At 38.6% G+C, this 134,390-nt stretch overlaps 3 protein-coding genes and 1 pseudogene across 3 annotated transcripts; all 4 read left to right on the top strand.

The window, feature by feature from the left end:
* Nucleotides 1–21,600: 21,600 nt before the first annotated feature.
* On the top strand, nucleotides 21,601–22,539 carry LOC127691654 (olfactory receptor 11H6-like). Its single transcript, XM_052191630.1, has one exon. It carries the CDS (start codon nucleotides 21,601–21,603, stop codon nucleotides 22,537–22,539), a length of 939 nt encoding a protein of 312 aa, XP_052047590.1.
* Nucleotides 22,540–38,646: 16,107 nt separating this feature from the next.
* Nucleotides 38,647–46,854, top strand: LOC127691650 (olfactory receptor 11G2-like). The gene is made up of 2 exons (XM_052191626.1): nucleotides 38,647–38,724; nucleotides 45,611–46,854. Exon 2 carries the CDS (start codon nucleotides 45,622–45,624, stop codon nucleotides 46,555–46,557), a length of 936 nt encoding a protein of 311 aa, XP_052047586.1. The 5' UTR covers nucleotides 38,647–38,724; nucleotides 45,611–45,621; the 3' UTR covers nucleotides 46,558–46,854.
* On the top strand, nucleotides 38,676–108,999 carry LOC127691651 (olfactory receptor 11G2-like). The gene is made up of 2 exons (XM_052191628.1): nucleotides 38,676–38,724; nucleotides 108,053–108,999. The coding sequence occupies exon 2, from the start codon at nucleotides 108,064–108,066 to the stop codon at nucleotides 108,997–108,999; it is 936 nt and encodes a 311-aa protein (XP_052047588.1). The 5' UTR covers nucleotides 38,676–38,724; nucleotides 108,053–108,063.
* On the top strand, nucleotides 72,374–73,326 carry LOC127691652 (olfactory receptor 11G2-like; annotated as a pseudogene).
* Nucleotides 109,000–134,390: the final 25,391 nt, after the last annotated feature.

The following is a 134,390-nucleotide window of genomic DNA, read 5'->3' as shown; positions in this document are numbered from 1 at the left end:
GAAGAAAGGAAAGAAAGGAAAAACGATGCAACTAATTATAATCTCATTTTTTAAAAACACATGCAATACTTTCATATAAACAAAACAAAAAATAACCACAGCAGAAAAAACCTGTAATTCCTCACATAAACAGACCCAAGGAGAGATACAATATGAATATCTCAATAGTCATACAGAAGTCCTTTAACAAAATCTGATTACTCTTTGTGATACAATATTAAGAGAAATAAGGGATAAGAAAGACCTATCTTCCTTCACATGATGAAGGCTGTATATGAGAAACTAATAACCAACACCCATGTCAGGCAGTTCATAACTGCCTTAACTCTAGCTCTAGAGGACCCAGTGCCCTCTTCTGATCTCCACAGTCACCTACACATGCATGTGTATGTTCATACATACAAATGCACATGAATAGTAATAGTAATTTTTAAAGACATAGAAAAACTTTCTTAATAGGATTCGGATTGCTCAGGAAATGGAGCAAAAAATCCTGGCAAATTAGACGACGTGAAATTAAACTCTGCACAACAAAGGAAAAAATAACCCACAAATGGAAGAAAATCTTTACTAGCTATACATTCGACAGAAGATTAATATCTAGAATATACAAAGAGTTTAAAACCCTCAAGATCCAGAAAAACAACCCAATTTTTAAATCAGGCAAAGGAAACAAAGTTCTTCAAAGAAGAAATAAAAATAGCTAATAAATATTTTTTATGAGCTAAGCATTCTTAGCTATCATGAAAATTAAAATTAAAATTACTTTAAGATTTCCATCTCCCCAGATAGAACAGCTATTATTAGGGAAGTGAATAGCATTGCTAACAAGAATATTGGGGAGAGGGAAATCCCTATTTACTGTTAGTGGTAGGGGAGTATAAACTGATACAGCCACTGTAGAAACATGCTCATCTGCAACATGACCCCAATATAGCACTTCTAGGGTTATACCTGCACATGTGCACATGTGTACACACACACACACACACACACACACACACACACACACACAAAGTTCATTGCTGTTCTAGACATAATAACTAGGCAATGTCACCAACCTAGAAATCTACAAACTAATAGTTCAATGGGAGAGTCATCTGTCACTTATTCTCCACACCTGTACAACTATATCTTCATTCACCGCTGTTCAGTGGAAATAGAGGCTTATCTATTTAAGGGTAAAAGCAGGATGTACGTAACATAAACAAAAACAACAAATAACTTAGTATTATATAAATGTAGCTAAAAAAAAATCAGGTTTTGGTTCCTCCTAGGGCCTATGATCTCCCCAACCATGTTCCAATCCAATGGCTCCGATTAAATTAAATATGTCAGAAGATAAAATTGGAATCTAAACATGATGGTATGAAGGAGACTGATAAAGATGGGAGAAAAGAAAGCCATCAATAGTCTTACCTACCCATGAACCCTATACTTTCTAGTTGATGTAAGCCCACTTGTGTAATAGTGGTATGATTATGAGTGAGATAACCAATCATTTTCTTGTTGGATTTAAGGCCCACTCTTACTGTAAACCTGGTAAAAATGAATGTCTTTGGAGGTCATAGGCCCTTCATTAAATTTTCTATTGTTGTGTTGATAATGGATATAGTATCAAACATACTTTAAATATTTATGATTTTATATGAGTTAGTGTTGCTCTCAGCCTGAAGCACAAGAAATTTCTCTTTGTGGAGAATGGGGACAAATACAGACTCTGAGCTGCTCAATGTTTTAAGAGTAAGCAGTTGTTGAATGTTCAACCCTAAAGAGAACATCTATATCATTCCTTCAGGGTTCTAGGACCATTGTGGAATAGGGGCTATAAAGAATGTAAGCCAGAAAGACAAAGAGTGTTGTAAAATGCTGTCTCCTCAGCAGTTGTTGGAGAGGGTGCGGAGAAAGAGGAACACTCCTCCACTGCTGGTGGAGTTGCAAATTGGTACAACCACTCTGGAAAGCAGTCTGGCGGTTCCTCCGAAAACTGGGCACCTCACTTCCAGAAGATCCTGCTATACCACTCCTGGGCATATACCCAGAGGATCCCCCACCATGTAATAAGGATACATGCTCTACTATGTTCATAGCAGCCCTATTTATAATTGCCAGATGCTGGAAAGAACCCAGGTATCCCTCAACAGAAGAGTGGATGCAAAAAATGTGGTATATCTACACAATGGAGTACTATTCAGCCATTAGAAACAATGAATTCATGAAATTCTTAGGCAAATGGATGGAGCTGGAGAACATCATACTAAGTGAGGTAACCCAGACTCAAAAGGTGAATCATGGTATGCACTCACTAATAAGTGGTTATTAACCTAGAAAACTGGAATACCCAAAACATAATCCACACATCAAATGAGATACAAGAAGAAAGCAGGAGTGGTCCCTGGTTCTGGAAAGACTCAGTGAAACAGTATTTGGCAAAACCAGAACGGGGAAGTGGGAAGGGGTGGGAGGGAGGACAGGGGAAGAGAAGGGGGCTTACGGGACTTTCGGGGAGTGGGGGGGGCTAGAAAAGGGGAAATCATTTGAAATGTAAATAAATTATATCGAATAAAAAAAAATGCTGTCTCCTGTATATAACATGACCACTGAAACTACAACCCCATGGCAAAAGTATTTGCACAAGATTGGGCTGTGCAATGTTTTATCCTTGAAAAAAGAAGGAGCTCATGAGCTGTCATGCTTGGCTGAGTTTTTGTTTACAGTTAATGGTTGCTAAGAAGAGATCATATTTTACTTCAGAAGTGTTGCATTGGTAGATTGTACATGCTCGAGTAAATAACCCACTATCCATCCCCAGTAAAATGCAGTGGGTCAGACAAAATCATAAAAGTAATTTGAAAGAAAAATGGTCATCAGAAGTGGAAAGGCAATAAGAGAGGTTAATGAAGTTGACAATGGTCACAATCAATTGTGAACAGTTATGATACTGTGAAAAAAGTATTGAATGAATTCTGACATATTCAAAATATTCATGAAACCTAGATGAAATTATTTATTAATAAGTCAATGGCTTAGAAATGAGGTACAATCTGCTGACTAGAAAAAGAAGAAATATTCATATTAAAAACAGTAAATATCTTTAAGACCACTTAAAATCCACTAATATATCACCAATGAGCATAAGTCAGAAAATGAGAAGAATGACAGAGAAAGAAAAAGAAAGAACAAGAAAGAGGAAGATCTGTAGAAATCATGTTACCAGAAACCTCAAGGGTCCATCAGATTTGATGATGTTGTCACTAGAGAAATCAGGGTTCTCTTTGGAGGTTCTTAGTCTGGTTGATACAAGAGTTTATGAACAGACTGTTAAACAAAGATAAATGAAAATTCCATCACAATTTCAAAGATCTAGGAAAGGCAAGCAGTAAATCTCAGCAGCTCTCTGAGGGAGGAAAATGGAGGGATGGAAAGTGGGAAGAAATGCCATTTTAGTTAGGCCAGCATATTCTGCTGTAGAGGGGAGCAAACAGGCAAACTGCTGACAGAAAAAACCTCTGGAGAAAAAATGAGGAAGAATGTTAGGGAAAGTGTGGTTCAAAATGACAGAAGGAAGACAAGGCAAAGCTATGTTTCTCTCAGTAACTCAGTAAAGCAGGGAGACTTAATAAAGCTGTGTGCTTGTGGCTTACTAGCTGACTATACCAAGGACAGGGCTCCCTGGGAAGGAAAAGTACATTGTCTCATTAGAGAAATAATTACCCATCCAATTTCCTTAGGATGGCTTAGGGAGAATCAGCCTTCCTGGAGATGATTCCTTGGTGGAGTCCTTGTCTGAATCAACTACATTAACCCTTAAGAGAGTTGATGGTGACACATCTCCACTAAAAGATAGATTTCACTCTTTGGGTAGGAGAAAATAATGTAAAAATTACATAGGATATACCCCATTATCCAACCAGTAAACAGGCTAATGAGATGATCAGACTGTTAAAACTCAGATGACCAATGTTTTTTAAATGCTCACCATCCTTAGCCCTCTGGGAAAAGCAAATTAAAACCCTTTGGAGATCCCATCTTACCTAGTCAAAATGGCCATGATCAAGAAAAAAAATAATGACAAAATGCTAGCAAGGACAATTTTAGGAGGAATATCATTTACTTTTCTATTGCTATGATAAGAAAGTATGTAATTTACAAAGGAATTATTTAATTGCGTTTACAGTTCCAGAGGACTAGAATCTATGGTGGTGGAGCAAAAGCATGGTGGTCAGAAGCTTGAGCGGCAGCTAAGAGCTCTCACTTTGATCCACAACAGAACGCAAAGAGAATGCACTAGGGATGGTGGGAGACTTTAGAAGCTCAATTCTGTGCCCCAAAGATCACATCCCCCAACAGGCTCACACTGCCTAATTCCTTCCAGAAGGTCACCAACTGAGGAACAAGTACTCAAATATACATGGGATTGGGGAAGGAAATCTTTTCATTTAAACCACGTCATAAGAGTAAACAGGTTCCTTCTGGGGTTCTTAGTCCCATTAATGAAAGAATTTAGAAATAGAGTCAAACAGAAGGTGGAGAACAATTTTCTGTAAGTTTGAGAAAAAAAGAAAGAAAGAAACCAACAACAAGAAAAGTGAACTGCTTGAAATAGGGAGCTGGAAAAGACAGAAAGCCATGCTACTTGAATCAGACTAGAATGTTCAGAAGGTAGTAACAGTAGGAAGGAAGAGGGGCTTCAGAGAACTATTGAAAAAGTCCCAAGTGCCAGGTAACTCACACGTAGCCTTTAGCCACTACAAAGAAATAGAAAGAAATTGGGGATGGAGGAAAAGGACAAAAAAGAAATCATACATTATATGTTTTGATTTCTGTCTTAATGCTCTATTGCTATGAAAAGATACCATGACCAAAGCATTCTTATGAAAGAAAGCATTTAATTGGGGGCTTTCTTACAGCTTCAGAGGCTTAACCCATTAGTATCATGGGAGAGAGCATGGTGGAGGTCACAGTGCCTCCCAATCTTTTCAAACATTTCCACTCCCTGATGTCTAAGCATTCAAACCACAAGTTCTAACTTTCAGTTTTCTAAAAGATACTGTTTGATAGAAGCAGTTGCAAGAAGACTTCTGGAAATGGAAAGTACTTTATCATATTAAGGGGGAAATTATCCCTCCTGTCTCCCTTTAGATAGTGTAAAATGCGTGATTTTCACTTAGGGCTAGAGATGAAACTTAGAACAAAGCCCAAGTGCTTTCCCCTTTTCATATGGCAATTTAAAATTCATACAATAGTGAAGCTGATGTTTATATTTCTACTTTTATTTTTAAGTTTATGTGTGTATATATTTTGCTTGCACTACAGTGTGTGCCTCACAGAGGCCAGAAGAGGGTATTAGATCCCCCTGGAAATAGAGTTATAGATGATGGTGAACCATCATGTGGCTGCTAAGAATCAAACCCAAGTCCTATGAAAGAGTAGCCAGTAACCAGGGCTCTGGGCCATCTCTCCAGCCTCTGATGTTTTATATTTTTTAATGTTACCCTGGAGAATAAAATTGGGCTTCAAAACTTTAATATCTGAAGACTACTGCTATAGCAGTACAGAAAAAAAGAGGAACTCCATAAGCAGGAGTGGAAGCTAGTGAACTACTAAGGACCTCAGAATGAAAGTGAGACAAGGAATAGGTAGAGTCTAACAGTAGGTAACTAGAGGAGAATGGAGGGATTCCCAGTGGGATGGTGCCGTGAAATCACTCAACAGGACTCTATGAGTCAAAATTCCATAACACAGACCAATATAAAATGCTACTTCTACTTCCTCACATAGAACTGCCCCCATTCTTATGTCAAATAGGTATTACTGACAAATTTCTAAGTGGTCTGCCATAACATTATTCATACTCCACTACCTTATGCATGACCTATAAGCTTCTGCATCATGAACATACACTGCATTGCTTTTCTATATCAAAGTGTGTGTGTGTGTGTGTGTGTGTGTGTATGTGTGTGTGTATCCCCTGAAAATCAATCCCTGGGGCTGAAAAACATATCACTATTAGACTCTCGCCCAACAGAGGGAAATATTCCCAGCATTGATTTAGTTAAATACTTACACATACACACATCTCCTCTCCCCAAAAAGCAACCCATGACAGACCAAAATAATTATTGCCCTAAAGTACAATTTGGTAAACCAATGAGTTTTATTAGGTTTTTAACAGGAGGATGGATAAGGGATTACTTCCAAGGAGAAGGGGTGACTCCAAAGCAGGTACATCACCAAGATGAAAAACAACACACACACACACACACACACACACACACACGCACACGCACACGCACAAGCACAAGCACACACACACAAGTGCACGCATGCACGTGTGCCGTTCCAACTTGTTTGGCTGCTCTGAATGCTACAACCCTGGGGCTCTCAGCATATCTTGCAGGCAACTCTATTGTCTGAATATCTTTTTTCTACTGATGGGAGGGCCCTTAATAAACTTACTGTTATCCTAAGTTTATGACCTTTTGGAAGAAAATGCCATACAACACAAAGAAATCTATAACATTTGTTAGCAGCCCCTAAGGGACATTCCCTAGGATAGAAAACAAACTTTCTAGAGCCTGGTGTCTTTTTTTCTTTCTCTTCCTTCTGGCTATGTTTTTAACCTATCTTGCTGTTTTCACCTGATGAGGGCCAGTCAGTCTTATGCACTGAAAGTAAAGATAAAGGTCAAGTGATCCAGTGGCCCTGTCAGTAAGGAGGTTTGGTGGGTCCACAAGCCACATAAGCTTTGACCCAATGGGTATGACTCACCTGCTGTGTCAGATTCCCACGCTAACTTCCAGGTATTAAATGAAAATCAGACTGTCTCTGTTGAAGGCCAATAGAAAAGGCAGAGGTGGATTTCCAATAAAATTACTTCTAATAATGTTGCACCACAAAACAGTATTCTGAGGTAGAGATCTGCCAAGACAAAATGGAAACTCTCTAAGAAATGTGTTCTCTGGTGTCCAGAATCCTACAGTCAAACAAACAAGGAAAACAGACTCCGCTTACCATCTCTGGCCAATGGAAGGTTCTTTCCACCTTCACCAGAACTTCTACTCAGGAAAAGATAATACCCATTAGTTACCTAAAAATCTATTTATAGGAAAAGAGTTCTTAAGAACTGTAGAACACTTGGTCAGTAACTATAATGTCTATCTGTGTTTGTTAGAGTCTCTATTGCTGTGATAGAACATCGGAACCAAAAGCAGTTTGTGGAAAAAAGGGTTTATTTTAGCTTACAATTCAGTTACATTCTATCATCGAAGGAGGTCAAGGTAGGAAGCTAAAAACAGGAACTGAAGCAGACACCATTGAGGAATACTGCTTGCTGGCATGTCCTCCTGGCTCGCTCAGCTTGTTCTTTTAAAGAAGCTTTAGTAAATACTAGTGTTGGATACTCTTGGCACCAGGACTGCAGCAGGGAACACTAGATGCAGCATCTAGTTATATTAATCCAAGGCTTATAAAGTCAAAAGCCACAAGATTACATGTATTCTGGCTATGTGCCAGCAGGGTCCATTTTGAATATTGTCCCTTCCCCCTCCAGCATTGAGCTAGACTTTTTAGCTTCTTCGGACATTCCTAGCTGCCAGCTACCCCCCCACCTCCCACCCCCTTACCCCCACCTCCTTACCCCCACCCCCACCCCCCTCTTTTGCCTTCAAAAGTAGAGCAGGACACTATCCCAGAAAAGGCTGGCATATTACAAAACTAGAGCATTCACTGTTAGCAGACCATTTTCACTAACTGGGTTGAGGCCTTCCCTTACACAGCTAAAAGGCCTCTGAAGAAATAAAAATGTTAATCTCAAAAATAATGCCCTGATTCAGGCATTACCTGACCCCCTCAAAACATTTTCAGAAAAGCAAAAATCCCTTGTAAAGCAGTTGTCACATAAGGTGTTTTTAAGCCACTGAACACACAATCACCTACATTTGCCTGGAGGACACACTTTTCAGGAAAAAATAGAAAAGATATATTAAACTATTAAAATCTAACTTTAAGAAGTAAAATAAGTGAAAGCTTGTCCCAACATAACTCTGCTAGGATAGACAGGGGCATAGGGTGACTTCTGATACAAGGTAGATTTCACACCCAAGAATAATTGATCAACACAATCTGTATTTGATAAGTTGAGAACAAGAGCGAGAGAGCAAGAGAGAGAGAGGGGGGATTCTAAATCACATTAGGAGAGAGAGAGAGAGAGAGAGAGAGAGAGAGAGAGAAGGATTCTAGATCACAATAGGTGAATGAGCATATAGGGGTAGAACTGGGAGAAATTTGGAAACTCAGTATGATCCAAATACATTGCATGAAGTTGTCAAAGAAATCTTTTTGAAAAAAATTTAAATTACTCCCAGAGATTTATCCTCTGTTTTAGTTAGATTTTTGTTATTGTGATTAAAATATTCTGATCAAAAACAACTCAGGTAGGAAAAGATTTATTTGGCTTATTCTTTTATGTCACAGTCTATCAATGAGTATGGTCAAGTCAGGAACTGAGATAAATAAAGCATGCATACAAGAATGCGTCATAATGGCTTTCTTACTGGCACATGCCTTGCTAGCTTTCTTACACAGCCCAGATTTGCCTTGCTAGAGGTAGTGACATCCACAATGACCTGGGACCTCCCGTATCAATCATCAGTCATCAATCAAAACCACTTATCATAGATACTGCCCAGATCAATCTCCAGTTGATATGCTTTCAAAAGACTCTCAGCGGTGTCAATTTAACAGCCAAAACTAACTAGGAAAATTATCCTAACTATAAAACTAACTAAAAAGATTATCTTTTTTGGCCATCCATTTTATCGATTTCTTCACCAGAAACAAGCCTCTAATATTTGGCTTAAACTCTTTTGAAATGATATGTGCATGAACTTTTCTTACTAATAATTTTCTGCTGAGTAGTGAGACATATACTCTAATAAACCACATTACTGCACTAACCCAATGCCAACAGATATACAAGTCTTTGAGTCACAACAGGAAATAATGTCACTCTTGTGTCATCCAGAGGATGATACTGGTGAAGTCTCTTCCAAGTCAGCCAAAAGCTCAGTACAAGAGGGAAACACAAAAGGCTAAAACAGAAATCACTCCTATGAAATGACCGAGAGATTCAGTAGACTCTTTAAAAGGGGACTCTGAGGCAGCCACTATGTGGCACTGACTGAGCCAGCCAGTGTACTGAGGACTACCAAAGTAGCCCTTGCATTCAATAGTCATAAAGACTTAGGAGACCATGTTGTACGACTGACCTGTTTATGGGTAGTTGGCAATTTTTATTTTAATATTATATCTACAAAGAAATATTTTTGTGGTTTGGTATTGTTAACTGCAATCCATTGCTTGGCAGCCACAGTTTACTGTGTTCACAAGTTCACATGTGTTACATGTTCACAGCTACTATAATGGCTAACTCTATGTTTAAAAGTTGGTCTGCTTAAGAGAACTATAAATCAAAATGAGAACACCAAATATTTAGGGTTGAAAGGGCTGTTTTTGTAATTTCCTGGTCTTGAACAATTTGAACAAAACTGTTGTTTATGTACAAAAATAGATAACAAGGTGAACCATTGTTTCCGCTTCTGAAAATAAAACCTTGTTTTGCTAGAAATAACCAGGATACCTGCAAGGCATTTATTGCAAAACAGAATGTAATATTTTGTTTTTTACCTTTATAAATTCCTGATTAATGTGGCTTGGCCCTACACTTGGGAAATCCAGAGTTTATGATGTAGCCTGGTGCCAGCATCTGAATGAATAAATTTGTCAGACTGATGAATTTCTGAACAACTCCAGATGCATAAGACTATGTCTTTTGGAGGCCAAACAAATGTGTGTTTCTTGTGCTTTTCTTTGACTTTTTCCCCCTTCTGTTTTTTTCCTATTCTGGATTATTTTAATTTTGTCCTATTTTATTATTATACTTTTTAGACTCTTATTTATATTCCAGTGAGCAAGAGAAAGAAACACTATGGATTTGGTTGGGAAACGGGAAAGATCTGTGGAGGATATCAGAATACACTGTATGGACAAGGAAATCTATTGTTATGGAGGATATGGCCTCTGAACCAGCCATCTTCTGTAAACAGGCAAGGCATCCAGTGGTGGAACTGGGATCCAACCCAGCCACAAAGCCTTCTACCCACCACCTGTCCTGCTTGAAAGATGTGCGGTGGCAGTGGGGACTCAGTTTGTGGGAGTGGCCAACCAATTACCAGTCTAAGTTAAGGGCTATGGTCATGAGAGGGAGCCCATGCCTAGTGCTGCCTGGATGGCTAGGAATCTGAAGCTGCATGCCTCAGAGACATAGGGTCGGTGCCTAACCTAATTGTCATTAGAGATTCTTTCCCTAGCAACTGATGCCAATAGATGCAGAAACCCACAGCCAAAAATTAGGCATAGTTGAGAAAGCACCATAGAACAGGTGGAGGAAAGATTGTAGGAGACAGAGGGCTCTAGGACACTAGGAGAACAAGGCCCACAAAACTAGGCAGAAGTCATAAGGGCTCAGAGACTGAAGTGGTAATCACAGAGCCTAAATGGGTCTATGCTTGATCCTCTGCATATATCCTAAGGTTGTATTGCTTGGAGGATTTGTGGAACTCCTAACAGTGGAAGTGGGGATATCTCTGACTCTTGCCTGCTCTTGAGACGCTTTTCCTCCTACTGGGTTTCCCTGTCCAGCCTTCATCTTGAGGGTTTGTGTGTAGTTTAATTGCATCTTGTTATGCAGTGTTTAGTTGATATCCCTGGGAGATCTGCTCTTTTCTGAAGAGAAAAAGAAGATCAGTGAATCTGGGGGAGAGATGAGGTGAAGAGGACTGGGGGGAGTGCAAGGAGGGGAGACCGTGGTCCAGATGCATTGTTTACGAGAAGAATAAATAAAAAGAAAAAATGCCAAAACAAAAAAGAAACAAAATGCTTACACACACACACACACACACACACACACACACACAGAGGCACGTACACATGCATCACATGCATGCAAACATGTGCACAAACCATAGAATTTGCTTTGTGGTGGTCAACTATTCTTGGCTATAGAGCCCCGCTCTGAAGTGTGCTTGATATTTTTCATTGCTGCTGTATTTACATCATTTACAATTACAAAAAAAAAAAGCAGAATTAGTCTATATGCCTATTAACTAATGAATATGTGTTTCATATGTAATAGAATTTAATTCCACTTTAAAGAAAGATGAAATCATGCTATTTGCAGCAAAATATGATATTGAATGAGATGATACCAGTCTATAAATTCAAATGCTGCATCTTTTCTCCCATATATAAATTCTAGCTTCATATTTTTAGGCTTGTGTGTTAAATTTGGAGTGGCTCTACAAGTTAGGAAGCTAAATAATAAACATGAGGAGTTTATTCCAGATCCAGATAAGTTCACAATCAAGATTAACCATCACATCCTATTTCAAAAAGAGAGAAAGAAAAGTAAATAAATATCGTATTCTTTCTCTTCAGAGATAGAATATAATCCAGGATGAATAGCTTAATGTTTAAGAACTTAAGCTCTTCTGTTAGAAGGTACCAAATTCAGATTTTGGCCTTCTATGTAAGAGATGTGACATCATCAGCAAATTATTTAGCTTATTTAAGCTTCAATGACTTCATCTATAAAATAAAGTAAGCATTTAAAATAGATCATGGATTTTTATTATAATTGAATATTTTTATTCTTAGATATTATTTTTCTCAATGTATGCCATGTGACAATTTCTTGATAAATATTGACTGCTAGTGTCCAAATGACACGCAGGTCAATTGTGGACACAGAGTTTGGGACTGTAATAAATTTAAAAATAAGTAAGCAAAGTAGGCTTTCCTTTGATCAGAGAATATGACTCAGAAATGAAGAAGGACCCTTGCACCAATATAAGAATAAGTGCATGAGATATTTGAAATAAATTTATTAAATATGGGTCCCTGTGATGGTGTCCATTCCCCTAAGGGAATTTTAGCAAGGCGCCCTACATTAAGTAAACTGGCTTTGGTCCAGCTAAAGGTTCACCAGGGACAAGCAAATAACCCAAGTTACGTTGTTATCTTTGCTTGTCAAAAATGAGGGAATATATTCTCCAACTGGAAACAAAAAAAGCCTCAAATGCATTCCAAATGTAAACACAAGGGACTATGCTCTTGAGATCAGGGAGAATTAAGAGAAGAGACCTGCTCATCGGAAGACACCTTCCCATTCTCAGTCTGTGCCTGAGCCCCCGCGGCCTCAACAAAGAACAGATGCTCACATTCCATAAACGGAACGTGGAAAATCCATGTTATAATTTCAACGGGAAAATGTGAGTCAAAGAAAGTGTGTTTCTACCCAACAGCTCTGGCTTTAAAATGAGCCATTTCTCACAAATTGCGTCAACTAAAACTGCAAAAGGCCACATTAAAATGAGTTCTATTGTGTCACCCAGTCCTCTCTGTTATTATGCTTTTGTGAGCTTTCTTCTTAACTTCAGCATACTCCTCAAAATTAGATTTATTGAGTTAAGGTAAAGCACCATCTGTGAACTACTGCCACTTACAGTTTTGTTTCTCTAAAGAGAGAAAACTAGAATGTGGATACAATAACTATTTACAGTAAAGGAAGGTTAAAAATCTAACTTTTCATAAATTATTGGGCATTACTCCTTATAGTGTTACAGTGACGGTTTTGAACTTGACCTCTATTTCTTCTGTTTATGAAAAGATATTGCTCACCCAAAAGTAAAATACAGCATTTAGGATATTCTGCTGGACCTTCTGTGCCAACCTGTATCAGCTTGAAACCTAAGCAGCAGATGAAGGGGCAGCAGGATGCCCCCATGATAAGTGTGGCTCAAGGTCGTCCTAGCAGCTTTCCATATTCCAGAGACAGCAAAGATGACAAAATGTACTTGGAATGGTAAGTTCTTTCAAAATCACTATTGCGCAATTTTCAGATTATGAAAGTAATATACATTAACTAAAATGTTTTTCAGTATAGATTTGAAGAAAAAGCAGTCTATCATTTTAATAGCACTTAATGTTATTAACATTTAGTTTTGTTTCTTTCTACATTTTATAACTTGGTTTCATTTACTTTTTCTAGCAAATAAATGCATTTATTGAACTAAATAAACTCTTAATAGATGAAGAATGCTTTAAAATACAAAGAACTACATAAAGCTTTGCCACACAAAGGACCAGTATGTTCTGCTTGCTTGCTTTAAGTCAGAGTCTGCATGTTAACAAGTTTGCCAAAAAGGTCTGATATACTTTTTAAATGAGTTTATTCACTGTGTCTCCATCTCTAGCTTTATTTAATGAGTCTAAATAATTTAAAAACCTCTGGTTGTTTTAAATTGTCTGCCAGAAAGTTTTTTAAAGTTCACATTCCACACCAACAGCTTTCCAGAATACCATTTCGTTGCAAATATAACAACTCCGGGTTCCTGTTTTCCTAATAATTTATCTTTTCTAATTTAAAAATGAGAGAAAATTACATTTTCATACTTAAATTAATAAACTTCATGTTTAAAATAGTTTAGTGATATAGTACCACAATATTTAGTGAAATTTCACTTCTTAAAATGTTCCTTAATTCTATTTAAAAAGAAAACATTTTTTATTTTAAAGATATCTTACCATGCAAGAGTATAAATATGTGTTACAAAATACTGATCCTATTGAAAAGCATACTGGAATATAGTATGCTCTCTAAAAACGAAACTGAAGGTTTGAAATAGTCTAAGGCAAAAACAACTACAGAGCAAAATGAAATATAAAGACAAGGTTAAAGATACCTGTGATTAAATCAGAAAAAAACACACACACACACACACAAAAAAAAAAAAAAAACCGATGATCTGCAGTTCCAAAAAAGGAAGAACAAAACAAGAGATACTAGAAAGAAATCTAGGCTGTGTGTGTATATGTAACTCCAATACTCAGGAGTAGTCAGGGGCATGGGACTGTAGCAAGTTCAAGGTCATTCCTTCAAGGGAGAGAGGGAGAGAGGAAGGGAGGGAGGGAGGAAGGAAGAAAGAATTTCACTTCTTAAAATGTTTTACTTCTTAAAATGTTCGAGGGAGAGAGGGAGAGATGAAGGGAGGGAGGAAGGAAGGAAGGAAGGAAGGAAGGAAGGAAGGAAGGAAGGAAAGGAACAAACCCAACAAAAAATAACATAACTGACATAAAATGAAGCATTGTTCAGTTGTTTGAAAAACCTTAACCTCTCAAACCAAAATACAGTATATTCCAGGATACCAAGAGAATTTACAAAAATGAATCCAAATTCATTATTCACTTATCTAAAGACAAAGAATGAAAAAAAGTAAAAACTGAAATGAATTGAAAGTAAGGTACAAATGATACAAATAAAAAATCTAAAAGCTACTTCTATAAAACTTTCAATAAGTGAAATATACCAAGACATTTCCCAAGACATGTCATTTTCAATATCTTCTTTAAAAAAATATTTATTCTTATTTAGCTGTACACAAATGCTGTTTTTAAATATTGATGCACAGAGAATTTTTTGGAGCTGAAATAGTTTAGCATCTTACAGATATTCTAATCATACACATGAAGCACACAATGTTTATTGAGTATAAACAGTAGAAAGTGAATGTGAATTTAATTTTTGAAAGCCAATTAAAATCTTACAAATATTAATTGATTAAAACACTTGACAAAATAATGTGATTAACATCTTTTACTTCAAAAACTCAGCAAAGCAAGCATTGGGTGTTACCAGTCTAGTTTTCAAAAAGTTCTGTAAACAAGTTCTAGAGGCTTTAGTACAATAATAGAAGGAGAGAATAACTTTCAAAAACACTAATCCCTTCCAAAGCTAAGTTGTCTCCTGGGAAGCCCCACAGACCTTAAAACAGCAGGCACCCAGAGATATGGCAATATCATAGCTTTTTTGTTTCATTTGGCTGGTGTGAAGGCTCCTGCTAGCAGCGGATCCTCTGCTGTGAATGGGAACTCCAAAATTTGAGCTACACCATCCTCCACAATTATATCAGGAAAGCACTGGCAGTTCCTCTCCTGCAGCCACAATCAACTAGAAATAAAACTGGAGTTGTGTTTATTCTCTTTGATCTTATATCCAGGGCATGCTGCAGAGTAACCCATGCATAGTCAATTACCATCCATATCTGTGATTATGCCTGGATCAACAATGCTGCTCCAGTTAATTTTTGTGTGGCATCCGGTCATGTAACATGCATACATGTTAACACATAAAATAAAAACAGTCAAAATTTGCACAGATTAGGTTAAATTTATTTATGAGTTCATTGAATTTTTTCTAGAGAATGCATATTGTTAATAAACAATTTGAGAACTTTGGGCTTATAAAATGGAAAAAGAATATAAATGTATCAGAGATAATAGATTACTTCACAAAATATTTTCTGAGTTAAAATTTGAGCCAGATTACAGCCCAAGTTTTAGATAAGCTTCCTTCTTTCCTTTGAATTTAAAAATAAGAAAAAAATCCAGATTTTACTGAGCTGAATAAAACATTGAGTCAAAGAATAACCAAGAAAATAAGGATCCATCAAACACAGCTTCCCCAGGCTGCCTCCTGGACTGCTTTCAGTGCAGTGGTTTTGACCTCCACAGGGAGGTGTGGTGAGGAGGGAACCTTTGGAAAGAGTCTGCAAGCAAGTTTTCCAGGCAGGAACCTAGGTGACCTTAAGACAAATCATAAGAGCAGCAACCAGGAAATGGTTCTCTAAGCCAAGACAACAGTGATATCTGCCACAGAGATCAGGGACAGCTGACAGCGGAAAAAATTGGGAGTCTTGGTTTCTTTGGTAGTGGAAAAAGGGGGAAGGGTATTGTTTTGTTTTGCTTTATGTTTTTATGGTGATGGTGGTACATAAGTAAGCATGTGTGCTTCAAGGGCAAATCAAGAGCCTTGTTTAGAGTAGGCAAGCACTCTACAACTAATCTACCTCCTTAGCGCCTTGGTTTGATTTAGTGTAATCTGTTCGGAGTTAGTTAGTTACTTAGTCAGGTTTGTTTGTTTTTGTTGGGTTTGTTTGTTTGTTTGTTTTAAGACAGCATATCAGTCTGTAGCTTTTTTTTTAATTTTTTTTATTCGATATAATTTATTTACATTTCAAATGATTTCCCCTTTTCTAGCCCCCCCCCCACTCCCCGAAAGTCCCGTAAGCCCCCTTCTCTTTCCCTGTCCTCCCTCCCACCCCTTCCCAGTTCCCCGTTCTGGTTTTGCCGAATACTGTTTCACTGAGTCTTTCCAGAACCAGGGACCGCTCCTCCTTTCTTCTTGTATCTCATTTGATGTGTGGATTATGTTTTGGGTATTCCAGTTTTCTAGGTTAATATCCACTTATTAGTGAGTGCATACAGTCTGTAGCTTAGGCTTCCCTGGAATTCATAATGTAGCTGAGACTGTCCTCAAACTCATGGCAATCCTCCAGCCTCGGGCACCCAAGTACTGAGATTATAGAATGTGGTTACTACATTATCCCTGGGTAAGATTGTTGGTTGCTTTTCTCCTTTGGAAACTTGCATGGAGCCATCTGAGGGGAGGAATTCAAGTCAGTTACAGCCAGGGACCTATGGGCCCTGTGTCTGAAGTGCTTTATATCTTCAACAACACAGCCTCACCTTCTGCCTCCTGCTGGGAAAACAAGGGCAATAGCAATAGGTTGTGTGTCTTGGTTATCTCTTGGACAGTTTTGACCAACAAATCAGGAAGGTTTCTCATGCCTGTTGTTGGGAGATTTCAAGGTATTTGGATCTTGGAAGGAGCATTGTCAGCCCAGATGTGAAATTCAATCTGTATATTTATGGACACACACTTATCTATTATAAGGTTTACAGGTAATTAATGGTCGGATTCCTTAGGCCCTTTACAGACATCCTTACTGTTATTTTCTCTTCCTCCCACTGCCCTACGAGAACCCTATTTCCTATTTCCTTTTTCACATAACTTGTACCCTGCTCTTCCATATTGCTCTCCATACTCCTTCCTGGCAATGGTCCCATTTTAATTACCTGGTATCTGCAGATACTACAGGCTGTGATCTTACATCTGAAGATATGGAGCTAGGAAACTGATTTGAAAGAACATTAGATATTTATCTTTTCTGGGTCCAGGTTTTCTTATCAATACGATCTTTTCTAGTTCTACTTATTTACGTACAAAGTCCATGATTTTATTTTTCTTAACAAAGGAGATGTATTCTATAGTATCACATTTTCATTATCCATTTTTATTGTATGAAGGACATTTATGTTGTTTCTATTTCCTAGGATAAAGCAGTAATGATCATGGTTAAGGAAGTTATCTGTGGAGTAAGATGTTGAGTCCTTTGAGCTTTTGCAAGGAGTGTTCAGTATGGTAGATTATTTTTAGCTTTCTGGTAATTCTTCAGAGTGGCTACACAACTGTGTAATTCAATGAGCAGAGTTGCGAATTAGAGTTCCCTCTTACCCACACTCCCTCCAGCATTTGCGATAGGGAATCATTTTGTTAATCTTTGGCATTCTGGTGGGTAAGACGAAGTCTTAAAGTTGTTTTCATTTGTATTTCCCTAGCTGCTAAGAGTGATGAACATTTTTGAAATATTTCTTATTAGATAATTTTATTTACATTTCAAATGTTATCCCCTTTCATCATTTCCTCTCAGAAAACCCCCTATCCCATCCTTCCTCCCCCTGCTCACCAACCGACCCACTCCCTCTTTCCTGTCCTGGAATTCCCCTATATTGGAGCACTGAGCCTTCACAGGACCAAGAGCCTCTCCTCTCATTAATGTCTGATAAAGCCATCCTCTGCTACATATGAACCTGGAGCCCTGGGTACCTCCATGCGTACTCTTTGGTTGGTGGTTTAGTCCCTGGGAGTTCTGGGGTTACTGGTTAGTTCGTATTGTTGTTCCTTCTCCTATGGGGCTGCAAACCCCTTCAGCTCCTTTGGGTCCTTTCTCTAGATCTTCCGCTGGAGACCCTGTGCTCAGTCCAATGGTTGGCTGAGAGCATCCACCTCTGTATTTGTCAGGCACTGACAGAGCCTCTCAGGAGACAGCTCTATCAGTCTCCTGTCAGCAAACATTTGTTTCTTTTGCAAACTCTCAAGTCAATTTCCAGGCCCATTTTTGGAAGGGGCCATTTGCTTTTCTTATAATTGTCCTTTGAGTTCTTTATATATTCTGTATATTAAACTTCTCTCAGAAGAATAGTTAAGAAAAATTTTGTTCCATTCTTAGGGTTTCCTCTTTATCTGGGTGATTGCTTCCTTAGCTGTGCCAACACTGTGCTAGTTCTTGAGCAAATGGAGTTATATTTAGAGAGTCTTTTCCTGCATAAATGTCATGGATGTCTATTTTTCTTCTTGCAGGTTATGTGCTTCAGGTTTGGGATTTAGGTTTTTGATCCATTCAGAATTAGTTTTTGTGCAAAGTGATAGTTACAGGTCTAATTTCATTTCTTTATGAATGGACACGCAGTTTGCTAAGCACCATTTGTTGAAGACAAGTTCTTTTATTCAGAGTATGTTTTGGTCATCTTTGTCAAATAAATAGCTGAAGCTATGAGTACTTTGGATCTTTGATTTTATTTCATTGGTCTACACATTTGTTTTTGTGCCAGTATCATATTGCTTACTATTATAGCTCTGTAATGTATCTTTTTTTAATTATTTTTTATTCGATATATTTTTTATTTACATTTCAAATGATTTCCCCTTTTCTAGCCCCCCAATGGTCATCCCTTGAGCATTGTTCCTTTTTATCGGGATTGTTTTAGCTACCAGTAGTCTTTGGTGGTCCCACATGAATTTTAGCATAGGATATTTTCTATTTATGAGAAGAATGAGATGAGTATTTTGATCATGATTGCATTAAATCTGTAAATATCTTTTAGAAAAATGGTGATTTTCACAATATTAATTTTAATAATCTGTGACCATGGAATACTTTCACATTTCCTAATGCTGTCATTGTCCTCTGTGGTCTAATGTTTTCATTGTAGAGGTCTTTCCCTGCCTTGGTTCAGTTATTCCTGGTATTTTATTTCCTTTGAGGCTAACTATTAATGAGAATTTGTTCATGATTTCCATATGTGTATATCGGTTAGTAGTATACAGAGACGCTAATGATTTATGCAAATTGATTCTATATCCTGGCATATTGCTGATTTTATTTATCATTTCTAGAGTTTTTCTGATAGAATTTTAGAGATCATTAATATATAATATCTTGTCAAATGCAAATAGGTCTAGTTTTAACCCTTTAATTTGCTTCTCTTGTCTTCCTGCTCCAGCTAATATTTTAAGCACAATATTCAAAAGTGGTGAGGATAGTGGACATCCCTGTTCACTAATGACTTCAGTAAGATTGTTTCAAACTTTTGTCCATTTAAAATGATGTTGGATGTGGGGTTCTTGTATATACTTTTTATTATTTTGAAATGTTTCATCTAGATCAAATTTTTGTCATATATTTTATCATGAAGGCATGGGTATTTTGTCAAAGATTTTTCTGCATCGTTTGATATGATCATGGGACTTTTGTCTTGACATTTGTTTATGTGATCTATTACATTTATTGCCTTGTAAATGTTGAACCATCTCATCAATTCAGGAATAAAGTCAAGTTAGTCTGGGTGAATAATTTTTTGATGTATGTATTGAGGTTGATATAATGTCAAGTATTTTTAAGTTTTTTCAGACTATGTTCATCAGGGATATTGGTCTATAATTCTTTGGTTGTTATATCTTTATCTACTTCTGCTATTAGAGTCATATTGATTTTGTAGAAAAAATTTTGGAGTGTTCTTTATGTTTCTAGCTTCTGAAGGATAAGATGTAGACCTTGCTGAATGTTTTGTTTATTTTTTTCTGTTTGTATTTTGCTATTTCAATCTCATCTACCGGTTTAGAATGTTGATTTTTTTTTTCTTGGCCTACATTTTGGTGTGGATGCATGTAGAAATTGTTCCATTTCATTTAGGCTTTCCAACTTAATGGAGCATTGCTTTTTGAAATACAGCCTCATAATATTTTTCATTTCTTTGATGTTCATTAAAATGTTTTCCTGTTCACTTTTGATTCACAGTCTTGATTTTTGGTTGTTTGAATTTTATTCTTTGTATTTATTTCATTGATTTATGCTCTGTATTATTATTTCTTGCCATTTACTGGAATAAGATTTGTTTTTCTAACATCTTAAGTTGCATCATTAATCTATTTGTTTGCTGTTTTTCTAGATTTTTTTGGTATAGGCACTTAATGGTATAAATATTCCTGGTAGTGTACCTTTTCATATGTCCCAAAGGTTTTGGGGTATTATGTTTTTATTTTCATTTATTTTCAGGGATTTTTAAATTTTTCTTCTTGATTTTTTTCTTTGACCAAGTCACCATTCAGTAATGAGCTGTTTAATCTACTAGATTTTAATCTATGAGTCTGTATATCTCCAAGAGTTTTGTATTGTTGGTATTTTTGTGACCAGATCTCAGCATGTGGCTTCTTTCATTAGTTCTAAGTCTGATGTGGACAAAGCAGGTTGGGCAGAAGAGATAATGTGCTGGCAGGTTGGGCCTAGATGTTGAGAATAGTTTGGGTGGAATAAAGCCATGTAGAGAGAGGCTGGGCTGATAGGCGTAATATCCTTTTTGGTCTAAGCCTAGACTATAGGAACAGATCTAGCTATCTAGGAAGGTTAGATATGCCATAGAAGGATGTGGGGTTTGCCAGCATTTTGGGAGAGTCTATCAGTGCTGATATGTGTGAGTAGACTAAATCAGAACACTGAACGTGGAACCTGAACAAACCACGGCATTTTGGAGAGAAAATGTGAATCGGGAGACCAGGGCAACTCATCAGGCTAGGAGGAGAAAGAGGAGGAGGAAGAGGGGGAGGAGAACGAGGAGGAGGATTGGAAGAGGGAAGGGGAGGAAGGATACCTGAATGGGCAGAGAGGTTGGATGCATTACAGAAATGACCTGCTTGTGGTGACAGGTAGGGTGGGTGGCTCCTGGCTGAAACTAAAACAGTGATGCATATAATGGAGTGACCAACTAGGCCTGGGTAGTGATGTGAGATGTAGGCTGTATCTGGTAGGTTTGGAAAAAGGCATGGGTGGATAGGTCATGTGAATCACTAGGCTAGACTCTGGAAGAAGTAGTGGCATTTATAGAATTTTAAAAGTTATTTATCTCTTCTGCTTTGTTTAAATTATGATTGTTTTAATTCTTACCATTATAAGTAAATTAAATATACATTTGAAATACCAGTTTACCTTTGCCAGACATTTTTCTGACTATACACTGAGAAATGAGAGAAGAAATATGTTCGTTTTCACATTTATTTTAATTCCAAGAAAAATGTTAAAAGGTTTCACAAGACCATTATGTTGACTGATCCAATGGTTTCTAATTATGAATATAAACATATAGGTTTTCTCAACAACACTGCTATTGGAGTGTTCAATCAAATGGCAAATAGGAAACACTTTTATGGATTTACTGACCTATAGCCTGGAACGTATATGTATTCTCTTGAAGAAGAGTCAGAAAATCATAATTTCTGGATCTATAATCTTCACAGAATAGAGGACAATGACTTCAACCAGAAATACCTCCCATACTGTGAATCATTTCATCCTCTTAGGCTTCCCTTGCCGCAGAGAGATACAGATCTTCCTTTTCTCCATATTTTTTATGATTTACATTTTGACTTTGCTTGGGAATATGGCAATTGTGTATTCAGTGTACTGGGATCATCGGCTTCATACACCCATGTACATTCTGCTAGCCAACTTCTCCTTCCTGGAAATCTGCTATGTCAACTCTGATGTGCCAAACATGCTGGTCAACTTCCTCTCCACGACCAAAACCATCTCCTTCACTCGATGCCTACTCCAGTTATACTTCTTTTTCTCCCTGGGCACAACTGAATGTCTATTTCTCTCTATCATGGCCTATGACAGGTTCCTGGCAATCTGCCGCCCACTGCACTACCCCACGGTCATGACCACTAGGTTCTGTGGAAACCTTGTCATATTTTGCTGGGTATATGGGTTCCTCTGGTTTCTTATCCCAGTGATACGCATTACTCAGCTGCCATTTTGTGGACCAAATGTGATAGATGACTTTCTTTGTGACCTCGGTCCCTTGCTGGCCCTAGCTTCAGTCTGTGTCCCTATCCCAGGCACTGTTCTCATCTGTGGCACTATGAGTTCCCTCCTCATCTTTGGCACATTTTTTTATATTATTGGTTCATATACCTTAGTGCTGAGGGCTGTGATACGGATGCCCTCTTCTGCTGGGTCAAAGAAGGCATTCTCCACCTGTTCATCACACCTGGCTGTTGTATTTCTATTTTATGGTTCAGTCATGATAACATATGTAAGCCCAGGATCAGGACAAGCAAAGGGCATGCAGAAGTTCACAACTTTGTTCTATTCAGTTTTGACTCCTTTCTTCAACCCCATGATCTATAGCCTGCGAAATAAAGAAATGAAAGATGCCTTGAAAAAAGTTGTGGGAGGTTCTTAGAAGGTCTTATGTATAGTGAATTATTTAAAATGAGTTTAGAGATTTAGACATGTTCAACATGTGACCATGGGTTTTGCACATTGCTGAACAACAACTAATGAGGTCCAACATATTTGTAGACCAAAACCTTATGTGGCAATGTCAGAAGCCTGAAGCAACAGGTCAGTACTTAACTGAGAGACTGGCAGGTAGATAGGAACTTTTCACAGAGAGACAGCTCAAAATTATAAGTACCATGCCATCCATATACTCTCTCCCTGGCAGAATTTACTGTATCTTCTATAACATGTTGTTTGTAGCATATCTTTCTTTATTCCTTGGGTTATAGTTAGCTGCCTAGAGTCTGTTTCTTCATGCCTTTCCGTCCTTATTAAATTGAAAAGTCCTTGAAAATGGGAAGTTTACTTCATTAGTTGCTGTCTTTTCAGAAAACAATACAGCACATAAATATTGCTAAAGAAAATTTAAATCAAAATAAATAAAAACCTACGAGACAAGGCAGACTGCTTGCAGACTACTCTCTCTGTTAGCCCAGACCCAATGATCAGGGTCACCCCTAGTATTACAACAGAAAACAAGCTGCAGCTCTCTCTCCCCTCTGTCCATGCCTCCTATGCATTGCATTGGTCATCTCTGAACAGCCTGCCCTCCCCAACTCATTGTTGTGTAATACCCTGCAACTTGGGTAGACGCCCCTTGTTCAACCATAAACCATGCTTGCCAGAAGACAAGTAGGCAGTTGTGGTTCTTTTCTGCTATTTCTGTTAGGCCAGACCCAATCCTTAGGGTTGCCTTTAGCCCTTAACACATACACACATAATACATGCATACATACATACATACATACATACATACATAGAGACAGACAGACAGACAGACATAGAGACAGACATCTACCTCTGGCCTCCCCTTCCCCTAGCTTTCAACACCAGAAAGTATTCCCCATGAACATACCAATCAAGCAGGTCAATAAAACAAGCAAAACACAGTGAACACACTTTCAAAAATTTGACAGAAAACAGAAACTAAAGAATAAAAGAACAAAAAACCCACCATACAAAGACAAACCCACAAATCAGCACCTACACCTATAATTACCCCAAACTCAGATGCATAGACACCAGAATAAAAACACAATCAATAATAGCCAGGGTAATATGTCTCCTCAGGAGTCCAGCTATCCTACCACAACAGGCCCTGAATATTCCTACATAGATAAAGAGCAAGAAAAAGAACTTAAGACCACCTATGTGAAGATGATAGGCATCCTTAAAGATGAAATGAATAAATAAAGAAATCTAGGGAAACACAAACAGTTGGAGAAAATGAATAAACACCTTCACAAAAGCAGAGAAAAAACAAAGCAATTAAAAAAAAAGAATTGAAAAAAATCAGAAAACAGTTCAAGACCTGAAAATGAAAATAGAAGCAATAAAGAAAGCAAAAACTGAGACAATTCTGAAAGAGAAAAACGTAGGAAGGCAAACAGGAACTACAGAAGGAACCTTCACCAACAGAATACATGAGATGGAACAGAGAATATAAGGCATTAAAGATAGAATAAAAGAAATGCATATACTGTAGTATTAATTACTTAATAAATTCAATGCTTCCCGGATTGATGGTTTATATTAAAGAATGAAAGACACACACACAGCCTTTATATTTTAATATAACCTAAGTAGCACAATAGCTGAATGACTGCCTAGTTTCCATGCTGCTAGAATCTACCTCCCACTAATAATTCCAAGTTTCTACTTTCTAATTCGTACACACCACCTTGACCACTCCTGGCCCAATTGAGCACCCTTTGGGCCTCTCTTTCCCAGCCACTTTATATGCTGGCTGTCCCTCTCTGTCCTGCACTCCGCTCAGGCTCAGGCATGGTGTCTCTCTTTCTCCCTCTTCCTCTTTGTGGTCCCAAGCCCAGCAAACCTAAAACCCTGCCTCTTTCTCTTCTCCCCAGCTATTAGCTGCTGGTATTTTTATTTACCAATCAGAATTAATTGGGGCAGGTTACTAGAAGCTATGTGCTGACCCTCTCATGCAAACAGTATTAGGGGACACGACTAGCATTAGAATACATGCAGCTATAACACATCTATCAAAAATATTAAATATAAAATTTTCTTGACACAAAACATCAAGAAAATCTGGGAATTTATGAAGATATCAAAGCTAGGAATAATAGGAATAGAGGAAGAATCCCAGATCAAAGGCCCAGAAAAAATATTTCCAACAAAATCATAGAAGAAATTTTTTTCTAACCTACAAGCCTATAAAGGTAAAAAAAAAAAAAAAAGCTTACTGTAAACCAAATATTTGGGCTAGAAAAGACCTCACCACATAAAAATCAAAACACTAAAAACACAGAAAAGAAAATATATTAAAAGCTGCAAGAGAAAAAGATTAAGTAACAAATAAAGGTATACTTATTAGAATTACAACGGACTTCTTTTTTGTTTGTTTGTTTTGTTTTGTTTTTTTATTCAATATATTTTTTATTTACATTTCAAATGATTTCCCCTTTTCTGGCCCCCCACTCCCCAAAAGTCTCATAAGCCCTCTTCACTCCCCCTGTTCTTCCATCCACCCCTTCCCACTTCCCTGTTCTGGTTTTGCCCTATACTGCTACACTGAGTCTTTCCAGAACCAGGAGCCACTCCTCTGTTCTTCTTGTACATCATTTGATGGATGGATTATGTTTTGGGTATTCCAATACAACTGACTTCTTAATGAAGACTCTAAAAACCAGAAGACTCTGGACAGATAGACTCTAAGACTCTTAGAGAAGACTCTAAGAAATCACAGATATCAGAGTATATTACTATACCCAGTAAAACTCTCAACCACCACAGATGGAGAAAATAAGATATTTCATGATCAAGTCAAATTTATTCAATATCTATCTATAAAGCCAGCCCTACATAATGTGCTAGAAGGAAAATTCTAAGCTAAGAAGACTAACTACACCCATGAAAATACAAGAAATAAAGAATCTCACACCAGCAAAATCAAAAGAAGTGTAGCACACACACACACACACACACACACACAGAGAGAGAGAGAGAGAGAGAGAGAGAGAGAGAGAGAGAGAGAGAGAGAGAGAGAAACCACCACCATCAACAACAAAAATTAACAATGATTAGTCACTCATATCTTTCAATATAAATAAACTCAACTCCCCAATAAAAGACACAGACTTAGCATAATGGATGCCAAAACAGGATCCATCTTTCTGCTACATATAAAAACACACCTCAACATCAAGTACAGACCTCAGGGTAAAGAATTAGAAAAATATGTTTTGAGAAAATGGGCCCAAGAAGCAAGCTGGAGCAGCCATTTTAATATCTAATAAAATAGACTTTCAATCAAAATTAATAAAAAGATATGAGGAAGAAAACATGTTCATTAATGAAAAATATACCAGCATGACACATCAATCCTTAACATCTATGCCTAAAACACAAGGGCACCCACTTTTGTAAAAGAAGCACGACTTTGACTTTAAATGCATATTGACCCCTACACATAGTGGAAGTGAGAGACTTCAATACCACACTCTCACCAATGGACAAATTATCCAAACAAAAACTAAACAGAGAAATACTAGGACAAACAGATGTTATAAACCAAATGGACCTAACAGAGAACATTTCACTCATACATAAATTAATATGCATTCTTCTCAGCACCTCATGGAACATTCTCCAATATTGAGCACATACTTTGTCATAATGCAAATCTCAACAGATAGAGGAAAATTGAAGTAGCCCTCTGCATCCTATCAGACCACCGTGAATTAAAGCTTGATTGCAACAGCAGGAACAACAAAAAGCCTACAAACTCATGGAAACTGAACAAGTCTCCTGAATGATAACTGGGACAAGGGAGAAATAAAGAATTTTAAATTTTCATTGAATTCAATGGAAACGAATACATGGCATACCCAAACTTGTGGAACACGTTGAAAACAGAGCTTAGACAAAAGTTTATAGCTTTAAGAGTCTAAATAAATTGAGAGACATCATACTAGTAGCAGCTTAACAGCATGTCAGAGAGCTCTGGGCAAAATCATCTGGCCCTGCCCTTCACTGGCTGTGGCAATCAGGAGAGCTGCCCTACCTCAATACCTTTCCTGCAACTGACCAGGCATGAGTCAGGGAGAGATGGCTCCACTGCATTTTGCCCAATAGGACATGGGTGAGAGAGGGAGTAGATGCCCTCCTCTCTCGTCACTTCTCATCATTTTAACAACAGGAGAGTAGCTAGCCCCCCATCTGTTGAGAAGTAGCATGGGTATGGAAGATATGCCCCCACCACACCCCCTCTGAAGTCATGATGGTGGGAGAGCTGGCCACCACCCTTGCTGGATTTAACATTGGGTATCTGGGTCTACCAGTGATGAAGAATTTGGCCTGTTGATGTAGGTGCAGGAAATCTGGTGGGCTAACCAACTGAGCTATCATGCAGGACCAGATCCAAGGCTTTGAGTTGGCTCAGTCAAGTATCAACACCATCTAAGGAGTGCTGGAGCATGTAAAGGAACCAGTCCTTCAAATCCAAAGCTGCAGGATTTCCATGACCCTGGGCAACAACTGGATATCTAAGAGAAGACTGGTGAGGATACAGTATTGAAAGCATAGCTGAAGTCAGAGGCCTTGAACTAGACCAATTATTCATTTCAATGAACACTGGCAAGTAAAAATATGTGTGCAAAAGGATATACTGTGTAACATACTGCAGCTTCCATTATAAAACAGGTTTTTGTTTGTTTGGGTTAATTATTATTATTATTATTATTATTGCTACTACTACTACTACTATTTCTAATTTTACTTCTTATTTTCTTTTGAGGGAATTGCAAGGGTAGAGGGCAGATACAAAGGGACAGAGAGATGAGTGGTATTAGGGCACATGATGTGAAATTCACAATGTTCTTGCCCTTGGCTTTCACTATCTGATTATTTCTGGTGTTAGCTGATCTTGCTGTCTCTGACTGCACTTTGTTCCTTCTACAATCCTGTGTGTTAGTACTCCTGGGAGACCAGTTCTCTCTGGAGGAATTTGGGTATGGAGAGCTGTGGCATGGTGTCAGCTTCAGAGTGCAGATGGAACCAGAAGGATCCTGTCCCCAGCCATTTCTTGGTTCCTGTGTCCTGATGGCTCTGGGCATGTCGCTCTTGGGCCAGGAATTTGAGCAGGAAGTGGTGGTGATCTTACCTGTGCTCACAGGTGTGTAGGCACTCCTGGGAGACCAGCTCTCCCCTAGATGTATTTGGGTATATGGAGCTCTGTGGCACGGAATCAGATCTGGGAGCAGATGCCAACCAGGAGGATCCTCATTAACTGGAATTTTCATTCTGTAGGTCCTGTTTGGAGCTGTTTGGAGAACATAAGCAACAGAAACCAAGTCTACTTGACATCATTACAATCCAGTTCTCTCACTGCAGTGAACCTTGGATATCCCAACACATCAGAGAAGCAAGACTCTGATTTAAAATTACATCTCATGATGATGACAGAAAATTTTAGGAAGGACATAACTCCCTAAAAAAAAATACAGGAGAATACCAGAAATCAGGTAGAGCCCTTAAAGAGGAAACAACAAAAATCCCTTAAAGAATTACAGGAAAACACAACCAAACAGGTGAAGGAATTGAACAAAACCATTCAGGATCTAAAAGTGGAAATAGAAATAATAAAGAAATCACAAAGGGAGAAAACCTTGGAAATAGAAAACTAGGAAAGAGATCAGGAGTCATAGACACAGGCATCACCAACAGAATACAAGAGATAGAAGAGAGAATGTCATGTGCAGAAGATACTATAGAAAACGTTGACACAACAGACAAAGCAAATATGAAATGAAAAAGCTCCTATCCCAAAATGTCCAGGAAATTCAGGACACAAGAAGACGACCAAACCTAAGAATAATAGGTATAGAAGAGATCAAGGATTCCCAACTTAAAGGACAAGTAAATATCTGTACTGGCTAGTTTTGTGTGTCAACTCGACACAGGCTGGAGTTATCACAGAGAAAGGAGCTTCAATTGGGGAAGTGCCTCCATGAGATCCAGCTGTGGGGCATTTTCTCAATTAGTGTTCAAGGTGGGGAGGGCCCTTTGTGGGTGGCACCATCTCTGGGCTGGTGGTCTTGGGTTCTATAAGAGAGCAGGCTGAGCAAGCCAGGGGAATCAAGCCAGTAAGAAACATCCCTCCATGGCTTCTGCACCAACCCCTGCTTGAGTTCCAGTCCTGACTTCCTTTGATGATGAACAGCTGTGTGGAAGTGTAAGCCAAATAAAATCTTTCCTCCCCAACTTGCTTCCTGGTCATGATGTTTGTGTAGGAATAGAAACCCTGACTAAAACAACATCTTCAACAAAATTATAGAAGAAAATTTCCCTAACCTAAAGAAAGAGATGTCCATAAACATTCAAGAAGCCTACAGAACTCCAAATAGACAGGGCCAGAACAGAAATTCCTCCAGTCACATAACAGTCAAAACACTAAATGCACAAAACAAAGAAAGAATATTAAAAGCAGTAAGGGAAAAATGTCAAACAACCAGACTTCTCACCAGAGACTATGAAAACTAGATGATCCTGGGCAGATCGCATACAGACCTTAAGAGAACACAAATGCCAACCATAGGCTACTATACCCAGCACAACTCTCAATTATCATAGAAGGAGAAAACAAGATAGTCCATAACAAAAACAAATTTATACAAAATCTTTCCACAAATCCAGCCCTCCAGAGGATAATAGATGGAAAACACCAATACAAAGAGGGAAACTACACCTTAGAAAAAGCAAGAAAAATAATCTTCTTTCAACTCAAAAGAAGAAAACCACACAAACATAAAAAAATCAAAATTAAGAGGAGGCAATAATCACTGTTCCTTAATATCTACTAACATCAATGGATTCAATTTTCTAATAAAAAGACATAGACTAACAGATTGGATATGTAAACAGGACCCAGCATTTTGCTGAATACAGGAAATACACCTCAGTGTAAAAGATGGACACTACCTCAGAGTGTCCATTTCCAAGCAAATGATCCCAAGAAGCCAGCTGGAGTAGCCATTCTTATATCAAATAATATCAACTTTCAACCAAAAGTTATCAAAAGGGATAAGGAAGGACACTTCATACTCATCAAAGGAAAAATCTACCTAGAAGAACTCTCAATTCTGAGCATCTGTGCTCCAAATGGAAGGGCGAACACATTCATAAAAGAAAATAAATATTAAAATAAAAATTTTAGAGCAGCAGCAGCAGCAGCAGCGGCTGGTCCAGAGGAAGGGCCATCAGCAGTAGAACCAAGCGGACAGGGTCCAGGCAGGCCCGGCGCCCACGACCACTGGCCATCGCTGGCCAGCCAGGCTGCAAGCAGCGGCGGATTTACGGTGCCTTTCACCACACAGAAGCCACATCAGAACTCTGCCTCCCGCCAGTCAGTTACCAGGGCTCCATATTGGTTCTCGGTCGCCAGAGAAATCAGACTGAGGTACGCAAATATAACCCGAGATCAACATCGCGGGGGTCTAAGCCCGACGGGCGTTGGCCTGCACCCAGGCCCTGGGCTGATCGGAGGTCCACCGGGGTGCAAACCCGGCCAGGGGGTTTTTTTCCTCCCGGGCCGGCGCGCGCACCACCACCATTTTGCCTAAGGGAAGCCAGGGAGACCTAGCAGGCAAAACCAAACCGGCTAACAGGCATAGCTCGAGGCGGACATAGCAGGGTCTCAGACGGTCAGGCCCCGGACTGCCCCCAGGTCCTGGGCTGCTCGGCGGGCCATCTGTGTGCCAACCCAGCCAGGAGCTTGTTTGCCTGGGCCGGCGCGCACCGCCGCCATTTTGCCTACGGGAAGCCAGAGAGACCTAGCAGGCAAAACCAAACCAGCTAACAGGCATAGCCCAAGGCGGACATAGCAGGGGTCTCAGACGGTCAGGCCCTGGACTGCCCCCAGGCCCTGGGCTGCTCGGTGGGCCATCTGTGTGCCGACCCAGCCAGGAGGTTGTTTATCCGGGCCAGTTTGCGCACCACCGCCATTTTGACTACGGGAAGCCAGAGAGACCTAGCAGGCAAAACCAAACCAGCTAACAGGCATAGCAGGGGTCTCAAAGGTCAGACCCTGGACTGCCCCCAGGCCCTGGGCTGCTCGTTGGGCCATCTGTGTGCTGACCCAGCCAGGAGGTTGTTAGCCCAGCAGACTCTCCCAGCACTCTCAGGGAACTCGCGCATGCCACCATCCTAGCCACCTGACACACCCAATTAACACCCACAGCTGAGGGGAGCTTTGCACCAACATTGGCCTGCCAGGCTTTTGTCTAGACTCAGGGCCTGAGCAGCTAGGCTAGCCTTGTGTGCACCAACCCGGTTGGGAGTTCTGCTGCCCAGATCAGCCTGGGCGGCAGCACCACATATCCAAGTCCTGCAAGTGGCTAGCTGGGTTTCCGGGCGGGCAGCTGGGAGAAGTCAGTGTGCTCCAGTGAATCCAGTGGGCCCCAGCGGGAGCCTTCGGGTGCCTGCTTTGGGATCTGAACAGCCTGGGCAGCAGCACCCTGTCTACAAGCAGCGCAGGAGGTAAGCTGTGCACCAGAGGCCAACTGGGAAGGGGCAGCTTGCACTGGTGAGTCCAGCACTGACAAGAAAAACTAACACCAGTGAGAACTAGATGGCAAAAGGCAAACGCAGGAACGTCACTAACAGAAATCAAGGCAATATGGCAACATCTAAACCCAATTCTCCTCTACCAACATGTCCTGGATACCCCATCACACCAGTAAAACAAGATTTGGATTTAAAATCACTGGTCATGATGCTGGTACAGGAACACATGAAGGACACACTTAAAGAAATTCAGGAGAAAATGGATCAAAAGTTAGAAGCCCTTGCAAGGGAAACACAAAAATCATTGAAAGAAATCCAGGAGAATACAAAAGCCAACAAGGAGGAAATGCAAAAAACACTCAAAGAAATACAGGAGAACTTTGATCAACAGGCTGAGGTCATGAAAGACGAAACACAAAAATCTCTTAAAGAAATACAGGAGAACTTTGGTCAACAGGCTGAGCTCATGAAAGAGGAAACACAAAAATCTCTTAAAGAATTACAGGAAAACACAAACATGCAAGTGAAGGAGCTAAGCAAAACCATCCAGGATCTAAAATCAGAAGTAGAAACAACTAAGAAAACTCAAAGGGAGACAACTTTGGAGATAGAAAGCCTTGGGAAGAAATCAGGGGACAGAGATACAAATATCAACAACAGAATACAAGAGATAGAAGAAAGAATCTCAGATGCTGAAGATTCCATAGAAACCATGGACTCAACAGTTAAAGAAAATGCAAAATGCAAAAAGCTTGTAACCCAAAATATCCAGGAAATCCAGGACACAATGAGAAGACCAAACCTAAGGATTATAGGCATAGATGAGAGTGAAGATTTACAACTTAAAGGGCCAGCAAATATCTTCAATAAAATTATGGAAGAAAACTTCCCTAACCTAAAGAGAGAGATGCCCATGAATATACAAGAAGCCTACAGAACTCCAAACAGACTGGACCAGAACAGAAATACTTCCTGTCACATAATAATCAAAACACCAAATGTTCTAAACAAAGAAAGAATACTAAAGGCAGTAAGAGAAAAAGGCCAAGTAACATATAAAGGAAGACCTATCAGAATCACAGCAGACTTTTCACCTGAAACTATGAAGGCTAGAAGGTCCTGGGCAGATCTCATGCAGACTCTAAGAGAACACAAAGGCCAACCAAAACTACTATATCCAGCAAAACTCTCAATCACCATAGATGGAGAAACTAAGATATTTCATGACAAAACCAAGTTTACCCAATATCTATCCACAAACCCGGCCCTAAAAAGGATAATAGGAGGACAACACCAATACAAGGAGGGAAACTTCACCCTGGAAAAAGCAAGATAGTAACCTTTCATCAAACCCAAAAGAAGTTAAGCATTAAAATTTAAAAAATAACGTCAAAAATGATAGGAAGTAACAATCACTATTCCTTAATATCTCTTAACATCAATGGACTTAATGCCCCAATAAAAAGACACAGACTAACTGAATGGATACGTAAACAGAACCCTACATTTTGCTGCTTACAGGAAACACACCTCAGGGTCAAAGACAAACACTACCTTAGAGTAAAAGGCTGGAAGACAATTTTACAAGCAAATGGTCTCAGGAAACAAGCTGGAGTAGCCATTTTAATATCAGATAAAATTGACTTTCAACCCAAAGTCATCAAAAGAGACCCTGAGGGACACTTCTTGCTGGTCAAAGGAAAAATACAACAAGAAGAACTGTCAATCCTGAACATCTATGCCCCAAATGCAAGGGCACCCTCTTTCGTAAAAGAAACTTTATTAAAACTAAAAGCACACATTACACCTAACACAATAATTGTGGGTGACTTCAACACTGCACTTTCCTCAATGGACCGATCAGGAAAACAGAAACTAAACAGGGACACAATGAAACTAATTGAAGCTTTGGACCAATTAGATTTAACAGATATATATAGAACATTCTATCCTAAAACAAAAGAATATACCTTTTTCTCAGCACCGCATGGTACCTTCTCCAAAATCGACCATATAATTGGTCACAAGACAGACCTCAACAACTATAAGAAGATAGAACTAATCCCATGCCTCCTATCTGATCACTATGGAGTAAAAGTGGTCTTCAATAGCAACAGAAACAACAGAAAACCCACATACACGTGGAAACTTAACAATACTCTACTCAATGATACCTTGGTCAAGGAAGAAATAAAGAAAGAAATTAAAGACTTTTTAGAACACAATGAAAATGAAAACACAACATACCCAAATCTATGGGACACAATGAAAGCAGTGCTAAGAGGAAAACTCATAGCCCTGAGTGCCTCCAAAAAGAAAATGGAGAGAGCATGCATTACCAGCTTAATGACACACCTGAAAGCCCTAGAACAAAAAGAAGCTACTTTGCCCAGGAGGAGTAGAAGGCAGGAAATCATCAAACTCAGGGCCGAAATCAATCAAGTAGAAACAAAGAGAACCATACAAAAAATCAACAAAACCAGGAGCTGGTTCTTTGAGAAAATCAACAAGATAGATAAACCCTTAGCCAGACTGACCAAAGGGCACAGAGAAAGTATCCAATTTAACAAACTTAGAAATGAAAAGGGAGATATAACAACGGAAACTGAGGAAATCCAAAAAATCATCAGATCCTACTACAAGAGCCTGTACTCAACACAACTGGAGAATCTGGAGGAAATGGACAATTTCCTTGACAGATACCAGATACCAAAATTAAATCAGGACCAACTAGACCATCTAAACAGTCCCACAATGCCTAAAGAAATAGAAGGAGTCATAGAAAGTCTTCCAACCAAAAAAAGCACAGGACCAGATGGCTTCAGTGCAGAATTCTACCAGACCTTCAAAGAAGAGTTAACACCAATACTCTTCAAACTATTCCACAAAATAGAAACAGAAGGAACACTACCCAATTCCTTCTATGAAGCCACAATTACGCTGATACCAAAGCCACACAAAGATCCAACAAAGAAAGAGAACTTCAGACCAATTTCCCTTATGAACATCGATGCAAAAATACTCAATAAAATTCTTGCCAACCGAATCCAAGAACACATCAAAACGATCATCCACCATGATCAAGTAGGCTTTATCCCGGGAATGCAGGGTTGGTTCAATATACGGAAATCCATCAATACAATCCACTACATAAACAAACTCAAAGAACAAAACCACATGGTCATTTCATTGGATGCTGAAAAAGCATTTGACAAAATTCGGCATCCCTTCATGCTTAAAGTCTTGGAGAGAACAGGAATTCAAGGCCCATACCTAAACATAGTAAAAGCAATATACAGCAAACCGGTAGCCAGCATCAAACTAAATGGAGAGAAACTTGAAGCAATCCCACTGAAATCAGGGACCAGACAAGGCTGCCCCCTTTCTCCTTATCTTTTCAATATTGTACTTGAGGTACTAGCTCGGGCAATTCGACAACATAAGGAGGTCAAAGGGATACAAATTGGAAAGGAAGAAGTCAAACTATCATTATTTGCAGACGACATGATCGTCTACCTAAGTGACCCAAAGAACTCCACTAGAGATCTCCTACAGCTGATAAACAACTTCAGCAAAGTGGCAGGTTATAAAATCAACTCAAGCAAATCAGTGGCCTTCCTATACTCAAAGGATAAGCAGGCTGAGAAAGAAATTAGGGAAATGACCCCCTTCACAATAGCCTCAAACAGTATAAAGTATCTTGGGGTGACTCTTACCAAACATGTGAAAGATCTGTATGACAAGAACTTCAAGACTCTGAAGAAGGAAATGGACGAAGACCTCAAAAAATGGGAAAACCTCCCATGCTCATGGATCGGTAGAATCAATATAGTTAAAATGGCCATTTTGCCTAAAGCACTATACAGATTCAATGCAATACCCATCAAAATCCCAACTCAATTCTTCACAGAGTTAGAAAGAGCAATTATCAAATTCATCTGGAACAACAAAAAACCCAGGATAGCTAAAACTATTCTCAGCAACAAAAGAAAATCTGGGGGAATCAGTATCCCTGACCTCAAGCAATACTACAGAGCAATAGTGTTAAAAACTGCATGGTATTGGTACAGTGACAGACAGGAGGATCAATGGAACAGGATTGAAGATCCAGAAATGAACCCACACACCTATGGCCACTTGATCCTCGACAAAGAGGCTGAAAACATCCAATGGAAAAAAGATAGCCTTTTCAACAAATGGTGCTGGTTCAACTGGAGGTCAGCATGCAGAAGAATGCGAATTGATCCATCCTTGTCTCCTTGTACTAAGCTCAACTCCAAATGGATCAAGGACCTCCACATAAAGCCAGACACTCTGAAGCTAATAGAAAAGAAACTGGGGAAGACCCTTGAGGACATCGGTACAGGGAGAAAGTTTCTGAACAGAACACCAATAGCATATGCTCTAAGAGCAAGAACTGACAAATGGGACCTCATAAGGTTACAGAGTTTCTGTAAGGCAAAGGACACCATCAAGAGGACAGATCGGCAACCAACAAATTGGGAAAAGATCTTCACCAATCCTACATCAGATAGAGGGCTAATATCCAATATATATAAAGAACTCAAGAAGTTAGACTCCAGAAAACCAAACAACCCTATTAAAAAATGGGGTACAGAGTTAAACAAAGAATTCTCACCTGAAGAACTTCGGATGGCGGAGAAGCATCTTAAAAAATGCTCAACTTCATTAGTCATTAGGGAAATGCAAATCAAAACAACACTAAGATTTCATCTTACACCAGTCAGAATGGCTAAGATTAAAAATTCAGGAGACAGCAGGTGTTGGAGAGGGTGTGGAGAAAGAGGAACACTCCTCCACTGCTGGTGGGGTTGCAAATTGGTACAACCACTCTGGAAATCAGTCTGGCGGTTCCTCCGAAAACTGGGCACCTCACTTCCAGAAGATCCTGCTATACCACTCCTGGGCATATACCCAGAAGACTCCCCACCATGTAATAAGGATACATGTTCTACTATGTTCATAGCAGCCCTATTTATAATTGCCAGATGTTGGAAAGAACCCAGGTATCCCTCAACAGAAGAGTGGATGCAAAAAATGTGGTATATCTACACAATGGAGTACTATTCAGCCATTAGAAACAACGAATTCATGAAATTCTTAGGCAAATGGATGGAGCTAGAGAATATCATACTCAGTGAGGTAACCCAGACTCAAAAGGTGAATCATGGTATGCACTCACTAATAAGTGGATATTAACCTAGAAAACTGGAATACCCAAAACATAATCCACACATCAAATGAGGTACAAGAAGAAAGGAGGAGTGGCCCCTGGTTCTGGAAAGACTCAGTGAAACAGTATTCAGCAAAACCAGAACGGGGAAGTGGGAAGGGGTGGGTGGGAGGACAGGGGAAGAGAAGGGGGCTTACGGGACTTTCGGGGAGTGGGGGGGCTAGAAAAGGGGAAATCATTTGAAATGTAAATAAATTATATCGAATAAAAAAAATTAAAAAAAAATAAAAATAAATAAATAAATAAATAAATAATACAAAGAAAAAAAAAAAAGAATTCTCACCTGAAGAACTTCGGATGGTGGAGAAGCATCTTAAAAAATGCTCAACTTCATTAGTCATTAGGGAAATGCAAATCAAAACAACCCTAAGATTTCATCTTACACCAGTCAGAATGGCTAAGATTAAAAATTCAGGAGACAGCAGGTGTTGGAGAGGGTGTGGAGAAAGAGGAACACTCCTCCACTGCTGGTGGGGTTGCAAATTGGTACAACCACTCTGGAAATCAGTCTGGCGGTTCCTCCGAAAACTGGGCACCTCACTTCCAGAAGATCCTGCTATACCACTCCTGGGCATATATCCAGAGGATTCCCCACCATGTAATAAGGATACATGTTCTACTATGTTCATAGCAGCCCTATTTATAATTGCCAGATGCTGGAAAGAACCCAGGTATCCCTCAACAGAAGAGTGGATGCAAAAAATGTGGTATATCTACACAATGGAGTACTATTCAGCCATTAGAAACAATGAATTCATGAAATTCTTAGGCAAATGGATGGAGATAGAGAACATCATACTAAGTGAGGTAACCCAGACTCAAAAGGTGAATCATGGTATGCACTCACTAATAAGTGGTTATTAACCTAGAAAACTGGAATACCCAAAACATAATCCACACATCAAATGAGATACAAGAAGAAAGGAGGAGTGGCCCCTGGTTCTGGAAAGACTCAGTGAAACAGTATTCGGCAAAACCAGAACGGGGAAGTGGGAAGGGGTGGGAGGGAGGACAGGGGAAGAGAAGGGACTATCGGGGAGTGGGGGGGCTAGAAAAGGGGAAATCACTTGAAATGTAAATAAATTATATTGAATAAAAAAAAAATTCAGGAGACAGCAGGTGTTGGAGAGGGTGTGGAGAAAGAGGAACACTCCTCCACTGCTGGTGGGGTTGCAAATTGGTACAACCACTCTGGAAATCAGTCTGGCGGTTCCTCCGAAAACTGGGCACCTCACTTCCAGAAGATCCTGCTATACCACTCCTGGGCATATACCCAGAAGACTCCCCACCATGTAATAAGGATACATGTTCTACTATGTTCATAGCAGCCCTATTTATAATTGCCAGATGCTGGAAAGAACCCAGGTATCCCTCAACAGAAGAGTGGATGCAAAAAATGTGGTATATCTACACAATGGAGTACTATTCAGCCATTAGAAACAATGAATTCATGAAATTCTTAGGCAAATGGATGGAACTAGAGAATATCATACTAAGTGAGGTAACCCATACTCAAAAGGTGAATCATGGTATGCACTCACTAATAAGTGGATATTAACCTAGAAAACTGGAATACCCAAAACATAATCCACACATCAAATGAGGTACAAGAAGAAAGGAGGAGTGGCCCCTGGTTCTGGAAAGACTCAGTGAAACAGTATTCGGCAAAACCAGAACGGGGAAGTGGGAAGGGATGGGTGGGAGGACAGGGGAAGAGAAGGGGGCTTACGGGACTTTCGGGGAGTGGGGGGCTAGAAAAGGGAAATCATTTGAAATGTAAATAAAGTATATCGAATAAAAAAAAAAAGAAACCAAAAAAAAAAAAAATAAAAATTTTAAAAGATATTCTACTAAACTCGTCTATCAATGGATTGCTCAGCCGTCAACAGAGGAGCTTCCTCCTGCAACAGATGAGAACAGATACAGGGACCCACAGGCAGGTACTAATTGAAGAGTGAAAGACCTTCATTGGAACATTTGGCCCTAAATGGAATGTGTTGATCAGATCAAATCCCTTCCCTGAGGGTTCAGGGAACCCCATAAAAGAGAAGAACAAAGGAGTAGAAAAGCAAAAGGGGATGGAGCACACCAAGAAAACAAGGCCCTCTGCATGAATCAACAAGACTGAAGACCATAGGAACTCAGAAACTGGAGCAGCACGCACAGCACCTGTGAGGGTCTGCAACAGAAGGAGACACATACCCTCATCCTTAACTGAAAGCTATCTCCAACTGACAACCACTTGCAAACTAAAATTTAGTTTCCTCCATTGGAGTCTCGCTGAGGAAACAAACACTCTTAAAGGTAAGATGCATGCCCAGCAGTAGATGGACAGCAGAAAATGAACTCAACCACATCTTTGGAAGGCCCCAAAATGTCATGTCAAGTCTTTTCCTGTTTTTAAATTAATTGATTTAGAAATTGAATTCCTTATAATTGTAACATAAGAATCATTCCCTGAAAGTTTCTTGATGTTTTCTGCATAGTTTTTTCTTTAGGCAGACACAGAAAAATTATAATTATTGCAAGGGAAAAAAAAAAGAAAATACCAGTTCATGTATCAATATGAATGAGTAAAATATTTGCAAGGCGTCATCCCTAGATGAATCAGGCTCCCTCAAATATGAACCCCAGTTGGTTATCCAAAACTATGTGATCATCCTAAAAGCATATACTTAGGTGTAACACTAAATAAACTCAACAGGTTGTATTTATAGATTAATATATGCATGCAGGTAACAATACTAATTAAATGAAAAGGTAAGTGGATAGAGATGGATCTGGGAGTAATTAGGGGGAAAGTGGTATGGGGATGAATATGATAAAATAAAGTTATGAAATTCTCAAATGGTTAGTGCAAATGTTGCATTCTTTCAAAGGAGACCCAGCTTAGACGAGTGTCAGACAAGCACAGACATATCTGAAGCACATCTGTGAGTGGTAGATGACTGCAATCCCTTCCTTTAAACTTCTGTGAGACGCTTGAAACACAAAATATATTGAGAGAGAGATGGGGAGAGAGGGAGGGGAGAGAGAGAAAGAGAGAGAGAGAGAAGAGAAAGAGAGAGAGAAAGAGAGAGAGAGAGAAAGAGAGAGAAAAGAGAGAGAGAAAGAGAGAGAAAAGAGAGAGAGAGAGAAGAGAGAGAGAGAGAGAGAGAGAGAGAGAGAGAGAGAGAGAGAGAGAGAGAGAGAGAGAAGCAGAAATTAAGGCACAACCCTAAGGAAAGTAAGTAAGTAATGCACAGGGCTGTCCCTTGACACTGCTCTTCCAGAATCAGTAAATGGATCCTTAAGGACCTTGGGAAATGATCAACATTTCCCGACAGGTCTGCTTATAATTCTACATTCTCAGTGGAGAAGCTTAAGTGTCCTTATCATTGCCTTCATATTTTCCTCCACTCTGGTTATTATAAAAAAAAATTAAAAAAGAAAATTGTCTACTCTAAGAAAGTAAGAATAAAAATACAAACTTCTAAAATACTTCATCTTGGATTCCCTTTTCTAATACAGGTAATAAGATAATATAGGCCTAGAAAAATAAAACAATAATAATATACTTGTAGAATCTAACAGCCTCCACAGCTTTGTGAATTTCTGACATAAAACCAATGTTCCTTATACTCCTTCTGGTCAGGAGCCTGTCAAAATACTTCCATAACCCTTTATTGGCATACCTATGTTTCTGTTATGGTTAAAGACACTCATAATATTAATTTTTTATGTCTACTAAAGAAAATCCTTACCTCTAAATTCAGGAGGTTTTGCTACTAAACACAACTTTGTACTGTTTATTACAATATGGACAATTATCCCTTTTAAAACATCTTCTTTACAAATATTTACCCAGCATTATAGAAATGGTATCTTTTTGCTTTATCTGCACAGATGAACAAGATAACTAAATTATTCTGAGACATGACTCTAGACTGTCTGTGGAGACAACAGACTTTGTCAATAAGACTCTGAAGCAAAATTAAAATATTCAGGTGATGCCTTTCTTTTACATTTTGTGATAGCCTACCTTATTCATACAGACTTTACAAGTTTCCAATGGTTGACTAATTAACAACGAAACAAATCCCCCAAAGAGATAACTAATATTCCAAATACCCTGGGTTCTCAAGCATGATGTCATATCTGTGCTCACAAGATCTACAGTTGGTAGGAGATGAATCTGCTAAACTTGTGGAGAGAGTGAGGTAGAATCTATGTGTGTATCTCTGTGTATGTCTCTATATGAAACTCTCTCTCTCTCTCTCTCTCTCTCTCTCTCTCTCTCTCTCTCTCTCTGTGTGTGTGTGTGTGTGTGTGTCTGTGTTTCTGTGTGTGTGTGTGTGTGTGTGTGTGTGTGTGTGTGTGTGTGTGTGTGTGTGTGTTGCTAAGGGTACAGACCAGTGCCTTGCATAAGCTAAACAAGTACCCTCCACCAAGATAATTTTCCACAACCCTAGGTTTATTGTTGTTGTTTAATTAGTGAGGCACTTATTTGATTACTCAAGCTCATATCTCTGGTGAGTAAACATCTTCTGACAGAAAAGCTAAGCAATGCAAGGTGAGTAACAGTGCAGTCTGCCTGAGTATGTTACTCTGCACAAAGTCAGAGCTGGCTAACCCAAGATTGTTTTCATGTGCCATTTCTAAGGAAACTCTATGAGAACTAACAGTCTTATTCTGAAAAAGATTGGTTTTACTCAAATGTCTAACATGTATGAGCTTTGAGATTTAAAATATTATGATGCTACTTAGAAAAATGAAATATAGAAAGACAAGCACATGAGTAAGGATGCTTCTAAAGAAATTTGAGTGAAAGAGTAAGAATGTAAGTTTAGGAGACGACAGGGGGGAGGATGTGTGGGAGAAATACATGGTTCCTATTTTTACAATAGAAAATATATATGTTTGTTATGAAAGTCAACATAGATAAAGACATATAACATCAAAATAAGCATGGAAATGAGTTCTTGACAATTAAATTATTCAAAAACACTGAAAATATCTTTAAATTGTTAGCATAGCAATTCTTCAAACTACAGCTTTTTAGAATATGCTGCAAAATACCTTGACTAAATATCCAATCATTTGGTTTTCAAAGTAGTGAATGATTTGTCTCTGAGTTGATGTTTAACCTTTAAGCTTAAGAATAATTTTGCTTTATCTTTATGAAATGTAAAATCAGGAAGTTCTTTTCATATATTAGAGCAAGTTTCCCCTTGAATCAGTTCTTCATTCATTAACATTAGGAGATCTCCAACAAGAGGCAGAGTATGGTTAGAAGATTTCCTCAGAACTAGGTAAAGTTTTAATATTTTTCATCCTGCATGAAAAAAGTATAATACAATGTATATTAGAATTTTTATACCTGTTTTAAAATTTACCTTGAAATGAAATAAATCTTTCTAGTTGAAGCACTAGCTCAGTCTCTAGTTATAGGACCTTAAAATCTGAGAGGAAAAGATACTTAGGAAATATAGCTTAATGACATAAGGAACAGAGTCTGTTCTTAAGACAAAAGAAGCATTAAATTGATTAAGGTAATAAATTAGGATATAATCTAATGAAATATTGGGAGATTTTTCTTAGCTTCATGAGCCTACTGTCACTGAAGTCAGAAAAAAATCTGAAAGTAGATAAAGATCAGAGAGAATCTTTTTTATTGTTAAAATAAGCATTTTTATTTTTAAACAAATTAAATATTATTTGGTCAGAAGTTTTGCTACTTTCTATGAGAAATTTGGGAAGAAAATAATAACAAGGAACACTATTTTTTTTTACCATAATAAAACTTATTATATAATTAACATAGGCCAACAATAGAAGAACAATAAAAGCCTAGTAAGACAAACTCTAAATAATAGACCTGAAGGAATGCTTATGAGAAAACCCACAATGTAAGTGTATACATTTTTTAAAAATAATGACTGTCAACAATGAACACATCACATCAAACATCTTTCCTTATTACCCCAAGAACTTTCTGTCCAGTCACTGGTGTTTTCAAGTGACCTACAAATAACATGGACTTATGGTTGGTTACATGCCAATTTTACTTTATATTGAATAAGACATCTTAGGACCGTTGCCATTTTAGATAAATACACATTTCCATTACTACTACTTTGAAAAACTAAGAAATCAAAGATAAAGGGTATTGAAAACAAAGCCCACATTCTGGGGCTCTGCAGAGATGTTGAATGACTATCCAGGGAGTCTTTAGGAAGCTATCACACAGGGAGATGCCAGGGCAGCTACATATTCTGGGGTGTCTACTTTTCTGATACACAAGCTATTCATATTTATAGGGCTCCAGACATTGTGCATTTTTAAAATTAGTAAGGTTAATGATTAGAGCATCTATGATCCTAACCTGTAGGAAACATAGCACAAGGAACACTATTAACTGGCTCTCTAATTAACAAAAAGAAATAACAGTACATTATTACTATTAAACAGATCAAGCATTTGCAAATTCAATATTTAACAGCTCTGAAAGCCTTACTGTAGACAGAGTGCTGAGGACCCCCTGCAGATAAGGTACTCAGCAAATGCACACAGTAGGTTCAGAGCCCAGGAATACTGTTTCTGTATTCCTATAAACGGAGTTAGAAGAGTGGACTAAGTAAATATAGCATACAGCAATCTGAATAAGGCAGGCAGTACTGGACCAGCAGGAACATATGTGAGAGAAGACCCAGAGGTAGACATTCTTTCAAACAACAACATGAACCAAAGACTCAAACAGACAGAATCTTTTATACAAAATTTATGAGTTCCAAAGTATTAAAGAGTCTACTAATCCCATTTTAAAAAATTACATTGACTTGCTTCTCTTCTGATAGTCTGCCTTTCACTTGATGATTTACTGTTTTGAATTTTTCATATAGATTGTTGTCAGACTACTTGCATAATTATGACATTGAAAAGAAAAGTTAGGATTAATTGAAATTAAATGGCAGGCAATAAAAACACTATTTTTCACATTCCTTATGCATGTCCTATTTACAAAGGTTTTTAAAGCCCATCGATAGTTGGGGTTATTGAATTTAGAAAAACATAAATCCATTTTGGGGAAATATAACTGTCCATAGTCATTCTACTTTGAGATATTCCCAAGCACTGCTTGGGATATAAAGAAGGAGAAGGAGGAAGAGAAGGAAGAAAATAAAAGGAAGACCCTTTTCATGTTTCTTCCCAAAGGTACTTAATTTAATATTGTACCAGCATTACAGAATCCACCTTTCATATAACTGGATTGAGAGCCAGAACATTGATGATTATATTCACAACATAAACAGTCAAATATCTACTTCAGTAAATATAATTATTGATTCTATACCTCAGCTACATCTACTCTTGATGCTTATAAAATGCTTCAAGAGAAAATATAACTATTAATATAAATTAATTCATTGATTACTCTTTCTCCCAAAACTGACATATTGCATTATCAAATAGCATGAATCAATATACCAGAAAATAATATTCCTCATAAAGTTTATGTTCTATTGCTTCACCTCAGTCACCTGTGAGTTGTGTTCTCTCTCTCTCTCTCTCTCTCTCTCTCTCTCTCTCTCTCTCTCTCTCTCTCTCTCTCTCTCTTTCTCTCTCTCTCTCCTCTCATTCTTTGACTCATTTTTTCATTTTCTGAATTCGTGTTGGAAGATATCTGCAAGCAAGATGTAGATGATTCCCAATGACTTAAAAACAAGTAACTTCTCGAGGAAACTGATAAAACCATAACAAAATTTCATTAGAAATCTATAACTATACCCTTTCATCATTTTCTTTGAGGAGAGGCATAGTAAAGCAAGAAGTGGAGTTAAGAAGCATCTGCTAAAGCAATTAAAATCATTAAGCCACATAAGAGATCAAAGAGACAGAAGCAGAACGCACAGGGCCTATATGGATCCTCACCAGGCCCTCAGTATGTATGCTATAGTCATTAGGTGACTTAGCATTTATATGAGACTCCTGACTATGACAAAAAGTAGGACTCTGACTCTTTGCCTGCTCTTTTGCTCCTGCCATGTTGCCATGTCCAACTTTGATATGATAGTTTTGGGCTCATCTTTCATATTTTATTTTGCCATGCTTGGTTGTTATTGATTAGGAACCTGCCTTTTTTCTAATGAGAGACAAGAAGAGAGTAGATCTGGAAGGGAGGGAAAGTGGAGAGTAACTGGGAGAAGCAGAAGGAGGGAAAATTATAATAAGTACATATTCTATGAGAAAACAATCTATTTCTAATAAAAGAAAAAATTGTAAAAAAAAAAAAGAAAATTTAAAAAAAGAAACCCTTAGTTTAAATAATAATACTGGTCACAGGCTGCTCTCCCTATAGTGAAATTCCCAGAGTGCCTGTCAATTTTAATCTATACTAAAGTGGACTCCTAAAACAGTTCATAGCCAATTTTCAAGAACTTTTGATGAATATTTTTGCTGAAAGGAAATCCTGATAAATATGGCAGCCTACTCTGAAGAAAATAAGAGAGCCCATCCAATGTGAAAAATGTCACCCTAGAGGGTGAAGACTTTGACAGAATTCACATGTCAATGGGAATGGTAAAGCATCAGTTTGGTGATTAACACTATATAGATAAATGATAAGAATCATTGATCCTGGAAATAAACCAAAATATCCATTCACAATAGAATGATAAAAGAATAAAAAATGTGTTTTATTTCTTTAGGACATAGATCCATAAAAATATTATAGTTACTACTGAACAAAAGATACCACCCAAAAGACCAACAGGGCACTTTCATTTGTGGAAAACAAAAATGAGAAAAAATAAGAAAGACTGTGTAGAAGTATATACTAGATTTGAAGTGATATAAGGTTGTAAAGAATGAGAAAGCAATTGTCATAAATAAAAATGAGTGATGTGACAACAGGTTGGGATAGTCTAGGTACTAAGAATGGTGTTCTGTGATTTATTAAACTACAAACTTACATATTACACAGTGTCACTCGCTGCACAAAAAGAAAATGTCTGTGTATTTTATTGATGTTGTCCGATATTTTGTGTTCTACAGACAAAAAACTAGGCCCAGTATAAGGATTTAAGATTAATCAAAATAGTGACATTTGATATATAAATGTTTGCATTCCTTGGGGATGACTTAAAAAACATTTCTTGGTTGTAATTTCTCTTTGAAATGATATTTGATAATTTCCCTGGTGCTTTCACAGGTCACAGACAGATGAAAACCCTCAGCAGTCCCAGCAACTCCAGCACCATCACTGGCTTCATCCTCTTGGGCTTTCCCTGCTCCAGGGAGGGGCAAATCCTCCTCTTTGTGCTCTTCTTCATTGTCTACCTCCTTACCCTCATGGGCAACGCTTCCATCATCTGTGCTGTGTGCTGTGATCAGAAACTCCACACACCCATGTACCTCCTGCTGGCCAACTTCTCTTTCCTGGAGATCTGGTATGTCACTTCCACAGTCCCCAACATGTTGGCCAACTTCCTCTCTGACACCAAGGTCATCTCCTTCTCTGGGTGCTTCCTGCAGTTTTATTTCTTCTTCTCCTTGGGTTCTACAGAATGCTTTTTCCTGGCAGTCATGGCCTTTGACCGCTACCTTGCCATCTGCAGGCCTCTACATTACCCTGCTCTCATGACTGGGCGCCTCTGCAACATCCTTGTGATCATTTGCTGGGTGCTTGGCTTCCTCTGGTTCCCTGTTCCCATCATCATCATCTCCCAGATGTCCTTCTGTGGGTCCAGAGTTATAGACCACTTCCTGTGTGACCCAGGCCCTCTGTTGGCCCTCACCTGTGTGAGAGATCCTTTAATTGAACTGACTAGCTCTACTTTAAGTTCCCTGCTTCTCTTTGTTCCATTTTTCTTTATCATGGGGTCTTATGCTCTAGTAATGAGGGCTGTGCTGAGGGTCCCTTCAGCAGCTGGACGAAGAAAGGCCTTCTCTACTTGTGGGTCACATTTGACTGTGGTTTCTCTTTTCTATGGCTCAGTGATGGTCATGTATGTGAGCCCAACATCTGAACACGCAGCTGGAGTGCAGAAGCTTGTGACTCTGTTTTATTCCGTGGTTACTCCACTCCTTAATCCTGTGATATACAGTCTGAGGAACAGAGATATGAAACATGCAATGAAGAAATTACTGAAAATATAAAACTTGCACTCTTGTTTTAAAAGAGAATCTCATTATTTTGCCTTATTTATTAAAGGAAAAGTAGCCAGTCTTGATGGTTTGGATCTGTAATTGCAGAACTCAAGATGCTAACACAGGAAGATTGTCAGTTTAAGGCCAGTCTAAGGTCTGAAACATGAGCTTGTCTCAAAACTACAACAAACAGGAAGAAAAGTGAATAGAAACTAACTGGTTCCACTTGGGACTATGTTTTTTTTTCATTTCCTAGAGTATGTAGGAGTATAAAGGACCACTAGATGTTAATGACAAAACTGTCAATTTTCAGAAGCTTGATATTTTTGGGGAAAATAAAAATGTATCTAAAAGCAAATCTGCTGACACAGAAAAGCTCTCCTGAGAGGCAGAAGAGAAATGAAATAATTTTGTTTCTGAATAAGCATCAAGTCATAATGTGTATCACAAATAATTCACTAAATGATTGTAAACATGGCAAAAGTTCTGTACTTTTATATAGTAAGAAGACTACAATAAATTGCATACGTTTTATGTAGACAAAAATATATATTCCTCCAAGGGCTCTGAGAGCAAAGTCTGTGAGCAGAGATCTACCTATATTCAGCTGATAGGTAGGACTACATCTGTATTTGCTGACTGACTATACAAAGGAAACATTAAGCCATCTGTGTTGAGTTAAGATTCTGGATAAACAGAGGCTCTTTGATGGTTATATCTCAAAAACATATCTTCCTCCCCTGCCCACCTGGAAGGAGATCACAGGTTCTCTAAAGTAAGTGTTCTAAGAGAAGAGAGATAAGAAGAGTGAAAGGATAAGATAAGAAAGCATCTTTTGTTGTTGTTGTTGTTTCCAATAAAGCCAATTAAGTGCATTATCTTTTCTAGTATTTGCCCTTTCTAGTAACAGTAGACCATAACCTTCAGATAAAACCTAAAGTTTTCCACTAACTTTCCCCAACAGTAAGTTACCTTTATGCCTTTAGTCAAACTTTTATTTCTATTCTCTATCACATTAAATAATAAACAAAAGATTAATATATTTGAAATATGCAAATGTCCAAATCAGACAAATAAAATGCCAGTGTTAGAATATAAAAGCTCTAAAATATATTAAATACTACAGAGAATATTTAGAAATCCAAAAGGATATTCTATTTTAGTTAAAAGAAGAAAAATATAAATAAAAGCAATAAATTTACCACAGAGGTACAGTAAAAAAAAATTAGCATGGCATTGACATAGATATGCGAAAATAAATGGACAGTACAAATAGGATCCAGATTTGCAGCCTCTGGCCTACAGTAATGACTTGTTTTCAAAGAAGTCAGGAAAGAACATCTCTTCAACAAAATAATGCTGAAAAAAATAGTTTCATGTTAGAGAATAAAATTGTATCATATTTTGAGACTAGTATAAAAACCTGTGTAAAAATCAACTCAGAATCAATCAAATACTTTAGTATATGACATAATACTCCGAAACAGAAGGAAACATAAGCACTTCATACTACAGAAATAGAAAGAACTTTGTGGGTAGGATGTCAAGAGATCAGAGATGAAGTCAAGAGTGCACAAGTGAGATTGTATGAAAAGTCTTCCCAGCAAAGAAAGTAACTGCATGCATGTTCACTAGAGCACTATGCATTGTCGCCAAGTTACAAAATTAGCCTAAGTGTCCATCAACAGACACTTGTCTGACAGATTGTCAAGTTTAAAACTGTGGTACACATATACAATGGAAGTTTAGTCAGTTGTAAGGAAGAATGAAATTATGTTTTCAGGAAAGCTGATGACAACAGGAAATCAAATTGTTAAGCAAAATAAGTCAGACTTACAAAGAGAAATATCACATTTTAAAAGAGCGGAAGTGTGTGTGTGTAAAGCATTTAGAAGAATAGTGCAAGAGGGAAGGAAGCAATCTAAAGGGAAACAGAAGGAGGAATAAGAGAATGTAATAAAGTATAGAATATGAAAGCTGGAAGGGACTTCTAACAAGGAGAAGGGACGGCAGTAGGGGAAGAGACAAAAACAAAATGCAGTGATATTTATGTATGCAGGTTTCACTGAAAATTAAATAAAAAACTCTAATCTTAGTATGATGTTTTGTATCAGAATTTGATTTGTACTAGTCTTTCCACCTCTGCTTGTTGGAACCCTCCCCCCACCAACCCCCAGGGTTCTATGGCCTACCTTGTCTGCATTAATCCTACAAGCCCCTCAAACACCTTGTTCCAAAGTCTCTATCTAGTGACATATGTGATAAAGTATATATTGATCCAGCATCAATCAGAAGAGACAAAACAACAAGGACAGCACAATAAAGCTTGGCACACAGTTTCATAATAGAACATCTCTAAGATCCTTCTATGAAGTCTGATACCAAAACAAGATGAATAAGAACAGAAGAAACAAAGAAAAGCACAGATGAATTTCCTTACTGATCATAAACACACCCACCCCCAAAGACTCATAAACCTACAGGTCAAAGATTCTACTAGAAAGCTTTTACATCTAAGAAACAGTGAAAGGATAGTATCAAGGAACAAAAATGAATATTCAGAGATTAGTACCTTTTCTACACACCAATAAATTTGATGAGAAAGAAAACAAAAAGAAATCATTTTATTCACAATATTCTCTCTCAAAAATGCCAAAAATTATGCTGCAAAAGGAAAAATGATGCAGAGTGAATTGGACATGTGCATATAGACAAATGGAACCAAATTCCAATTTCTCCTTATCTACTAAAACCTCAAGGCAGATTAGAGATCTGAAATTTCGAGACCACTGTAGAAAAATATCTGGAAAATATTTCGATGTATAGTCATGAGACTGTCTAACAAGGACTCTGGTAACTCAAAAATCTCAAGAATTTACAGATTGGATACATTGAATTTAAAAAGTTTACACTGGAACAAACGCAATCAATAGAATGAAACATTCTACAGAAGTGAAGAAAATTCTGTGTAGGCATTTGTTTAACAAAAGCTCATTGTCCAGAAAATATATAAAACTCAAAAAATAAAAATAGAGAACAAAAATTGGATATAAATTCAATCAACAAATTGTTGTATTTTGTTTTGTCCCATTAGGATGTCATCTCTGGGAAGCCTGCTCTTTTATGAAGAGGAGAGAAAGGGGAATGCATATTTTAAAAAAATTGTCATTATTTACATTTCAAATTTTGCCCCCCCACCCCTCCATTCCCCTCTCAGAGGTCTTCATCCCATCCTTCTCCCCTTTGCACCTGAGAGGGTGATCTGCCAAGACCCCTAACCCAACCCATCCCCTCTCAGCATTTTCCTGTTAATTCTCTACAGGATTGGACACATCCTCTCCCACTGACGCCAGATAAGGCAATCCTCTGCTACATATCTGCTGGGGTACCAGAAACCAGCCCATATATACTCCTTGGTTGGTAATTCTGGGAGCTCCCTGGGGTCTGGGTTAGTTGACATTGTTAGTCTTCCTATGGGGTTGCCATCCCCTTTAGTTTCTTCAGGCCTTCCCCTAACTCTTTCATAGGTGTCCCTGACCTCAGTCCAGTGGTTGACTATAAGTATCTGCCTCTGTCTCAGTTGATAGGCTCCTGTCTGCAAGCACAACGTAGCATCAGTAACAATGTCAGGGTTTGGTGCCTAAGTATGGGATGTATCCCAAGTTGGGCTGGTCACTAGATGGCCTTTCCTCCGGTCTGCTCCACTTTTGTCCTGCATATCTTTTAGACAATAACAATTCTGGATCAAAAATTTAAAGATGGGTTGATGACTCCACTGCCCCCCCCCAACTTGGGGCCCTGTCTATCTACTAGAGGTAGTCTCTTGAGGTTCCATCTCCCCACTGTTGAACATTTCAGCTAAGGTCATCCCCTTTGGGTCTCAAACACCAGGTCTCTGTGAATTTCTAAAAGTGCTCCATGCACCCCCACCAACATTATGAATCAAATAAGCACAACATATCTATAGGACATTTCAAAGACACAAAAGAATATTCCTTCTTCTCAGTACCTCATGGATCTTCTCAAAAATTGACCATATACTTGGCCACAAAGCAAGCTCAACAGATACAAGAAAATTAAAATAATGCCTTGCATCTTATCAGATGACCATAGATTAAAGATGGATTTCAACAACAGCAGAAACACTGGAAAGCCTACATACTCATTGAAACTGAACAACTCTCTACTCAATGATCTCTACATCAGAGAAAAATAAAGACTTTCTAGAATTCCATGAAAATGAAGGCACGACGTATCCAAATTTATTGTAAACAATCAAAGCAGTACTAAGAGTAAATTCAGAGCCATAAGTGACTCTATAAGGAAATTAGAAAGTTCTTATACCAGTAATTTAAAGGCACACCTGAAAGCTCTAGAACAAAAAGAAGCAAACACACAAAGGAGAGTAGAAGGAAGGTAATAATCAAAATCATGGCTGAAATCAATCAGTTAAAAACAAAAGAATACAAAGAATCAGTGAAACCAACAGCTGGTTCTTTGATAAAATCAACAAGAGAGACACACTCTTACCCAAACTAGTCAAAAGACAGATGACATCCAAATAAACAAAATCAGAAATGAAAAGGGAGACATAAGAATACGCTGGTGAAATTAAAAGAGTCACTAGGTCTTAGTTCAAAAGCCTGTACTCCAAAATTTGGAGAACCAGAAATAAACCCACATATCTATGCACACATGATTTTTTTGATAAAGAACCCAAAACTATACAATGTAATAAAGAAAGCATCTTCAACAAATGATGCTGGTCTAACCAGATATCTACATGTAGCAGAATGAAAATCAATCCATATTTGTGTCCCTGCACAAAACTCAAGTCCATGTCAATAAAGGACTTCAATATTAAACTGGATACAATAAATATCATAGAGAGATGTGAAAAAGAAAAGAGAAAATCAAGAGAAAATGTGAAATTCCCTTCAGTGAATTGGTACAGAATACACATTCCTTAACAGAAAATGGCTCAGGTTCTAAGATCAACAATTAATAAATGTCACCTCATGAAGCTGCAAAGCTTCTGTAATGTAAAGGACACTATCAATAGGAAAGAAAGAAAGAAAGAAAGAAAGAAAGAGAGAGAGAGAGAGAGAGAGAGAGAGAGAGAGAGAGAGAGAGAAAGAAAGAAAGAAAGAAAGAAAGAAAGAAAGAAAGAAAGAAAGAAAGAAAGAAAGAAAGAAAGAAAGAAAGAAAGAAAGAAAGGAAGGAAGAGATTTTTGCCTGCAGGACAATAGAGAGGTCTGGCGGGCAGAGCCTTAACGGGCATAGCCTGAGGCTAACAAAGCGGGGGTCTAGGCCCCAAAAGGCACAGGACTGACCCCAAGATCTGGGCGGCTTGGTGGGCCATCTGTGAGTCAACCCGCCCAGGAGGTTGTTAGCACAGCAGACTCTCCGGTGCTTTCGGGGAGCACGGGCGCACACGCCCGCCATCCTGGTCACCTGGCAGACCCAATTAACAGTCATAGCCCTAGGGGAACTTGGCTTGGACCTTGGCCTCCCAGGCTTTTGCCTGGACTTAGGGCCTGGGCAGCCAGGCTAATCTTGTGTGCGCCAGCCCGGTTGGGGAATCGGCTGCCCAGCAGAGTGATCGGAACACAGGGGAGGTCCCGGCAGCATACACCATGGGCGCTCCCTGGGGTGCACACGGGCTCCATCACAGACACAATCTGGGGCAAGGCCTCAGGCGGGAGCCCTCAGCTCAACTCTCTCCGCTTCCGGATCCAGATCAGCCTGGGCGGCAGCAACACATCACCAGGTCCGAGCGGCCAGCTGGGAGAAGTCGGTGGGCTCCAGTGAATCCAGCGGGCCCCAGCGGGAGCCTTCGGATGCCTGCTTCGGGATCTGAACAGCCTGGGCAGCAGCACCCTGTCTACAGGCAGTGCAGGGGGTAAGCTGTGCACCAGAGGCCAACTGGGAAGGGGCAGCTTGCACTGGTGAGTCCAGCACTGACAAGAAAAACTAACACCAGTGAGAACTAGATGGCAAAAGGCAAACGCAGGAACGTCACTAACAGAAATCAAGGCAATATGGCAACATCTGAACCCAATTCTCCTCTACCAACATGTCCTGGATACCCCATCACACCAGTAAAACAAGATTTGGATTTAAAATCACTGGTCATGATGCTGGTACAGGAACACATGAAGGACATACTTAAAGAAATTCAGGAGAAAATGGATCAAAAGTTAGAAGCCCTTGCAAGAGAAACACAAAAATCATTGAAAGTAATCCAAGAGAATACAAAAGCCAACAATGAGGAAACACAAAAAAAACTTAAAGAAATATCAACAACAGAATACAAGAGATAGAGGAAAGAATCTCAGATGCTGAAGATTCCATAGAAACCATGGACTCAACAGTTAAAGAAAATGCAAAATGCAAAAAGCTTGTAGCCCAAATCATTGAAAGAAATCAAGGAGAATACAAAAGCCAACAAGGAGGAAATGCAAAAAACACTCAAAGAAATACAGGAGAACTTTGATCAACAGGCTGAGGTCATGAAAGACGAAACACAAAAATCTCTTAAAGAAATACAGGAGAACTTTGGTCAACAGGCTGAGCTCATGAAAGAGGAAACACAAAAATCTCTTAAAGAATTACAGGAAAACACAAACATGCAAGTGAAGGAGCTAAGCAAAACCATCCAGGATCTAAAATCAGAAGTAGAAACAACTAAGAAAACTCAAAGGGAGACAACTTTGGAGATAGAAAGCCTTGGGAAGAAATCAGGGGACAGAGATGCAAATATCAACAACAGAATACAAGAGATAGAAGAAAGAATCTCAGATGCTGAAGATTCCATAGAAACCATGGACTCAACAGTTAAAGAAAATGCAAAATGCAAAAAGCTTGTAACCCAAAATATCCAGGAAATCCAGGACACAATGAGAAGACCAAACCTAAGGATTATAGGCATAGATGAGAGTGAAGATTTACAACTTAAAGGGCCAGCAAATATCTTCAATAAAATTATGGAAGAAAACTTCCCTAACCTAAAGAGAGAGATGCCCATGAATATACAAGAAGCCTACAGAACTGCAAACAAACTAGACTAGAACAGAAATACTTCCTGTCACATAATAATCAAAACACCAAATGTTCTAAACAAAGAAAGAATACTAAAGGCAGTAAGAGAAAAAGGCCAAGTAACATATAAAGGAAGACCTATCAGAATCACAGCAGACTTTTCACCTGAGACTATGAAGGCTAGAAGGTCCTGGGCAGATCTCATGCAGACTCTAAGAGAACACAAATGCCAACCCAAACTACTATATCCAGCAAAACTCTCAATCACCATAGATGGAGAAACTAAGATATTTCATGACAAAACCAAGTTTACCCAATATCTATCCACAAACCCGGCCCTAAAAAGGATAATAGGAGGACAACACCAATACAAGGAGGGAAACTTCACCCTGGAAAAAGCAAGATAGTAACCTTTCATCAAACCCAAAAGAAGTTAAGCATTCAAATTTAAAAAATAACGTCAAAAATGATAGGAAGTAACAATCACTATTCCTTAATATCTCTTAACATCAATGGACTTAATGCCCCAATAAAAAGACACAGACTAACTGAATGGATACGTAAACAGAACCCTACATTTTGCTGCTTACAGGAAACACACCTCAGGGTCAAAGACAAACACTACCTTAGAGTAAAAGGCTGGAAGACAATTTTACAAGCAAATGGTCTCAGGAAACAAGCTGGAGTAGCCATTTTAATATCAGATAAAATTGACTTTCAACCCAAAGTCATCAAAAGAGACCCTGAGGGACACTTCTTGCTGGTCAAAGGAAAAATACAAAAAGAAGAACTGTCAATCCTGAACATCTATGCCCCAAATGCAAGGGCACCCTCGTTCATAAAAGAAACTTTATTAAAACTAAAAGCACACATTGCACCTAACACAATAATTGTGGGTGACTTCAACACTGCACTTTCCTCAATGGACCGATCAGGAAAACAGAAACTAAACAGGGACACAATGAAACTAATTGAAGCTTTGGACCAATTAGATTTAACAGATATATATAGAACATTCTATCCTAAAACAAAAGAATATACCTTTTTCTCAGCACCTCATGGTACCTTCTCCAAAATCGACCATATAATTGGTCACAAGACAGACCTCAACAAATATAAGAAGATAGAACTAATCCCATGCATCCTATCTGATCACTATGGAGTAAAAGTGGTCTTCAATAGCAACAGAAACAACAGAAAACCCACATACACGTGGAAACTGAACAATACTCTACTCAATGATACCTTGGTCAAGGAAGAAATAAAGAAAGAAATTAAAGACTTTTTAGAACACAATGAAAATGAAAACACAACATACCCAAATCTATGGGACACAATGAAAGCAGTGCTAAGAGGAAAACTCATAGCCCTGAGTGCCTCCAAAAAGAAAATGGAGAGAGCATACATTACCAGCTTAATGACACACCTGAAAGCCCTAGAACAAAAAGAAGCTATTTCACCCAGGAGGAGTAGAAGGCAGGAAATCATCAAACTCAGGGCCGAAATCAATCAAGTAGAAACAAAGAGAACCATACAAAAAATCAACAAAACCAGGAGCTGGTTCTTTGAGAAAATCAACAAGATAGATAAACCCTTAGCCAGATTGTCCAAAGGGCACAGAGAAAGTATCCAAATTAACAAACTTAGAAATGAAAAGGGAGATATAACAACGGAAACTGAGGAAATCCAAAAAATCATCAGATCCTACTACAAGAGCCTGTACTCAACACAACTGGAGAATCTGGAGGAAATGGACAATTTCCTTGACAGATACCAAATACCAAAATTAAATCAGGACCAACTAGACCATCTAAACAGTCCCATAATGCCTAAAGAAATAGAAGGAGTCATAGAAAGTCTTCCAACCAAAAAAAGCACAGGACCAGATGGCTTCAGTGCAGAATTCTACCAGACCTTCAAAGAAGAGTTAACACCAATACTCTTCAAACTATTCCACAAAATAGAAACAGAAGGAACACTACCCAATTCCTTCTACGAAGCCACAATTACGCTGATACCAAAGCCACAAAAAGATCCAACAAAGAAAGAGAACTTCAGACCAATTTCCCTTATGAACATCGATGCAAAAATACTCAATAAAATTCTTGCCAACTGAATCCAAGAACACATCAAAACGATCATCCACCATGATCAAGTAGGCTTTATCCCGGGAATGCAGGGTTGGTTCAATATACGGAAATCCATCAATACAATCCACTACATAAACAAACTCAAAGAACAAAACCACATGGTCATTTCATTGGATGCTGAAAAAGCATTTGACAAAATTCGGCATCCCTTCATGCTTAAAGTCTTGGAGAGAACAGGAATTCAAGGCCCATACCTAAACATAGTAAAAGCAATATACAGCAAACCGGTAGCCAGCATCAAACTAAATGGAAAGAAACTTGAAGCAATCCCACTGAAATCAGGGACCAGACAAGGCTGCCCCCTTTCTCCTTATCTTTTCAATATTGTACTTGAGGTACTAGCTCGGGCAATTCGACAACATAAGGAGGTCAAAGGGATACAAATTGGAAAGGAAGAAGTCAAACTATCATTATTTGCAGACGACATGATCGTCTACCTAAGTGACCCAAAGAACTCCACTAGAGATCTCCTACAGCTGATAAACAACTTCAGCAAAGTGGCAGGTTATAAAATCAACTCAAGCAAATCAGTGGCCTTCCTATACTCAAAGGATAAGCAGGCTGAGAAAGAAATTAGGGAAATGACCCACTTCACAATAGCCTCAAACAGTATAAAGTATCTTGGGGTGACTCTTACCAAACATGTGAAAGATCTGTATGACAAGAACTTCAAGACTCTGAAGAAGGAAATGGACGAAGACCTCAAAAAATGGGAAAACCTCCCATGCTCATGGATCGGTAGAATCAATATAGTTAAAATGGCCATTTTGCCTAAAGCACTATACAGATTCAATGCAATACCCATCAAAATCCCAACTCAATTCTTCACAGAGTTAGAAAGAGCAATTATCAAATTCATCTGGAACAACAAAAAACCCAGGATAGCTAAAACTATTCTCAGCAACAAAAGAAAATCTGGGGGAATCAGTATCCCTGACCTCAAGCAATACCACAGAGCAATAGTGTTAAAAACTGCATGGTATTGGTACAGTGACAGACAGGAGGATCAATGGAACAGGATTGAAGATCCAGAAATGAACCCACACACCTGTGGCCACTTGATCCTCGACAAAGAGGCTGAAAACATCCAATGGAAAAAAGATAGCCTTTTCAACAAATGGTGCTGGTTCAACTGGGGGTCAGCATGCAGAAGAATGCGAATTGATCCATCCTTGTCTCCTTGTACTAAGCTCAAATCCAAATGGATCAAGGACCTCCACATAAAGCCAGACACTCTGAAGCTAATAGAAAAGAAACTGGGGAAGACCCTTGAGGACATCGGTACAGGGAGAAAGTTTCTGAACAGAACACCAATAGCGTATGCTCTAAGAGCAAGAATTGACAAATGGGACCTCATAAAATTACAAAGTTTCTGTAAGGCAAAGGATACCATCAAGAGGACAAATCGGCAAGCAACAAATTGAGAAAAGATCTTCACTAATCCTACATCAGATAGAGGGCTAATATCCAATATATATAAAGAACTCAAGAAGTTAGACTCCAGAAAACCAAACAAACCTATTAAAAAATGGGGTACAGAGTTAAACAAAGAATTCTCACCTGAAGAATTTCGGATGGCGGAGAAGCATCTTAAAAAATGCTCAACTTCATTAGTCATTAGGGAAATGCAAATCAAAACAACCCTAAGATTTCATCTTACACCAGTCAGAATGGCTAAGATTAAAAATTCAGGAGACAGCAGGTGTTGGAGAGGGTGTGGAGAAAGAGGAACACTCCTCCACTGCTGGTGGGGTTGCAAATTGGTACAACCACTCTGGAAATCAGTCTGGCGGTTCCTCCGAAAACTGGGCACCTCACTTCCAGAAGATCCTGCTATACCACTCCTGGGCATATACCCAGAAGACTCCCCACTATGTAATAAGGATACATGTTCTACTATGTTCATAGCAGCCCTATTTATAATTGCCAGATGCTGGAAAGAACCCAGATATCCCTCAACAGAAGAGTGGATGCAAAAAATGTGGTATATCTACACAATGGAGTACTATTCAGCCATTAGAAACAACGAATTCATGAAATTCTTAGGCAAATGGATGGAGCTAGAGAATATCATACTAAGTGAGGTAACCCAGACTCAAAAGGTGAATCATGGTATGCACTCACTAATAAGTGGATATTAACCTAGAAAACTGGAATACCCAAAACATAATCCACACATCAAATGGGGTACAAGAAGAAAGGAGGAGTGGCCCCTGGTTCTGGAAAGACTCAGTGAAACAGTATTCAGCAAAACCAGAACGGGGAAGTGGGAAGGGGTGGATGGGAGGACAGGGGAAGAGAAGGGGGCTTACGGGACTTCGGGGAGTGGGGGGGCTAGAAAAGGAAATCATTTGAAATGTAAATAAATTATATCGAATAAAAAAATTTAAAAAAAAAAGAAAACTAGGACACAAAGTTGAGTAGGGAGAGAAGTAGATACATCTGGTAGTAGTTATAGTGTTTAGCATGATCAAAATATATTACACAAATTCACAAAGAGCTGATAAAATCATATGAAAAATAATGAAAAGGTGAATAAGTAAACAAAAATAAAATTAAATTTAAAATATTTTAAGCATTTAAAAAAGAAAATTTAACTTTATTTGGTATGAATAAGTCTTGAATCTCAGTTACCCCAAATTAGAGTGTCTGTGCATATTGCTGCAGAATGACCCTAGTATGATCCCATGAGAATCCTCAGATATGGTATATTTCCCACAAGAGGCAAGATTCTCCAGTGGGAGTACTGTAACTCAGGAACTTTGGTTGCAAGGAGGGAGACGTCCCTATTATGATAGAGTGTGTGATTTTTTTTTGTTAAACGCCACAGACCCATCCACTATACCCCCAGTGAATTTCTTTCTAGAACGAAGGAAAATCTGCCACAAAAGATGTTAACTTATAACAAGAATAACAAACTTCTATAGCACCAATATCATCATATCCTGAGCTTAGCAAGCATATGACAAGTGTCCAGAAGAGGTTTGGTGGCTGATTGATGAACTTGATAATTGCATATCTAAGACCTCTGAGAGATTAAGATGAAAATAAATGAAGGACTTCCTTACCCTTGGCTAAAAATAGGAATTAGAAATTAAGACACAATGCCCAGAGGACTGGAGTGGGCAAGGGAATAAGTATTACAGAGCTGTGTTCTGACACCCATCTCTAGGATAAAGGAACACTCAAGCAAAGAGCTGCCCTGTTAAAAACCCTAAGATCCTAAAGAAAACACAGCCCTGATCTTCTTGACGTTTTTGCACCTTGTCTTCAAGCTGGCTATTACAAAATCAGCTACCTGTGCCCTTAGAAAATTCTAGAAGAGGCTATTGAAGATGCTTCTCTTCATATTCTCTCTTCCAATTCAAAAAAGAAGGTAATGTAGTTGTTAACTGAAGAAAATAATAAAATAGAGCTATATTCACTTGATTTTAGAAGAAATTAAGAGAAATAAATACTTAGTTGTAGATTTTTCACTATTGTTTATTTAACTGCCATAATCTAAGCTGGGGTCTCATTTTCCATGACAATGGTACTTTTAGAAAACACAGATGCAGATTCTTGAGTTTGATTTTATAAGTACAGTAGAGAGGACTAACTCGATGCCAGACACTTAAAAGTAGTGTTTATCTGATTCTCAAAACAAGTGACATGGACTGGACTTTCGCTCTACATTCTCCAAAGAGGAAACCAATATACACAAGTTCTAACTTGTCTAACATATACAGCACAGAGGTTGCCCTTGAACCCTGATGGTCTAATTTTGGAACTGAGTCTTTTCCACACATGCTTTTCAGGCCAGTGAAGTCATGGAATATGCTGATATATTTATTGTCTGGCAGGGTGGGAAGTTGAAACAAGTAAAAATATAAAACTTGGGCTCTGCTCTGTTTCTGGGACTTAGCTTTAAGGAGAAAGAAAGTAACCATGAAAAAGACCCAGGGCATTAAATTATTGTTCAGAATTCCACAGAGCCCTGAAGCCCTACTTTTATGTCCCACTTCCTAGAACTCAATGAAAAGTGGCCAACACTAGAAGGAACAGGTCAATTCACAACAATTTGTTAGCAGAAAAAATTCTTTCATATTTAAACACTAACTGACAAAAATTGAGTAACAATAGTTTAGTGAAAATACGTTTTCCTCGACTCACATATAGTTTCATTAACATTCAGATCTTCCATAAATTTCCTATTTCCCAGGAGAATTTCTTAAAGCTTATGCTTGGGAAAATACCCTGAGAGGGAGCTGCTCTAAACAACACAAGGTATGATGTTAATAAAAATCCCACAGCTCCCACCTCAATACAGATAACAAATAGTCCACTCTGCATGAATACCCATAGCCTAGAAACACAAAACCAGGTTGCCCAAAAACACTTTACACTTTGAAAATGCTTACAGGTTGTTTTATTGATTGTATGATAAACATTCATAAATTGAGTAATTTATCAACACATCTTTTTTTCTATATTCTTTGTTTACATTCCAAATGATTTCTGCTTTCCCGGTTACCCCTCCCCATAAGTCCCATAAGCCCTCTTCCCTCTACCCGTTCCCCAATCAACTCCCTCCCACTTCTCTGCCCTGGTAATCCCCTACAATGCTGCATCAATCCTTTCCAGGACCAGAGCTCTTTCCTTCCTTCTTCTAGGGAATGATTTTATATGTGAGTTGTTATCAACACATCTTTATCGGACTCTCTGGGCATAAGGAGGATAATATTTTTTGTCCTGTAGCAGTAGAAAAGCCCATTTCTAGTGTCTGGTAAAAATGGGGCTGAGAATCCAGGAAAGCAGTCTTCAGGAAAGAGAAATAGTAAATCCACTAAGTAATTAACCCTTGAATCATATCAAATTCATCAGTCTTATGGTCTGTGTATGACTTTTCTTTTATTCTACACATGGAATCTGACTTAATGCTTAATGTTTACCAAATGACAAAATGTAAATATTATGTCTAAAGTAGACATAGTCAAGAATATAGAATGGCCTAAAGAAGTAGGATTTTAGTTAAGGAAAACAGTTTGGCTGGCCAGACCTAGTCTTTGTTTAAATTGTATATTTCTCCTTTTTTCTATAGTTACCTGTACTTCATGAAATATTTTATTTGATGTTTAGAGTACTTGGAATAATTTCTTATCTTTTAGTTCTAGTTTGTATTCTGGAAAGTTGGATTCCATATTTATGAACTCAGGAGGAATATTTATGTCTAATTCGTTTTTTTCAAGATGTGTGAACCTTTTTTTTATTCAATAAATTCTTTATTTACATTTCAAGTGATTTTCCCTTTCCTGGATTCCCCCTCCCTGAAAGTCCCATAAGCGCTCTTCCCTCCCCCTGTTCCCCAATCCAACCCATCCCACATCCCTGTCCTGGTATTCCCCTACACTGCTGCACTGAGCCTTTCAACGACCAGGGGCCACTCCTTCCTTCTTCTTGGCATCATTTGATGTGTGCATTGTGTCTTGGGTATTCCAAGATTCTAGGCTAATATTCATTTATCAGTGAGTGCATAACATGAGACCGGGTTACCTCACTTAGGATGATGTTCTCCAGTTCCATTCATTTGTCTAAGAATTTCATTAATTCATTGTTTCTAATGGCTGAATAGTACTCCATTGTGTATATATACCACATTTTCTGTATCCATTCCTCTGTTGAGGGACATCTAGGTTCTTTCTAGCTTCTGGCTATTATAAATAGGGCTGCTATGAACATAGTGGAGCATGTATCCTTATTACATGCTGGGGTATGCTCTGGGTATATACCCAGGAGTGGTATAGCGGGGTCCCCTGGAAGTATCATTGCCAGTTTTCTGAGGAACTGCCATACTGACCTCCAGAGTGGTAGTACCAGCTTGCAACCCCACCAGCAGTGGAGGAGTGTTCCTCTTTCTCCACATCCTCACCAGCACATGTTTTCTCCTGAGTTTTTGATCTTAGCCATTCTGATTGGTGTTAGGTAAAATCTCAGAGTTGTTTTGATTTGCATTTCCCTGATGACTACGGATGGTGAACATTTCTTTAGGTGCTTCTCGGCCATTCGATATTCCTCAGGTGAAAATTATTTGTTTAGCTCTGTACCCCATTTTTAAGGGGGATATTTGGCTCTCTGGAGACTACCTTCTTGAATTCATTATATATCTTGGATATAAGCCCTTTGTCAGATGTAGTGTTGGGAAAGATCTTTTCCCAACTTGTTGGTTGCTGTTGTTTTTGTTTTTGTTTTTGTTTTTTTGACAATGTACTTCACCTTACAGAAATTTGTAGTTTTATGAGGTCCCATTTGTCAATTCTTGATCTCAGAGCATAAGCTATTGGTGTTCTGTTGAAGACATTTTCCCCTGTGCCCATGTCCTCAAGGGTCTTCCCCAGTTTTTTTTTCTATTAGTTTCAGTGTGTCTGGTTTTACATGGAGGTTCTTGATCTGCTTGGACTTGAGCTTAGTACAAGGATATAAGAATGGATCAATTTGCATTCTTTTGCATGTTGATCTACAGTTGAACCAGCACCATTTGTTGAAAAGGCTATCTTTTATCCACTGGATGGTTATAGCTCCATTATCAAAGATCAAGTGACCATAGATGTGTGGATTCATTTCTGGGTCTTCAATTCTATTCCATTGATCTACTTGCCTGTCACTATACCAATACCATGCAGTTTTTAAAACAATTGCTCTGTAGTATTGCTTGAGGTTGGGGATGCTGATTACCCCAGAAGTTTTTTTTACTGTTGAGAATAGTGTTAGCTATCCTGGGTTTTTTTGTTATTCCAGATGAATTTAAGAATGTATGAAGAATTGAGTTGGGATTTTGATAGGGATTGCATTGAATCTGTAGATTGCTTTTGGCAAGATGGCCATTTTAACTATATTAATCCTACCAATCCATGAGCATGGAAGATTTTTCCATCTTCTGAGGTCTTCTTCAATTTCTTTCTTCAAAAACTTAAAGTTGCTTTCATACAGGTCTTTCACTTGTTTGATTAGAGTCACACCAAGATACTTTATATTGTTTGTGGCTATTGTAAAGGGTGTCATTTCCATAACTTCTTTCTCAGCCTGTTTATCCTTTGAGTATAGGAAGGCTACTGATTTGCTTGAGTTAATTTTATAACCAGCCACTTTGATGAAGTTGTTTATCAGCTTTAGGAGTTCTCTGGTGGAGTTTTTTTGGGTCACTTAAGTATACTACCATATCATTTGCAAATAGTGATAGTTTGATTTCTTCCTTTCCAATTTGTATCCCTTTGACATCCTTGTATAATTGCTCTGGCTAGAACTTCAAGTACTATTTTGAACAAATATGGAGAGAGAGGGCAGCTTGTCTTGTCCCTGATTTTAGTGGGGTTGCTTCAATTTTCTCTCCATTTAGTTTGATGTTGGCTACTGGTTTGCTGTATATAACTTTTATTATGTTTTGGTATGGGCCTTGAATTCCTGTTCTTTCCAAGACCTTTATGATGAAAGGATGCTGAATTTTGTCAAATACTTTTTCAGCATCTAATGAAATGTCCATGTGCTTTTTCCTCTTTGAATTTGTTTATGTAGTGGATTACATTGATGGATTTTCGTATATTGAACCATCCCTACATCCCTGGGATGAAGCCTACTTGATCACGGTGAATGATTGTTTTGATGTGTTCGTGGATTTGGTTGACAAGAATTTTACTGAGTATTTTTGCATTGATATTCATACAGGAAATTGGTCTAAGGTTCTCTTTTTTGTTGGATCTTTGTATGGCTTTAGTATCAGTGAAATTGTGGCTTCACAGAAAAAGTTGGGCCTTCTTTTTCTATATTGTGGAATAGTTTGAAGAGTATTGGCATTAGGTCTCCTTTGAATGTCTGATAGAATTCTTCACTAAAGACATCTGATCCTGTGCTTTTTTTGGTTGGGAGACTGTCAATGACCACTTCTATTTCTTCAGGGGTTATGGGACCATTTAGATGGTCTATCTGATCCTGATTAAATTTTGGTAATTGGTATCTGTCTAGGAAATTGTCCATTTCATCCAGATTTTCCAGTTTTGCTGAGTATAGGCTTTTGTAGTAGTATATGATAATTTTTTTGGATTGCCTCAGTTTCTGTTGTTATTTCACCCTTTTCACTTCTGATTTTGTTAATTTGGGTACTGTCTCTGCGCCCTCTGGTTAGCCTGGCTAGAGGTTTGTCTATCTTGTTAATTTTCTCAAAGAACAAGCTCCTATCTTTGTTGATTCTTTGTATAGTTCTTTTTGTTTCAACTTGGTTGATTTCAGCCCTGAGTTTCATGATTTCCTGCCTTCTACTCCTCTTGGGTGTATTTGCTTCTTTTTGTTCTAAAGCTTTCAGGTGTTCTGATAAACTGCTAGTGTATGTTCTCTCCAGCTTCTTTTTGTAGGCACTCAGAGCTTTGAGTTTTCCTCTTAGCACTACTTTCATTGTGTCCCATAAATTTGGGTGTGTTGTGCCTTTATTTTTATTAAATTCTAAAAAGTCTTTGATTTCTTTCCTTATTTCTTCCTTGACCAAGGTATCATTGAGTATAGAATTGTTCAGCTTCCATGTGTGTGTGGGCTTTTTGTTGTTTTTGTTGCTATTGAAGATGATCCTTATTCCATAGTGATCTGATAGGAGGCATGGAATTAGTTTGATCATCTTATATCTGTTGGGGTCTGTTTTGTGGCCAATTATATAATCAGTTTTGGAGAAGGTACCATGAGGTGCTGAGAAGGTATATTCTTTTGATTTAGGATGAAATATTCTATAGATATCTATTAAGTCCATTTGGTCCAAAACTTCTCTTAGTTTCACTGTGACTCTGTTTAGTTTATGTTTCCCTGATCTGTTCATTGAAGAGAGTGGGGTATTTATGTCCCCCACAATTATTGTGTGGGGTGCGATGTATGCTTTAAGCTTTAGTAATGTTTCCTTTATGAGTGCAGGTGCCCTTGTATTTGGGGCAAAGATGTTCAAAATTGAGAGTTAGTTCTTCCTGGTAGATTTTTTCTTTGATGAGTATAAAGAGGCCTTCTGTGTCTTTTTTGTTGACTTTTGGTTGAAAGTCTATTTTTTATTATATTAGAATGGCTACTCCAGCTTGTTTTCTGGGACCATTTGCTTGGAGAACTGTTTTCCAGCCTTTTACTCTTAGGTAGTGTTTGTCTTTGACACTGAGATGCGTTTCTTGTATGCAGCAAAATGTTGGGTCTTATTTACGAATCCAGTCTGTTAGTCTATGTCTTTTTTATTGGGAAATTGAGTACATTGATGTTAAGAGATATTAAGGAATAGTGATTGTTGCTTCCTGCTGTTTTGATGTAATTTTTATGTTTGTGTGGTTATCTTCTTTTGGGTTTGTTGAAAGGAGATTACTTTCTTGCTTTTTCTTGTGTGTAGTTTCCTTCCCTTTGTTGGTGTTTTCCATTCATTATCCTTTGAAGGGCTGGATTTGTGGAAAGATACTGTGTAAATTTGTTTTTGTCATGAAAAACATTGGTTTCTCCATTTATGGTAATTGAGAGATTTGCTGGATATAGCAGTTTGGGTTGGCATTTGTGTTTCCATAGGGTCTGTACGACGTCTGCCCAGGCTCTTCTGGCTTTCATAGTCTCTAGTGAGAAATCCAGTGTAATTCTGATAGGTCTACCTTTATATGTTATTTGACCTTTTTCCCTTACCGCTTTTAATATTCTTTCTTTGTTTAGTACATTTGGTGTTTTAATTATTATGTGACAGGATGAATTTCTTTTCTGGTCAAATCTATTTGGAGTTCTGTAGGCTTCTTGTATTTTCATGGGCATCTCTTTCTTTAGGTTAGGGAAGTTTTCTTCTGTAATTTTGTTGAATACATTTACTGGCCCTTTAAGTTGGAAATCTTCACTCTTTACTATGCCTATAATCCTTAGGTTTGATCTTCTCATTTTGTCCTGGATTTCCTGGATATTTTGGGTCAAGAGCTTTTTGCATTTTTCATTTTCTTTGACTATTGTATCAATGCTTTCTATGGTATCTTCTGCATCTGAAATTCTCTCTTCCATCTCTTATATTCTGTTGTTGATGCATGGATCCCTGACTCCCGTCTTCTTTCCTAGGTTTTCTATGTCCCTAGTTGTCTCCCTTTGTGATTTTGTTATTGTTTCTACTTCCTTCTTTCGATCCTAGATCGCTTTGTTTAATTCCTTCACCTGTTTTGTTGTGTTTTCCCTTAGTTCTTCAAGGGCTTCTTGCTGTTTACTTCTATTCTCTTGTATTTCTTTAAGGGAGTTATTTATGTCCTTCTTGAAGCCCTCCATGATGCCCTCCATCAGCATCATGACCTGTGATTTTAAATCCAAATATTGCTTTCCTGGTGTGTTGGGGTGTCCAGGACTTGCTGTTGTGGGAGAATTAGGTTCGGATGGTTCCACATTGCCTTGATTTCTGTTAGCAATGTTCCCACATTTGCCTTTTGGCATCTGGTTATCTCTGGTGTTAGCTGAGCCTGCTGTCACTGGCTGGAGCTCGCCCCTCCTGTGTGTGTGCCTGTAGCCCTATCTCAACAACCCTGGGTGAGCTGCTTTCTCCTGGCACAAATTGCTGTGGTGCTGCAGAGTTCCTGGGTGCAGGTGGAGTCCTGGTGTGGTGTGTCCCAAGTGATCCTCTACTCTGGTGAAACCTGCCTACCAATCTGTTGCACAGTCACAGAAACAAAGATGGCAGCTGAGAGCCATTCTCTTGTAGTTGTGTTTGTGTATGTACCTCTGTGGCCCCGATCAGCTCTGGATGCAGGCTATGCTGGTTGTCTCCTCCTCACTGACTGCTGGGTGTGTAGCTGGCTTCCTGCACTGCTTGGAAATGGTGCAATGTGGCCAAGGGTGTTCCTGATCCAGAGGAGGAGACCAGAAGGCTTTTGACAGAGGCCTCTGGACTGGATCCTTCGCTCTACAGGACCAGACTCACTTGTGAAGGCTACCTCTTCCTTACTGACTGCTGGGTGTATCAATTATTTCTAATTCTTAAGGAGATTTGCCATAATATCTAAGTTATTATCATTCTTACTTATGATTGATAATTTTAAGTGTCCTGTTATGTTAGTTTTACATTAGATTTTAATTTGTGTATATTTCAGAAGAATTCAAATAACCAAAGGTAAATCTTTGAAATACTTAACAAAATTGTCTTATCTCATAAAAGCAGAATAGAAACAAAAAGCCAGATTTATAAATCAAATAGCAAAAGTTTTGTGGCTTAACTAAATCTTATTTTGTGATTGGAAAGGGAAATTGTAATACAATAAGAGTCCCTTTGTACTAGTTCTCATTTACCTTTACTAGCAAATATCATTATTAAAGTTATTAATAACAATTAAAAGTATTAACTATTACCTAATCAATAAATACAGGTATGGGCTCTCAAGTTGTGAAATGCCAAGAACATTGTCACTGGAAACTGTTTTGTAGCATTTGGGTACAAAAGATCAACGAAATCTTAGAGCATTTCTAAAAGAGTCTAAAGTAACTCTAAGTTGGCAGAAGTCTGAATGTATCCTTGTGTTTCTCAGAGCATTAACTCTATACTCTATGACCTGAGTCTGATCCCTGAGAACCTAAACAGTGGAAGGAGAGAACCAACACCTGCAAGATGTCCTCTCATTTGCATATCAAGCATACACACATATACTAACTAAATACATAAATTTATAAATGTAACTTTGAAAAAACAAAATTAGCATAATTTTATTAGTAGCATGCCAAACAAAATTCAAATATCTTAGACAATTTTTTTAAAAATCTAAATATTCTGGAATACTGAATCCCCCTGAAGTTCTTTTACTGTTGAGAATAGTTTTAGCTATCCTGGGTTTTTTGTTATTCCAGATGAATTTGAGAATTGCTCTTTCTAGCTCTATGAAGAACTGGGTTGGGATTTTTATGGGGATAGCATTGAATCTGTAGATTGCCTTTGGCAAGATGGCCATTTTAACTATATTAATCCTGCCAATCCACGAGCATGGAAGATTTTCCCATTTTCTGAGATCTTCTTCGATTTCCTTCTTCAGAGATCTGAAGTTCTTGTCATATAGGTCTTTCACTTGTTGGGTTAGAGTCACCCCAAGATACTTTATGCTGTTTGTAGCTATTGTGAAGGGGGTCGTTTCCCTAATTTCTTTCTCAGTCTGCTTATCCTTTGAATACATAAAGGCTACTGATTTGCTTGCGTTGATTTTGTAGCCAGCCACTTTGCTGAAGTTGTTTATCAGCTGTAGGAGTTTTCTAGTAGAGTTTTTAGGGTCACTTAAGTATACGATCATATCATCTGCAAATAGTGATAGTTTGACTTCTTCCTTTCCAATTTGTATCCCTTTGACTTCCTTATGTTGTCTAATTGCTCTAGCTAGGATTTCAAGAACTATAGTGAAAAGATGTGGAGAGAGGGGGCAGCCTTGTCTAGTCCCTGATTTTAGTGGGATTGCTTCAAGTTTCTCTCCATTTAGTTTAATGTGGGCTACCAGTTTATTGTATATTGCTTTTACTATGTTTAGATATGGGCCTTGAATTCCTGTCCTTTCCAAGACTTTTAGCATGAAAGGATGCTGAATTTTGTCAACTGCTTTTTCAGCATCTAATGAAATGATCATGTGGTTTTTTTCTTTGAGTTTGTTTATGTAGTGGATAGCATTTATGGATTTCCTTATATTGAACCATCCCTGCATTTTAATGTGGGTGGATGATCGTTTTAATGTGTTCTTGGATTCGGTGGGCAAGAATTTTATTTAGTATTTTTGCATCAATATTCATAAGGGAAATTGACCTGAAATTCTCTTTCTTAGTTGGATCTTTATGTGGTTTTGGTACCAGTGTAATAGTGGCTTCGAAGAAAGAGTTGGGTAGTGTTCCTTCTGTTTCTATTTGGTGGAAAAGTTTGAAGAGTACTGGTGTTAAGTCTTCTTTGAAGGTCTGATAGAATTCTGCACTGAAACCATCTGGTCCTGTGCTTTTTTTGGTCAGAAGCCTATCTATGACCCCTTCTATTTCTTTAGGGGTTATGGGTCTGTTTAGATGGTCTATTTGATCCTTTTACTACAGAGCAATAGTGATAAAAACTGCATGGTATTGGTTCAATGTCAGGCAAGTGGATCAATGGAATAGGATTGAAGACCCAGAAATGAACCAACACACCTATGGTCACTTGATCTTCGACAAAGGAGCTGAAAGCATCCAGTGGACAAAAGATAGTCTTTTCAACAAACGGTGCTGGTTCAATTAGAGGTCAGCATGTAGAATCCATTCTTAACTCCTTGTACTAAGCTCAACTCCAAATGGATCAAGGACCTCCACATAAAACCTGACACACTGAAACTAATAGAAAAGAAACTGGGGAAGACCCTTGAGGACATAGGCACAGGGGAAAATTTCCTGAACTGAACACCACTAACTTACACTCTAAGATCAAGAATTGACAAATGGGACCTCATAAAACTACAAAGTTTCTGTAAGGCAAAGGACACCGTCAAAAGGACAAAACGTCAGCCAACAAATTGGGAAAGTATCTTCACCAACCCTAAATCTGACAGAGGGCTGATATTTAATATATACAAAGAACTCAAGAAGGTAGAACCCAGAGAACCAAATAACCCCATTAAAAAGTGGGGTACAGAGCTAAACAAAGAATTTTTACATGAAGAACTTCGGAGGGCTGAGAAACACCTTAAGAAATGTTCAACATCATTAATCATTAGGGAAATGCAAATCAAAACAACCCTGAGATTTCACCTCACACCAGTCCGAATGGCTAAGGTCAAAAACTCAGGAGACAGCAGGTGTTGGTGAGGATGTGGAGAAAGAGGAACACTCCTCCACTGCTGGTGGGATTGAAAGATGGTGCAAACACTTTGGAAATCAGTCTGGAGGTTCCTCAGACAACTGGGCATGACACTTCCTGTGGACCCTGTTATACCACTCCTAGGCATATACCCACAGGGTTCTTCAGCATGCAATAAGGACACATGCTCACTATGTTCATAGCAGCCCTATTTGTAGTAGCCAGAAGCTGGAAAGAACCCAGGTGTCCTTCAACGGAGGAATGGATACAAAAAAAATGTGGTATATTTACACAATGGAGTACTATTCAGCCATTAGAAACAATTAATTCATGAAATTCTTAGACAAATGGATGGAGCTGGAGAACATCATACTAAGTGAAGTAACCCAGTCTCAAAGATCAATCATGGTATGCACTCACTGATAAGTGGATATTAGCCTAGAAACTTTGAATACCCAAGATATAATCCACATATTAAATGATGTCCAAAAAGAATGGAGGAGTGGCCCCTGGTTCTGGAAAGACTCAGTGCAAGAGTATAGGGGAATTCCAGAACAGAGACGTGGGAAGGGGTAGATGAAGGAACAGGGGGAGGGAAGAGGGCTTATGGGACTTGCGGGGAGTGGGGACCCAGAAAAGGGGAAATCATTTGAAATGTAAATAAAAATATATCAGTAAATAAAAAATCTAAATATTAAAGAATTAAAGTACAATACCAAAATAGAACCATAGAAATGTTGCAGGAGGGGCTTTTACTTTAGTTACATTAATGTCTTTCCTACCACTTATCAGTAAAGATTATACCAAAAGACCCTAGGATTCATTCTTGAAACATATACAAACAGCAAGGAAAATTAAGGTAATTTTCTCTTTTAAAAAGATAAATACCTTGAGTAACATTTTTATTTTTGTTAAATATGAGATAGTTGTGGGGTTTGATTTTTGTTCTCTCTCATGAGAAATAAAGACTTTGCTATTTGAAACCTGAATCTGAGGCCATGGACAGATGAGTGTGGATCTCAGCACACATATAGAAGACAGTTCTCTACCTGCAGACATCCTTCCACTCCTGCTCCATCCGATCCCAGGAATCCCATACAGTAATGCAAACTGGGAGAGGACTTAGAATCTTGGTTGTTCTGTTTGGATAGTATAAGTGACCTTGACAAAGGATCAAGTGCTATTTTTGTCTTCTAGTTGTGGTTGAGGAAGGGCACTTTATTTCTGGGTTTTAGAAGAAAAGATCACCTCAGAGCTTCTCACATGAAGGGCAAGTACTCTACCACTGGGTGCACCCAGTCCCTATTTGATGTTCTTCGGAGAGTGGAGTGCAGTCCCTAATAACCTTCATCAGAATATTGATATTAATTTTTAGACCTGACCATGTATGTAAGTTCTAGTATTCTTCATTACTAAAAAATTTGATGGATTTATACATGACATTTATACTTAATACACTGACTTGATAAATCATAGTGAAATACAGTTACTGTCCAATAATACTTTAGGTGACACTAAAATTTCACTTCTTGTTTTGACAGTCCTGAGGATCAAGTCAGGACTTGATGAATGAATTCTGGGCAGGTATTCTCCTATTGAGATACAACAGAATCCTGAAATTCACATTTTTCTTCTAAGAGTAATCAAATAACTCACTTGAAAAAAAGATGCACTGAGTGTCTATTTAAGAATACCAATGAAATGTACTGTAGGCACAACGTTTTTTTTTTTTTTTTTTTTTTTTTACTGTGTAACTGTTATCCTTCTGTTGTTCAAATGCTGGTTTCTCTGCCCTCATTTCTTGTTTCCATCCGGTATGACATTGTAATGCTTGTGTATAGAATCACTTGTCTCAAGTTTGTATAAACAATTCTTACCTTATATTATTTGCCTTGTCAATAATTGCTGATCATCCAGTGGAAGTGTAGAAAAGAGAATATGGCAGAACAACCACCAGTCAAGGGAAGGGAAGAGAGATGGAAGGAGTGAGATTCAAACTGATGAGGAGAAGTTTGAATGAGAGTCATGAGGAAGGGATCCAAAGAGAGATCATGAAACCCAAAGAGCCAGCCCAATTATAATATGCAAGTATGTTGACAAATAATGGCTGCAAAGTAGTCAGGTTGGCATAGAGAATTAATAGATTTAACTTCCCAACTATTGAGGTGAAGCTTGAAATAATTCTTGGTTTCTCTGTCTAGTTATTGGGGACTAGCAAAGGTAAAGAAATAAAGCAAGATTAATTCACAATTTACATTTAAAATACATTTTACAATGTATTTACTTATTTTTCCATCTTTTTCTGTTTGTTTGTTGTTTGATTGATTGATTGACTGATTGATTGATTGATTGATTGATTAAAACAGGATCTTAAGCCTAAGCTCACCTCAAACTTAATACATAGTTGGAAATGGCCTTGATCTCCTAACACTGCTGTTTCCACTTTTCAAGAGCTTAGGTTACAGGTATTCACAAACATTAGTAGCTTTTGTTCACTTTTCTTAATTATGAAATATTTCTAAAGAATAGGAATATATGTATTTTCCATCACACCCAAAACAATATCAAATGTAACATTTATATCTGTGCTTGCAATGGCATTTGATGAAGAAATAGTCAACCTAATCTATTCCTACAGAAGAGAAAAAAGAAGTGGCTGTTATGGAGCACAGAATAGAAGTTCAAACTTGTTCTACTCATTGTTGAATATCAAGTGCTTTGAAAAAATGCGTAGAGAACAGTAAAATTACAATAAATGTTGAGTTGATGTTGAACAAAGTACTCTGGTTTTGTTTTGGCAAAAGTTAAACTCCCTCAGCTACTTCTAGAATATTCAACAATTTTTGTTGCTTTCACAGAACACAGACAGATGAAAACCCTCAGCAGTTCCAGCAACTCCAGCACCATCACTGGCTTCATCCTCTTGGGCTTTCCCTGCTCCAGGGAAGGGCAAATCCTCCTCTTTGTGCTCTTTTTCATTGTCTACCTCCTTACCCTCATGGGCAACGCTTCCATCATCTGTGCTGTGTGCTGTGATCAGAAACTCCACACACCCATGTACCTCCTACTGGCCAATTTTTCCTTCCTGGAGATCTGGTATGTCAGCTCCACAGTACCCAACATGTTGGCCAACTTCCTCTCTGAAAACAAGGTCATTTCTTTCGCTGGGTGCTTCCTGCAGTTTTATTTCTTCTTCTCCTTGGGTTCTACAGAATGCTTTTTCCTGGCAGTCATGGCCTTTGATCGCTACCTTGCCATCTGCAGGCCTCTACATTACCCTGCTCTCATGACTGGACGCCTCTGCAACATCCTTGTGATCAGTTGCTGGGTGCTTGGTTTCCTCTGGTTCCCTGTTCCCATCACCATCATCTCCCAGATGTCCTTCTGTGGGTCCAGAGTTATAGACCACTTCCTGTGTGACCCAGGCCCTCTGTTGTCCCTAGCCTGTTCCAGAGCTCCATTGATGGAGTTTTTCTGGGCAATTTTAAGTTCTATGCTCCTGTTTATTCCTTTCCTCTTCATCATGGGATCTTATACACTGGTCCTGCGAGCTGTGTTTAGAGTTCCATCAAGAGATGGACAAAAAAAGGCTTCTCCACTTGTGGGTCTCATCTCACAGTAGTTTCACTCTTTTATGGCTCAGTGATGATAATGTATCTGAGCCCAACATCTGAACATGAAGCTGGAATGCAGAAGCTTGTGACTCTATTTTACTCTGTGGTTACTCCACTCATCAATCCTGTAATATACAGTCTTAGGAACAAAGATATGAAACATGCTCTACAGAAAATTTTAAAAACATAAAAGTTGGAATTTTAAGCAAACAAAAGAATATATATATATGGTAGTGTGAATTTGTATGGCCCAGGGAGTAGCACTATTAGAAGCTGTGGCCTTATGGGCTTTAAGACCCTACTCTAATTAGTGTGCTCCTAAGGACTTTAAGATGAAGATGTAGACTTCTCAGCTCTTCCTACACCATGCCTACCTGAATGTTACCATGCTCCCACCTTGATAACAATGGACTAAACCTCTGAACCTATGAGTCAGTCCCAATTAAATGTTTTTCTTATAGGAGTTACCTTGGTCATAGTGTCTGTTAACAGCAATAAAACCCTAAGACAATATATATATTAGAATATTAATATTATTCAACCATAAGAATGATTAAATTGTATCATTTACACCAACATGAAGACCATTGTGTTAAGTAAAATATGTCAGTTATAGGAAGTCAAATGCTGCATGTTCTCACTTATGTATAGAAAATTCTTTAAAAATGAATAGGATAATGGTTGTCAAAGACTAGGAAGTTTAAGGAGAAGCAATATGGTTAGTGTTTGTAGGGTTCTGTTGGAGTGTTATTCAATATATGCCTTTAATTGTGCAATAAGATCATTATGTCTGACAAGCATTAATTCTGTTTCAAACAAAAGATTTTGAGTGTTCTGAACATAGAAAAAGTGATAAACATTTCAAAAATACTTACAGCAATTACCTTGGGATTATATGTACTTTATTCATTTACTAAATGCCATTCTTACCTCACAAATATATATAATTATCATATCAACTAATAAATATCCTGTTACTATAGTGAACCTCATGAACCAAAGCAATTTAGGAAAGAGAAGGATTACTTTGTATAAAGATTATAATCCATCATTCTGTACAACCAAGCCAAGATGTTAAAGCAGGAAACTGGAGGAAAGCACTGAAGATCATGAAGGAACATACTTTACTGGCTTGCTTTTCATGGTTTTCTTGACTTGCTGTCTTCTACAACTTAAGACCACCTGCCTAGGATTAGCACCACCCACAGTGAGATGTACCTCCTACATCAACCATTAATCACTAATGAAGAAAATGTTACACAGATATGCTCATAGGCCAATCCAACTGAGGCTATTTCTAGGTAACTATAATTTATGTCAAGTAGACTAAACATAGCCAATACATATGTTCACTTGCCAACCTGACCTATAAAGCCATTGTATTAAATAACCTTTGCTTTGTTTATTCTTAAGCCCTTGTGTTAATATGATATGAAACACAGTCTAACTTTTTTAACTCCCATATTATATTAAACTTTTCAACTTTTAAAAAGTTGATTGTCCCTTTAAATATCCAAATATTTTTCATGGTGAGACCCGGGAAAATTTACAATAAATTCCATGCTACTTTTTACACTTTTCTTCTTAGAATGTTGTAGATGAAAAGTGTATTTATGTTATTTCCATTCTATCCTCTCCCCTTTGCAACTATTCTGATGCTTCCCATGTCCTCAGAAGTCTGCAACCTATTATGTCTTAACTATTATTATTATACACACAGACACACACACACACATATATATACATATATGCATGTATATACACATGTATATGTGTTGAGAGCTATGTTTATTTGTGTATATATGGATAGGTATTTAGAAAGCAGCTGAGAATTATAATGCCTTAACAAAGTGGTAATATTAAATTTTCTTCTGGGTACGTGGCCTCACCAACCACAGGTAGTTAGGTAGATTTATAATACCAGGCCTGGGTTGCTTCCTATTTAGCAGGCCTAAAACTCAATTAGGTGGTGATTCACGTCACAAAGAGGTTGTCTATACTTTCTCTTTTATTATTATTTTTTATTTATTGAAAAGGGAAGTAAAGGGAAATAGAAACACTTTATGATAAGATTAAAGTTTTACATGGAAAATATTTCAGATAAACATGTTAAAATTGAAAATATTTATGGAAAATTAAAGAGTAAGGTGATAGACATGTAAAACATTGCTAAATTAATTGAAATATGGAATCTAAATATTTTATGATAGAATTGAAGATTCACATGGAAAACATTTCTGAAAAAATATAGAAAAATGTAGAAAAACATGTTAGAATTGAAGATTATCATGAAAAATTTTATATAGATATAATAATTGTAGGTATAAAAGTATTCCTGAGTTGATTGAAAGTAGAATTATAAACATTTTCTGATAAACTTGAAGATTACATGGAAAATATTTCTTATGAAATTGAAGAAATATATTAAAAACATGTTAAAATTAAAGATTATCATGGAAATTATATAGGTAAAATGATAGGCATAAAGATAATTCTAAGTTGATTGAAGGTGGAATTATAAACATTTTCAGATAACATTGAAGATTTACATGGAAAATATTTCTGGTAAAATTCAAGAAATAAATAGACAAACACATTAAAATTGACTATTTCATGGAAAATTTTACTTCAAAAATGGTAGATACAAAAACTCTTTCTAAATTAATTGAAGATGGAATTAGAAACATTGGTGATAAAATCAAAGATTTACATTGAAAACATTTCTGATAAAATAAAGGAAGTATATAGAAAGACATTAAAATTGAAGATTATCATGAAAAATAATCCAGATAAAATGGTAGACATAAAAAAATACTAAATTAATTAAAAGGGGAATTACAAATATTTTCTGATAAAATTGAATATTTACATGAGAAATATTTCTGTTAGTCTGTCTATTTATTGGGGAGCAGAGTCCATTGTTGTTAAGAGATATTAAGGAATTGTGATTGTTGCTTCCTGTTATTTTTGATGTTATTTTTTATGTTTGTGTGGGTCTCTTCTTTAGGATTTGTTGGAAAAAGATTACATTCTCGCTTTTTCTAGTGTGTAGTTTCCCTCCTTGTGTTGGCATTTTCCATCTATTATCCTTTGTAGGGCTGGATTTGTGGACAGATATTGTGTAAATTTGGTTTTATCATGGACTATCTTGGTTTCTCCACCTATGATGATTGATAGTTTTGCTGTGTATAGTAGCCTGGACTGGCATTTGTGTTCTCTTAGGGTCTGTATGAGGTCTTCCCAGGATCTTCTAGCTTTCATCATCTCTGGTGAGAAGTCTGGTGTGATTCTGATAGATCTGCCTTTATAAGTTACTTGCCCTTTTTCCCTTACTGCTTTTAATATTCTTTCTCTGCTTAGTGCATTTGGTGTTTTGATTATTATGTGCTGGGAGGAATTTCTGTTCTGGTCCAGTCTGTTTGGAGTTCTGATGGCTTCTTGTATGTTCATGGGCATCTCTTTCTCTAGGTTAGGGAAGTTTTCTTCTACAATTTTGTTGAAGATATTTACTGGGCCTTTAAGATGTAAATCCTTGCTCTTGTCTATACCTATAATCCTTAGGTTTGGTCTTCTCATTGTGTCCTTGGAGTTCCTGGATATTTGGGGTTGCAAGCTTTATGCAATTTGCATTTTCTTTGACTGTTGGGTCAATGTTTTCTATGCTATCTTCAGCACCTGAGGTTCTTTCTTCTATCTCTTGTATTCTTGCATCTATGACTCCTGAATTCTTTCCAAGGTTTTCACTCTCCAGAAATGTCTCACTTTGTGATTTCTTTATTGTTTCTACTTCCACTTTTAGATCCTGGATGGTTTTGTTCAGTTCCTTAATTTGACTGTTTGTGTTTTCCTGTAATTCTTTAAGAGATATTTTTGTGTTTCTTCTTTAAGTGCTTCTGCCTGTTGACCTATGATCTCCTATATTTCTTTTTTTTCTTTTTTTTATTCGATATAATTTATTTACATTTCAAATGATTTCCCCTTTCTAGCCCCCCCACTCCCCGAAAGTCCCGTAAGCCCCCTTCTCTTCCCCTGTCCTCCCACCCACCCCTTCCCACTTCCCCGTTCTGGTTTTGCCGAATACTGTTTCACTGAGTATTTCCAGAACCAGGGGCCACTCCTCCTTTCTTCTTGTACCTCATTTGATGTGTGGATTATGTTTTGGGTATTCCAGTTTTCTAGGTTAATATCCACTTATTAGTGAGTGCATACCATGATTCACCTTTTGAGTCTGGGTTACCTCACTTAGTATGATATTCTCTAGCTCCATCCATTTGCCTAAGAATTTCATGAATTCATTGTTTCTAATGGCTGAATAGTACTCCATTGTGTAGATATACCACATTTTTTGCATCCACTCTTCTGTTGAGGGATACCTGGGTTCTTTCCAGCATCTGGCAATTATAAATAGGGCTGCTATGAACATAGTAGAACATGTATCCTTATTACATGGTGGGGAGTCTTCTGGGTATATGCCCAGGAGTGGTATAGCAGGATCTTCTGGAAGTGAGGTGCCCAGTTTTCGGAGGAACCGCCAGACTGCTTTCCAGAGTGGTTAAGGGATTTTTGTGTTTCCTCTTTAAGGGCTTTTACCTGCTGATGACTGTTCTCCTGTATTTCTTTAAGGGAGTTAATTAAGTCTTTCTTGAAGCCTTCTATCAGCGTCATGAGATACCATTTTTTTTTATTGAGTATCTTCTTCATTTACATTGCCAGTGGTAAAACCTTTCCCAAAGATTCCCTACCCCTCCTTCCACCCTCTGCCTCCATGTATACGGATTTTAAAACCAACTCTTCCTTTTCTAGTGCGTTGGGGTATCCGGGACTTGCTGTGGTAGGAGAACTGGGTTCTGATGTTACCATGTGGCCTTGGTTTTGTTGGTAGAGTTCTTGTGCTTGCCTTTTGCCATCTGGTGCTAGTTGGTATCCCTGGATGGAGTTTATTTCTCCTGTGGGCCTCTAAGCCTGTGTCCTTATGCCTCTGAGCTCAAAAGTGAAAGTGCTCCTGGAGATCACTCTCTCCTGGTGGGCTATGCACAGAAGGCTGTAGAGTCTCCCGGCTCCCTGGTTCAAATGGTGGCAGGAAGACTTCCGTCCCAGCTTGTCTATACTTTTTGTTGGTCTGGAAGGCATGATTTATCAACTGCTTCCTCTTCCAATTTCCAGCATCAATATCAATCTAATGATCTTTTATCTCTTTCCAGAATGTCTTTATGATTACTCCATCCATAACATCAGGGATTTTGCAAATGGAAAAATTGAATGTTTGAGCATGTTAGAAGTCAGAAGACAATCTCTAGTGATGGTTGTAAGATGACTTTTCCATCTTATTTGAGACAGAGTATCTCATTGGTCAGGCACTTTGCCACATGGGCCCAGGTAGCTGGGCCACAGTGCCCAAGGATCTGCCTGTCTCTCCTTCCCATCTTGCTATTGCTGAGATTACAAGCACATAGCACTGTACTCACCCAGGCTCTTAACTGAATTGTGGGAACTGAAACGCAGGTCCTCAAGCCCCAGTGGAAGAGAATGTATGTTATGTGATGGTGACACCTTTGTTAAAATGAACAAAATATAAGTGACCCTTATTCAAATGAATTACTGAAAAGCAATGTATGTAATTATGATTGCAGAACCTTAGAAATCACAGAAATTTTCTGTTAACAGATATATTTTTTAAAATATTGCTTCATTTTTATTTATGTGTTTGTATGAATGCATGGCATGTGTGTGTGAGGGGATTCATAGGGGACAGAATAGGGATCAGCCCTTCTACAGCCAAAGTTAGAGGCTCCTGTGAGCTCCCCTATTGGTTCTGGGAAATGAACTCAGGACCACTGGAAGAGTAACATATCATTTTAACTGATGAAATGTCTTTCAAGACCCCCTATAAGCACATATTTTTTCTGACAAAAAAATTAGTCAAGCATAAAAAAATAAGCTAGGCAAAATATAAATCTGTCATAAGGAATATAAAAAGGAATAGACAGTCTTCTACAAATGGCAGTGGGAAAACACTGTGTCAGAAGAAGAACAAATGTTGAATTTATAAAATAAAATTATTTTAAAAGCTGAAAAGAAGGTACTGTAATGTGAATAGGCAGCAAGGGTAATCAACATTGAAGCTGATATCCATATGAGGTAAATTGATACACAATTCACAGATCAAACAAAGCTCAAGAAGAAGGAAGAAGAAGGAATGATGATGTTCTGGTCATTCTTAGAAGGGAGAACAAAATATCCACAGAAGGAGATACAGAGACAAAGTATGGAGCAGAGTCTGAGGGAAAGACCATCCAGAGACTACCCCACCTAGAGATCCATCCCATACACAGTTACAAAATTCAGATGTTATCATAGATGCGCACAAGTACTTGCTGACTGGAGGCAGATATAGCTGTCACCTGGGAGGCTCTGCGAGTGCATGACAAATACAGAGGTGGATACTCACAGCCAGCCATTGAACTGAGCACAGGGTCCCCAATGGAGGAGCTATAGAAAGGACCCAAGGAGCTGAAGGAGTTTGCAGTGCTTTAGAGGAACAACAATATGAGCCACCCAGTACCCCCCCCCAGAGCTCCCAGGGACTAAACCATCAACCAAAGAATATACATGGCTCCAGACACATAGGCAGCAGACATCAGAGGGAGGAGAGGCCCTTGGTCCTGGGAAGGCTTGATGCTGCAGTGTAGGGGAATACTAGGACAGGGAAGCAGAAGTGGGTTGATTGGGGCACAGAGAGCAGGGAGATGGGTTTGGGGATTTTTAGGGGGAGGGGAAACCATGAAAGGGACATTTGAAATGGAAATAAAGAATATATCTGGGGCAGCAGCGGCGGCAGCAGTGGCTGGTCCAGCTGAAGGGCTTCACTGCACAGAAGCCACTCCAGAACTCTGCCTCCAGCCAGTCATGAGAGACACACCTCCATCTTGGTTCTCGGACTCCAGAGAGATCAGAGAGACTGAGGTACACAAATATAACCCGAGACCAACATCGCAGGGGTCTAAGCCCGATGGGCATTGGCCGGCACCCAGGCCCTGGGATGTTCGGGGGGCCATCGGGGTGCCAACCCAGCCAGAAGGTTTTTTGCCCTGGCCTGGCGCAAGTGCCACCATTTTGCCTACAGGACGCCAGAGAGTTCTAGCAGGCAAAGCCGGCTAATAGGCATAGCACGAGGCTAACATAGCAGGAGTCTAGGCCCCGACAGGCCCTGGACTGACCCCAAGAACTGGGCTGCCCAGTGGGCCATCTGTGTGTCAACCCGGCCAGGAGGTTGTTAGCCCAGCAGACTCTCCTGGCATTTTCAGGGAGCACGTGTGCATGCCCGCCATCCTGGCCACCTGACAAACCCAATTAACAGTCATAGCCCGAGGGGAACGTTGCTTGGACCTTGACCTCCCAGGCTTTTGCCTAGACTCAGGGCCTGAGCAGCTAGGCTAGCTTTGTGTGCACAAACCCGGTTGGGAGATCGGCTGCCCAGCAGAGTGATCAGCACGCAGAAAAGGTCCCCGCCGCATATACCCTTCAGCACTCCCTAAAGGAGCAAACTGGCACCATCTGGTTAACAGACAAAATCTAGGGCAAAGCACACTAGGGCTGCAAGGGTACCCAAGAGGAGCACAGCACATCAGCAATCTGCTACAGGGGAAGCCCAGCCATTCAGTGTTGTAGAAATAGTCCCAGAGCCTCTCAGGAGGCTCAAACACCAGCCAGAGACAAGACCAACTAACTCCAGAGAACAAGATGGCAAAGGGCAAACACAGGAACGCTACTAACAGAAATCTAGGCAATATGGCAGCATCTGAACCAAACTTGCCAACATCAGCAAGTCCTGGTTATGACAACACACCAGAGAAACAAGATTTTGATTTAAAATCACTGGTCATGATGCTGCTAGAAGAACACAAAAATGACATAAATGAATCTCTTAAAGAAATACAGGGGAACATGAATAAGCTAGAAACCCATATAATGGAAACACAAAAATCACTAAAAGAAATGCAGGAGAATAAGGTTCAAGAGATAGAATCCAATAAAGAAGAAACACACACACCAAAAAAACCTTTAAAAAATGCAGGAAAAAGTGAGTCAAACAGCAGAAGTCATGAAAGAGGAAACACAAAAATCTCTTAAAGAATTACAAGAAAACACAAACAAACAAATGATGGAACTGAGCAAAACCATCCTGGATCTAAAAACAGAAGGAGAAACAACTAAGAAATCACAAAGGGAGACAACTTTGGGGATAGAAAACCTTGAGAAGAAATCAGGGGCCATAGATGCAAATATCAACAACAGAATACAGGGGATGGAAGAAAGAATCTCATATCCTGAAGATACCATAGAAACCATTGACTCAACAGTCAAAGAAAATGCAAAATGCAAAAAGATTGTATCCCAGAACATCCAGGAAATCCAGGATACAATGAGAAGACCAAACCTATGGATTATAGGTATAGATGAGAGTAAAGATTTACAGCTGAAAGGGCCAGCAAATATCTTCAACAAAATTATGGAAGAAAACTTTCCCAACTTAAAGAGAGAGATGCCTATGAATATACAAGAAGCCTACAGAACTCCAAAAAGAGTGGACCTGAGCAGAAATACCTCTCACCACATAGTAATTAAAACCCCAAATGCACTAAACAAAGAAAAAAATATTAAAGGCAGTGAGGGAAAAAGGCCAAGTAAAATATAAAGGAAGACCTATCAGAATCACACCAGACTTCTCACCAGAGACCATGAAAGCTAGACGATCCTGGGCAGATCTCACGCAGAATACAAATGCCAGCCGAGACTACTACACCCAGCAAAACTCTCAATCACAATAGATGGAGAAACCAAGACATTCCATGACAAAACCAAATTTACACAATATCTTTCCACAAACCAAGCTCTGCAAAGAATAATAGGAGGAAAACTCCAATACAAGGAGGGAAACTACACCCTGGAAAAAGCAAGATAGTAACCTTCCTTCATCAAACCCAAAAGAAGATAACCACTCAAATATAAAAATAACATCAAAAATGACAGGAAGTAATAATCACTATTCCTTAATATCTCTTAACATCAATGGACTCATTTCCCAATAAAAAGACATAGACTAACAGACTGGATAAGGAAACAGGACCCTACATTTTGCTGAATACAGGAAACACACCTAAATGTCAAAGATAAAAACTATCTTAGAGTAAAAGGCTGGAAGACAATTTTACAAGCCAATGGTCTCAGGAAACGAGTCGGAGTAGCCATTCTAATATCAGATAAAATTGACTTTCAACCTAAAGTCATCAAAAGAAACACTGAGGGACACTTCTTGCTGGTCAAAAAAAAAAAATCCACCAAGAAGAACTTTCAGTTCTGAACATCTATGTGCCAAATGCAAGGGCACCCTCATTTGTAAAAGAAACTTTACTAAAGCTCAAAGCACACATTGCACCTAACACAATAATTGTGGGGAACTTCAACACTCCACTCTCCTCAATGGACCGATCAGGAAAACAGAAACTAAACAGGGACACAGTAAAACTAATTGAAGCTTTGGACCAATTGGATTTGACTGATATTTATAGAACATTTCACCCTAAAGCAAAAGAATATACCTTTTTCTCTACACCTCATGGAACCTTCTCCAAAATCGACCATATAATTAGTCACAAGACAGACCTCAACAAATACAAGAAGATCGAACTAATCCCATGCCTCCTATCAGATCACTATGGTGTAAGAGTGGTTTTCAACAGCAACAACAACAACAACAACAACAAAAAACACACAAAAAAACAGAAAGCCCACATACACATGGAGGCTGAACAATACTCTACTCAATGACACCTTGGCCAAAGAAGAAATAAAGAAAGAAAGAAGAGACTTTAGAATTTAGTGAAAATGAAGGTACAACATACCAAATCTTTGGGACACAATGAAAGCAGTGCTAAGAGGAAAACTCATAGTGCCTCCAAAAAGAAAATGGAGAGAGCATACACTAGCAGCTTAACAACACACCTGAAAGCCCTGGAACAAAAAGAAGCCAATTCCCCCAGGAGGAGTAGAAGACAGGAAATCATCAAACTCAGGGCTAAAATCAATCAAGTGGAAACAAAGAGAACCATAGAAAGAATCAACGAATCCAGGAGCTGGTTCTTTGAGAAAATCAACAAGATAGATAAACCCTTAGCCAGACTGACCAAAGGGCACAGAGAAAGTATCAAATTTAACAAAATTAGAAATGAAAAGGGGGATAAAACAACAGAAACTGAGGAAATCCAAAAAATCATCAGATCCTACTACAAACTATTCTCAATATCAAAAGAAATTCTGGGGGAATCAGTATCCCTGACTTCAAGCAATACTACAGAGCAATAGTGTTAAAAACTGCATGGTATTGGCACAGTGACAGATAAGTGGACCAATGGAATAGAACTGAAGATCCAGAAATGAATCCACACACCTATGGTCACTTGATCTTCGATAAAGGAGCCAAAAACATCCAGTGGAAAAAAGATAGCCTTTTCAACAAATGGTGCTGGATCAATTGGAGGTCAGCATGCAGAAGAAACCATGGACTCAACAGTTAAAGAAAATGCAAAATGCAAAAAGCTTGTAACCCAAAATATCCAGGAAATCCAGGACACAATGAGAAGACCAAACCTAAGGATTATAGGCATAGATGAGAGTGAAGATTTACAACTTAAAGGGCCAGCAAATATCTTCAATAAAATTATGGAAGAAAACTTCCCTAACCTAAAGAGAGAGATGCCCATGAATATACAAGAAGCCTACAGAACTCCAAACAGACTGGACCAGAACAGAAATACTTCCCGTCACATAATAATCAAAACACCAAATGTTCTAAACAAAGAAAGAATATTAAAGGCAGTAAGAGAAAAAGGCCAAGTAACATATAAAGGAAGACCTATCAGAATCACAGCAGACTTTTCACCTGAGACTATGAAGGCTAGAAGGTCCTGGGCAGATCTCATGCAGACTCTAAGAGAACACAAATGCCAACCAAAACTACTATATCCAGCAAAACTCTCAATCACCATAGATGGAGAAACTAAGATATTTCATGACAAAAGCAAGTTTACCCAATATCTATCCACAAACCCAGCCCTAAAAAGGATAATAGGAGGACAACACCAATACAAGGAGGGAAACTTCACCCTGGAAAAAGCAAGACAGTAACCTTTCATCAAACCCAAAAGAAGTTAAGCATTCAAATTTAAAAAATAACGTCAAAAATGATAGGAAGTAACAATCACTATTCCTTAATATCTCTTAACATCAATGGACTTAATGCCCCAATAAAAAGACACAGACTAACTGACTGGATACGTAAACAGGACCCTACATTTTGCTGCTTACAGGAAACACACCTCAGGGTCAAAGACAAACACTACCTTAGAGTAAAAGGCTGGAAGACAATTTTACAAGCAAATGGTCTCAGGAAACAAGCTGGAGTAGCCATTTTAATATCAGATAAAATTGACTTTCAACCCAAAGTCATCAAAAGAGACCCTGAGGGACACTTCTTGCTGGTCAAAGGAAAAATACAAAAAGAAGAACTGTCAATCCTGAAGATCTATGCCCCAAATGCAAGGGCACCCACTTTCGTAAAAGAAACTTTATTAAAACTAAAAGGACACATTGCACCTAACACAATAATTGTGGGTGACTTCAACACTGCACTTTCCTCAATGGACCGATCAGGAAAACAGAAACTAAACAGGGACACAATGAAACTAATTGAAGCTTTGGACCAATTAGATTTAACAGGTATATATAGAACATTCTATCCTAAAACAAAAGAATATACCTTTTTCTCAGCACCTCATGGTACCTTCTCCAAAATCGACCATATAATTGGTCACAAGACAGACCTCAACAAATATAAGAAGATAGAATTAATCCCATGCCTCCTATCTGATCACTATGGAGTAAAAGTGGTCTTCAATAGCAACAGAAACAACAGAAAACCCACATACACGTGGAAACTGAACAATACTCTACTCAATGATACCTTGGTCAAGGAAGAAATAAAGAAAGAAATTAAAGACTTTTTAGAACACAATGAAAATGAAAACACAACATACCCAAATCTATGGGACACAATGAAAGCAGTGCTAAGAGGAAAACTCATAGCCCTGAGTGCCTCCAAAAAGAAAATGGAGAGAGCATACATTACCAGCTTAATGACACACCTGAAAGCCCTAGAACAAAAGAAACTATTTCGCCCAGGAGGAGTAGAAGGCAGGAAATCATCAAACTCAGGGCCGAAATCAATCAAGTAGAAACAATGAGAACCATACAATCAACAAAACCAGGAGCTGGTTCTTTGAGAAAATCAACAAGATAGATAAACCCTTAGCCAGACTGACCAAAGGGCACAGGGAAAGTATCCAAATTAACAAACTTAGAAATGAAAAGGGAGATATAACAACGGAAACTGAGGAAATCCAAAAAATCATCAGATCCTACTACAAGAGCCTGTACTCAACACAACTGGAGAATCTGGAGGAAATGGACAATTTCCTTGACAGATACCAAATACCAAAATTAAATCAGGACCAACTAGACCATCTAAACAGTCCCATAATGCCTAAAGAAATAGAAGGAGTCATAGAAAGTCTTCCAACCAAAAAAAGCACAGGACCAGATGGCTTCAGTGCAGAATTCTACCAGACCTTCAAAGAAGAGTTAACACCAATACTCTTCAAACTATTCCACAAATAGAAACAGAAGGAATACTACCCAATTCCTTCTACGAAGCCACAATTACGCTGATACCAAAGCCACAAAAAGATCCAACAAAGAAAGAGAACTTCAGACCAATTTCCCTTATGAACATCGATGCAAAAATACTCAATAAAATCCTTGCCAACCGAATCCAAGAACACATCAAAACGATCATTCACCATGATCAAGTAGGCTTTATCCCAGGAATGCAGGATTGGTTCAATATACGGAAATCCATCAATACAATCCACTACATAAACAAACTCAAAGAACAAAACCACATGGTCATTTCATTGGATGCTGAAAAAGCATTTGACAAAATTCAGCATCCTTTCATTCTTAAAGTCTTGGAGAGAACAGGAATTCAAGGTCCATACCTAAACATAGTAAAAGCAATATACAGAAAACCGGTAGCCAGCATCAAACTAAATGGAGAGAAACTTGAAGCAATCCCACTGAAATCAGGGACCAGACAAGGCTGCCCCCTTTCTCCTTATCTTTTCAATATTGTACTTGAGGTACTAGCTCGGGCAATTCGACAACATAAGGAGGTCAAAGGGATACAAATTGGAAAGGAAGAAGTCAAACTATCATTATTTGCAGACGACATGATCGTCTACCTAAGTGACCCAAAGAACTCCACTAGAGAGCTCCTACAGCTGATAAACAACTTCAGCAAAGTGGCAGGTTATAAAATCAACTCAAGCAAATCAGTGGCCTTCCTATACTCAAAGGATAAGCAGGCTGAGAAAGAAATTTGGGAAATGACCCCCTTCACAATAGCCACAAACAGTATAAAGTATCTTGGGGTGACTCTTACCAAACATGTGAAAGATCTGTATGACAAGAACTTCAAGACTCTGAAGAAGGAAATGGAAGAAGACCTCAAAAAATGGGAAAACCTTCCATGCTCATGGATCGGTAGAATCAATATAGTTAAAATGGCCATTTTGCCTAAAGCAATATACAGATTCAATGCAATACCCATCAAAATCCCAACTCAATTCTTCACAGAGTTAGAAAGAGCAATTATCAAATTCATCTGGAACAACAAAAAACCCAGGATAGCTAAAACTATTCTCAGCAACAAAAGAAATTCTGGGGGAATCAGTATCCCTGACCTCAAGCAATACTACAGAGCAATAGTGTTAAAAACTGCATGGTATTGGTACAGTGACAGGCAGGAGGATCAATGGAACAGGATTGAAGATCCAGAAATGAACCCACACACCTATGGCCACTTGATCCTCGACAAAGAGGCTGAAAACATCCAATGGAAAAAAGATAGCCTTTTCAACAAATGGTGCTGGTTCAACTGGAGGGCAGCATGCAGAAGAATGCGAATTGATCCATCCTTGTCTCCTTGTACTAAGCTCAAATCCAAATGGATCAAGGACCTCCACATAAAGCCAGACACTCTGAAGCTAATAGAAAAGAAACTGGGGAAGACCCTTGAGGACATCGGTACAGGGAGAAAGTTTCTGAACAGAACACCAATAGCGTATGCTCTAAGAGCAAGAATTGACAAATGGGACCTCATAAAATTACAAAGTTTCTGTAAGGCAAAGGACACCATCAAGAGGACAAATCGGCAACCAACAAATTGGGAAAAGATCTTCACCAATCCTACATCAGATAGAGGGCTAATATCCAATATATATAAAGAACTCAAGAAGTTAGACTCCAGAAAACCGAACAACCCTATTAAAAAATGGGGTACAGAGTTAAACAAGGAATTCTCACCTGAAGAACTTCGGATGGCGGAGAAGCATCTTAAAAAATGCTCAACTTCATTAGTCATTAGGGAAATACAAATCAAAACAACCCTAAGATTTCATCTTACACCAGTCAGAATGGCTAAGATTAAAAATTCAGGAGACAGCAGGTGTTGGAGAGGGTGTGGAGAAAGAGGAACACTCCTCCACTGCTGGTGGGGTTGCAAATTGGTACAACCACTCTGGAAAGCAGTCTGGCGGTTCCTCCGAAAACTGGGCACCTCACTTCCAGAAGATCCTGCTATACCACTCCTGCGTATATACCCAGAAGACTCCCCACCATGTAATAAGGATACATGTTCTACTATGTTCATAGCAGCTCTATTTATAATTGCCAGATGCTGGAAAGAACCCAGGTATCCCTCAACAGAAGAGTGGATGCAAAAAATGTGGTATATCTACACAATGGAGTACTATTCAGCCATTAGAAACAATGAATTCATGAAATTCTTGGGCAAATGGATGGAGCTAGAGAATATCATACTAAGTGAGGTAACCCAGACTCAAAAGGTGAATCATGGTATGCACTCACTAATAAGTGGATATTAACCTAGAAAACTGGAATACCCAAAACATAATCCACACATCAAATGAGGTACAAGAAGAAAGGAGGAGTGGCCCCTGGTTCTGGAAAGACTCAGTGAAACAGCATTCGGCAAAACCAGAACGGGGGGAAGTGGGAAGGGGTGGGTGGGAGGACAGGGGAAGAGAAGGGGGCTTACGGGATTTTCGGGGAGTGGGGGGGGCTAGAAAAGGGAAATCATTTGAAATGTAAATAAATTATATCGAATAAAAAAAAAAGAAAAAAAAAGAAAAAAGAAAAAAGAATTGACAAATGGGACCTCATAAAATTACAAAGTTTCTGTAAGGCAAAGGACACTGTTAAAAGGACAAAACGGCAACCATCAAATTGAAAAAGGATATTCACCAACCCTACATCTGATAGAAGGCTAATATCCAATATATACAAAGAACTCAAGAAGTTAGACCCCATGGAACCAAATAACCCTCTTAAAAATGGGGTACAGATCTAAACAAAGAATTCTCACCTGAAGAAATTCGGATGGCCAAAAAGCAACTTAAGAAGTGCTCAACATCATTAGTCATTAGGGAAATGCAGATCAAAACAACCCTGAGATTTCACCTTACACCAGTCAGAATGGCTAAGGTCAAAAACTCAGGAGACAGCAGTGTTGGTGAGGATGTGGAGAAAGAGGAACATTCCTCCACTGCTGGTGGGGCTGTAAGATGGTACAATGACTTTGGATATCAGTCTGGAGGTTCCTCAGAAAACTGGACATGACACTTCCGGAGGACCCTGCTATACCTCTCCTGGGCATATACCCAAAGGATTCCCCAGCATGCAATAAAGACACATGCTACATTATGTTCATAGCAGCCTTATTTATAATAGCCAGAAGCTGGAAAGAACACAGATGCCCCTCAAAGGAGGAATGGATACAGAAAATGTGGTATATTTACACAATGGAATACTACTCAGCAATTAGAAAAAAATGAATTCACAAAATTTTTAGGCAAATGGTTTGATCTGGAAAATATCATCCTAAGTGAGGTAAACCAATCACAAAAGAATACACATGGAATGCAATCTCTGATAAGTGGATATTAATTAGCTCAGAAGCCCTGAATACCCAAGGCACAAATTGCATAACAGATGACTCCCATGAAGAAATATGGAGAGGATCCTGATCCTGGAAAGGATTGATCTAGCATTGGAGGGGAGTATAAGGACAGAGAAAAAAGAGAGAGGTGATTGGAGAAGGGATGGAGAGAAGAAGGTTTATGGGACATATGGGGAGGGGGTATCTGGGAAAGGGGAAATCATTTGGAAGGTAAACAAAGAATATAGAAAATAAAAATATTTTAAAGAAAGACTATACTCAACACAACTGGAGAATCTAGAGGAAATGGACAATTTCCTTGACAGATGCCAAATACCAAAATTAAATCAGGACCAAATAGATCATCTAAACAGTCCCATAACTCCTAAAGAAATAGAAGGGGTCATAGAAAGTCTTCTGACCAAAAAAAGCACAGGACCAGATGGTTTCAGTGCAGAATTCTATCAGACCTTCAAAGAAGACCTAACACCAATACTCTTAAAAGAAAATTAAACAACAAATCAGAAGACTTTCACTCTCTTATGTGATACATTATTGACAAGTCTCAAGTTCTAGCTAGAGCAATTAGAAAACAAAAGGAGATCAAGAGGATGCAAATTGAAAAGGAAAAGGTTAATGTATCACTATTTACGGATGACATGAAATTATACATAAACAACCCTAAAAATTCTACCAGAGAGCTCCTACAGCTGATAAGTACCTTCAGCATATTGTCTGATTACAAAATTAACTCAAAGAAATCAGTAATCATGTATACAAATTATAAACAGGCTGAGAAAGAAGTTAGGGAAACAATTCCATTCACAATAGACAACCCAATTCTTTACAGACCTTGAAACAGAAATTCTCAACTTCATATGGAAAAGCAAAAAACCCTGGGTAGCTAAAACATACCTGTACAGTACAACCCCCCCCCACATACACACACACAACTACTGGAAGTATTACCATCCCTGACTAAGGTTTCCTATGGAATATTAATAATAAAAACTGCATGATACTGGTGTAGTTTTCTACAACCTTTTTAGGCAGGTTGGTCAATGGAATCGAATCAAAGGCCCAGAAACAAACCCACATAACAATGAATGCTTGATGTTTGACAAAAAAAGCCAAAACCAAACAGTGGGGGTGGGGGGAGCATCTTCAACAAATGGAGTTGGTCTAACTGGATGTTTCCATGTAGAAAAAAGCAAATAAAACCATACTTATCACCCAGCGAAAAACTCAAGTCCAAACGAATCAAAGGCCTCAACATAAAACTAGATACAATAAATTCTAATACAACAAAAAGTAGGGATGAGGCAAGGTGAATCAGTGGTTTTATAGTGACACCCTGTTCCATTCAGGTCCCTCAATCCTTCCTCAAACCTTTTGTACAAACCTCCCTTTTCTCTCTGTAATGTTTGACTGTGGTCTCTGTATCTGTGTCTGTAGACTGCTGAGTGGAGTCTCAACAGGAGTGAGGGTTGTCCCCAAATCTGTTGCCTGCCTCTGGACCTTCTTCCCCTAACTCAGCCTCAGCTGCCATTTCCAGCCTCAGTAGGAGAGGATGAGCCTAGTCCTGCAGAGACTTAATGTGCCAGGGTAGAGTGACACCCAAGGGACTTCTGCCTCTTCAGAGTATAAAGGGAAGGGAAAAGTTGCAGGCGGGCTGTGGTCAGGATATAAAGTGAATAAATAGATTAATAAATAAAGGAGGGAAGAGAAAAGCTAGAGAAGCATTGAAGAGTGTAAGTTTGCATTCTTCTAAGAAGTCATATCAGTTCAGTGCATACTGAAGTAGTTAAACATATCCTAAAAGAGATCTGGTATGCTGATGAGTTGGTAGAGTTCTTGCTTATCAAGCATGAGTCTCAGAGTTCTGTCCTCAGCATTGTGCAAAATTAGGCTGAGTGGTTCATGTCCTATATACTGGCCCCCTCTGGTAGTCAGACCCTAACCTGACCATGTCATATACAACCTTCAGACCTAGAATGGGTACATCCATATTATTCTTTATACCAGGGGAAGGTGGAGGCAGGAAGATCAGAAATGCAAAGCCACCAGCTCCAGACCTCCATGTGCTACTGAAAACTTGTCACAAGAAATCTAAGAAAATAAAACGATGAAGGGAATAAAAAAGGAGAGAAAGGGGGGAAGGAATGAGGAAAGAAAGAAAGAAAGAAAGAAAGAAAGAAAGAAAGAAAGAAAGAAAGAAAGAAAGAAAGAAAGAAAGAAAGAAAGAAAGAAAGGAAGGAAGGAAGGAAGGAAGGAAGGAAGGAAGGAAGGAAGGAAGGAAGGAAGGAAGGAAGGAAGGAAGGAAGGAAGGAAGGAAGGAAGAAAGAAAGAAAGAAAGAAAGAAAGAAAGAAAGAAAGAAAGAAAGAAAGAAAGAAAGAAAGAAAGAAAGAAAGAAAGAAAGAAGCTTTAGAAAATTACACCTGGAGCAGTAGCTGGTCCAGCTGAAGGGCCATCAGCGGTGGAACCAAGGAGACACAGGGTCCAGTTAGGCCCTGCGCCCACGACCACTGACCTTCGCTGACCAGCCGAGCGGCAAGCAGCTGCAGTTCTGCGGAGCCTTTCGCTGCACGGAAGCCACTTCAGAACTCGGCTTCCCGCCAGTCAGGAGAGACTCACCTCCATCTTGATTCCGGGCTCCAGAGATCGGACAGACTGAGGTACACAAACATAATCCTAGGCCCAACACCGCAGGGGTCTGAGCCTGACGGGCGTTGGCCTGCACCCAGGCCCTGGGCTGTTCGAGTGGCCATCGGGGCGCCAACCCAGCCAGGAGTTTTTTTTGCCCTGGCCGGCGCACAAGCCGCCATTTTGCCTACAGGACCCAGAGTGCTCGGGAGGGCAGAGACGGCTAACAAGCATAGCCTGAGGCTAACAAAACGGGGGTCTAGGCCCCAAAAGGCACAGGACTGACCCCAAGAACTGGACGGCTTGGTGGGCCATCTGTGTGTCAACCCGCCCAGGAGGTTATTAGCACAACAGACTCTCCCGGTGCTTTCGGGGAGCACGGACGCGCACGCTGGCCATCCGGGTTACCTAGCGGACGCAATTAACAGTCATAGCCCTAGGGGAACTTTGCTCGGACCTTGGCCTCCCAGGCTTTTGCCTGGACTCAGGGCCTGGGCGACAAGGCTAACCTAGCGTGTGCCAGCACGGTTGGGGAAATCCGCTGCCCAGCGGAGTGAGCGGAACACAGGGGAGGTCACAGCAGCATACAACTTCGGAGCTCCCTGGGGGTGCACACAGGTTCCATCTGGTCCACAGACACAATCTGGGGCAAGGCCTCAGGCAGAAGCCCTCAGCTCAACTCTCTCCACTTCAGATCAGCCTGGGCGGCCGCACCACGTCTCCAGGTCCCTCAAGAGGCTAGTGGGGGCTTCCGGGCGGCCAGCAGGGAGAAGTCGGTGTGCTCCAATAAATCCTGCGGGCCCCAGCGGGAGCCTTCAGGTGCCTGCTTCGGGATCTGAACAGTCTGGACAGCAGCACCCTGTCTACAGGCAGTGCAGGGTGTAAGCTGTGCACCAGAGGCCAACGGGGAAGGGGCAGCTTGCACTGGTGAGTCCAGCACTGACAAGAACAAGTAACACCAGTGAGAGCTAGATGGCAAAAGGCAAACGCAGGAACGTCACTAACAGAAATCAAGGCAATATGGCAACATCTGAACCCAATTCTCCTCTACCAGCATGTCCTGGATACCCCATCACACCAGTAAAACAAGATTTGGATTTAAAATCACTGGTCATGATGCTGGTACAGGAACACATGAAGGACATACTTAAAGAAATTCAGGAGAAAATGGATCAAAAGTTAGAAGCCCTTGCAAGGGAAACACAAAAATCATTGAAAGAAATCCAGGAGAATACAAAAGCCAACAAGGAGGAAATGCAAAAAACACTTAAAGAAATACAGGAGAACTTTGGTCAACAGGCTGAGGTCATGAAAGACGAAACACAAAAATCTCTTAAAGAAATACAGGAGAACTTTGGTCAACAGGCTGAGGTCATGAAAGAAAAAACACAAAAATCTCTTAAAGAATTACAGGAAAGCACAAACAAGCAAGTGAAGGAGCTAAGCAAAACCATCCTGGATCTAAAATCAGAAGTAGAAACAACTAAGAAAACTCAAAAGGAGACAACTTTGGAGATAGAAAGCCTTGGGAAGAAATCAGGGGACAGAGATGCAAATATCAACAACAGAATACAAGAAATAGAAGTAAGAATCTCAGATGCTGAAGATTCCATAGAAACCATGGACTCAACAGTTAAAGAAAATGCAAAATGCAAAAAGCTTGTAACCCAAAATATCCAGGAAATCCAGGACACAATGAGAAGACCAAACCTAAGGATTATAGGCATAGATGAGAGTGAAGATTTACAACTTAAAGGGCCAGCAAATATCTTCAATAAAACTATGGAAGAAAACTTCCCTAACCTAAAAAGAGAGATGCCCATGAATATACAAGAAGCCTACAGAACTCCAAACAGACTGGACCAGAACAGAAATACTTCCCGTCACATAATAATCAAAACACCAAATGTTCTAAACAAAGAAAGAATATTAAAGGCAGTAAGAGAAAAAGGCCAAGTAACATATAAAGGAAGACCTATCAGAATCACAGCAGACTTTTCACCTGAGACTATGAAGGCTAGAAGGTCCTGGGCAGATCTCATGACAAATGCCAACCAAAACTACTATATCCAGCAAAACTCTCAATCACCATAGATGGAGAAACTAAGATATTTCACGACAAAACCAAGTTTACCCAATATCTATCCACAAACCCAGCCCTAAAAAGGATAATAGGAGGACAACACCAATACAAGGAGGGAAACTTCACCCTGAAAAAAGCAAACCCAAAAGAAGTTAAGCAATCAAATTTAAAAAATAACGTCAAAAATGATAGGAAGTAACAATCACTATTCCTTAATATCTCTTAACATCAATGGACTCAATGCCCCAATAAAAAGACACAGACTAACTGAATGGATACGTAAACAGGACCCTACATTTTGCTGCTTACAGGAAACACACCTCAGGGTCAAAGACAAACACTACCTTAGAGTAAAAGGCTGGAAGACAATTTTACAAGCAAATGGTCTCAGGAAATAAGCTGGAGTAGCCATTTTAATATCAGATAAAATTGACTTTCAACCCAAAGTCATCAAAAGAGACTCTGAGGGACACTTCTTGCTGGTCAAAGGAAAAATACAACAAGAAGAACTCTCAATCCTGAACATCTATGCTCCAAATGCAAGGGCACCCTCTTTCATAAAAGAAACTTTATTAAAACTCAAAGCACACATTGCACCTAACACAATAATTGTGGGTGACTTCAACACTGCACTTTCCTCAATGGACCGATCTGGAAAACAGAAACTAAACAAGGACACAAAGAAACTAATTGAAGCTTTGGACCAATTAGATTTAACTGATATATATAGAACATTCTATCCTAAAACAAAAGAATATACCTTTTTTTCAGCACCTCATGGTACCTTCTCCAAAATCGACCATATAATTGGTCACAAGACAGACCTCAACAAATATAAGAAGATAGAACTAATCCCATGCCTCCTATCTGATCACTATGGAGTAAAAGTGGTCTTCAATAGCAACAGAAACAATAGAAAACCCACATACACGTGGAAACTGAACAATACTCTACTCAATGATACCTTGGTCAAGGAAGAAATAAAGAAAGAAATTAAAGACTTTTTAGAACACAATGAAAATGAAAACACAACATACCCAAATCTATGGGACACAATGAAAGCAGTGCTAAGAGGAAAACTCATAGCCCTGAGTGCCTCCAAAAAGAAAATGGAGAGAGCATACATTACCAACTTAATGACACACCTGAAAGCCCTAGAACAAAAAGAAGCTATTTCACCCAGGAAGAGTAGAAGGCAGGAAATCATCAAACTCAGGGCTGAAATCAATCAAGTAGAAACAAAGAGAACCATACAAAAAATCAACAAAACCAGGAGCTGGTTCTTTGAGAAAATCAACAAGATAGATAAACCCTTAGCCAGACTGACCAAAGGGCACAGAGAAAGTATCCAAATTAACAAACTTAGAAATGAAAAGGGAGACATAACAACGGAAACTGAGGAAATCCAAAAAATCATCAGATCCTACTACAAGAGCCTGTACTCAACACAACTGGAGAATCTGGAGGAAATGGACAATTTCCTTGACAGATACCAAATACCAAAATTAAATCAGGACCAACTAGACCATCTGAACAGTCCCATAAAGCCTAAAGAAATAGAAGGAGTCATAGAAAGTCTTCCAACCAAAAAAAGCACAGGACCAGATGGTTTCAGTGCAGAATTCTACCAGACCTTCAAAGAAGAGTTAACACCAATACTCTTCAAACTATTCCACAAAATAGAAACAGAAGGAACACTACCCAATTCCTTCTACGAAGCCACAATTACGCTGATACCAAAGCCACACAAAGATCCAACAAAGAAAGAGAACTTCAGACCAATTTCCCTTATGAACATCAATGCAAAAATACTCAATAAAATTCTTGCCAACCGAATCCAAGAACACATCAAAATGATCATCCACCATGATCAAGTAGGCTTTATCCCGGGAATGCAGGGTTGGTTCAATATACGGAAATCCATCAATACAATCCACTACATAAACAAACTCAAAGAACAAAACCACATGGTCATTTCATTGGATGCTGAAAAAGCATTTGACAAAATTCAGCATCCTTTCATGCTTAAAGTCTTGGAGAGAACAGGAATTCAAGGCCCATACCTAAACATAGTAAAAGCAATATACAGCAAACCGGTAGCCAGCATCAAACTAAATGGAGAGAAACTTGAAGCAATCCCACTGAAATCAGGGACCAGACAAGGCTGCCCCCTTTCTCCTTATCTTTTCAATATTGTACTTGAGGTACTAGCTCGGGCAATTCGACAACATAAGGAGGTCAAAGGGATACAAATTGGAAAGGAGGAAGTCAAACTATCATTATTTGCAGACGACATGATAGTCTACTTAAGCGACCCAAAAAAACTCCACTAGAGAGCTCCTACAGCTGATAAACAACTTCAGCAAAGTGGCAGGTTATAAAATCAACCCAAGCAAATCAGTGGCCTTCCTATACTCAAAGGATAAGCAGGCTGAGAAAGAAATTTGGGAAATGACCCCCTTCACAATAGCCACAAACAGTATAAAGTATCTTGGGGTGACTCTTACCAAACATGTGAAAGATCTGTATGACAAGAACTTCAAGACTCTGAAGAAGGAAATGGAAGAAGACCTCAAAAAATGGGAAAACCTCCCATGCTCATGGATCGGTAGAATCAATATAGTTAAAATGGCCATTTTGCCTAAAGCACTACACAGATTCAATGCAATACCCATCAAAATCCCAACTCAATTCTTCACAGAGTTAGAAAGAGCAATTATCAAATTCATCTGGAACAACAAAAAACCCAGGATAGCTAAAACTATTCTCAGCAACAAAAGAAAATCTGGGGGAATCAGTATCCCTGACCTCAAGCAATACTACAGAGCAATAGTGTTAAAAACTGCATGGTATTGGTACAGTGACAGGCAGGAGGATCAATGGAACAGGATTGAAGATCCAGAAATGAACCCACACACCTATGGCCACTTGATCCTCGACAAAGAGGCTGAAAACATCCAATGGAAAAAAGATAGCCTTTTCAACAAATGGTGCTGGTTCAACTGGAGGGCAGCATGCAGAAGAATGGGAATTGATCCATCCTTGTCTCCTTGTACTAAGCTCAAATCCAAATGGATCAAGGACCTCCACATAAAGCCAGACACTCTGAAGCTAATAGAAAAGAAACTGGGGAAGACCCTTGAGGACATCGGTACAGGGAGAAAGTTTCTGAACAGAACACCAATAGCATATGCTCTAAGAGCAAGAATTGACAAATGGGACCTCATAAGGTTACAGAGTTTCTGTAAGGCAAAGGACACCATCAAGAGGACAGATCGGCAACCATCAAATTGGGAAAAGATCTTCACCAATCCTACATCAGATAGAGGGCTAATATCCAATATATATAAAGAACTCAAGAAGTTAGACTCCAGAAAACCGAACAACCCTATTAAAAAATGGGGTACAGAGTTAAACAAAGAATTCTCACCTGAAGAACTTCGGATGGCAGAGAAACATCTTAAAAAATGCTCAACTTCATTAGTCATTAGGGAAATGCAAATCAAAACAACCCTAAGATTTCATCTTACACCAGTCAGAATGGCTAAGATTAAAAATTCAGGAGACAGCAGGTGTTGGAGAGGGTGTGGAGAAAGAGGAACACTCCTCCACTGCTGGTGGGGTTGCAAATTGGTACAACTACTCTGGAAATCAGTCTGGCGGTTCCTCTGAAAACTGGGCACCTCACTTCCAGAAGATCCTGCTATACCACTCCTGGGCATATATCCAGAGGATTCCCCACCATGTAATAAGGATACATGCTCTACTATGTTCATAGCAGCCCTACTTATAATTGCCAGATGCTGGAAAGAACCCAGGTATCCCTCAACAGAAGAGTGGATGCAAAAAAATGTGGTATATCTACACAATGGAGTACTATTCAGCCATTAGAAACAATGAATTCATGAAATTCTTAGGCAAATGGATGGAGCTAGAGAACATCATACTAAGTGAGGTAACCCAGACTCAAAAGGTGAATCATGATATGCACTCACTAATAAGTGGTTATTAACCTAGAAAACTGAAATACCCAAAACATAATCCACACATCAAATGAGATACAAGAAGAAAGGAGGAGTGGCCCCTGGTTCTGGAAAGACTCAGTGAAACAGTAGTCGGCAAAACCAGAACGGTGAAGTGGGAAGGGGTGGGAGGGAGGACAGGGGAAGAGAAGGGGGCTTTCGGGACTTTCGGGGAGGGGGGCTAGAAAAGGGGAAATCTTTTGAAATGTAAATAAATTATATTGAATAAAAAAATGACACATTTGAAGCAAAAAAAAGAAAAAGAAAAAAGAAAATTACACCTGTAGAATTTTCCTAAAATATGGACATACACATTTATAAAAAGAGCTAAAGTGGAGTGACTCTACATGGGATACCCATGTTCCTTCTAGATACCACAGATTAACAAATAAAAAGCCTAGTGACAGTAATAAGTTACTACCTTTTGGAGGTTCTTGTCAGAATTGTTCCATAGACCCCTAAACATTAAAGGCAACAACCATTGCTTTTGTTCATCATCCAGAACTGATAACCTTATTGCAAGAGACAAGTCATATTTGAGTCACAGAACCTGAAGAAATCAAACTGGTACTGACCTAGAAACTTCATCCCTACTGGCTAGCTTTCATTGCAAAGGGAGGTGCTACACAGGCTACCAGAGAAAAGTAATCATCAGTCTTACAGAGCTATGATGCCTCTCTGCTACAATAATGACCAGCCTGGCAAGACGTGATCACTGATGCAGTAGTGGCACAAAGTCATGAGAGTAACCAACAATGTTCCTCTTAGATTTAATGCCTGCTCCACAAGGTAAAACCTATTCCTAACATGGCTATCAGGACCAAAAACCTGTATGTGGACCAATTCAAAGCCCTGTAGAAGAACTTACTTTTCTGCTAAATAAATATACTATTAAACTGATTCCTAATGACTTATTGTTAGACCCATAGACTAGTATATTTCTCAACCCACATTACAAAAGGTAGCATTTTTTAATAGTTATTAACACTAAGAGCCACAACTGGGCAAGATATAGAAAATTAGAGAGTATAATTCCCCTTCCTAAATGGTGAATCTGTACCATACCCTATCCTCCAAAGGTCCAAGGTTGTAAGAGACAAAGGAAGTGGATGACTATAACAATAGTTTTACAAAGTACAGCAGAGTAGTTGCATGAATGAACTCCCAGTGGTTTTGATAGCAGCAACAAGACATACATGCTCAAGATGAACAAATATCCTAGCATGGAAAAAGAAATTGGGAGTGAAGTCTGTCCCTAGTGAGGAGTTATTGGCAATTGATAGCTTCTGGAAGAGAGATAATCAGTTTTCTTTAAGAATGTGGTACCTGGTAGTTGAATCTTGCTAGATTGGAAGGCCATCAAAGATTATAAGGGAAACGCAAATTGAACTGGATGAGTTTAAAAAAATGGGACAAAATTTGAGTGAATGGGAAAGTAAATATATCTGGTAGGACTTAGAGTGGTATGATCCAAATACATTATACAAATTCTCAAAGAGAAAATAAAAATGAGAAAATAATGAATAAGAAAACTAACTTTATTAGGGATAAAGCAGTCTTGAAATTTAACCATGCCATATTGAAGCTCCTGTGCACATTCCTGCAGAATGACGCTGTAGGAATGATCCCTTCACATCTGAATCCTCATATCTGGTAAATTACCCACAAAATTCAAGAGTTGTCATTGGAGGGAGGAAGAAGTCATTATAACGTTCCAAAAAGTGTAATTTTTGATGAATCTTCAGACCCATCCACTACTCCTCCAACAATTCCTATCTAGAAGAGAGGAGGATCTGTCATCAAAAGCCGCAATTGAAGTTAACTTGTCACAAGATTAACAAACTTCTATAGTACAGATACCACCATATTCTGGGCTTAGAGAGCATATTACAAGTAACTAGAGCAAGTTTGCTGAGTGACCGATACACTTAACAATTGTCTCTCTAAAGACCTCTGAGAGATTACAATCCAACAAAATGAATGAGTCCCTTACCCTTGGGTGAGAATGAGAATCAGAAATTAAGGCCCAATGCCCAGAGGAAGGGAGTGAGCAAGGGAATAAGTACTAGAGAGCTGTGTCCTCACACTGTTGTCTAGAACAAAAGGATACTCAATAAGCCAGGAACAAACCCTGTTTAAAATCCCAGGATCCAACAGAAAACACTCCATAGATTCATGGCAAATTTTTGCACCTTATCTTCAAGCTGGATATTATGACGTAACCTACCTTGACCCTCAGAAAATTCTTTAAGAAGCTTCTCTCGATATTCTCTCTTCCAATTCAAGAAATAAGGTATTGTAGTATTTAACTAAGTAAACTTTTAAAATATAGTTAATGAATCTATGCCCCTGAAAAAGTCCAATGTTTACAAATGTGTCAGATATAGGCACAATGCACCTTGTCTATCCACAATCTCACTCAGCACACTTCATAATAAGCCTTTCTGGAAGGTATTATCATACCCACTTGATATAAGAAGAAATTAAGAGAAATGAATGTTTGCTTGTAGATTTTTCACTATTGTGTATTTAACTGCCGTAATCCATGTTAGGGTCTCATTTTCCAAAACAACACTGATTTTAGAATACACAGATAATCTTGAGTTTAATTTTGTAAGTAGAGAGCACTAACTGGATGCCAGGTGCTTAAAAAATACTATTTGTCTAATTGTCAAAAGAAATGACAGAACTGTCACTGTCCATTTTCCAAAAGGAGAAACCATCATATGTACAAATTAAAATTTGTCTAACATATACAGCACAGAGGCTGGCCTCAAATACCAATGATCTAGCTTTCGAATCTGTGCCTTTCTACACATGTTTTACAGAACGGTGAAATCATGGAACATGCTATTTATCGTCTGAGCTGGTGGGAAGTTTACCAGTGAAAATGCAAACTGTGGGCTCTACTCTGTTTTGGGGATTTAGCTTTAAGGGTAAGGAAAGTAACCATGAACAGGGCATTAAATTATTGTTCAGAATTCCACAGACCCCTGAAGCTCTATTTTTATGTCCCACCTCCTAGGACTCAACACAAAGTGGCCAACACTAGAAAGAACATATCAATCCGCAACAATATGTTAGCAGAGGAAATTCCTTTGTATTTAAGCACTAACTGACAAAAATTTAGTACCAGGGTCTAGTGAAAGCCTTTTATCCTCAATTCAAACCTAATTTTCTCAACATTAAAAGTTTTCACAATTTTCCTGTTTCCCAGAAAAGTTTCTTAAATCTTATGCTTGAGAAACTACCTTGAGAGGGAGCTGCTCAAACAGCACAGGGCATGATGTTGATAATGATAATAACAACAACAACAACAACAACAACAACAGTAGTAGTAGTAGTAGTAAAACAGTTCCCACATCAATACAGATAAGAAATAGTCTTAATTTGTGGATATTTAAAAAAATTCAGGTAACAACACAGTATTCTACATAAGTGCTCATAGTCTAGAAACACAAATGCAGGTTGCCCAAAAAGACATGTTTACTTTGAAAATGCTTGCATGATATTTTACTTATTATACAGTAAAGAAATTCATAAATTGAGTCATTTATCAAACTTTATTATCAGACTTTCCCTGTATGTGAAAACTACATACTTTTTGTTCCATAGCATTATAAAAGCTCGTTCCTAGTTTCTGGTAAAGATGGGTCTGAGAAGCCAAGAAAACAATCTTCAGGAGAGAGAGAAATAGTAAATCCACTAAGAAATTAATCATTGAATCAAATCAAATTTATCAACCTTTAGAATCTGGTTCTGACTTCACTTTTATTCAACACTTTGAATCTGATAAAACATTTTCTTATTACATAATGGAAATAATTATCTAAAGTTGAAATAGTTAAGAACATATAATGGCCTATGGAATTAAAAATACCAGTTGGAGAAACCAGATATTTTGGCTGGCCATCATCTAATCTTTGATTAGATTATAAGTTTCTTCCTTTGTTTGTTGTTGTCTCTACTACATGAAATATTTTATTTGATCTTTAGAGTATTTGAAATCATTTGTTTTCCTTTAGTTCTAGTTTGCTTTCTGGAAAATTTAATTGCATATTTAGAAATTCATGATGAGTAATTAGTTCTAATGCAAAGGGACACTTGCCATAATATCTAAGTTATTATATTTCTTGTTTGTGGTTGATAATTTTACATATCCTGTTATGGTGTTAGTACATTAGATTTTAATTTGGAATATTTCAAAAGAATGCAGACAACAATACAGTACTGCTTTAACATACTTTTTAACAAATTTGTCTTTTTCCATTGAACAAGGAAAGAAGCAAAAATCCAGACTTATAAATAAAGATTGCATAGCCTTTTGCATGTGTCTTAATCAAATCTTATTTCTTATTTTGTAATTGGAAAGGAAAATTATGCTACAATAGAAGTCAATCTTGTACTTTTGCTCATTTATGCCTACTGGAAAATATTACCATTAAAATTTTAATAACAATTAAAATATTAAATATCACTTAATCAAATATAGGCATGGGCTTTCAAGTTATAAAATACCGTGAACATTGTCAATAGAGACAATTTTGTACAATTTGAGTACAAAAGAGTCAATTAAATCTGTAGTATTTCAAAAAGAGTCCAGAGTTACTCTGAGGTGGCAGGAGTCTGAGTGTGTTCTAGTCTTTCTCAGATTCTTGAATCCATACTCTGGTGACCTGAGTCTGATTCCTGAGAACTTTAACTGGAAGGAGAGAACTGGGACCTGTAATACGTTCTCTCATCTCCACTTGTGCACTGTGGCATGTATGTACTCACACATGAACACATGCATGTACATATGCATACACACAAGCACCCACATATACACTAAATAAATACAAAAATGAATGAATGTAAATTGAAAACAAAATTAGCATCATTTTTCTTATCTTTTCCTGAATGTGTTGCATTTATCAAAAACAATTTTAATTCATTTTATGTTTTTAATTATGTATATGTTGCAAGATGTGCATATGAGTGCTGGTACCTTCAGAGGCTAGAATTCTTGGATCCTTCTGAAACTGAGGATACAGGTGATATGAGTTGTCTCTCCAATCTCCACAAATTAATCTTTATAAAAGTAATCTATTTTTATGGACCCAGGTAATTTTCTCCCTTCCTTCTTAATAGGAAGTTTATTTGGGCTTGTCTCTAAGAATTTCAATGTAAGAGGGAGGTACCTCCCCAAAATGGAGCTCCTTTGGAAGATTTAAAATATCTTTGTCAATAAAAACTAGACTTTTATTCAAGTTATTTTGGATAATAAGAGAGTTGTTATGAACTGTAATAAAAACTTGAATCTTTTAACATATTAAAATGGATTAAGTGGATAAAAGCACAAAAATATGATTAGTGAAAGAACATTATATCTCCATTTGTAGCTTTATTAAATATAAGGTTATACATGACTGATAACCCTTGGATAATTAAATGTGTAAAAGCGTTGCTGCCAAACCTGGTAACCTGAGTCTAATACCTGGGGACATAAACAGTGGAAGAACAGAACCATCTCCTGTATGTTGTTCTATAATCTCCACATGAACTCTGGCATGTTTTTACTCACACATGAACACATGCATCCATGTATGTTTAGACACACACACAAAGGAAACACATAAAGCTATAAATGTAGATTTGGAAACAAAATTAGTATCGTTGTTGGTTGGGAAATTTAAACTATCTTAGACAATTTTTTGAAAATCTAAGTATTAATGAATTTACAAATTATAAAATAGGAGAATCAGAAGTGTTGCAAGAAAGTCTTTGACTTTAGTTACTTGAGGTATTTAACTGTTGTTTTAGTTGAAAATGAATCTCACCCAGATTTTCTGAACTCATGTGGATTCAACATGAAGACACTGACACAAGTTTAAGGTAAGATAGAATCTCAAAATAGTTTTGATTTGCATTTTTCCTGATGGCTAAGGACATTGAACATTTCTTTAAATGTTTCCTAGCCATTTGGGATTCCACTATTGAAAAGTCCGTTTAGCTCTGGCTAACCTTAATTGTCAACTTGAAGAGAAACACCTGGGAAACAAATTTCAATTAGCATTGTTTATGTCCAATGTGCAGAGTACTGTCATGATTATGCCACTGTGGGTGGTGTTCCATTCTATAGGCAGGGGATTCTAAACTGTGTAATAGTGGAGAAAGTGAGCTGAAGGCTGACATTAGGGCATTCATCCCACTCTTCCTAGTGTGGAGGAAGTAAAACCAGCAGCCTCAAGTAGCTGTTGCCCTGACATCTCTGCTGTGATAAAACTATAATCTGCAACTATGAGGTTGCTTTTCTCAAGATATTTTGTCTTGGCAACAGAAATTAAATGGAGACAGAAAACCTTCATGAGATACTGAACTGGAAACTGAAAAAAAAAATACAAATTAGGTGAGATTTCTAGGCAAAGAGAAACCTATGGCAAAGAACCTAAGCAGGAACAAAACAGGCATCTTCTAGAGAAGGAAGTCCTGCGAAGCTGAAAAAAATAGAAAATGGGGGGTAGACCAGGAAATTGAAGTGAAAAAATGAATAAACATAGGCAAAGGTCAGATTATGTAGGAAACCATGCACAATAAATTAGTGCTTAGATTTTACACTAGGGTAGGAAAGTTACTAAATCCAAAGAAATTATGTTCTCCGATCAAATTATAAAAAGTAAGTATGGCTACTACATGACTGTGAAAAATCAGAGGAAGATTTTTTTTTTCGAGACAGGGTTTCTCTGTATAGCCCTGGCTGTCCTGGAACTCACTCTGTAGACCAGGCTGGCCTCGAACTCAGAAATCCACCTGGCTCTGCCTCCCAGAATGCTGGGATTACAGACGTAATTACAGCCACCACCGCCCGGCTGGAAGATTTTTATAACAATCCAGAGATATGATAACGGAGGCTTGAACCTAAGGTGTTCAAGAGTGGCATAGGAGAGAGAACAGCCATGGAATCTAGGCACAGATCAGAGACAGTGCCTGTGGAAGTAACGTCTCTGTTGTTGTGTATGAAGATCAGGAGAAAGAGAATATATAAGACACTGCATAGGAGAGAAATTTATTATTCAGTTATCTATGTTTTCAAAAATAGTCAAAATAGATGACAGTCCATAAGTTGAGAATTTAGAAAACTTGTTAAAACTACTTATACTAAACCACCCAGCCACCAGAGGCAATAAATCATTTGAAGTGATTTTTATTTAGTTAGTTATTTAGTTGGTTAGGTAGTTAGTCAGTCAGTCAGTTAGTTAGTTAGTTATTCATTTATTTGCATCTCAAATGTTCTCTTCCTCCTGGTCCCCCCTCACAGACTCCTTCACCACAGACTCCTTCACGGCATTGCCCTCCCCTTCACCTCTGAGAGGGTGGGGCCTACCTTAGCATTTCCCCCCCCCCACCATAGCACCTCAAGGACAGGCAGAGTGGAAAAAAGAGAGGATTTACTTTTGTAATTTTTGATGACCATGACACAGTTGATAAAATTGTTGTTCATAAATTCTACACTATTAATGGGCACAATTGTGAAGTGAAAAAGGCCCTTTCTAAACAAGAGATGCAGTCTGCTGGACCAGAGAGGTCGTGGAGGTGGATCAGGAAACATTATGAGGCTGAACTTTGTGAGGGAAACTTTAGAGGTGGAAGAGGAAACTTTGGTCGTGGAGGAAACTTTGGTGGAAGAGAAGGATATGGTGGTGGTGGTAGTGGCAGCAGAAGTAATTATGGAGGTGGTGATGGTGGATATGATGGATTTGGAGGTAATTGTGGCAACTATGGTGGTGGTCCTGGTTACAGCAGTAGAGGAGATTGGTGGATCGGGATATGGAAACTAAGGTAGTGGATACGGTGGTGGGAGAGGAGGATATGATGGTTACAATGAAGGAGGAAATTTTGGTGGAGGTATCTATGGTGGTGGTAGAAACTATAAGGACTTTGGAAGTTATAGTGGGCAGCAACAATCAAATTATGGTCCCATGAATGGAGACAGTTTTGGTGGAAGAAGCTCAGGCAGTCCCTATGGTGGTGGCTATGGATCTGGAGGTGGAAGTTGTAGATATAGCAGCAGAAGGTTTTAAAACAAAACAGAAACAGCTATAGTTCTTAGCACGGGAGAGAGAGCAAGGAGTTGTCAGGAAAGCTGCAGGTTACTTAGAGACAGTCATCCCAAATGCATTAGAGGAAAGGTAAAAATCTGCCACAAAAGGAACAATGATTCATAGTCAGAAAAGTTACTGCAGCTTAAACAGGGGACCCTTCTTGTTCAGGATTGTCATAGCCACAGTTTGCAAAAAGTACAACTATTGATTAATACAATGTAGTGTCTATTAGATGTACATTCCTGAGGTCTTTTATCTGTTGTAGCTTTGTCTTTTTCTTTTTCTTTTCATTACATCAGGTATATTGTCCTGTGATTTGTAGTAGTTGTACCAGGAATAAAAAATTAAGGAATTTTTAACTTTTCAATATTGCTGTAGTTCAGCTTTTCTACATATTAGTACATACATTAACAAAATGCAGTTTTGAAGGTGTTTCCTTGTGAGTTAACAAGATCATTGTTAATTACTATTTTGAATGAATTTTGCTAAACTTTACTGTAAAGAAACACCTACTGACATGCAATTTAAGGGGAATCTATTCTCCCCATTTCCAAAACAATGATGAATGTTGTTCATTATTGGAGAGAATAGATATTTGTATATTTGTAATGTGTGTTTTAGATAATTATAATTGGGTAATAAAAAATAGCTTATTTGTGAATTTGATAGTGTTAAGATTACCTTCAAATGAAAAAGATCTCAAAAATTGCTGTTTGGTTTTGTGCATTTTCTTTCAAAATGTAATCATGATTTTAATGTGTTAAATTTATTGAGTCCTAGCCATTATAAGAACATCTCCATTACACACTTACCTTGATCCTATTGAGATCAAGTTGGGGTATAAAGTGTTTATACTGCCCTCTACTTACCAAGGGTGGTAGATGGATGCCATCTCCCAGTTTAACAGTCTTTACTTTTCATATAGAACCACCAAGTCTGCTATGACTGAGCAAACTGGTGGGTACCTGGTTTGGTTCTGCTTTTAAAATTTAAGGTCTCAAAACCCTGTTGGTTTTGTTACTTTCCTTGGTTAAGTATCACACACACACACACACACACACACACACACACACACACAACTTTTCAGAGCAAAAGAATAAAAGTCACTCATTTGAACCCCTAAAAAAAGACTGAAAACAAACAACAAAAATAGATTACCCTGAAATACAGTTATTCTCCAATAATATTTTAGATGACACTAAAATTCCATTTCTAGTTTTGGCAATTCTGTGGACAAGCCAGGACTCAATGAATGCTTGCTTGGTGGTCTTCCACTGAGCTACAACTGTAACCCAAAACTCATATTTTTTCTAGCTTAGAGTTATCAAATAACTTATCTAAGAACAAATGTACCAGTTGATTATTTAAAGAATACTACTAAAATGTTTGTTTGCTTGCTTGCTTGCTTGCTTGCTTGCTTGCTTGCTTGCTTGTTTGTGTGAAACAGGATCTCATGTAGCCCAAATTCATCTCAAACTTAGTTTATGGTTGACAATAGCTTTTAACACCTAACACTCCTGTTTCCATCTCTCAAGTACTAGGGTTACAGGTATGCACAACCATGAGTAGCTTTCATTTGTTTTTTAACAATAAGATATTTCTAAATTTAAGAGTCATGCCTCTCTTCCATCACACCCAAAACAATATTCTTTAATATACCAATCCCATCAACCTATGCTTAAAATTGTCTTTGATGAATAAATAGTCAAACTTGTCTATTTATATCAATGGAAGAGAAGCAGAGGAGTGGCTGGTTATGCAGCCCAGAGTGAGGATTTAAATATTTCTGCTCAGGTCTGAATATCCAGTAGTTAGAAAAAAATCTAGAAAACTGTAAAAAATTCAATTAAATATTGAGATGATGATGCGCAAACCCTTCTGTTTCCTGTATGGGCAAAAATCAAATTCTCTCAGCTACTTCTAGAATATTCAACAATTTCTGGTGCTTTCACAGGTCACAGACAGATGAAAACCCTCAGCAGTCCCAGCAACTCCAGCACCATCACTGGCTTCATCCTCTTGGGCTTTCCCTGCCCCAGGGAGGGGCAAATCCTCCTCTTTGTGCTCTTCTCCATTGTCTACCTCCTCACCCTCATGGGCAACACTTCCATCATCTGTGCTGTGTGCTGGGATCAGAGACTTCACACACCCATGTACCTCCTGCTGGCCAACTTCTCTTTCCTGGAAATCTGGTATGTCAGCTCCACAGTACCCAACATGTTGGCCAACTTCCTCTCAGAAAACAAGATCATTTCCTTCACTGGGTGCTTCCTGCAGTTTTATTTCTTCTTCTCCTTGGGTTCTACAGAATGCCTTTTCCTGGCAGTCATGGCCTTTGATCGCTACCTTGCCATCTGCAGGCCTCTACATTACCCTGCTCTCATGACTGGGCGCCTCTGCAACATCCTTGTGATCAGTTGCTGGGTGCTTGGTTTTCTCTGGTTTCCTGTTCCCATTTTCATCATTTCCCAGATGTCCTTCTGTGGGTCCAGAGTTATAGACCACTTCCTGTGTGACCCAGGCCCTCTGTTGGCCCTTGCCTGTTCCAGAGCTCCATTGATGGAGGTTTTCTGGACAATTATAACATCTCTTATCCTGTTTATTCCTTTCCTCTTCATCATGGGATCTTATACACTGGTCTTGAGAGCTGTGTTTAGAGTTCCTTCAAGAGATGGACAAAAAAAGGCCTTCTCCACTTGTGGGTCTCATCTCACAGTAGTTTTACTCTTTTATGGCTCAGTGATGATAATGTATCTGAGTCCAACTTCTGAACATGAAGCTGGAGTGCAGAAGCTTGTGACTCTATTTTACTCTGTGGTTACTCCACTCATTAATCCTGTAATATACAGTCTAAGGAACAAAGATATGAAACATGCACTACAGAAGATTTTAAGAACATAAACATTGTAGTTTTAAGCGACCAAAACATATTTAACCACATATATATTTGAATAAAAATTAAATTCATATATATTATTCATATTATATATTCATATATATTAAATTTATACATATATTTTATATATGTGAATATATATAATTATATATATATATGTATATAAATAATTCAACCACAAGAATGATTAAACTGCATCATTTACAGCATCATAAATAACATGAAAAAACATTGTGTGAAATAAAATATGTCAGTTATGTGAAGTCAAATTCTGTATCTTCTCACATATGTGTACAAAGTGTTTTTAAAAAATGAAATTTTCTCCCTGTACCAATGTCCTCAAAGGTCTTCCCCAGTTTCTTTTCTATTAGCTTCAGAGTGTCTGGCTTTATGTGGAGGTCCTTGATCCATTTGGATTTGAGCTTAGTACAAGGCGATAAAGATGGATCAATTCGCATTCTTCTGCATGCTGACCTCCAGTTGAACCAGCACCATTTGTTGAAAAGGCTATCTTTTTTCCATTGGATGTTTTCAGCCTCTTTGTCGAGGATCAAGTGGCCATAGGTGTGTGGGTTCATTTCTGGATCTTCAATCCTGTTCCATTGATCTGCCTGCCTGTCACTGTACCAATACCATGCAGTTTTTAACACTATTGCTCTGTAGTATTGCTTGAGGTCAGGAATACTGATTCCCCCAGAATTTCTTTTGTTGCTGAGAATAGTTTTAGCTATCCTGGGTTTTTTGTTATTCCAGATGAATTTGCTAATTGCTTTTTCTAACTCTGTGAAGAATTGAGTTGGGATTTTGATGGGTATTGCATTGAATCTGTATATTGCTTTTGGCAAAATGGCCATTTTAACTATATTGATTCTGGCGATCCATGAGCATGGGAGACCATTTTTTGAGGTCTTCTTCCATTTCCTTCTTCAGAGTCTTGAAGTTCTTGTCGTAAAGATCTTTCACATGTTTGGTAAGAGTCACCCCAAGATACTTTATACTGTTTGTGGCTATTGTGAAGGGGGTCATTTCCCTAATTTCTTTCTCAGCCTGCTTATCCTTTGAGTATAGGAGGGCCACTGATTTGCTTGAATTGATTTTATAGCCTGCCACTTTGCTGAAGTTGTTTATCAGCTGTAGGAGTTCTCTAGTGGAGTTTATTGGGTCACTTAGGTAGCGTATGCTCTAAGATCAAGAATTGACAAATGGGACCTCATAAAATTACAAAGTTTCTGTACGGCAAAGGACACCATCAAAAGGACAAATCGGCAACCAACAAATTGGGAAAAGATCTTCACCAATCCTACATCAGATAGAGGGCTAATATCCAATATATATAAAGAACTTAAGAAGTTAGACTCCAGAAAACCAAACAACCCTATTAAAAAATGGGGTACAGAGTTAAACAGGGAATTCTCACCTGAAGAACTTCGGATGGCGGAGAAGCATCTTAAAAAATGCTCAACTTCATTAGTCTTTAGGGAAATGCAAATCAAAACAACCCTGAGATTTCACCTTACACCAGTCAGAATGGCTAAGATTAAAAATTTAGGAGACAGCAGGTGTTGGAGAGGATGTGGAGAAAGAGGAACACTCCTCCACTGCTGGTGGGGTTGCAAATTGGTACAACCACTCTGGAAATCAATCTGGCGGTTCCTCTGAAAACTGGGCACCTCACTTCCAGAAGATCCTGCTATACCACTCCTGGGCATATACCCAGAGGATTCCCCACCATGTAATAAGGATACATGCTCTACTATGTTCATAGCAGCCCTATTTATAATTGCCAGATGCTGGAAAGAACCCAGGTATCCCTCAACAGAAGAGTGGATGCAAAAAATGTGGTATATCTACACAATGGAGTACTATTCAGCCATTAGAAACAATGAATTCATGAAATTCTTAGGCAAATGGATGGAGCTAGAGAACATCATACTAAGTGAGGTAACCCAGAGTCAAAAGGTGACTCATCGTATGCCCTCACTAATAAGTGGATATTAACCTAGAAAACTGGAATACCCCAAACATAATCCATACATCAAATGAGGTACAAGAAGAAAGGAGGAGTGGCCCCTTGTTCTAGAAAGACTCAGTGAAGAAGTATAGGGCAAAACCAGAACGGGGAAGTGGGAAGGGGTGGGTGGGAGGACAGGGGGAGAAAAAGGGGCTTATGGGACTTTCGGGGAGTGGGGGGCTAGAAAAGGGGAAATCATTTGAAATGTAAATAAAAAATATATCGAATAAAAGAATACATCAAATAAAAAAAAGAACAAAAAAAAGAAGGCTTATGGGACATATGGGGAGGGGGGAACGGGGAAAGGGGAAAGCGTTTGGCATGTAAACAAAGAATTTAGAAAATAAAAATATGGTGGGAAAAAAAATGAATAGGATGCTGTCTTAGTCAGGGTTTCTATTCCTGTATAAATTTCATGACAAAGAAGCAAGTTGGGGAGGAAAGGGTTTATTTAGCTTATCCTTCCACACAGCTGTTCATCGCCAAAGGAGTCCAGTTCCAACTGGAACTCAAGCAGGTCAGGATGTAGGAGCTGATGCAGAGGCCATAGGAGCATGTTACTTACTGGCTTTCTTACTCTGGATTGCACATCTTGCTTTCTTATAGAACCCAAGACTACCAGTCCATGGATGGCACCACCCATAATGGGCCCTTCCCCCTTGATCACTAATTAAGAAAAGGCCTTACAGCTGGATCTCATGGAGGCATTTCCTCACTGAAGCTCTTTTCTCAACTGCAGCCAGTGTCAAGTACACACACACACACACACACACACACACACCAAAAAACAGCCAGTACAGACTCTGATGCCAAGAAGTTCTTACTGACAAGAGCCTGATATAGCTATCTCCTAAGAGTGTCAGCCAGCACCTCCCTGACAGATAAAAATGTTTGCAGCAAACCTTCAGACTAAGCATGGAGACCCCAATGGAGGAGTTAGGGGAAGGACTGCAGGAGCTGAAGGGGTTTGCAACCCCATAGGAAGAACAACAATATCAAACAGACAGACCCCCCCCCCCAGAGCTCCCAGGGACTAAACCACCAACCAAACAGTACACATGGAGGGACCCATGGCTCCAGCTGCATATGTAGCAGGGGATGGCCTTATCTGACATCAATGTCAGAGGAGGCCCTTGTTCCAGTGAAGGCTCAATGCCCCAGTGTTGGGGAATGCTACGGTGGTGAGGCAGAAGTGGGTGTGTGGGTGGGGGACCACCCTCATAGAAGCAGGGGGAAGGGGAATGGGATAGGGGTTTGCAGAGGGAATAACATTTGAAATGTAAATAAAATAAGCAATAAAAAGTTGCAAAAAAACTAAAAATAAAGCAATAGGATAATGTTTCCCAGAGACTAGGAAGTATAAGAAGAAGCAATATAGTTAATGTTGGCAGGGGGTACAGTTGGATAGCATAATAAAATGATATGTCTGACAAGCATTAATTCTACTTGAAACAAAAAGACTAAGATTTGGATATACACAACATAAAAATAAGACAAACATTTATATAATATTTATGACAATTACATAGAAATTATATACATTGTATTCATATAGTGAAGGTCACCTTGGATCTACAAATAAGTACAATTATTATAACAATTAAAATATAGAACTAAACAGCTTAAACCATGTCTATAATCTGAGAACTTGAAAGGTGGGACTTGAGGATCAAAATTTCAAGGGAGCTTGGATACATAGTAAGATCTTGTCTCATGAAACAAAATAGAAAAACATGGTGGTCCAAGTCTGTGATACTTATATTTCCTGTTGCTATAGTAAACCACATTACTAAAAGTAATTTAGGAAAGAGAAGGATTAATTTGTATACATATTATGTATATAATTCATCTTCCTACGGAGACAAGACAAGATAATAAATCAGGAAAGTGGAAGCAGGCACTGAATCAGATGCCATGAAGGAGCATAATTTACTGGCTTGCTTTCCATAGCTTTTTTAACTTTCTTATTGCTATCTTCTAAATTCAGGAACACCCACAGTGAAATGGACTCTCCCACCTAAATCACTAATCATTAATGAAGAAAGTGGTGCACAGATAGGCTCACAGGACAATCCAACTGAGGCTATCTCTAGATGACTATAAATTACGTCAAGTAGACAAAAAATAACCAATACATATGATCACTTGCCAACCTGACCTATAAACACATGCTATTAAATAACCTTTCCTTTGTTTATTCTTTTTTCTTTTTTAAATTTTTTATTAATTAATCATTTTATACACTCCATATTTTATTCCCCACCCCTGCCAACCCCTGTCCACTCTCCAACAGTTCTACATCCCATATCTCCTCCCCTCCCCCTGTTTCCATGTGGATGTTCCTAGCCCCCACCACCACCACACCTGACCTCTAAACTCCCTGGGGCCTCCAGTCTCTTGAGGATTAGGTGCATAATCTCCGAATCTCTGAAGGAACACAGACCTGGCAGTCTTCTGCTGTATATGTGCTAGGGGCCTCATATCAGCTGGTGCATGCTGCCTGTTTGGTGATCCAGTGTTTGAGAGATCGGAGAGGGGGAGGGGAGGTCAGATTAATTGAGATTAATTAATGCCTGTCTTCCTACAGGGTCTCCCTCAGACTTCCCTAATTCAACAGCAGGGATCAGCTGTTTCTGTACATTGTGCCCAAGTGAGGACACCTCAGTTCCACTTGGGAGGGAGAAGAAAGCAATCATAAGTGGCGAGGAAGAGAGGGGCCTGGGAGAAAAGTGGACAGGGATGGGGAGCGGGGAGAGTGGGGGTTGGGAGAGGAGCCTGATCTGACTTTGGGAGAGGGAAAAGGACCAAAGCCCTGGGGGCAGAAAGAGTGGAAACAGGCAACCTCACCTCACCTCTCACCTCGGGAGTTAGGAGGTTGGGGGGCATCCTTTGTTTATCATTAAGCTCTCATATTAATATAATGATATAAAACACAGTCTAACTTTCTAAAACTCCCAGTTCAGAAAGTTGTCTTCCTTATCAATGAGTTTAAAAGGCTATGCCCCACTTTCTGTTCTTAATTGCTAATAATAATCAAAAAATATTATTTTTATTTTTTTACAGTTCAGCCGTTGCCCACTCCATGTCTCTTCTCCCACACTTCCTCATCCCATTCTTCAAGAGGATGATCCCCACCACACCTCCCCACACCCTGGGGATTAGGGTTAGGTGCATCTTCTCCCATAGAGGCCAGACCAGGAGGTCTTTGGCTATAAATGTGTTGGGGGCCTCAGACCAGCTCTTGTATGCTGCCTGGTTGGTGGCTCAGTGTCTGGAGATCTCAGGAGTCTGGGTTCGTTGACACTGCTGGTCTTCTTACAGTGTCACCATCCTCCTCAGCTTCTTCAAGCCTTCTCCTAATTCAACCACAGGGGTCCCTGACTTCAGGCCAATGATTGGGTGTAAGTATCTGCATCTGTCTCAGTCAGCTGCTTGTTGGTCCTCTCAGAGGACAGCCATGCTAGGCTCCATTTTTGTTGCTAGTTCTTAGTGATTTTTGCCTTCTTTTGAGGATTCTCTTTATAGCTCTATTTTTCAATCATTGAATTTCAATCATTGCATCATTTGTTTTGTTGAGGTTTCATTTTGGTTCTTTTTTTTTATACTTTGGTTTTTTGAGTTCTTTATATTATGTGTAATTATTTTATACAGATATATAATTATATATACATATAGACATTACATTAATATATATTATATTATCTGTATAGTCCTCCATTGGACGTATAACTGGTAATGGTTTTTCTCTATTCTGTGAGCTTTCTCTCTACCTGGCTTTTAGTTTCCTTGGCTGTGATGAAGCTTTTCAGTTTTGTGAGGTTCCATTTGTTAATAGTTGTCCTTAATTCTTGAGCAACTAGAATTTGTATTCTGGAAGTTTTTCTTACACTAATATTATCATGAAGACTGCCTATGCTTTGTTGTCTTCAAGTGTTTCAATTTTCAGATTTAGATATCTGAACCATTCAGAGTTAGTTTTTAATGCAAGATGATAAATATAACTCTAATTTCATTCTTCACCACATGAGCACCCACTTTTCCCAGCACCATTTGTTAAAGATGGCCTCTTTCGGAGAAGCATCTTAAAAAATGCTCAACTTCATTAGTCATTAGGGAAATGCAAATCAAAACAACCCTGAGATTTCACCTTACACCAGTCAGAATGGCTAAGATTAAAAATACAGGAGACAGCAGGTGTTGGAGAGGGTGTGGAGAAAGAGGAACACTCCTCCACTGCTGGTGGGGTTGCAAATTGGTACAACCACTCTGGAAAGCAGTCTGGCGGTTCCTCCGAAAACTGGGCACCTCACTTCCAGAAGATCCTGCTATACCACTCCTGGGCATATACCCAGAGGATTCCCCACCATGTAATAAGGATACATGCTCTACTATGTTCATAGCAGCCCTATTTATAATTGCCAGATGCTGGAAAGAACCCAGGTATCCCTCAACAGAAGAGTGGATGCAAAAAATGTGGTATATCTACACAATGGAGTATTATTCAGCCATTAGAAACAATGAATTCACAAAATTCTTAGGCAAATGGATGGAGCTAGAGAATATCATACTAAGTGAGGTAACCCAGACTCAAAAGGTGAATCATGGTATGTACTCACTAATAAGTGGATATTAACCTAGAAAACTGGAATACCCAAAACATAATCCACACATCAAATGAGATACAAGAAGAAAGGAGGAGTGGCCCCTTGTTCTGGAAAGACTCAGTGAAGCAGTATTCGGCAAAACCAGAACAGGGAAGTGGGAAGGGGTGGGTGGAAGGACAGCGGAAGAGAAAGGGGCTTATGGGACTTTTGGGGAGTGGGGGGCTAGAAAAGGGGAAATCATTTGAAATGTAAATAAAAAATTATATCGAATAAAAAAAAAAGAAAAAAGACACTAAAAAAAAAAAAGATGGCCTCTTTTTCCAAAATATTTTATTTTTGTGTTGTTGTCAAGTATTAAGTGAACAAAGTTATATACACTCATGTTGAGGTCCTTGATTATGATCCATATTCTATGATGTTTTGTGTTCTTATCATATGTGCTTATGTCTATGGCTCTGTAATATATCTATTTTATCAATCATTTTGTTCATTTACATTTCAACTAATATCCCCCTTCCTGGTTACCATAACCCCCTAATCTCATTTCCTTCTTCCCCTCCACTTTGTCTCTATGAGGGTGCTCCACTAACCACTTACCACTCACATCTCACTGCTCTAGCATACGCCTATGCTGGGGAATCAAGCATCCTCAGGACCAAGGGCCTTCCCTCTCATTTATGTCAGATAAGGCCATAATCTGCTACATATGTATCTGGAGCAATGGATCCCTCCATGTATAGTCTTTGGTTGGTGGTTTAGTATCTGCAAGATCTGGGTGGTCCAGTTAGTTGATATTGTTCTTCCTATTGGGTTGCAATTCCCTTCAGCTCATTCAGTTCTTCCACTAGCTCTTCCTTTGGAGCCCCTGAGCTCAGTCTGATGGTTGGCTAAAAATATTTGCATCTGTATTAGTCAGGGAAGAGGCATACCAAGCTCCTGTCAGCAAGCGCTTCTAGGTGTCAGCAATAGTGTTGGGGTTTGGTTCTGCAGATGGAACAGATCCCAAGGTGGACATGTCTCTGGATGGCCTTTACTTCAGTCTCTGTTCCAGTTTTTGTCTCTCTTTCCCTTGGACAGGAACATTTCTGGGATAAAATTTTTTGAGATGTGTGGGTAGCCCCATCCCTAAACCAGGAACTGTGCTTATTTACTGGAGGTGGTCTCTACAGTTTTTTCTCCACTTTGTTGCATGGATATTTCAACTAAAGTCATCTCTATTGTGCCCTGGGAGCCTCTCACTTCCCTGGATTCTGGGACTTTCTAGTGTCTACCTCCAGTTCCTCATTCTCCCCACTACTACATATTTTTATTCCATTTTCTGACCTTCTGTACTTCTCTCCTGTCCCTTTCAATATCTTATACTGACCCCCATTTTTCCCTCCCACTACTCTCTCCATATCAGGTCCTCCTTCCCTCTACCTCCTGTAATTAATTTGTTTCCACTTCTATGCATGAATGAAGGATTCACACTTTATTCTTCCTTCTTCTTGAGCTCCAAATAGTTTATGGGCTATATCATCGGTATTCTGAGCTTTTGGTCTAATATCCACTTAGTACATGCCATGTGTTCTTTAGTGTCTGGGTTACCTCACTCAGGATAATACTTTCTAGTTCCATCCATTTGCCTGTGAAATTCATGAAGTTATTTTTTTTCAAGAGCTGAGTAGTATTCCATTTTGTAAATGCAACTCAGATTCTGTATCCAATCTTCTGTTGAAGGACATCTGGGTAGTTTCCAGCTTCTGGCTATTATAAATAAGTCTGCTATAAGCAAAGTAGATCATGTGTCTTTGTTACAGATTAGAGCATCTTTTGGGTATATGCCCAGTAGTAGTATAGCTGGGTCTTCAGGTAGAACAAATTCACATTTTCTAAGGAAAGACCAGATTGATTTCCAAAGTAGTTTTACCAGCTTGCAGTCAAACCAGCAGTGGAGATGTGTTCCTCTTTCTCCCCATCCTTGCCAACATCTGCTGTCATCTGTGTTTTTCATCTTAGCCATTCTGAATGGTTTAAGGTAGAATCCCAGGGTCATTTTAATTTGAATTGCCCTAAGGACTATAGATGTAGAACATTTTTTAGGTGCTTCTTAGTCATTCAAGATTCCTCAGTTGAGAATCCTTTGTTTAGCTCATGTTTTTAATATGGTTATTTGGTTCTCTGGTTTCTAACTTATTGGGTTTTTTTATATATATTTTGGATATTAGCTGTCTATAAAATGTAGGGTTGATAAAGATCTTTTCCCAATCATTTTGATGTGTTCTTGGATTAAGTTTTTGAGAATTTTACTGAGTATTTTTACATCAATATTCACGAGGAAAATTGGCCTAAAGTACTCTTTTTTGTTGTGTCCTTTGTGTTTTAGGTATCAGTATAACTGTGACTTTATAGGATGGATTAGGCAGTGTTCCTTTGTTGTTGTAATGTCAGTACAGCATGAAAGTCTTAACCTCAGGGTCATGGGTCTGTGCCCTAGGTTGAGCACCAATTTGTTGCAGTAAATCTCCAACCCAAATAAACCCATGCAACGAAAACACAACTCAATTAATATGAAGACAAGCTGTATGCATAGATTGGACAGATCTACCACTACATTATTAGTAGGATCTGATGATTTTTTTAATTTCCTCAGTTTCTGTTGTTATGTTTACCTTTTCATTTCTTTTTTTGTTCATTTGGACACTGTCTCTATGCTCTCTAGTTAGTTTGCTTAAGAGTTTATCTATCTTGTTGATTTTCTCAAAGAGCCAGCTCCTAGTTTTGTTGATTCTTTGTATGGTTCTCTTTGTTTCTACTGGGTTGATTTCAGTCCTGAGTTTGATTATTCCCTGACATCTACTCCTCTTGGGTGTATTTGCTTCTTTTTGTTCTAGAGTTTTCAGATGTGCTGTTAAGCTACTAGTGTGTACTCTCCCCAGTTTCTTTTTGGAGGTACTCAGAGCTATGAGTTTTCCTCTTAGCACTGCTTTCATTGTGTCCCATAAGTTTGCGTATGTTGTACCTTTTTATTTGTTAAATTCTAAAAAGTCTTTCATTTCTTTATTTCTTCCCTGTACAAGTTTTCATTGAGTAGAAAGTTATTCAGCTCCTATATGTATGAAGGTTTTCTGGTTTTTTATTGCTATTGAAGACCAGCCTTAGTATGTGGTGGTCCAATAGAATACATGGGATTATTTCAATGTTCTCGTGTCTATTGGGGCTTGGTTTGTGGCCAGTTGTATGATCAGTTTTGGAGAGGGCACCATGAAGTGCCAAGAAGAAGATATAGTCCTTTGTTTTAGGGTGAAATGTTCTATATCTGTTAAATCTATTTGAATCATGACTTCTGTTTCATGTGCCTCTATTCAGATTCTATTTCTGTGATCTGTCCATTGGTGAGTGGTGTGCTGAAGCCTCCTCCTACTATTATCGTGTGAGGTTCAATATGTGCTTTGAGCTTCAGTAAAGTTTCTTTTACAAATGTGGTTGCCCTTGCCTTTGGGGCATAGATGATCAGAATTGAGAGTTCCTCTTGGTGGATTTTTCCTTTGATGGTTATGTAGTGTACTTCACCATCTTTTTTGATAACTTTTGGTTGGAAATTTATTTTATTAAATATTAGAATGACTACTCCAACATTTTTCTTGGGTCCATTTGATTGGAAAATTTTTCCAGACTTTTGCTTTGTGAGGTAGGGTGTGTCTTTGTCACCGAGGTATGTTTCCTGTAACCTCTTTATTGTTGTTCCTTTGCTCAGAATTTTCTTTTTACCCAGGGTATTTTGTGGTTCCATATGAATTTTAAGATTATATTTTCTACTTCTACAAAGAATGAGATGGGAATACTGACTAGGATTGACATATGTAGCAGAGGGTTCCCTTAACTGGCATCAATGGGAGGGGAGGCCCTTGGTCCTGTGAAGACTCGATGTCCTAATGTAGGGGAATGCTATAGTGGGGAGGCAGAAGTGGAAGAAGCAGAGAGAGGGAAGATGGGATAAGGGCCTTCCAGGGGGAACCAGGAAAGAGAATAACATTTTAAAAGTAAATAAAAAAATATCCAGTGGGGGGGGGATAATTGCTCTCTACAAATGACAGCATAGCCACATTGTTGAAAACAGCACCTTTAACACTGATTAAACATGAAGAGGTGAAGCTTGTTGCTTTGCACCATCCAAAGGAGTAATACAAACACCAAGCCAGCCAAAAACCCTTAGAACTACCTGCAAAATATGCTAGTGCAATGATATGAAATGCTTTTGGGAAGAAAAGCTATAGAAGTAAAGAACCAATATCTTATTTGACTTAAAGCCTGCTCTACAACATGAAACCCATATCTGACACTGTTTTGTGACCAAAGATGTGAGAGTAGACAGCAGAGCACCATAGGGAAAAAACAAAGTAATACATAGCAATGTTCCTACTAAAAAGACATAGCAATAAAATGACTCCTAATGGTATTCTACTGTACTCATAGGTCAATACTTCGTTCAGCCATAATCAGAAAAACTTTCTCCTGAAGCATGTGGAGACAAACACTGAGACCCACAGCCAGATAATATACAGAGTGAGAGACCTTGGAACACTCCCCCATAAATGATATATCTCCATTAAATACCTCTCAGGACTGAGGAAACTATGTGGAAGAGAAAGCAAAAAGAGTTAAAGACCTAGAGGATATAAAGAACACCAAAGAAACAAGTTATTCTACACAGAACCAGACCTATACACATATGAACTCACAGAGACTATAGCAGCATGCACAAGACCCACAAGGGTCTGCACAAGATGTAGATCTAGAGCTGAAAGGACAAGAGGATACATGTCCCCATCCCAAACAAGAAGCTATCTTCAGTTGAAAACCACTTGCAAATGAAATTTTTACTCCAATGGAGTCTCCTTTTGAAAGCAAACTATTCTTAATAGTAGGCTGCATGCCTGACACTACATAGCCAACAGAAGGTGAAATCAAGGGCATCTTTGGAAAGTCTGTGCCTGATAATGTCATGTCCTGGATACACACAAACACAGACATTTTTATTTTGTTTTTATTTATTTTGTTTTTCCATTTATATATTATTTCTCTTCTTCTACTCTGAAAGTTTTTTGCATGTATATTATGGCTTCCAATTTAGTGTTTTTATGCAATTTCTGAGTGTGCTCATGAATCTATCTCTCCATCTACACCTGTATAATGTGTCTTTTTTTTTTTGGTACTTTTCCTTCTGCTTGTTTGGTTTTTACTATTCCATTGCTTTAGTATTTTTGTCTTATATCTTTTATTTTATTATTATCTCTTAGAACCTGTGGTTTTTTAATAAGAGACAAAAAGGGGATTGTCTTACTTAGTGTTTCATTGCTGTGAAAAGACACCATGAAAAAAACAACTCTTAGGAAGGACAGCATTTAATTGAGGCTGCAGTTCAGTTTCAGAGGTTCAATATATTATCATCATGGCAGGAAACATGGCCACAGGCAGACAGACATGGTGTTGGAGGAGATGAGAGTATTAGAAGTTTATCTGTAGGCAGTCAGAAGAAGACTGCCATCAGCAGGTACTGAGAAAGAGGCTCTCAAACATACTGAGCTAAGCCTGAGCATAGGAAAAGACCTCATAGCCTACCTACACAGTGTCACAATTCCTCCAACAAGGCTATACCTATTCCTTCAAGGCCACAGTTCCTAGCAGAGTTACTTCCCATGAGCCACACATATTCAGATCACCACAGGGATGGTTCCAAATGGTAGAAAGGTAGGGAGGAATTGACAAGACTAGAGCAAGGAAAAACCATAATCAGGATATATTATCAGAAAAGAAAAATCTAATAAATTTCAATAAAAGTACCCCTTCATGATTAACATCCTGGAGGAACTCAGGATATAAGGAATATATCTTAACATAATAAAGGCAACAAACAAAAAGTCAACATCCAGTATCACAAAAAATAGGGGAAATAGTCTAACCATTTCTACTAAAATGAGGGACAGGACAAGGATATTAGTTTGTCAATTCCTGTTCAGTATACTGCTTACATTCTTAGCTGAGCAATAAGATAAATGAAATAGTAATTTCATATTAATTAATTAATTAATTAATTGAATAGAAGTGAGAAAGGAAGAAAGTTAAGGTATCCTTTCTGAGCTAATATGGTTGTATGAATGAAAAGCACTTGACAACGACATGATAGTCTACCTAAGTGACCCAAAAAACTCCACTAGAGAGCTCCTACAGCTGATAAACAACTTCAGCAAAGTGGCAGGTTATAAAATCAACTCAAGCAAATCAGTGGCCTTCCTATACTCAAAGGATAAGCAGGCTGAGAAAGAAATTTGGGAAATGACCCCCTTCACAATAGCCACAAACAGTATAAAGTATCTTGGGGTGACTCTTACCAAACATGTGAAAGATCTGTATGACAAGAACTTCAAGACTCTGAAGAAGGAAATGGAAGAAGACCTCAAAAAATGGGAGAACCTCCCATGCTCATGGATCGGTAGAATCAATATAGTTAAAATGGCCATTTTGCCAAAAGCAATATACAGATTCAATGCAATACCCATCAAAATCCCAACTCAATTCTTCACAGAGTTAGAAAGAGCAATTATCAAATTCATCTGGAACAACAAAAAACCCAGGATAGCTAAAACTATTCTCAGCAACAAAAGAAAATCTGGGGGAATCAGTATCCCTGACCTCAAGCAATACTACAGAGCAATAGTGTTAAAAACTGCATGGTATTGGTACAGTGACAGGCAGGAGGATCAATGGAACAGGATTGAAGATCGAGAAATGAACCCACACACCTATGGCCACTTGATCCTCAACAAAGAGGCTGAAAACATCCAATGGAAAAAAGATAGCCTTTTTAACAAATGGTGCTGGTTCATCTGGAGGTCAGCATGCAGAAGAATGCGAATTGATTCATCCTTGTCTCCTTGTACTAAGCTCAAATCCAAATGGATCAAGGACCTCCACATAAAGCCAGACACTCTGTAGCTAATAGAAAAGAAACTGGGGAAGACCCTTGAGGACATCGGTACAGGGAGAAAGTTTCTGAACAGAACACCAATAGCGTATGCTCTAAGAGCAAGAATTGACAAATGGGACCTCATAAGGTTACAGAATTTCTGTAAGGCAAAGGACACCATCAAGAGGACAGATCGGCAACCAACAAATTGGGAAAAGATCTTCACCAATCCTACATCAGATAGAGGGCTAATATCCAATATATATAAGGAACTCAAGAAGTTAGACTCCAGAAAACCGAACAACCCTATTAAAAAATGGGGTACAGAGTTAAACAAAGAATTCTCACCTGAAGAACTTCGGATGGCAGAGAAGCATCTTAAAAAATGCTCAACTTCATTAGTCATTAGGGAAATGCAAATCAAAACAACCCTAAGATTTCATCTTACACCAGTCAGAATGGCTAAGATTAAAAATTCAGGAGACAGCAGGTGTTGGAGAGGGTGTGGAGAAAGAGGAACACTCCTCCACTGCTGGTGGGGTTGCAAATTGGTACAACCACTCTGGAAATCAGTCTGGCGGTTCCTCCGAAAACTGGGCACCTCACTTCCAGAAGATCCTGCTATACCACTCCTGAGCATATACCCAGAGGATTCCCTACCATGTAATAAGGATACATGCTCTACTATGTTCATAGCAGCCCTATTTATAATTGCCAGATGCTGGAAAGAACCCAGGTATCCCTCAACAGAAGAGTGGATGCAAAAAATGTGGTATATCTACACAATGGAGTACTATTCAGCCATTAGAAACAATGAATTCATGAAATTCTTAGGCAAATGGATGGAGCTAGAGAACATCATACTAAGTGAGGTAACCCAGACTCAAAAGGTGAATCATGGTATGCACTCACTAATAAGTGGATATTAACCTAGAAAACTGGAATACCCAAAACATAATCCACACATCAAATGAGATACAAGAAGAAAGGAGGAGTGGTCCCTGGTTCTGGAAAGACTCAGTGAAACAGTATTCGGCATAACCAAAACGGGGAACTGGGAAGGGGTGGGAGGGAGGACAGGGGAAGAGAAGGGGGCTTACGGGACTTTCGGGGAGGGGGGGCTAGAAAAGGGGAAATCATTTGAAATGTAAATAAATTATATCGAATAAAAAAATTAAAAAAAAAAATAAAAAAGGATGTGGCACCTGGGAGTCGAATCATGCTAGACTGGAAGGCCACGCGACCAAGAGTACAAGGGAAGTGCAAATTGAACTGGGTGAGTTAAAAAACTATTGCAACAAAGAATTTGAGTGAGTGGGGAAATAGGTTGATTTCATAGAACTTAGAGTGGTAAGTATGATCAAAATATATTACACAGTTTCTCAAAGAGCTAATAAAAATAAGAAAATAATAAAAAATAAATCTAAATTTATTAGGGATGAAGAAGTCTTGAAACTCACCCATCTCATATTGCAGCTCCAGTGCAAATTCCTACAGATTCACTCCAGTCTGATGCCCTCACATATATATCCTCATATCTGGTAAATTACCCATAGGATTTAAGAGCACTGATTGCAAGGAAGGAGAAGTCACTATAATGGTACAAAAGTGTGCAATTTTTTATTAAACTTCACACTCATCCACTATTCAACAGTGAATCTCTTTTTTGAAAAGAGGAGGATCTTTCATCAGAAGCCAATATTGAATTTAACTTGTCACAAGATTAATAAACTTCTGTTAAAGCCATATACAGCGCGTTGTAAGCATATTACAAGTGTCCAGAACAGGTTTGATGAGTGACTGATAAACTTAACAATTGTTTCTCTAAAGACCTCTAAGAGATTAAGACCCAAGAAAATGAATGATTTCCTTACCCCTGGGTGAAAATATGAATCAGAGATTAAGGCTTAATACCCAGAGGACAGGAGTGAGTAAGAGAATAAATATTAGAGAGCTGAGTCTCTAGCATTAAAGAATGTTCAAAGAACAGAGAACAAGCTCTGTCTGAAGTTCCAGTATCCTAGAAAAAATCCTCCACTTATCTTCATGATTTATTTTTTGTACCTGGTCTTCAAGCTGGCTATTATGATGTCAGCTAACTCTGCCCTCAGATAATCCTGGAAGAAGCTATGTAAGAAACTTCTCTTGATATCCACTCTTCCAGTTCAAGAAAGAAGGTAATGTAGTGCTTAAGAAAGAATAATAGTAAAATATAGCTGATGAATTTATGTCCTCAAAAAAGTCCACTGTTCACATTGTGAATGTCTGATGTGTCAGCACAGTGCACCTTGTCTATTCAATATCTCACTCAGTGTACTTCATACTAGCACTATCAGGAAGACATTATCATATATAATTCATATTAGAGGAAATTAAGAGAAATAAATATTTGCTCACAGAATTTTTCTTAGTTATGTATTATCTGCCATAATCCTGACTAGAGTCTTACTTTCCATGGCAACACTGCTTTTAGTGTAAACAGATGGATATTCTTGAGAGTTTGATCTTATAAGTACAACAGAGAGGAATAGCTAGATGTCAGGAACTTAACAGATATTATTCATCTAATTCTCTCAACAAATGACATGGGCAGGCCTGTCACTGTTCATTGTCCAAAGGGGAAGCCTACATATGTAGAAATAATATCTTGTCTACAATATACTGCCCTCAAACCCCAATGATCTAGCGGATGATCTAGACTTGGAATGTGTGCCTTTTCACTCGTCCCCTTCAGGCCAGTAAAGCCATGGAAAATGCTAACATATGTATTTTCTAAAGTGGTGGGAATTTGACTAGTGAAAATATAAAACATGGGCTCTACTTTGCTTCTGGGACTTAGCTTTAAGGGGATAGAAAGTAACCATAAAAAACAACCAGGACATTACATTATTGCCAGAATTTCACAGAGCCCTGAAGTCTTACTTTTATGCCTCACTTCCTAGGACTCAACACAAAGTAGTCAACACTAGAAGGAACGTGAAAACTCACAACATGTTAGCAGAGGAGATTCTTTCATATTTAAGCACTAACTGACAAAAACTGAGTAGCAGCACTCTAGTGAAAACCCCTTTTCCTTACCTCACATCGAATTTTAGTAACATTGGAAGCTTTCAAAAGATTCCTATTTTACAGGAGACTATCTTAAAGCTTATTCTTGGGAAACTACCCTGAGAGGGAACTGCACAAAACAACACACTGCATGATTTTAATAAAAACCCACAACTCCCACCACAATACAGATAATAAATAGTTTACTCTACATGAATGCCCATAACCTAGAAACACAAATAGAAACCCAAAAGAAGAAAATTACTTTGCAAATTCTTACATCATATTTTATTGATTTCACAATAAAGAAATTTATGAATTTTGTCATTTGTCAAACACATATTTATCAGACACTCTGTGAATGTGGAAGTTAACTATCTTTTGTTCCATTACTGTACAAAAGCTTGTGTATGGTAAAAGTGGATCTGAGAAGTCAAGAAACAGTCTTCAAGAGAAAGAAATAGTAAATGCACTAAGGAATTAATCCTTGAATCAAATCAAAATTACTAGCCTTTATGATTTTGGTGTGACTTCTCTTTTGTTCCATTAACTGAATCTGACATAATGTAAATATTATACCTAAAGGTGAGATAGTCAAGAACATGGGATAGTCTAAAGAAGTAAGAATTTCAGTTGAGGAAAACAGATAGTTTGGCTGGCCAGTCATACTCTTTGACTAGAGTGTATGTTTTTTCCTGTCTATAGTTATCTGTACTATATGAAATATTTTATTTGATATTTTGTGTATTTGAAATAATTATCATTTAGTTCTAGTTTGCCTTCAGAAAATTTTGATTACATATTTATAAACTCATGAAGAGTACTTAGTTCTAATTCTAAAGGAGATTTGCCATAATATCTAAGACATTATAATTATTACTAGTGATAGATAATTTTAAGTATCCTGTTAAGTTAGGTTTTAATTTGTGTTTGTTTCAAAAGAATTTATATAACAATATAGTACTATTTTGAAATACTTGTTAACAAAATTGTCTTATCTCATAAAACAAGAATAGAAACAAAAAGTCAGACTTATATAAATCAAAATAGCATAGACTTTTGTGGCTTAATTGGATCTTATTTCTTATTTTATAATTAGAGAAGGAAATTGTGCTACAATTGGAGTCACATTGTACTATTGTTCATTTGTCCTTACAAGCTAATATTACTATTTAAGTTTTCATAACAATTAAAATCAATTCAATTTGAAACAACTGAATCATAATTTTAATCACAATTAAAATCACTTTCAACATTTCAAGTCAACTAATATCTCTTAATCAATAAATAAAGCTATGGGCTCTCACGTTATGAAATACAATAAAGATTGTCAATGGATACTGATTTGTACAGTTTAGATTCCAAAGAATAAACTAGAGCCGGGCATGGTGGCACACGCTTGTAATCCCAGCACTTGGGAGGCAGGGGCAGGTGGATTTCTGAGTTCGAGGCCAGCCTGGTCTACAGATGAGTTCCAGGACAGCCAGGGCTACACAGAGAAACCCTGTCTTGAAAAAGACAAAACAACAACAAAAACAAAAAAACAAAAAAACAAAACAAAAAACCCAAAAACAAAAAAAAAAAGAATAAACTAAATCTAAGAACATTTCTTTTTTATTTTTTTTTATTCGATGTATTTTTTATTTACATTTCAAATGATTTCCCATTTTCTGGCCCCCCAATCCCCAAAAGTCCTATAAGCCCCCTCCCCTACCCCTGTTCTCCCACCCACCCCTTCCCACTCCCCTGTTCTGGTTTTGCCCTATACTGCTACACTGAGTCTTTCCAGAACAAGGGGCCACTCCTCCGTTCTTCTTGTACCTCATTTGATGTGTGGATTATGTTTTGGGTGTTCCAGTTTTCTAGGTTAATATCCACTTATTAGTGAGTGCATACCATGATTGATCTTGGGCCACTCCTCCATTTTTCTTGTACCTCATTTGATGTGTGGATTATGTTTTGGGTATTCCAGTTTTCCAGGCTAATATCCACTTATTAGTGAGTGCATACCATGATTGATCTTTTGTTGTTGTTGTTGTTGTTTTTCTTTCCTTAACTTCTTTTTTTTTAATTTATTGATATATTTATTTACATTTCAAATAGTATGATGTTCTCCAGCTCCATCCATTTGTCTAAGAATTTCATGAATTCATTGTTTCTAATGGCTGAATAGTACTCCATTGTGTATATATACCACATTTTTTTGCATCCATTCTTCTGTTGAGGGATACCTGCGTTCTTTCCAGCTTCTGGCTATTATAAATAGGGCTGCTATGAACATAGTGGAGCATGTATCCTTATTACATGCTGGGGAACCCTCTGGGTATATGCCCAGGAGTGGTATAGCAGGATCTTCTGAAGTGAGGTGCCCAGTTTTCTGAGGAACCACCAGACTGATTTCTAGAGTGGTTGTACCAATTTGCAACCCCACCAGCAGTGGAGGAGTGTTCCTCTTTCTTCACATCCTCGCCAATACCTGCTGTCTCCTGAACTTTTAATCTTATCCATTCTGACTGCTGTAAGGTGAAATCTCAGAGTTGTCTCTGAGAACATTTCTAACATAATCTAAAGTTACTGTGAGGTTGCGGAAGTCTGAATGTGTCATAGTGTTTCTCAGAGCCTTGATTCTATACTCAGGTGACCAGATCCTGAACCTTGAAGACCCAAACAGTGGAAGGAAATTCAAATATTTTAGAAAATTATTTGAAAATATGAATATTAATGCATTTAAAAACTATAGAAATCAGAATCAGTAGAAGTGTTGCAAGAGGGGCTCTGGCTTTAGTTAGTTGGGGTATTCAACTGTTGATGTTATTGAAGATGAATCTCACCCAGATTTTCTGAAGTGTATGTTAATATGACATGAGGATACTGAGAACAAGTTTAAGAAAAGAAATGCAAGCCTAAGTCTTTGTCTCCTGAAATGTTGTATTATTGGAAGTGGTTATATGAACCTTACAGGCTTGATTTTCTATATATTGAAGGACGTCATTGCTGTGGAGTAATTTCCTATCTGTGAACTTGCCTTGTGTTAATTCTTGTTCATGTAGTTATTTGTCTCCCAGGAACTAACTTTGGAAATTCTGGAACCAATTCTGATCTCTTCATTATGATTTAATGTATCCTATAATACTGTATGACTCACTGTAATAGCAATGATAGGTCCTTTACTACAGTACTTTAGTTTTTATGTAACATCAATGAGTTACTTTCTGAGGAAACATTAAACATTTTCCAAAATGGACAGATTCTTGAATCAGACAAATTATGGGAACGATTTTGGCTAATGAAACCTAATTTTACTCATTTTTAAAATGTAGCATCATTTATGTTTTTAACTATTAATTTAGAAGTTCAGAAAGGTAATACAGAAAGACATGCTAAAATTTTGCACAATATGCAAAATTTTACAAATATACTTAAATATTTAGAGTTTTGTAAGGTTCTGGAGCTTTGGAAAATGTGATATATGTGTCAATATTTTAGTGTGTACATTTTCCTAGGCCTGACTAAGATAAGATAAAGATCTTACATAACCAGTATTTTCTCCAATTTGGTCCCAAATATTACAACTAACCATATGTATTTTAGCAAGAAATGGCTGAGGACCTGGATGACAAAAAGACAGATATGACAAATACAAAGGCCCAGTTGTTCATTTCTCTGGTTTTGCTACAAAGTAAAAAATTCATTCATTACTATTGATGTTTAAAATGTAGCAGTTATCAAATTATTTTTTATTGAATATAATCATTTACATTTCAAATGCTAAAACCTTTCCCAGTTTTCCCCCTCCCCCAAAATCCCCAACCCCCCACCCTCTACCTCCAAGTATATGCCCCTCCACCTGACCCACTCCCACCTCCCCTCCTCGATTTCCCTTTGTTGTGGCATCTATTGAGCCTTCACCTAACCAAGGACCACTTCTCCCACTGATGCCTGACAAGGCATTCCTCTGCCACATTTTTGGCTGGAACCATGTGTACCCCCTGGTTGATGGTTTAGACCCTGGGAGTCCTGGGGCATCTGGGTGGCTTACATCATTGTTCTTCTCATGGGGCTGTAAGCCTTTTCAGCTCCTCCGGACCGCCCTCCAACTCCTCCACTGGGACCCCACACCCAGTCCAATGGATCAAATTCTTTTTTGTTAAATGTCAATCAATCATAAACTTGGTAACAAATTTAAATCACTAAGTCAAATAAGCTTCTTAGTAGGATCATCATTAAAATACCCTGAGATCCACTCGGTCCTGAGGAGGCTTGATGCCCCAGTATTGGGGAATACCAGGAAAGGGAAGTGGGAGTGAGTGGGTTGGTGAGCAGGGGTAGTGGGGATTGGATAAGGTGTTTTTGAGGGGAAACCAGAAGAGGGGATAACATTTGAAATGTAAATAAAGAAAATATCCAATTTTTAAAAAATACAGGTACAGTGTACTTACATATAATAATAAATAAATCTTTAAAAAAATACCCTGAGATCTAGAGCACCAGTCAAACAGCCACTGCATTGAAAACCCATCATCTCTATGACACCCTCAATTCCTGTAGCAAGTATGATGCTATAGGAGGAAACCCACCAGAGTTACTGTGGTCAGTGGCTGTTCTTAGTGGCTCCCAAGCACAGAAAAGTATTTTAAATGATAACAGAGCTGTTTATTTATTAAACTGTCACTGGATGTTACAAACATAATAAATAATAAATGGATAAAACAGCAATTAGTATGATACATTTTAATTACACACAAAGTATAAAATACAAATATATTTCACATAATGTTCATGCCCTTATCCAGAAGGCAAGGAAAATAAGAAAAAATCAAAACTCAAAAAATTTAAAGTCTCAGAAATAAAACATATAGTAAATTATGAACACAGATATGTTAGAGTTCTTTATATACATTGTTTAAATGTTCTGGCTAGCTTTTTATTAAAAAATAGATTCTTCACAAATTTTGACCACAATTTCTACTCCCCTCCCTCCACACTTCCCAGCATACCCACACACTTCCCCTCTCTGCTAAATTTTCTATTTCTCATTTCCTCTTCAGAAAACAGCAGGTTTTCAGGCAACAATAGCCAAACAGGACAAAACAAGATACAATAAGTCAAAAGCCTTATATCATAGTTGGACAAGGCAACTCAACAGAAGAAAAAGAGTCTCAAGGGTAGGTAAAAAAGACAAAAACACACCTGTTCCCACTGCTAGGAGTTCCACAAAAACACAAGGCTAACCAACACAATATATGAGCAGAGGACATGTTACAGGTCCTATGTTTTCAGTTCCTGTCTCCATTATCCCAAGTGACCCTGCAAAGTTGATTCATTGGACCATGCTCTCCTGGTGTCCTCCATGCATCCTGACTCTGACAACCTATCCTTCCCTGCTGGGTTTTCTAAGCTCCAAGGGGAGAGACCCAATGAAGATCTCCAGTCTAGACTCTGTCTGCACAATGTGTGGCCATCTCTAAACTCACTCCTATCTGCTGCTGGAGGAAGCATCTCTGATTACAAATGGCCATGGCACCAATCTATGAGTATAGCAGAATACCATTAGGAATAGTTTCATTGATTGATTGATTGATTGATTGATTGGAACCAAACCAGTTGTGTTTGGTTCCAACACAGGTTTATGGACTATTCAGTCTCTGGTTCCTGGCCATGCTGCAGTGTAAGGCATTGGCTTCCTCTATGGCATGCGGCTCAAAGTTAAACCAAACATTGCCTGGCCATTCCATAAGTTCTGTGCCTGCATTACTCCAGCACACCTTGAAGGTGGGACAGAGTGTAGGTCAAGTATTTTGTGGCTGCATTGCTTTGCAGGCCTCTCTCTCTCTCCATAGCTTACAGAGTATCTTCTCACTCCAAAGAGACGAGAACATAGGAGTCAATACTGATGCAGGTACCAGCTTGACCTCTTTTTTTATTCAATATATTCTTTATTTACATTTCAAATGATTTCCCTTTTCCATGATGCTCCCTCACCACAAATCCCATAAGCCTTCTTCTCCCCAGTTTCCCCATCAACCCCTTCCCACTTCCCTGTCCAGGTATTCCCCTACACTGCTGCACTGAACCTTTCCAGGACCAGAGGCCACTCCTTCCTTCTTCTTGGACATCATTTTATATGTGGATTGTGTCTTGGATATTCCAAGCATCTAGGCTAATATCCGCTTATCAGTGCGTGCATACCATGAGTGTTCTTTTGAGACTGGGTTACCTCACTTAGGATGATGTTCTCCAGCTCCACCCATTGGTCTAAGAATTTCACGAATTCATTGTTTCTAATGGCTGAATAGTACTCCATTGTGTATATATACCACATTTTTTTGTATTCATTCCTCCATTAAGGGACATCTGGGTTCTTTCCAGCTTCTGGCTATTATAAGTAGGGCTGCTATGAATGTACTGGAGCATGTATCCCTATTACATGATGGGGAATCCTCTGGGTATATGCCCAGGAAGGGTATATCAGGGTCCTCCACAAGAGTCATGCCCAGTTTTCCAAGGAACCGCCAGACTGATTTCCAGAGTGATTGTACCAGCTTACAATCTCACCAGCAGTGGAGGAGTGTTCCTTTTTCTTCACATCCTCGCCAACATCTGCTGTCTCCTGAGTTCTTAATCTTAGCCATTGTGACTGGTGTGAGGTGAAATCTCAGGATTGTTTTGATTTGAATTTCCCTAGTGACTAATGATGTTGAACATTTCTTAAGGTGCTTCTCAGCCATCCAAAGTTCTTCAGGTGAAAATTCTTTGTTTAGCTATGTACCCCATTTTTAATAGGGTTATTAGGTTTTTCTGGGCTCTAATTTCTTGAGTTCTTCATATATATTGGATATTAGCCCTCTGTCATATGTAGGGTTGGGGAAGATCATTTCCCAATTTGTTGGTTGCCAATTTGTCCTTTTGACAGTGTCCTTTGCCTTACAGAAACCATGTAATTTTATGAGGTCCCATTTGTAAATTCTTGATCTTAGAGCAAAAGCTATTGGTGTTCTGTTGAGGAACTTTCCTCCTGTGCCCATGTCCTCAAGGGTCTTCCCCAGTTTTTTTCTATTAGTCTTAGTGTGTCTGGCTTTATGTGGAGGTCCTTGATCCACTTGGAGTTGAGCTTAGTATAAGACTATAAGAAAGGATCAATTTGCAATCTTCTGCATGCTGACCTCCAATTGAACCAGCACCATTTGTTGAAAAGGCTATCTTTTTTCCACTGGATGTTTTCAGCTCCTTTGTAGAAGATCAAGTGACCATAGGTGTGTGGGTTCATTTCTGGGTCTTGAATCCTATTACATTGGTCCATCTGACTGCCACTGTACCAATACATTGCAGTTTTTAACACTATTGCTCTGTAGTATTGCTTGAGGTCCGGGTTACTGATTCCCCCATAAGTTCTTTTATTGTTGAGAATAGTTTTAGCTATCTTCTGTTTTTTGTTATTCCAGATGAATTTGAGAATTGCTCTTTCTAACTCTATGAAGAACTGAGTTGGGATTTTGATGGGGATTACACTGAATCTGTATATTGCTTTTGGCAAGATGGCCATTTTAACTATGTTAATCCTGCCGATCCATGAGCATGGAAGATTTTTCCATTTTCTGAGGTCTTCTTCAATTTCCTTCTTCAGAGACCTGAAGTTCTTGTCATACAGATCTTTCACTTGTTTGGTTAGAGTCACACCAAGATACTTTATATTGTTTGTGGCTATTGTGAAGAGTGTCATTTCCTTAACGGCTTTCTCAGCCTGCTTATTCTTTGAGTATAGAAAGGCTACTGATTTGCTTGAGTTTATTTTATAACCAGCCACTTTGCTAAAGTTGTTTATCAGCTGGAGGAGTTCTCTGGTGGAGTTTTTTGGGGTCACTTAAGTATACTATCATATCATCTGCAAATAGTGATAGTTTGATTTCTTCCTTTCCAATTTCTATCCCTTTGATCTTCTTATGTTGTCTAATTGCTCTAGCTAGTACCTCAAGTACTATATTGAAAAGATATGGAAAGAGGGGGCAGCCTTGTCTAATCCCTGATTTTAATGGGATTGCTTCAAGTTTCTCTTCACCATCTTGACCTCTACCTTCAGTGAGCTGTGTGGATATTTTTCTCTGAAATGGCACCTTGCTATCAGTTTTCTAGGGGCAACCTTATATCCTAGCAGCAGCTTATGTTGTTTATCAATTTCCACTGGATGCCCTCAGCCAACAACTCAACCAAATACAATCCAGTCCCACCACTAAAACCTTTATCAAGCCACAAAAGATACTCAGTTTAGGCCTCATATCCTCCATAACTAGGATTTCTCACTAGGTTCTCCTTCATAAATTCCAGCAAGTTTCCATTGCTCTAGGACTACACACACACACACACACACACACACAGCGAGAGAGAGAGAGAGAGAGAGAGAGAGAGAGAGAGACAGAGACAGAGACAGAGACAGAGAGAGACAGAGAGACAGAAAGAGACAGAGAGAGACAGAGACAGAGAGAGAGACAGAGAGAGAGACAGAGAGAGAGAGAGAGAGAGACCCAATTACTGCTGCTCTCCCTCCCTTCATTCTCTCTCCATCCTTTCCCCTTACCTGGTCCCACCTGCTCACATCCTCACCTACCATCAGTCTATCCACAATACCTACTCTACTTGTCATTTCCAGTAAAATCCATGCATCTTCTCTAGAGACCTCCTCTTTACCTAACCTAACTTGATTATCATTTACTAAACAGTTAATATCCACTCATAAATGAAGACATACTATACTTGTCTTTCTGGCCTGGGATGCCTCACTTAGGATGACTT

Source organism: Apodemus sylvaticus, chromosome 8 (assembly GCF_947179515.1).
Source record: "Apodemus sylvaticus chromosome 8, mApoSyl1.1, whole genome shotgun sequence".
NCBI lineage: Eukaryota > Metazoa > Chordata > Mammalia > Rodentia > Muridae > Apodemus > Apodemus sylvaticus.
This window is presented reverse-complemented; position numbering and strand designations above follow the sequence as displayed.

Excerpts from the sequence above, each read along its gene's own strand:
- LOC127691654 (XM_052191630.1), top strand. The coding sequence starts at position 21,601 with ATGACTTCAACCAGAAATACCTCCCATACTGTGAATCATTTCATCCTC.
- LOC127691650 (XM_052191626.1), top strand. The coding sequence starts at position 45,622 with ATGAAAACCCTCAGCAGTCCCAGCAACTCCAGCACCATCACTGGCTTC.
- LOC127691651 (XM_052191628.1), top strand. The coding sequence starts at position 108,064 with ATGAAAACCCTCAGCAGTCCCAGCAACTCCAGCACCATCACTGGCTTC.